This window comes from Lathyrus oleraceus, chromosome 1 (assembly GCF_024323335.1).
Source record: "Lathyrus oleraceus cultivar Zhongwan6 chromosome 1, CAAS_Psat_ZW6_1.0, whole genome shotgun sequence".
In the NCBI taxonomy this organism is placed as follows: domain Eukaryota; kingdom Viridiplantae; phylum Streptophyta; class Magnoliopsida; order Fabales; family Fabaceae; genus Lathyrus; species Lathyrus oleraceus.
This window is the reverse complement of record NC_066579.1, coordinates 251,993,216-252,137,394: the sequence shown is the minus strand read 5'-3', so window position 1 is coordinate 252,137,394 and position 144,179 is coordinate 251,993,216. Positions and strand designations below refer to the sequence as shown.

The window sequence follows — 144,179 nt, the reverse complement described above, 5'->3', positions numbered from 1 at the left end:
CACAAAAGGACCACTGTAGCTCACTTTTCTTCAAAACCAAGTGCTTTAGTTGCTTAAGTTCTTTGAACTTGCTTGCTTGCTTTGCTTTTTAGCATTTGCTTTGAGGTATAATTACTTCTTCTTCATGTAGTCTGGAGACCCGGTCTGTTATTTGACCGGGCAAACTGTCTGAAGTCCTCCTTAAGAGGCAATGCCTGTGTGTGTTTATAATTGTCCCAAGCAGGAAAAGTCCTTCAAGTAAGGCAATTGGTGGAAGGTAGGGATAAGAAATCTATCCCCCACTATTCAGTGTGTCCTCTCTTTGCTCCCAGTACCTGGTTGAAGCAATGAGATAAATACCCAAGATCTAATCGAGTCAATAATGTGGAGAGAGTTCCTACTTTCTGAACTCCCACACTTTCTTTGATGCTCTCTCTGATCTGAGATTGAAGCAATGAGGCACACCCCTCATCTCCTTTTCATCTGCTTCACCTGAGCCCCTCAATGGCCAGGTTAAGAGCGACACTTACCTATTACAGTGGGCTGTTAAAGTCAAACCCTCTTGTGTGAGCCCCCCATTGTTTGGCTATAGAGTGTGCTGTTTGTTATTCATTGATTGATTGATTGCTTCATATGTACTTGCTTGCCCATATGCTATGCATTTATCATCATCATCAATTGCCATTAATGCATGATCATCTCATTTGTTTTGTGATGCTATCATTGTTGTGTGCCCATTGAGGACAATTGTAAGTCCATTGCTTTGGCATTTGTTCCTGTGATATGGAAGGATAGAGTGTAAGACCTCATTGGTCACTCATATCTTCTGTTTATCTGTTTGTATGTGAGGATACAGTCATAAGTCCCTGTAAGTTGGCATCTGTTGTCCTGTGATCATAATTTGATCTGTTTGGTTGGTATGTGAGGTTGCAGTTATAAGTCCCTGTAAGTTGGCATCTGCTTTCCTGTGATCATAGTTTGTTCATCTGTTTGTGTGAGAGGTTGCAATTATAAGTCCCTGTAAGTTGGCATTTGCATTCCTGTGATCATGTGTTGCTTTTGTTCTTGTATGTGAGGGTCCATTGTAAGTCCCTGTGATGTGGCATTGGATTTCCTAGGACCATACTGTGGAGTTGACCTAAGTCCAGATAGATTGGCAGTTGACTTCCATATTTCATCTTTGTTTTCTTTTGAGGAGATTAGTGTAAGTCCATTGAGTGGCATATGATATCCTGTTTTGTTTTAGGAGACTGGTGTAAATCCATTTATTGGTATCCGGTATCCGCTTGTTATTTCTTTGCCTGTGGAGATTAGTGTAAGACCATTGAGTGGCTTCTGATATCCCATTTTGTTTTAGGAGATTGGTATAAGACCAGTGATTGGCATCCGATATCCGCTTTTGCTTGCTTTGTTTGTTTGTTATTATTAATTGCCATTCCAAAGGACACACTTGAATCATCTGCTATATGATTTCAAGAAGTGAACCTTCTAAGAAGTTTTACTATCCATCCTTCATCCATTCATCATTCATTACGTCTTAGAACCTTTTCACACTTTATCTTTCAAACTTGACATAAGTGTTGTGCAAACATCTTCATGTTTTCTAACTAAAAACTTGGACTCAAGTCCTTGACCTTTTTCCAAAATCCGTTTCATAATACTTATTTGAATTGATCTTAATCATACTTTGACTCCATTTTCATAATCATAATCAGTAACTCCACTCATTCACTTGTTTTGGCTTTGTCCATTAATCTTTTCATACATGAGCTATAGGTTTGATTTATCTTAGTGGTTGATGTTAATCTCACCTTCTGTCTTTAGTGATTGAATTGTAAGTCTTCCTCGCCTATTATAGGGTTAACCCCTCTCTGGCCAGTTGAAGCTGTTCTCACATGGTGGACGTTGTTGTCTGTATAAGGTTGAGTTTTCTCCCGTGGATAACGTAAGACCTGGGGTTTGTGTTTAAAATTGAACCTAACCCACTTTTGGAAATCTTTTAGCCGAACTACGGCGTTCTGATCCTTACCTTTGATGGAAGGTACGTAGGCAACGGGTTCATCCGTTCGAACCCAATAATAATAAAAATGTATATTCTTTTCTCATCATCCCAATCATGTTTGCACAATACTTATGTCATAACAAATAACAATTTATTACAACAAGTGTGAAAAGGGCTCCCTAGGAGTACCTAGGACGTAATGGGTGCCTAACACCTTCCCATTGCGTAATTTACCCCTTACCCAGAATCTCTGATCTTTTTATTAGTTTTCTACGTGTAAAACTTCTTAGGCTTTTGTTCGCTTTTTAGCCAATCCTTTGGATAAATAAAAGTGCGGTGGCGACTCGAAATTTTCAATGTATCTCTTAGCTTATGATTTAATCGATAGATCATATAGCAACGAATACACCGCTACAGAAAAGTGGCGACTCTGCTGGGGAAAAACGAATCTCTGGTTGTAGTGCCTACTTTTCACCCTTGTTGTGATATATGTTATTATTCTTTATCTGACATATTTTTGTACAATTTGGGATGACTGTATTGATTGTAATGTGTGAATTGCTTGATATACATTTGCTGTGTGCTTTGGTGATCTGTGAGATGAGTTCTGTACCCGAACTCGAGTGCACTCTAGGATAGGAGAATGGCATAGTCTTGTCGACTGGTGTGGAGTAGTCCTTAGCCAGTTGACTTGCGAGTCCATTCACTTGGTGGAGGTCATGTTGAACTAATAATGTCACACAAGTTATTTGTGGTTAGGCATTATTCTTTCAATCATGTTCCGCAGAAGCCAAGGACCTTAGTTTACCAAACCCATCTTGGCCTATTTTTAGGACCGTAGTGCGGAGGTCGTTCAGATGTCAGTTCTGATACGATTGTCACGCGATACTACACTCATAAGAGTTTCTCTTGAGAATATTCTTGGAATACGAGTATTCGTTCCTCCGATAATATTCGAGAGATGGAACGATGATTATGGGAACCTCTGATAGAACATGTCTGGCAGGTTTAAACCCTAGTACACTCCCTTTGGGTGGTTCTTAACCGAGACTCCATGCTCGTGACTCTCAACAAACCCGTGATTCGTGGTTGAGTCGTTCAAGCATTGTTAATATCAATGGATCCCGGATCAGGTGTAAAACCTAAGATCCACCAAAGCGGCTGGTTGATATTAAGAATGTTTGAACCGGTTCATGTACCGTTAATATCAATGGAACTTGGGTGTCGATAAGGTGAAAACCTAAATCCACCAAAATGGATGATTGATATTAGGGATACATTGAGCTTTCCCACGACCTTTGTTTGGTGTGCTTTGCTTGATCCTTGAGTGTGTTTGTTGCATTCATGCATTCACGCATTCATCCGCATTCATGTCATCAAGAGAAAAATTTTCAAGGAACTTAAAGGGTTATTTGCAAAATTTTCAGACATGGAAAGACCGAAAAGGCATACAAAGAAGTACAGCTTCAAGCAGCCAGATGTAAAAGAGTTAAGGAATCTGACATCGTATGTATTAGATCCCTTGGGTTTCAAAGCTCGATATGGGAAGCTTCTGCCGTTGCTGACTACTCAAGTGGATGAGGGATTGATGAGCACTCTTGCTCAATTCTATGATCCGCTCTATCATTGCTTCTTATTCCCGGACTTCCAGTTATTGCCGACTTTGGAAGAATACTCTCACCTTATTGGGATTCCGATTCCGGATCAAGTGCCGTTCAGTGGCCTAGAGAGTATTCCATCTGCTCGAGAGATTTCCAGCTTGTTGCATATAGATGAAGATCTGATTAGAGCTAATCTGACTACCAAAGGCGGAATTCAGGGTTTTCCTTCCGAGTTCCTCATTGCCCAAGCTACCTTTTATGGGAAGGCCATGAGTGAGGATGCCTTTGAGGCTCTATTTGTATTACTCATCTATGGATTGGTGCTGTTTCCCAACTTCGACAAGTTCGTCGACATGAACGCCATTAGGATCTTTTCAGTCCTTAATCCAGTTCCGACCTTGTTGGGTGATGCATATGTCTCCATGCATCTGAGGAATATGAAGAATGGAGGAGTTATTGTCTGCTGTTTACCCCTGCTGTACAAGTGGTTTATTTCGCACTTGCCGCAGACAGTTGCTTTCAAGGAGAACAAGGGATGTCTACGGTGGTCTCAGAGACTCATGTCTCTCACCAATGATGATATCACCTGGTATGATCGCGTGTATGATACCGTTCAGATCATTAATTCTTGTGGTGAATTCCCCAATGTGCCTCTTCTTGGTACATGTGGTGGGATTACCTACAACCCTACGCTTGCACGTCGTCAGCTTGGGTTCCCCCTAAAGGATAAACCCCATAACATTCTGTTAGAAGGTGTGTTCTTTCAGGAGGGTAAAGATCCCCAAGGCCTGAAAGCCAGATTTGTCCGCGCTTGGCGCAATATTCGCATGAAGAGTAGGAATGAATTGGGTCCAAAGAACTGCATTGCTTTGGAGCCATACACCTCTTGGGTCAGACAGAGGGCTGCTACCTACCTGATGCCATATGATCATCCAAGACCTACACTGTTGGATGTGGCTGGGCCTTCAACCCTCCCTACCCACCGTGTAGAGGAGTTGAGAGAAGAAGACCTTTCGCGTGCCTGGATCCGCGAGAGAGAGGAATTGCTGCAGCAGCTCAAGGAGAAGGATGCTATGATTGAATTTCTCGAGCACCGAGTGATCGACGATCCGAACGACACTTGGACTTCTCTGCTTCCTCAGTCCTCCAAATTCTGGAAAAGGAAGTATGATCAACTTGCTAAGGAGAAAGCTGATATGGAGGCTGCCTATGAGAGAGAGATCAAGAAGTTGTACACTTCTCGTCTTCCAGCATCCCGAGCTAATAGGGATCCATAGGATGTTATTTACCTTTTCTCTTTGTAATATTTAAAAGAATGCTGTACTTCTTTGTCTTAGTATTTTGAATGAAATATTTTCCATGAAAATTAAAATGTTTAAATATTCAAAAATATTGCAAAAATACCCTGAGGGTTCCTTGAAAATCAAAGCATTTGCACAAAGCATTTCATGCATCATTCTTGCATAAACAGGTACCCATTTTTCTGGTCTTCCGGTTCTAACATCTGCTCTTCATTTATTTTGAAGACAAGCTGACTCACCGGTATTATACGAGAGTCAACTCTGCAAGGATTATGGAGCAGTTGGAACAAGAGAACCAGACTCTGAGGGATGAAGTCGCCAGACTTGGCGCTCTGATGGAGCAACTCCTTGCTGCCCAGAATCAGCCTGCTCCTCAGCAACCAGCAACTCCGGTTCAGCGGACAGTTATATCTGAAATAGCTACTTCATCGGTGCCTGTTAGTGCCCATCAGCCAAATGCCATGCCTCCCGGTTTTCCTTGGGGGATGCCTCCTGGCTTCATGCCCGATCTGCCAGCTCCCACCTTTGCACAAATGCCGGCATCTAGCCCGGTCCCTATACCTGTTCCTCCTGTCGTGCATACCATGCCGAGGGTAGACGACACCATTTATCACTCTGAAGCGTCTGAGGGTTCAGATGTACATGAGAAAATGGATGCGATGAACGATCAATTCCTTGAGCTGAGGAAGGAATTGAGAACTCTCAGAGGCAAAGATCTCTTCGGCAAGTCAGCAGCCGAACTTTGTCTAGTTCCCGGTGTTAAAATACCAGTCAAATTCAAAGTCCCAGACTTTGAGAAGTATAAGGGGAACACTTGTCCTTTGGCACACTTGGTCATGTATGCCAGAAAGATGTCCACGCAGACAGACAACGATCAACTCCTGATCCACTACTTCCAAGACAGTTTGTCTGGTGCTGCTCTCCGTTGGTACATGAGCCTGGACAGCGTCAACATCCGCTCTTTCAATGACCTTGGCGAAGCTTTCGTCAAGCAATATAAATACAATGTTGACATGGCGCCTGACAGAGATCAACTCAGGTCTATGTCACAAAAGGACAAAGAATCGTTCAAGGAGTACGCCCAGAGATGGCGTGAGCTGGCAGCTCAAATCACTCCACCATTAGAAGAGAAGGAGATGACCAAGATCTTTCTGAAGACTCTTGGGTCATTCTATTATGAGAGAATGGTGGCTAGCGCTCCCTCTGATTTCACCGAGATGGTGAACATGGGGATGCGACTTGAAGAAGGCGTCCGCGAAGGACGGTTGTCAAAAGATGATGGTTCTTCCTCTAAACGGTATGGAGCGTTTAAGAGGAAAGAAGGTGAAGCGCATGCTGTGCAGTCTCAGCCCAAGCATAGAAGACCCTCTGTTCAGAGGAAGCCTGCACATCATTCCAGACATCAGCATCAGGTGGCTAGTGTGGCACCTGTATTCAAGGATAATGCTCAGCAGTATCAGCATCAGCAGCAATATCCACAGCCGCAGTATCAACAGCAACAGCAACGTCCACAGCAACAGGCTTACCAGCCTCGTGGAAGTACAACCAATCAAGCAAATGTGAGCTATGATAGGAAGAAGGTCAGCTTCGACCCTATTCCGATGACATATACAGAGCTTTATCCCTCCTTATTGGAGAGAAAGTTGGTTTCACCCAGGGATCCTCCTGCAATTCCTGCCAACCCGCAATGGTGGTACAAACCAGACCAGCATTGTGTCTACCATTCCGGTGCTCCGGGCCACAACGTTGAGAATTGTTTCCCGCTGAAGAATAAGGTTCAAGACCTTATGAGAAGTGGAATCTTGAGTTTTGAAGACTCTAACCCGAATGTCACCAGGAACCCATTGCCTTCGCATGGGAAGTCTGTGAATATGATCCAGGAAGACCTTGGGAAGTACAAGGTGAAATATGTCAGTCATATCCGGCAGTCATTGGTTGGATTACATAAGATGCTGTGTCAGCACAGCTATTTGAAGCATAACCATGACCAGTGCCGTGTCTGTTCTGTTAACCGCTTGGGTTGTGATCAGGTTCGCCGGGAACTGCAGATGATGTTGAATGAAGGTACCATTGAGATTCTCCAGAATCGCAATGTGGATACAGTTGAGCCCGAAGTGAGTGTTATCTCCCCGGTGTTCAAATTGCCAGAGCCCGTTGTTATTCGTTATAATAGCAACAAGCCTAAAGCTTCCCCTGCTTTGATCATCAAACCAGCTGGCCCTGTGCCGTATTCATCTGATCAAGCCGTACCTTTCCGGTACAATCCTGTTGCTGTCCAGGATGGGGTTGAGGTACCTCTGCCGTCTACTTCCGTAACCACTATCGCTGATGTTAGTGGATTGACCCGTAGTGGCCGTGTCTTTTCTGCACCTGCCAAAGCTCCTGCTGTTTCTTCTGAATCTGTTGAGTGCCCTGTAGGGAATGCTGTGAATGTTCAGAATCCGGCACTTGATGTTGCCAAACCCTCCTCGTCTGTACAAAAGACTCCCATTTCTTCAGTTGTTGGCCCGAGTGGCATTGTTGATGAAGAATCTGATGAGATGCTGAGGCTTATCAGAAAGAGCGAGTACAATATTGTAGACCAGCTTCTACACACGCCCTCCAAGATCTCCATTCTTTCTCTATTGCTGAACTCAGAGCCTCATAGGGAGTCTCTGCAGAAAGTCTTGGACCTGGCGTACGTTGATCACGACGTCACCTTGGAACAATTTGATAGCATTGTTGCAAACATTACCGCTTGCAACACTCTGAGCTTTTGTGACGCTGATCTCCCCGAGGAGGGAAGAGACCACAACATGGCTTTACACATATCTATGAATTGCAAATCTGATGCAATGTCCAATGTGTTGGTGGACACTGGATCATCTCTGAATGTATTGCCAAAATCCACACTCTCACGATTGTCATATCAAGGTCCTCCTATGAGGCAGAGTGGGGTTGTTGTTAAAGCTTTTGATGGGTCGCGTAAGACCGTGATTGGGGAAGTTGATCTCCCGATCAAGATTGGACCAAGTGATTTCCAGATCACTTTTCAAGTAATGGATATTCACCCATCATACAGCTGTCTCTTGGGCAGACCATGGATTCACGAGGCTGGCGCCGTGACATCCACCCTACACCAAAAGTTGAAGTTTGTGAAAAACAAGAAATTGGTTGTAGTAGGGGGAGAAAAGGCTCTCCTGGTCAGTAATCTATCTTCTTTCTCGTACATTGATGCTGAGGATGAAGTTGGAACTCAGTTCCAAGCTTTATCTATTGATAAACCAATCGAGAAGAAGTCTCCTTCATTCACTTCCTACCGAGATGCTAAACTGGCCATTGAATGTGGTGCAGTAGCTGGATTAGGTAAAGTGCTTGAACTTGAAGATAATCGATCCCGGGCTGGCATTGGCTATGGTTCTGGGGCATTCAACGAGCAAGGTCTGTTCACGAGTGGAGGATTCATCCATGCTGATCAACCTGCAGAAGAGGAAGCTGCTGCTATCATCGAAGAAGAAGATGCAGAAGATCTGAACAATTTTGTTATACCTGGTGGTGTCTGCCACAATTGGGTCGCTGTGGATGTTCCTACAGTTATCCATAGATCAGAGTAATTGTTCATTTTGTTTAAAACCCTTCTCCCATGCCAAAAGGAGAAGTGATGACATTGTTGGCAAAACATATATACAATGATATTTTCATTCAATTTTTGCATTGTCAAAACATTTGTTTTTCCTTTGTTTTCACTTTTTGCTTTTCTTTATGAAATCAGTGATCACAAAAAACCATAAAAACAAAAATAAAAGCTATAAAAGCAACATTCTTTCATCTGCATAATGATTTGCTTGTTTAAATGCTGAATTTTTCTTAACCAAAATCATTATGCAGGTTGATTCTAAAACCCATTGAACATAATGATCCAACGCCATCTCCCAACTTTGAATTCCCTGTATTTGAGGCAGAAGAAGATGACGTTGAAGAGATCCCTGATGAGATCACCCGTCTCCTTGAGCACGAAGAGAAGATCATTCAGCCGCATCTCGAAGACTTGGAAACAGTCAACTTGGGATCTGAAGATTGTGAGCGCCTGGTGAAGATTGGGGCACTTCTTGAAGGGTCTGTTAAGGAAGATTTGATCAGCTTGCTACGAGAATATTCAGATATCTTTGCTTGGTCCTATGAAGACATGCCGGGTTTAGATACAGATATTGTGCAACATTTCCTGCCTTTGAAGCCTGAGTGCGTGCCTGTGAAGCAGAAGCTCAGAAGAACTCATCCAGATATGGCAGTGAAGATCAAAGAGGAAGTTCAGAAGCAAATTGATGCGGGGTTTCTGGTGACTTCGACATATCCTCTATGGGTGGCCAATATTGTGCCTGTTCCTAAAAAGGACGGAAAAGTCCGTATGTGCGTTGATTACAGAGATTTGAATAAAGCTAGCCCAAAAGATGATTTTCCTCTACCACACATTGACATGTTGGTAGACAATACAGCTAAATTCAAAGTCTTTTCCTTTATGGACGGATTTTCCGGATATAATCAAATCAAGATGGCACCAGAGGATATGGAGAAGACAACATTCATCACACCTTGGGGAACATTCTGTTATCGAGTGATGCCCTTCGGTTTGAAGAACGCCGGAGCCACGTATCAACGAGCTATGACTACCTTGTTTCATGACATGATGCACAAGGAGATAGAAGTCTATGTTGATGATATGATTGCTAAGTCCCGAACGGAAGTTGAGCATATTGAGCATTTGTTGAAGCTTTTCCAGCGTTTGAGGAAATTCCAGCTTCGTCTGAATCCGAACAAATGTACTTTTGGAGTCCGTTCCGGCAAGTTGTTGGGTTTTGTGGTAAGTGAAAGAGGTATTGAGGTTGATCCTGCAAAGGTCAAAGCAATACAAGAGATGCCCGCACCCAAAACTGAGAAGCAAGTCCGAGGTTTTCTTGGCCGCTTGAACTACATTTCCAGATTTATATCCCACATGACTGCCACATGTGCGCCGATATTCAAGCTCCTCCGGAAAGATCAGTCTCATGATTGGACCGAGGATTGCCAGAAAGCTTTCGACAGTATCAAGGATTATCTGTCCGAACCTCCGATTTTGTCTCCGCCAGTGGAAGGAAGACCTCTGATTATGTACTTAACAGTTCTTGAAGACTCGATGGGTTGTGTACTCGGTCAACAAGATGAATCAGGGAAGAAGGAGTTTGCTATATACTACCTCAGTAAGAAATTTACTGATTGTGAGTCTCGGTACTCTATGCTTGAGAAGACGTGCTGTGCTTTAGCTTGGGCAGCTAAGCGTTTGCGCCAGTACATGATTAATCATACAACTTGGTTGATATCCAGAATGGATCCAATTAAGTATATCTTCGAGAAGCCTGCTTTAACTGGGAGGATTGCCCGTTGGCAGATGCTGTTGTCTGAGTATGATATTGAGTATCGAGCTCAGAAAGCTATCAAAGGTAGTATCTTGGCTGACCATCTAGCGCACCAGCCGATTGAAGATCATCAGTCTGTTCAGTATGACTTCCCTGACGAGGAAATTCTGTATTTGAAGATGAAAGATTGTGATGAGCCTACACTTGATGAAGGTCCAGAACCTGGTTCCAGATGGACGATGGTGTTTGATGGCGCTGTTAATCAGTATGGAAATGGAATTGGGGCAGTAATTGTTAATCCCCAGGGATCGCACATTCCCTTTACAGCAAGGCTAACTTTCAAATGCACGAATAATATGGCGGAGTATGAAGCCTGTATTATGGGACTTGAAGAATGCATTGACTTAAGAATCAAGTATCTTGATGTCTATGGTGATTCAGCTTTGGTTGTCAATCAGATCAAAGGTGAATGGGAGACAAATCAACCAAGTCTCATCCCGTACAGAGATTACGCAAGGAGAATTTCAACGTTCTTTACAGAAGTTGAATTTTATCATATTCCTCGAGAGGATAATCGGATGGCAGATGCCCTTGCTACACTTGCTTCCATGATAGTTGTCAGATGGTGGAATGATGTCCCCAACATTACTGTGATGCGCTTGGACAGACCCGCTCACATATTTGCAATTGAAGAAGTGAAAGATGACAAGCCTTGGTATTTTGATATCAAGAATTTCCTCCAGAACCAGGTCTACCCGCCTGGGGCATCTGTGAAAGATAGGAAAACTTTGAGAAGGTTGTCAGGCAGTTTCTACCTCAGTGGTGAAGTGCTGTACAAGAGAAATTTTGATATGGTTTTGCTCAGATGCGTGGATAGACACGAAGCAAACCTGTTGATGACTGAGGTCCATGAGGGTTCATTTGGTACTCATTCCAATGGACATGCCATGGCTAAGAAGATGTTGAGAGCAGGCTACTATTGGCTGACAATGGAGTCTGACTGTTGCAAGTATGTGAAGAAATGTCACAAGTGTCAAATTTATGCGGATAAGATTCATATTCCTCCGACACTCCTGAATGTGATTTCATCACCATGGCCTTTCTCTATGTGGGGAATTGACATGATCGGTATGATTGAGCCGAAAGCGTCCAATGGACATCGGTTTATTCTCGTAGCAATTGATTACTTCACCAAATGGGTTGAAGCCGCGTCGTACGCGAATGTAACCAGACAGGTGGTTGTGAAGTTTATCAAGAACCAGTTGATTTGCCGTTATGGTGTGCCAGAGAGGATCATTACTGATAATGGATCCAATCTGAATAACAAGATGATGGATGAGTTGTGCGCTGAATTTAAGATTGCACACCATAATTCCTCTCCTTACAGACCCAAGATGAATGGGGCTGTTGAAGCTGCTAACAAGAATATCAAGAGAATTATCCAGAAGATGACTGTCACCTACAAAGATTGGCATGAGATGCTGCCATTTGCTTTGCATGGATATCGTACGTCTGTACGCACTTCAACAGGGGCAACCCCTTTCTCTCTTGTTTATGGCATGGAAGCCGTTCTCCCAGTAGAGGTGGAGATCCCATCAATGCGAGTCTTGATGGAAGCCAAGTTGACTGATGCCGAATGGATTCAAAGTCGTTATGACCAGTTGAATCTGATCGAAGAGAAGCGTTTAACTGCCATGTGTCATGGTCAGTTATATCAGCAGAGAATGAAGAAAGCATTCGACAAGAAGGTCAAGCCTCGTGTGTTCCGAGAAGGTGATCTTGTGCTCAAGAAAGTTTTGTCTTTCGCGCCCGATTCCAGGGGCAAGTGGACTCCAAACTACGAGGGTCCATATGTTGTTAAGAGAGCCTTTTCAGGCGGTGCTTTGATGCTTACAACAATGGATGGGGAGGATTTCACTCGTCCTGTGAACTCAGATGCAGTTAAGAGATACTTTGCCTAAAAAAAAAAAGAGTATATGCAAATGAAAAAACAAATGAAAAAACAGAATAGCTCGCTAAGTTGAAAACCCGAAAGGGCGGCTTAGGCAAAAATGAGCGTCTCGGTGGAGAACCCGCAAGGGTGATCCAGGCAAAAATTAGAGACTTGAAAAAAAAGAAAATTTGCATCCCGCTAGATTGAGTACCTCACCCTGGGGCAATCTAGGCAAAAATTAGGGATTTGGCAAGTAACTGCATCCTGACAAGACTTTCTGGTTCATCAGTCGTCATTTCGTCAGAAGATTCTCGATTCGTTGTCAACCGAAGCTTCGGATACATCGAGATTCAAATTGGTAGAGAAAGGATCATTATGTTCAATGTAGCCCTCTTCCAATATATATCACTGATTTCAAATTTGTACAGATCTATGGAGTCTTGCCATTTGCAGACTACCATTCTATCAAATCAATTTGAGCTTTTTATCCAATTTATTTGCACTCTTGTTTGTTTCAATTCAACAAATGTTTTGCATGTTTTAAATTGATAAAATGTCATTGTTTTAAACAAACCAATTTTTCAAAATTTTTGTTTTAAACAAAGTGAACATTCACAAGATTGAAAGGATACTCAAGAATATCTCAGTGCTCTCCCGAGGGTGGCATGATTCCCAACAGGTAAGACATTCGTTCATATTCCTGGTTTGGTGGTATCTTCTTTCTTCAGATCTTTGTTGAGGCTGTTCCTCAAACAAAGTTATTGTTGGGGCTGTTCCCCAATACAGTCGCGAGCAGAGTGTTGTTGAAGACTTCGTTTTCTCCAGCAGCAGTTTTCCCCTAGCATAGGTGTTTTCTTGAGAAGTTTCGGCGATTGATGGTTGGTCATCTTGGTGCCCCGTCACTTTCTCCAGTGGGTCGTATCCCCAGACTTTATTTGTCTCCTCAGCGCAGTCATGAGTATAGCCATTGATTGATACTCCCCTCGGAGTCGCGAGTAAAGCTGTTATTAACACCCCCACCAGGGTTGCAAGTGGAATTGTTACCTCTTTTCCCTATGCAGTGTGCCAGCGGAATTGTCTGTTTCCTCAGCACGTTTGTTTTCTTTTGAAGACTCGGTAAGTCAGTGGTTTGATACCCGGTACTTTACCTTCTCCCCGGCGAAGTCGTCTGCGGAATTTCTGCTATCTCTCCATCAGAGTTATTCTCTCCGGCAGAGCAGGATTTATTTTCCTACTCAGTGGTTGTTTGGGTTGACATCCCAGTATTGCAATCATCTTTTCCTCAGCTTAGTCTGCAGAATGTTTGTTGTGGCAGTCTCGCCCGTTGATTACTCCCTTCAATCCCCGTATAGTCGGATGATTGCTTTTGCCTCCAGTGAACGGATTTGATTTCCTGACTGTTTGTGATCCCCAGTAGAGTGGCTTGTATTGCAGAATCTACTTGTTGTGATCAGTTGGCTGTATATTCTCCCCAAGTGGAGTGGTTCGTTGCAGAATATATCTGTTTGGTTTGTCCTCCCTCAGTGGTTTGTTCCCCAAGAGTGTAGCCGACAGTTTTCCCCAGTAGAGTCGCTTATGCAGTCAGATTCTATTTGGATGATATCATTCTCCCTCAGTGGGTTGTTCCCTAGTGGAGTTGTGTGAATTTGCTTCTACAGCAGTTTGTGCTTATGCATTTGTTGTTCCTCAGTTAACACTGGGATCCCCTGCATATGCTTTGGGACTTCTCTTGTTCCCATACAGATTCGTCTTGGTGGCTGCTTCGCCCGTTGTGACTTTCTGTACCCTGATCGGGTTGTTTCCTAATATCTCTGATTCTCTGCTTTTTCAGCAGTACTCGCAGATCTGTGCTTTACAGCATGTGGATCTCCGCAGATTGGCTTTCCAGCTGGTTTTTCCCCTGGAAGTATAATACCAGACGTTTGTTACTGAACCTGTTTGTGTTAGAATTGTCTGTTTTGTCAGCATTCACCAAACATAAATCACGCATATTCATGCATATTCATAAACATTCAAGATATTCATGTTGCATTTCTTGCCATGTATCCTTTGTTTGTCGTGTCTCCTGCAACGGGCGATATGGATCTCTTTACAGATCTCCCCAAGCAGATGTCGGGTGTTATAAAATCTCTCCATATAGAGTCAACCCCATAAGCAGAAAATATTGTATTTCTTTCTGCAGTTCCCCACTGAGATATATCCTCGTGGATGACGGTTTCTTCCGTTTCCTCCCAACACATATATTGGGATGGATGTTCCTATTTGAGTTATATCCTCATTAGGACGTGTCTTGATTCAGTCTGTCTTTTCAGATCGTTCCCGAATTGGCTATTTGTCAGATATCTTGTGCTTCCCAGTGGGTTATTCCCCAGCGAAATATTTTTGGGCCTCTACCCAGTAACCGGTAGTTATAAGTCCTATCTTTCCTGGCTTTCTTAACAGAATTTGTGGTTATACACCTTTTATTCTCCAGCCAGAGTTTTTGGTTTTCTACCCTACCCGGTAGTTGTAAAATCCTATTTTCCTGCTCTTCAGCAGTTTGTGGTTTGTTATAACCCTATTTTGGTTTCCCGTGCGGATTTGTGATTTGTTCTATCCCCACGCGGAGTTGTTGGTCTTCTACCCCGTATTCGGTAGATGTAAACCCTAATTTTGTGGTTATCTTCATTCAGTATTTGATGATGATTTTCCTTTGCTCGTATAAGTTGCTTAGATCAGCACTTATGTACCTAGCAAGTCTTTTGTGGATAATTGCCGTATGCTAGCAATTTTATCCCCAGTGGGTCTTTTCACCGTATGCTAGTGACTTGTTCCCCGGATCATTGTTTGTTTATCAATGTATCCCCATCTAGTCTTCTGTCGATAATTGCCGGATGCTTGCAAATTATCCTCAGCAGATCGCCTTTCATTTACCCTTTTGTCGGTAATGTCTGTTGCTCCTTTTGATTGGTCATCATTATATACCTAATTTGGTATACCGATGCCTTTCTGTTCGGTTGATTTATCCTTTTTTTAACCCAGTAACCGGTTTTGGATAGTCTTCCATGCGAGTATATTATTCACGGTCTGCCGGTAATGAATAGTATATCTCATGCACTCTTCAGTCGAAGCCTTTTGTGTTTCCCCGGTCGAGTAAGATTCGTTTTTCCCTTTGCGGAGTCGAATATTTCTTTGTTGTCGGATAATTGCCGGATGCTTGCAATTTATCCTTTGAGTTGTCTTTCGTTTACCCGTATGCTTGGTATCGATTGTCTCTCTTTTTGGTTAGTCACCTATTATATACCCAGTAACCGGTATCCCTGGTGTCTTTTCCTTTCGAGTATATTATTCACGGTCTGCCGGTAATGAATAATATATCTCATGCGCTCCTTAGTTGGAATCCTCTGTTGATTTTCCCCAACTGAGCAAGATTCGTATTCTTTGTAGAATCGAATATCCATCCTTTAACCAGTGTGTGTTTTGGATGATGAGTGTTTTGGAAGTGAAATCCAATTCACGTTTTCGGTAGATCACCTATTATATACCCAGTAACCGGTATCTCTGGTGTTTCTTACCATGCGAGTTTATTATCTACGTTCTGACGGTAATAGATAATATATCTCATGCGAGTATCTTATCCACGGTCTGCCGGTAATGGATATTATATCTCATGCACTCTTTGGGTTTGTGTCCCCAGTTGAGTAAGATTCGTTTTCCCGTTGTGGATTCGAATGTCCATCCTGTAAGTCGATTTGCTTTTTCAAGCCCTCCTTTCGGATGATGAGTGTTTTGGAAGTGAAAACCAATTCACGTCTTCGGATCTTATCCTATAAACAACCCAGTAACCGGTTCAGGATAATTTTCCTTTCGAGTGTATTATTCACGGTCTGCCGGTAATGAATAATATGTCTTATCTGAGTATTCTATCCACGTTCTGACGGTAATGGATATTATATCTCGTTCGCTCTTGAGTCAATCTTTTGATTGTTTTCCCCTCAGAGTAAGATTCATTTTCCTTGTGGAATTGAATGTCCATCCTATAAACAAGTTTACTTTTCTAGTTTTCTTTAGGATGATGAGTGTTTTGGAAGTGAAATCCAACTCACGCTTTGGTCGGTCACCTATTATATACCCAGTAACCGGTATCCTTGGTGTTCCCTCCTTTCTGCTCCCTATTTTGACTTCGGTCCCCCTGTGGAGTCAGATTTTCCTGAGTCTGTTACCCGTATGCCTGGTAACATCTCGTTTCTTTGTTACTTCCCCAGTGGAGTTTTCTTTTGCTTCTCCTCAGGAGTCAGCTTGTGTCTCTCCAATGGATTTATTTTCCTTTGGAATTCCTTCCCAGTGTGAGTCCTTCACTCCCCAGTGAGTTCTCCAATCTGTTTTCTGTTTTTTCTAATCAGAGTCGTGTCTTGTTCGCTGTGTCAGTCTTATCTTCCCCAGTTTGGAGTCGTGTATTGTTCACGCATTTCTTTTTCTTTTATTATCCCCATAGAGTCTCATTAGAGTCTCTGTTCCTGGTGAGTGTATTACTCCGATGGATCGTCTTTTCTTCTGTGTGAATCATATTCCCCACAGAATTTGTGTCTTTGCACGCATACATTTGCATCATGAGGTCTCTTAGGGACCAAAATTTGTCTCATTACTGTTATTTAAGCCCATTCTACCGCGTCGAGTTGAAGATTTCTAAACTTCACTTCTCCGGCTAGAATGACCTTAAATAGGGGCATCTGTAAGACCCCAATTTTGGGCCCTAAGATCCCTCATGGCCCATATCATTCATTTCATAACCTCAAGGATCATTGCATACCTTTGCTCCCCTCCTAGTGGATAGATTGCTTTGTGGTTTGTTTCTTGATCACCAAGCATACTGTGCATTTGTATATCTTTGCTTTCATATGTTTATCATTCAAAAAGTACAAAAATATTGTCAGTCTAACCTTGTTGCTTGCAGTTGAAGCAATCATCAGCAATTAGGTCAAAGTCAGTCATTGATCAGTCAAAGCAATGGATGGTGGCCATTCTTGCAGAATTTGGGCACCATGATCATTAATCAAAAGTTCATACATCTTGGGACATCATTTGAAGTCAAGTTCTCAAGGAATTAGGGTTTGGAATTCATCAGAAGTGGTCCAGTCACTCAAAACCCTAGAAAAGTCAACAGACAGTCAAACTTGGTCAACTGTTGATTTAATCAAGAATTTGATGGATAGAATTGATTTGAAGGAGTTCATTCATGCTTGTATAAGCCTCATCTATCATGTTCAACCTCATCATGGAAGAAAATCAAGTCAAACAGAAAATTTTCCAGAAATAGCAAGTGGACCTGTAATTTCAACTGCCAAAAATGGAAACTTCTTGATCTTAAACTTACATCATGATACAAGCTCCAAATGAATTTTTGCCCAACATGAAAGTTGAAGATCTTGTCTTCCCATTTTCAAAAAGTCCAAGAACATCAAAATCCCATGTGTGGTTGTCAAGATATGATCAAATCATTTTCACCAATTTTTGAACTTCAACAAGCCATATCTCCCAAACCATAAGGCCAAATTTGGTGGGGTTTTTTTCCTACAAACCACATTTTTCATCCTCTTTCCAAAAATATAAATTTCATGACCTAAAACCTTACCATTCAAAATGGCATTTTTGGACCTTTTGCATTTAAATTCAAAGTTTGACCAAACTTTGACTTTTTGAGTTTTTGACTTTTTCTTGATTTGGTCAATTGGGAAATGTTCCATATCACATTTTTGACTTGTTCCAATTCCAAAACCATCATCATACCATCATTCCATCATCATTTTGGATCAAAATTCAAAATTGGCAAAAGGTGCAAATAGAAGTACATAAGGCAAAATCAGTACAGCTTTTTCTTGTACAACCAAAACAGCAAATATGTTGTCCTTTTTGCAGCCTGTAGCAGCCCAATTCGCAGCAGCACACACCCTCCATTTCACTTGTTCCTCAATTAGCAAAAATGCAAATCACCCATTTTGAACAAAACAAGCTTACCATTTAATTAAGTGATGATTAACAGATGAATATAAGGACATTTTCTGACATTGCAAAACCCTAGACACTGCAGCCACAGACCAAGAACCTTGATACTCTCTCATTCTCCATTTTTCGTTTTTGGCATTTTCTGCTTAAAACACAAAAAACCCTTGAACAACTGGGATTGATTCTTCATCTGGACATTCTTTGGAACTCCTTTCGAGTATAAAACATCCTCTGCACAGTTTTTATCCGGTTCTGTTTTCAAAGGAGTCCTTCAATGGCAGCTGGGGTTTAGAGTGAAACCAAGCAAGTTTAAACTGATCTTCTTCAAGCCTTCATCATTAGCAACCATTGTGCTCACCTGTTTTTGCTCACAACCACAAAAGGACCACTGTAGCTCACTTTTCTTCAAAACCAAGTGCTTTAGTTGCTTAAGTTCTTTGAACTTGCTTGCTTGCTTTGCTTTTTAGCATTTGCTTTGAGGTATAATTACTTCTTCTTCATGTAGTCTGGAGACCCGGTCTGTTATTTGACCGGGCAAACTGTCTGAAGTCCTCCTTAAGAGGCAATGCCTGTGTGTGTTTATAATTGTCCCAAGCAGGAAAAGTCCTTCAAGTAAGGCAATTGGTGGAAGGTAGGGATAAGAAATCTATCCCCCACTATTCAGTGTGTCCTCTCTTTGCTCCCAGTACCTGGTTGAAGCAATGAGATAAATACCCAAGATCTAATCGAGTCAATAATGTGGAGAGAGTTCCTACTTTCTGAACTCCCACACTTTCTTTGATGCTCTCTCTGATCTGAGATTGAAGCAATGAGGCACACCCCTCATCTCCTTTTCATCTGCTTCACCTGAGCCCCTCAATGGCCAGGTTAAGAGCGACACTTACCTATTACAGTGGGCTGTTAAAGTCAAACCCTCTTGTGTGAGCCCCCCATTGTTTGGCTATAGAGTGTGCTGTTTGTTATTCATTGATTGATTGATTGCTTCATATGTACTTGCTTGCCCATATGCTATGCATTTATCATCATCATCAATTGCCATTAATGCATGATCATCTCATTTGTTTTGTGATGCTATCATTGTTGTGTGCCCATTGAGGACAATTGTAAGTCCATTGCTTTGGCATTTGTTCCTGTGATATGGAAGGATAGAGTGTAAGACCTCATTGGTCACTCATATCTTCTGTTTATCTGTTTGTATGTGAGGATACAGTCATAAGTCCCTGTAAGTTGGCATCTGTTGTCCTGTGATCATAATTTGATCTGTTTGGTTGGTATGTGAGGTTGCAGTTATAAGTCCCTGTAAGTTGGCATCTGCTTTCCTGTGATCATAGTTTGTTCATCTGTTTGTGTGAGAGGTTGCAATTATAAGTCCCTGTAAGTTGGCATTTGCATTCCTGTGATCATGTGTTGCTTTTGTTCTTGTATGTGAGGGTCCATTGTAAGTCCCTGTGATGTGGCATTGGATTTCCTAGGACCATACTGTGGAGTTGACCTAAGTCCAGATAGATTGGCAGTTGACTTCCATATTTCATCTTTGTTTTCTTTTGAGGAGATTAGTGTAAGTCCATTGAGTGGCATATGATATCCTGTTTTGTTTTAGGAGACTGGTGTAAATCCATTTATTGGTATCCGGTATCCGCTTGTTATTTCTTTGCCTGTGGAGATTAGTGTAAGACCATTGAGTGGCTTCTGATATCCCATTTTGTTTTAGGAGATTGGTATAAGACCAGTGATTGGCATCCGATATCCGCTTTTGCTTGCTTTGTTTGTTTGTTATTATTAATTGCCATTCCAAAGGACACACTTGAATCATCTGCTATATGATTTCAAGAAGTGAACCTTCTAAGAAGTTTTACTATCCATCCTTCATCCATTCATCATTCATTACGTCTTAGAACCTTTTCACACTTTATCTTTCAAACTTGACATAAGTGTTGTGCAAACATCTTCATGTTTTCTAACTAAAAACTTGGACTCAAGTCCTTGACCTTTTTCCAAAATCCGTTTCATAATACTTATTTGAATTGATCTTAATCATACTTTGACTCCATTTTCATAATCATAATCAGTAACTCCACTCATTCACTTGTTTTGGCTTTGTCCATTAATCTTTTCATACATGAGCTATAGGTTTGATTTATCTTAGTGGTTGATGTTAATCTCACCTTCTGTCTTTAGTGATTGAATTGTAAGTCTTCCTCGCCTATTATAGGGTTAACCCCTCTCTGGCCAGTTGAAGCTGTTCTCACATGGTGGACGTTGTTGTCTGTATAAGGTTGAGTTTTCTCCCGTGGATAACGTAAGACCTGGGGTTTGTGTTTAAAATTGAACCTAACCCACTTTTGGAAATCTTTTAGCCGAACTACGGCGTTCTGATCCTTACCTTTGATGGAAGGTACGTAGGCAACGGGTTCATCCGTTCGAACCCAATAATAATAAAAATGTATATTCTTTTCTCATCATCCCAATCATGTTTGCACAATACTTATGTCATAACAAATAACAATTTATTACAACAAGTGTGAAAAGGGCTCCCTAGGAGTACCTAGGACGTAATGGGTGCCTAACACCTTCCCATTGCGTAATTTACCCCTTACCCAGAATCTCTGATCTTTTTATTAGTTTTCTACGTGTAAAACTTCTTAGGCTTTTGTTCGCTTTTTAGCCAATCCTTTGGATAAATAAAAGTGCGGTGGCGACTCGAAATTTTCAATGTATCTCTTAGCTTATGATTTAATCGATAGATCATATAGCAACGAATACACCGCTACAAGGTGCACAAAATGGACATCCAAGTCAGAAAATCCAAATCAAAACAGAAATGCATCAAACGGCCATGAAATGTTTTATGTAAGCTACTCATGTTATGAACATACATCATGCAAAAAATTAGATCCAGAAGAGCTCAAATGATAGGTAAACAAAAATGCACAAATTGAATGCACAAAATGTGACACAAATTGTCACATTGCATCTACATGTGTCAAAAACAGTGATAGCATATGATAAAAATTCCAAACCAATTCCAAAAAATCAAATCACATGTGAAGATCAAGCACACAAAAATTCAGATCAATTGGATTAAAGATGAGCATTTCACAAAGCAATGAATGTAGCATATCAATTTTGCATAAGGTTCAATCAAAAATTCCAAAACAAAAATCCAGAACCAAACAATTCATGAAATAAAAGCTATAAAAATATAGAGATTAAAACAAGAATGTGAAAAAAAAATTGACTCAATTTGGATCATTCTACTATTTTTTATGATTTTTTCAAATGATCAAAATAATATGAAATAATATGGAAAAATGGAGGGAAAATGAAACAATTCAAATTAATTCAGCAAATGCACAACCAAGGAATCGAACACACGCCTGGAAGGATCAAAAGCGCTCATGAAACACTGTGTTTCATTAATACACATCACACATCAGCATGGTCAAAGAACACATGGAAAGTCAAGGCAAGCATGACCAATGGAAATGACATGCAAGCGTACACTCAGCGTCCACATCACACGAACCCTAGCGCACAGTCAGACGCCAGAGTTGTAGCTCCGGTCGTCTTCTCCGGTGGAAATCCGGCAGAGATGCGACAATTTTTTCCAGTTTTCATCGAGCCATATACCATTGGAACCGCCAAGTCACGTAGATCACAAATATCACATCAAATCAACCTAAATCAACCTAGAATTCACGGATCGAAGCAAAACATTTTGGATATCCAAACTTTAAATCAACATATCATGCACAATACTTGATCATTTTTAATTCTGAACATATCTACATGATCCAGGCAAGGAGATCTACATTTCTATGGTCTTAAAATGGCAAAAGGAGAGGACAAAAATTTCACTTACTTAAAATGGCAGTGGTTGAAATCGTGTCTTCAAGCTTCCAAACTCTCCAGATCTACTCCTCTATGATTAACTAGAAGCTTTATGCAAGAAACAACACTTGAAACAACCTGAATCAAGCTCAATTTCATAAATCCATTGACATGTTGAAGCTTTGGATCTGCACGATTCTGGACAGAATTTTTCAAACCAGTGGTTGAATCTTGCTCAGTGATACTCCATGATCATGATTATGCAAAGAAATTTGAGGTTTATGTGAAGAAAATTGAAAATCAAAGTGAGAGAATTTTTGGAGGGAATGGAAATTTTGATCTGAATTCTGTTATCTCCTTTGCAAATGGTTATGGTTTTGCTTTTATATGACCTCTTAATCATGCTGAAATCTCAATTAAGCTTTGGCTAATCATGATTAGAGAGATATGAGGTGAATTGCAAAATTTCCAAATGCACCTAGCATGGCCATGTAGCACGTGAAAAGTACCATGCTGAGCTTCAATTTCACTTAAAATTATCCCATAAACATGATGGAATTGGTATTTGGCTTGCATGATCAACTAAATTTGAATTATCAAAATCCCTCCAAAATGAACATGTATGAACAAGTGGTCATATGAGCTTCTTCCATGCAAGGCAATGATTCATTTGGAAAGTATTGGTCACAAGGAGCATTTTTCAAAAAGAGTGGACCAATTTGGAGTTTTGAATAAAAAGTTATGCCATGTTGAACTTCCATGCACACCTTGTTTTTGGCCATAACATCTCAACCAATTATTAGATGGACATGATATAAGACTTTTTGGAAATGGGAGAGAAAGATCTACAACTTTCATGTTGACAAAAATTCCATTTGAAGCTTCTTTGATGTTGAAAAGTCAAGCTGAATGTGGACCAAAAACTTGCCATTTTTGGAAACTTGAAATTACAGGTCACTTTCCATTTTTGGAAACTTTTGCAATGACTTCAAAATCTTCAAGATTGATGTTTGACATGATGAATAGGCCTTGTTTGAACATGATTAGGATGTTTCAAATCATTTCCCCCACCTCAAAGCCCTCTCAGTTGACTGCACAGTTGGTCATTTGGTCTTCAGATGCCTTGGAATGCCTTGATGAACTTGAGCCTTTACCACTTGGGGAAATTTCTTCAAAATGTAACCTTAGCTCATGTAAGCTTAATATGATGATCATTTGGTCCTTATACCAAGGAAAATATCTCAGCTCTTGCACTAAGGATGCTCTTGAAGTGCTTGACCTGTGCTTGCTTGATGCTACAAAACAAAAAGGTTAATGACATATTTTTGTGCTTTTGGTTAGTGATAAAACAAGAAAAACAATGATATACAATGCAAGCATGCCTGGTGATCTCAAACCACTCACAAGAGATCCCAACCCAAAGGGAAAGGAAGCCAAGATGCTCAGAGATTATCCTTGATATGTTCGTCCTAATCGATGATAGATATTCTCCTTTTGGTATTCTATCTAGTAACTGATAGATGAAATTCCTATTTCCCTTTCTGAGTCTATCATTGATATGTTCATCCTAATCGATGACGGATATTCTCTTTTCGATATTCTATCCAACATTCGATAGATGTAATTCTTACTTTTTCAGGCAGTTTATCCTTGATATGTTTATCCTAACTGGTGACTGATATCCTCCCTAGAGTCCCCAGGAAAGTCTATCCTTGATATGTTCATCTTAACCGGTGATGGAATTTCTTTCCTTTGAGTCTATCCTTGATATGTTCACTTTAACCGGTGACAAATATTCTCTCTCTGTGGTCTTCTGTCCAGTAACTGGTAGTTGTAAATCCTATTTTGGCTTTTCCCATCAGTTTATTCTTACCCAGTAACCGATAATGAATACACCTCCTGTTTGCCTTCGGCGAGTCATCCTTGATATGTTTATCCTAACCGGTACTAGATGTCTTCCCCGTCATATTATTGTTATCTCTTTGCCCTGTAACCGGTAATGGATAATAGATTTCTGTTCTTCCTTTGTTGAAGATCTTTTCTTCTCCATTCGAGTTTGAGTGCGCCTTTCCTTAGTGAGATGGATGTTGCCTGCCTGGTTCGAGTATTTCGGATCTGTTATGATCTACCCGTTTCCCCTGCAGATGTTTATCGTGTTCACCGACTTAGTTTTTCCATTGATTTATTTTTCATGAAAATCCCTCGAGTCCCCAAGTTGTTTTTAAGTCGTAACCTGGCTTAGACACGACCCTTTTCCCTAGAGTCTCTGTCTCCCCAGTGAGTTTTACTTACGGAATGCATTTTGCTCCAACGAACTTGCAGTCTCTCTGAATTCTTTTCCATTGTGGCAACATCTTCCCCACAAAGATTATTTTAACATAATTCGTTTCTGTATGTTGTTATTTAAGCCCATTATACTTAGTCGATGCGAAGATTTTAACCTTCACCTCCTCTGTTAGAACATCCTTAAATAGGGGCAGTTGTAAGACCCCAATTTTGACCCTAAGATCCCTCATGTTATCTCATCATATGCATTAGCATTCAGATCACACCTTGGCATTCTCCTTACCCCTCATTCAATGGGTTTGCATTGGGAGAGACCACCAAGCACATTTGGTTGTATCATACTTTGTATTTTATCATCTTTACTAACAAAAATACCAAAATATGTCTTTGTATAAACTAACTCTTTTGTAGGTAGGACATGTGCTCACCTTTGATCTATCAAGCTCACATCTAAGGTTTAAGACCCTAAAGGCAAAAAGCTCAATCAAAAATTTGTTTAATATGGCTCTAAGCATCATATATGAATCCCCATTATCTTTACATGTCATTTTGATCAAAAAATCATCAAGAGTTTGGAGTTGGTTTGCCTTGGAAACCCTAATGCATCTGGGAATCTTGTGTAACTTCTTCACCAATTGATAAAATATTTCAATGGATACTTCAAATTCCATTATCTTATTCATATATGATCCTCCATGAGTCTCAAAAGTCAAGAGAATTTGAAGTTATCAAGTTGGTTGATGGTGGTTGACCAGAGGAATTCATCTGATCAAAACTGGAGTTCCCTAGACCCTATCTCCTACAACTTTTGTCATATGAAAATGATTACAAGATCAAATTTACTCTAAATGACATTCCAAACAACTTTCATGTTGAGGTCTAGAGTTAGTTTTGCTTGGAAAGTCATTTTTTATGGTGAAAGATTATAGGTCATTTTGTCTAAACCCTAATTTGGAGGTAAACTTCCCAAGGCCATAACTTGCTCAATTTTTATGATATGAAAAATTTCCAAGTTTCACAATCAAATTCAAGATGTCTAATTCAACATTGATGTTTGGAGTAAGAGAAAATTCAACTTTTATGTGCATGTGATATGAGGTTACATTATAGGTCATTTTGGACCAATGCCATTGAACAAGTGATTTTTCTCAACTTCAAAAATGCATACCTCCTCCATATTAAATCCAAATGAGGTCAAAATTGTGACCATTTTGAAGGAATTTGAGAGAGCTATAACTTTTATGAAGGAATGTTTCACATTTGAAGCTCACATAAAAAGTTAGCCAAAGTGGAATAAGTGAACATATGGGTTGACACTTAGAAACTCTTTTGACATGTTTGATTTTCCCAACTTCCACCTCAAAATTCATCATGATCCAATCTTCAAATTAAAAAGTGTTCAACATAAAAATTGTTCCTCTTGATCAAACCTTTCCAAAAACTCCAATTTCATCCCATTTTAATAAAGCATGAGTGACTTGCATATGGCTTGAACATTGATGACCATTTGGCATGATTCAACTTGCAACTTCCATACACCATTGCATAACTTTCCAACATGACTTCAGCAATGTTTGTACTCAATTATGGATCAGAAGAAGTGATTACATGGGCCAGTTACACGCCCATGCACCGATACAATGTACCGTTGATTACCAACCTTCAAACCTTCAAACCCTCTCATTTCAAAGGATAACCTTGATAATTTCCATTGGAAATTGAGTTTGAATCTCACTGTTTTGAGATCCAATTTCAAGCAAGATTAATTTCAATTCCATGACTTCTAATCATTCAATTCCACTCCATTAAGTGTCCTGAGCAAGATCAATTCCAAGCAAGAGCAAGATTGATTGAATACAAACCTGCATTGGAGGTATTTTCCAGAAATTTTCATCTCTTCGATTCTCACTTAATTCTCTATAATTCTTCTTGATCTTTGGTTCTATGAAGTCCTACTAATGTAGGCAACAAGATTGAGTTGCTTTGAGGTTAAATCGAAGCAACTCAGATCACACACCTCAAAATTCAACTCCCTGTATCTTTCATTATACTTGGAGTTAGGAGACATTAAGCCAGATTTGAGCTCCTGAGCATTTTTACTTTAAATGCATGTCCTTTTTAATTTTGGTGATAGTTGTGAGTGAACCAGTTCGGTGAAGCTCACCGAAGAAGGAGAACGGAGCTTTAGCTCCGGCGGTGTGCTGACACTCATCTGAACCACATGATCCATTTGAAATGATTAAATCTCGTGCCTTGGTTTTGTATACCATCCATACAGCGCTTTGACTTGACTCCACCATAGAACGCGCGCTAACAGCCACTTGATTTGTCACCTCAATTAATGAGAGAGATCAAGTGGTCCACGTTTTTTCCTATTTTCTGTTTTTCATTTTATTTGGTTTATTTTCATTAAATCATATTAATTTTAATATTGATCCAAAAAATATGACAGTTCCCCAAAAAATTTTAAATAAATTCCTCTTTCATTTTCTGAATTAAAATTATTTTTTGGATCATTATTAATATTTTTCATGATTTAATTGTTTTTGTGATTATTTTTAATTGTTTAAAAATATTTTTAAGTTTCCAAAATTAATGTATTTTTTTCTCGAAGGACCTTTGACCTTGTTTGACCTATGATAAATCTTATGGCCGTTTATTTGGTGTTTTGATGAGGTTTTAGGATTTTAACCAACCATAATTTAATTTAATGTATTATTTAATTGATTTTAATTGTTTAAATGCAAAATAAATTGTGTAGAGCTTTTGAAATTGACTTGTTGAGTTTGACTTGTGTTGTTGGGTTTTGGTTAAGGTTTATTTGACTTTGTTGAGTTAAATTCATTGGATTTAAGGGATCGATGAAATGTACATTTCATCTCCCAAAATGAATGAATGATTTTAATTTGGTAAAAGTCCTCCTTTGACCAATTTGTGTTGATTCCATTTCCCCTCCCTCTTCATCTAAATCCTATTCTCTTCCCATTCATTTTATGGACCTATGATATCTCTATATCCTAAGGCTAGATGATTGCAAAATAAACATAAGTGTGGATGAGATTAGGTCCATCTCTTTTGCATATTCTTTTAAGTGTGGTATGTTTTAGGAGTATGGTTCATAATACCATATGTCTAACGTGCATTAACACTAAAACTTATATTGCCCAACCTCAAATAGTTATGACTTTTACATAAGTCCAATTACGATTGCTTAACATAGCGCTAAATTGTTTACACAAAAGACATAACATTCTAGTAATTGAGATTGTAAGTCTCCCCTCTTTCCTAGTATTGTGTGGAAACTTGACCTTTTTTCCTTCCTTTGGAAGATGTCTTGGTTCAAGGATCCATGCTTGTGAATAGTGGGTTGAATGTTCTCCAAAGAATGACTTAAACAAAACAAAAGCAAAAGCAATACTAACTTCTAATCAATTAACAACTAACATTTAATTTCAAGTCATTTACTTTTATGCACTTTAGTTTCAAGTCTTTATTCATTTGCCATTATTCATACCATTCAACTTGTTTACTTTAATGCCATTTTCACTTTGCTCAATTGAGCTTCATTTTGTGATTATATTGTACTTGTATGTACTTGTTTGTTTTTGTGGTCTTTTGACCTTAATGTACATAATAATAACAAAAACCCTAAAAGACATCTGTGTGGACTGTTGGATTTGATTTGTGACATTGGACTTAGAATTAGGTAACACTCCCTATGCAAAAGGACTTGGCCAATGCCAACTTTCATGAAAGCAAGTGCTTGTGATCTGAGACTTCATCTGAAGCAAGTATTGTGATTCCATTTAAGTTCATCTGCTACATGGTCTTATTGAAGTTGTTACTTTGAACCTATGCCTAGTGCCTCCCCTTTGAGTTCATCTTATCCATGGGAGATTCGGAAAAAGATCATGAATTTGCTAAGCTTTGATGTGCATATCTTTATTTGATGCCTTGCTCTTCATCTTGATATTTGTGTATTGATATTGCTTGACTCTAAAGTCTAAGGGAAATTTGGGTTTCTATATGACATTCTTGTCTATTGGATTGCATCCCATTGGTCAGATCTTTTCAACTCTTAACTTTTAAATTTTTTCTTAGGATTAGTCTCTTCATCTCCTACCCACTACTTTAATTTCAAATCTCTCCCCTTATTCAAAATCTTCTTTGTTTTTTATTTTTAAGCTTAGACCATATTGCAAATTAGAAACTTTGGCCTTATGCCATTGAAATGTCAAACTATTTTTTCTTAATCAACTTTGTAAATAAACTTAACTTTACTTGACTAAAAATTTCAAAAAAAGATAAGAAGAACTAACACTCATTCAAACCTTTTTAGACCTTTTGTGCCTTTGTTAAACTCTAATTTTTGTTAAAATCAATGCATCCACTTTGAAATTGGAACCACGAACTACGAGGTTTTGATCCCTCATTTTATGTTGGTACGTAGGCACAAGTACGAAGGTCTTGTCAAACACAAAAATATAATTAACGAATTCTCTTCTCATCCCGTCACTTCATTTGTTGCAAACATCACTTTGTACAAAAATACATATGCACACAAGAAAGGGCTCCCTAGGAGTACCTAGGACACTTGGGATGTTAACACCTTTCCTCTGTGTAACCAACCCCCTTACCTGTAATCTATGGCATTTTATTAGTTTTGATTTGAAAACTTCTTACTTTTGGGTTTTGTTCGTACTTTTCCCTTTTCCCTTGGAAACAATAAAAGCGTGGTGGTTACTCTGGTTTAATTGACATCTAGCTTATCCATAGCTTGATGGTCATGAATTTACCGCTGCACCCCCTTCAAAGCCTTTGTCATCATCAGGGACTGGGATTGGGTTGCCTTCGTTCTCCTCCTCCATAACCATATCCTCGACATCTCCATATTCTCCCTGAGGATTATTTGTTCCTTCTGTGTTATGTAAATCATCCTCAAGAGCATCTTCGTCTTCAACTAATTCATCCATTACCATGGGTTCTGGATTGCCTCCAGCGTCACCTTCTTCGATTGAAGTAGTTTCGTGACCGGAGTCACTGGTGTGAGAATGTTGAGTAGTAGTTTTCGATGGTGAAGAATCAAGGTCACCAGAGGGAGGTTGATTAACATCACTTATAGACCCCTTTTAATTTGATGGTCGATAAGTGGGTTCACCAACACTATTTAAAACATCTGGTACAGAGATAGGCGCGAAGGAGGTTGTAGTCTTGTTTCGAACGACAGTGCTTACGCCACCCTGAAATCAATACAATCAAAACTATAAATGGAGAAAGACGTTAAATAAATTTTGTAATGTAGAGAGAATTTTTTTATACCTTGTCACCTTCGACCCTAGGGCTAGAGTTGTCGCTCTCACTTTGGGCCGCTGCTATCTTCACCATTTCTTCATGAGTAGGCTCTTGGATAACAAGTGCAACAGGCCTTTTCCTTGGAAGTTTTGCTGGAGGCTAGTTCGAAGCATCAGTGGCCTTTGGATGTTGCTTTCTCTTCCTAGAAGTTAGGTCGAGAACCGGCGATAAATCCTCTTCATCAGATTCTATTATGACGGGGATGTCAGTAGGTTTTTGGATTTTTAGGGGGCTTACTGGAGGTTTTCGAGCAGCCCGAGTTAAGAATGGGAATATTATCATGATTAAAACACAACAACAGCAAAAGTGATGACAAAGAAAAAGTATACCTTTATAGGCTGGTTGCCTTCTTCAGTCCTCGATTCGACTGGTCTCTTGGTGGTTGGTTTTTTAGGTGGAACCATGATAGCTATATAAAAACAACATGAAACAGTTAGTGTTAGCTAAGAGTAAATGGCTTGAAAAGGGAATGTACTTCGAGGAAAACCTCTTGTGTCACACCATCATGTATGTCCGATTCGATTCGGACATCCTCAATCCCTATATGAAGATGCCCTTTGAAGCTGTCTAGAGTATGGTTAGTCGTAACCACCCGCTGAGCTTTTTTCTGAGATTGATGTCAAAGTATTTTAATGGAATCTCCACAAATAAGCCAATATGGAAATGGAGGGGCAATGGCCACTCTGAACTCAACATTAGGAAGTGGAGGAAACTTTGGGGGAAACAATTAAAGAGCCATTTCATAGAGTTTCTCATGAGGAACATATCAAGGAATTTTTAGGGTTTCCATTTTCTTTGAAATTTTTTCTTTAAGCGTGACAGCTACTTCGCAGATGGTTCGACTAAGATCATCAGACCTATAGGCAGTTTTAGAGTAGTTTTGAAAAGCTTGAATTTCTTTTATAAGCGTGTAAGTACCTCTTCTGGTCTTTTCCTGCACAAGAAGAAAAAATTTGTCAAATAGTTGAGTGAAAGAGGTGACATCATAGAATTCTTCGACGTAATATTTAGTCCACAATTTCGCAAACTCTGGACTGCAGAGGAAGTTGGGCTCGAAGTTGAACGGAGTAAGCTGGGTTCTTCCAGTATACCTGGCTATTTGTTTGAGGGTAGTAGCTTTGTTATGGACTACATTATGGAGAAGGAGACTGTCATTTTTATCATACAAGCACTTTGGAAGAGCCTGAACTAACCCAAATTATCGAGCGACAAGGTTAGGTTTATAGGTTATCAAAGTAACCTGAACCTTCGAAGGGTTGAGTCAAAGGTTTTGAATCTTGGGAGTCAAAAAGGCTTCCCAAATCAGCAAGATTTTGTCTCCTGTTTCTTGGATGGAGACGGGAAGGTCCTAGTAAACCATTTTGGACCGTGCTTTCTGAAGGCAAATGGGGCCATGCTCAAAGTGAAAACATGGCGCTTGACAAACATCATTACGTAGCCCATGAAAGTCAGTTGAAGGGATTGTGCTTCATCATATAGAGTTAGCTGAGCTAGCCTCGTGCATTCGACCCTTCTGTTCTTGATCTCCTCAGCATCTTCGTCGACAAGGCCTTTGTTCGGCAGACTGGCCTCAAAAGTGGCATTGAGCCACTTCATAGCTCAAGGATTCATAACGACTTGCCAAGATCATCTCACTTAGACAGATATCATGCCTAGCGTGTAGTTGGTTCGCTAAAGTGAGATATTTCTTGGCAACTTGCAGGGATTTCAAACAAAAAATAGAGTGGGACAACCACAAGGCCAAAAAGGATATATGCTCCACTTAAGAGACGGCGTCAGTGTCTTTATCATGATAATGAGCAATGTGTGTCGAATATGCTGCTCTGGTGGTCGAAAAGGCGATGGTGTCCATATCGTCAATTTCGGGATCATAAGTGTGTCCAGTAGGCTTTAGCCTTGTGATAGCGGCCAGGTCGAAAAGGGTTGGCGTGGCCATACCACAAGGAAGGTTGAAAGTGTAGTGTGTATTGTCCCATAAGTACAAGGAAGAAATCAACATAGAAGTGATGTACTCTAAATTCAGCTTCGACAGCATAATCAGGTCATAAATTCCTATGTCTTTCCAAGCCTGAGCCTTAGCTTTCTCTACTATATTTAACCAGTCTAGATAAAAAGTAGGATCTTTAAAGGTGGGAGTAACACAGAAATCTCTGAAACCATTATTCACATATCTTAGATCTATAATATCACCAGCCTTAGGGTTTTCAGTGGAGGTGATTTTAATTCTAGGGTCTCTTGCTTTCCCTATGGGTTTACATTTGTGAAAAGAAGGAAAAAATTCTCCAAGCATACTAGGATCAGCATCTAAATCAGCTAAGGGTCCAGGTAATGCATAGTTCTTTCCAAAAACAGAGACAAGAATGAGTACCTAAGAAGCGTAAATACTGCGTTGTTCTTCTGTTTGGGGCTCTGGTAAGCAAAGGGTAATAAGGATCACCATGCAGTTGAGACTTCAGAAAGATCTCTTAAAACGGTTGAAAACGTTTTTCGACCAAAGATTCAAAATTAAAATAAGGGAGGGAACTTCGCCCTTTTCGGAAACCGTTGAGAGTACACGTGGACCATAATGGATAGTTGCATACATGAAAGGTGCCATGTGTCTTGACGTGATTAAAGAACCATTAAAAGAGGTTATCTCGATGCACTATAAATATAGGATCTTAGTGTTAGAAAAGATGTGTCAAAGTATGTACAAAAAACTGTAAATTTATGAAGTACTTGTGTGAAGAAGAATCGTGAATCACAGAATGCACGTTTGTTTACACCATTATTAGTTACTTCAAAGCAATACAAATTTATCTTTAAGTTTTTCTTCTAGAAATACACCTCTGAAATTCTGGTATCAAATATGAGATATCGAAGATAATGTCACGACACTAATATCTGAGTTACACTAATAGAAGAAAGATATAGAATGGTAATGCAAATGACACAAGCAATTGTTAACCCAGTTCGGTGCAACTCACCTACGTCTGGGGGCTCCCAAGCCAGGAAGGAAATTCACTAAAATAGAATTAGTTCAAAGACTCTCCGTACACTTCAACAAGTTACAGTGTTTCTCACCTAATCTCTACCCGTGTAATTTCTACCTAAGAACTCTTAGATATGAGAACCCACTCACTTCCCTACAATCACACCTGTGATCTTAAACAACAATCCCTTGAGAAAAGAAAACACTTTTCAATAACACACTCTTGATTTTACTTCACAATTTCAGTGAAGAAGACACACACTTAATCTTGCTTCACAGCTTTGATCACGTAGACACACACTTGATCTTGCTTCACAACTTTGATCAAGTAGACACACACTCTTGCTTAACAGCTTTAGAGTGACAAATTACAACCACAAATCAGTCCAATTCAATCATCAAAAGATGACTTGAATGGCTTACAAGTCTCACGACTAAACAGACACAAACCCTAGCTCTCTCTCTATATTTCGCTCAGTATTGGTTGTGTTGTAAAAGAGGTTTTCTAAGTCCCTTTTTATAGAAGCTTTCATTTGGGCTTGGACATCTTGAAAGCCCTAAATCTATTTTCCATTTAAATCTTTTCATAACAGCTGGGTAGATTTCCTTAGAAAATAAGTAAATCAGGTTGTAATCCATGATTGAATGCGCCTGCAAATCAGATCTTCAATCATACATAGATTGCCATTAATTGTGCAATCACAAAACACCAGACATTCAAACTGAATGTTCTGTGTACAGGATGTCATGACATCGGGTCTGACATCCTGGAACAATCCTGCATAATTCCATAATTCCTTTTATAATTTCTATGAGGTACAAAAACATCAGAGTCATGACATCGTGTATGACATCCTAAAACAATCCTGCATAATTATGTTTTTCCATTTCAACTCCAGCAGGAACACATTATCAGAAGCCATGGCATTGTATATGACATTTTGAAACAACCCTGCATGATTATGTTCTTGAACTCCAGCAGGTACATAGGATATCTTATGTTAAGACATCACACATAACATCTTGTGAACTCTCTTTGTTTTACCAAAATTGCTGCCAACACTTAGAACCAACAAACTCCCCCTTTGGCAAATTTTGGCTAAAACCTATATCTGTCCTTTTTGTTCACAAGAAAACTATCAGCAGTTAAACAATAGTTTAAACAGCAGCGGAAGCAAACACAATGACTAGATATAGCTACTAGTAATACACACATGCATAAGGGTACTTCTCCTCCCCTTAAATTTGTGCAACAGAAACAGAATTACTAGTTATGTATGCAGCTAGTAAGACACACAAATGCACAAGGATACTCCTTCTCCCCCTAAATTCGTGCACACATTAAACAACTCCCATGAAAATAACAGCTATTGTAACCACAACACCTGTAACATCCAGAATGTCATTCTGACATCTGCTTCAACAGCAACCCTTGTGCACCACATCAGACATCCCCTTTGACATCTGTAAACAGAACAACATTCTGTTTTAACACCTGTGCACTTCCTTCCATAATAGCTGTCCTTCAGCTACATACATCTCACAACTCCACAACTGCTTCAACATCAACACTTCTCCCCCTTTTTAGTCAAAATTGACCAAAGGTGGCCAATTAGAGAAAATAAATGTCAATTAGCCTAGCAGAGAATGTCAGATCAGATGTTATAACATTAAACATGTTAAAACATAATAGTTAGGCAGTACAAACCATCATCATGCACAGTTGTGATAGCTGAGATAATGAACAAATCCAAGGAACTCATCAAGAGCTCAAAATATTACAAAACAGACATCAATGAGGACTGCCACAAATTACACATTTTCCAAAAAACAAAAAAACTTCAGCATCCAAACAACAACACCAAAACAACTTCCAAAATATCAGTCACAACAGCCACACCAAGAACACAGCACACCTCACACAATCTTCAACTTCAGTTTTCCACACCAAGAGGGAACCATCAATCAGAGGAAGAAGTATCACCTTCACCTTCAGAGCTTTCAGAGTTGCCACTGGATTGAGCTTTTGACCTCTCTCTTGAGGTATTGGCATCTGAATCTTCACCAGCCTTCTCCATTTCTTCCTGTTCTAGGCTCCTAATAAGAACTTCCAAAGCTTCTTTTCTTTCCTTGGCTACCCTTATACCATTATCCAATTCCTTGCAGGTATCTTTTAGTTGATCAATTAAGCTCCCTTGAGATGCAGGCTCCCTTCTGGCAGATGTCATGACAACATCATTTACATGACTTCCCTCAAATAGCTTATAATGAATGGATAGTGTGGGCTTTCTTCTGCTTGGAATGTCATTTGTATTGAGTATGCCTGGTTGTTGACTAAAGATAATACCACAAATAATGGATGGGAAGGCAATGGGCAACTTCACAGCATTTGTAGAGGCATGTCTGATAATTTGGTCAAAGATAAACTTTCCAAAATCATAGTTAATCTTGGTTCCAATTGCATGAATGATTCTTCCAAGACCAATGGAGATGGTAGAGATATGATTAGTAGGCACCCAATTGGCTGAACCAATCTTGTGTAAGATGGCATATTTGACAGTGAGCTTGTCAGTTGATAGGTGATTCCTACTAGGCCATTCCTTAACTTGGCCAGCTGTAATAATCCTACAGACCTCATTGTCTGTAGTATCTAGATCCACTCCTCCATCAGTTCCTCTTCCTAGGAACTTGTTGATAATGCTTGGTGAGAATTTCACACATTTTCCCCTTACAAACACCTTGCAGAACTCCCTGCTGCTATTTTCATAAATATCCTCAGGGATATTACCAATGAACTCTCTTACTAACCCCTCATAACATTGGGGTAGAGCAACCACAGTCTTCATTAGTCCAGCATTTTTTATCAAATCAATTACTTCCTTTACCTCTACAGCCTCTTTTCCAAGCTCTCTTTCAACAGCTACCCTCCTCTGAATGACAAATTTCCATTTTGCAGCACCATCTTCTAAATGAAAGGAGATATTGTCTAGGTGCACAACAACAGCTTTGCCAGGAGACTTCTTAACAGCCTGCCTTTTTGTAGGGGAGATGTCTGGGACATTGTCTTTGACATCCTCATCAGAGTCAGAACTGTCTCTTTCTTTCCTTTTCCTAACCTCAACTTTATTCCAATATTTTGAGGGTCCTACACCAGCAGGCTTTTTCACTCTTCTTGCTGTTCTCATTTTAGCCACACTTTTCCCTTTTCTAGTCCTTAGTTTCTCAGCTACACTAGGTTTTACAAGATGGACCAAAGAATCATCCTCTTCTTTAGAGCTTTCTTCCTCTAGGTCAATAATATTCTCCTGAGACATATTTGCTGGTTTCTTGCTAGGTAGGGTTTTACCTAGAGAACATATCCCCTCAGCAGCCACTTCCTTTTCTGATCTAGATGAGTCATCATCTTTCTCAGCTTGGGGTTCCTCCTCAGATGAGGGGTCCCTTCTGGACAGAGCGGTAGAAACTCCCTTGACTTCATGCCCTTCACTTAGAATCCTAGTAACTAGGTTCCTAATGGCACGATCAGCATAATGCATGTCATTTGGAAGAGGAGATTTATCAGGGATATTACCTTGCTTATTTCCAACCATGGAAGAGGGACCTGGGGTGTCACCTGGTATCACACAAAGAGGAGTAACGTCCAACACTTCTTCATCTAGAAACTCCATGGAGGGAGTCTTTGCATGGTGAGAGGGTTTTGAACCAGATGATGATGGATGTTGAGACATGTTGTAGAACTTTTGAGAGAAATTTCTTTGACCTAGCTGAGTTTCTCTGAGAAGTTAAATGGAGATGGAAATTGTTGTGTTTAGGTAGCGTGTGCTAATGGCATAGATACTATTTTCAATGCTAGGGAATGATTTATCATTAATGTGGCTCTTTCTTTTAAGAGGGTAGACACTATTTTTATTTCCTTTACTTTTCCACTTTAATTGCCATAATTTCACAAGAGTCCAAATCCCTAATTTCCCTCTTTCATATTCAAATTGAATATCACCCAAATTCCTTGCAACCTTGTCAGCTAGTTCCATTTCATGCTTTAGACCTATGAATTTGTCTTCCACGAATTTTCTAATGGAGTGATGATAGCAAAAACTGTACGTGGTCCACATGTGCTGAATAAGATTTTTGGACCTAGTTGCAGCATTCAAGTTGTCATAATACAATGTCATGATATCGTGTGTGACATTGTATGCAATCATCAGTAGTTTCATCCAACCCAGTTAAGACCAACTGCTTCCATATTCTATATATTCATTATGAACACCATTTTCACCTTTCACATGTGTAGGAGCAGGTGTCATCCCAATCTTCTCCACATTGTTCTTGGAATTTTTGCTTTGAGATAAACACATAGTCCCTTGTGGCCTAGTTCCAACAATGCTCTCTCCAGTTCCATACTGCCTATGACTGGTCACATGTCCACCTATTTGATCTAACCTCTCAGTTGTTTGAGCCATCATAACCTTTTCTCCTATATGAGTGAGGTTAAGTCTGAGCTTCTGGTGTGACATCCTTGTTTGACATTTCCCACAGCCTTGTCATTCATCACTCTTGAGGGTTCTTCTAGCATTTATACTCATCTTCATCCCTTCCTCTTTGACATAGGAACACTTTAAGGAATAATCCATTTGAGAGGTCCACATGTAGCAGTTGTATTTGGTCCTGATTCCTTCCATAATCACTTCACTATCTTTGTTAAAAATTAGACATTCAGTTTTGGTGATGTTAACATTCAGACCTTGATCACATAGTTGACTGATGCTTATTAGATTTGCAGTCAAGCCCTTAACAAGTAGAACCTTGTCAATTTTAGGAACTCCAAGACAATCAAGCTTACCTGTTCCCTTGATTTCACCTTTTACTCCATCTCCAAAGGTTACATGGCTTATGGTATGATGATGCAGGTCAGTTAGCAGGTCTTGGTTTCCAGTCATGTGTCTGGAACATCCACTATCAAAATACAACTCTTCTTTGGCTGAGACTCTGAGGGGAATGTGAGCTATTAGACTTGTAACATTAGTCTTAGGAACCCATTGCTTCTTGATGATAGGCTTGTGCTGTTTGGGTATGGGTTGATAGTGATTCTGATGATGAACAGGCCTAGGATAACCATACAGTTTATAGAAGAAAGGCTTCAGATGACCAAATTTCCCACAGTAATGGCATGTCCATCTTTGGCGTTTCCCCTTCTGCTGTTTTCTCCTCTGGTGTTGTGACATATGATGTGACATCATAGGTTTACTTTTATTATGGATGCACTTAGGTTTGGCTTGAGGTTTGGCACCAGTGTAACTGCTCTCAGGCTTTGATTCATTATACCCAATGCCAATTTGTATCCTATTATTTGTCCAGTTTGGAGAATCTTGTCTAAGGAGTCAGATCCATTGCTTAACATCCTTACATACTTGGTCATCTCTTCTAGTTTAGAATTTAGGAACATGGCTTCAGTTTTCAACTTAGAGATGGTTTTCACATGGTCTGCCTTGTCACTTTCCAGCTGTGCTATCTTCTGACTTTCAGCTTGTGGATTTTCAACTAGCTTGGCATTCAGAACCACTGCTTCTGTTTGTAATTTGGAGATGGTTTCCAAGTATTCTACCTTCTCGTTCTCAAGTTGAGTTATTTCCTTCTTCTGGTTTTCAACCTGTTTGCACAGCTCTACACTTTTATGACACAACTTTCTGTAGGTAGAGGCCAATTCTTCAAAGGTTACTTCATCATCACTTGAGTCTTCATCAGATCCCCATCTTCCTGTCAAAGCAGTCACAAGATTTGCAGCCTCCTCTATTTCACTCTCATCAGACCAAGTGGCAGCAAGACTCATCTTCTGCTTCTTGAGGTTGGTTCCACATTCAGTCCTGATGTGTCCATACCCATCACATTCATAGCACTGTACCTCTTTTCCTTCTTTGAGCTTCTCATCTGATCTTGCTCTTCTTCCAACAGTGTTGGATTTACTGATGTCAGATGAGATGTTCTTGACATTTGCCTTAGATCTTACATCCATCTTTTTTAACAGTTTATTGAACTGTCTTCCCAGCATTGCTACTTCATTGACCAAATCTTCATCAACCTCCTGACTCTTTTCCTCTTCCGTGTTTGACATAAAGGCCATGCTCTTGGTTTTCTTTTCAAAACCATCATTTAATCCCATCTCAAAGGTTTGGAGGGAACCAATTAGCTCATCAACCCTCATGTTGGAAATGTCTTGAGACTCTTCTATGGCAGTCACCTTCATTACAAATCTCTTAGGGAGTGACCTGAGTATTTTTCTTACCAGTTTTTCATCTGTCATCTTCTCTCCCAGAGCTCTTGAGGCATTAAAAATTTCAAGGATACTCATGTGAAATTCATGAATGTTTTCATCTTCTTTCATCCTTAAGTTTTCAAACTTGGAGATGAGCAGCTGAAGTCTATACATCTTTACCCTAGAGGTGCCTTCATGAGTGGTCTTAAGAATGTCCCAAGCATCTTTGGCCACTTCACAGTTATTTACCAAACTGAAGGTATTCTTGTCTACCACATTAAATATTGCATTCAATGCTTTGAAATTTACAAGGGCTAGATCATCCTCCTCCTGGACCATTATTCTTCAGGCTTCTTCTCAGTAGTGGCTTCTCCTTCTTTAAGAATTACAGGATGCACCCAGCCTGTTAACACAGCTTTCCAAGCCTTGTTAGAAAGGCTACCATTCGAGGTTTCCAATAGTCATAGTTAGAACCATCCAAAATTGGTGGCCTGTGAACAAATCCTCCATCTCTCTCCTCTGTACTAGAAAGTATTGTCCCTAGATCTCACCCAGAACCAGAGCAGGATGCCTGCTCTGATACCAATTGAAATTCTGGTATCAGATATGAGATGTCGAAGATAATGTCACGACACTAATATCTGAGTTACACTAACAGAAGAAAGATATAGAATGGTAATGCAAATGACACAAGCAATTGTTAACCCAGTTCGGTGCAACTCAACTACGTCTGGGGGATACCAAGCCAAGAAGGAAATTAACTAAAATAGAATTAGTTCAAAGACTCTCCGTACACTTCAACAAGTTATAGTCTTTCTCACCTAATCTCTACATGTGCAATTTCTACCTAAGCACTCTTAGATATGAGAACCCACTCACTCCCCTACAATCGCACCTGTGATCTTAGGAAAATATTCTCCAAGCTTACTAGGATCAGCATCTAAATCAGCTAAGGGTCCAGGTAATGCATAATTCTTTCCAAAAACAGAGACAAGAATGAGTACCTAAGAAGCGTAAATCATGCGTTGTTCTTCTGTTTGGGGCTCTGGTATATATTGTCGGTTGCCAACCGCGAGTGGAGCAGCCAACATGGAGAACAAAGGAAGCTTTGAGATTTTCTTCAGAGCTTTTGTCTTGGTGGAGGTGGCTTTGATGGATACATATGTTCTCTTAAGAGCTTTGCTTGAGGTTTCCATTGTTAGAGATTGAAAGAAATCTGAGTTTAGTTAAAGAATGTTTGAAGAAAGAAAAGCTAGAGTATTTGGAAATTCAGAAGGTGTAAAAATGTGAAATGGGTAAGTTTATGGGTTTTATAGGCGTGCTTAGAAGAGAGAGCATTTCAAATCAATATTAATGGTTGACAAGTTAGTGGGACACGTGTCTTCCTTGGGCAGTGTGATGGAGATGTCAATTAATGCTTCAGCCCATGATTTCCTAAAGTTTAGGAAACGTGATGAGTGAAAAGATTCGGTTGTGGGCTGAAAGGACATGGTTAGGAAAAAGATAATGATGACTCTGACGTCACCAGACAAATTGGAGAAACTAAAAACTTTTGCTAACATTGGGACACTTGGCACAATGTCAGAGTTATTAAGGCGTCGTAACAAGGTCTCAAAATATGTATTTTTCTCACAAGTGTCGAAAATAACATTTTTGGGGGCAATTTGTTAGCTCATATTTTCGACGCCCATTAAGAATTACCAAAAAAGGAAATCATATGTATAGCCATTTTTCGACCAGGAGGTGATATTCGACCAGCTAGGGGTGATTCGATTGGACAAGGGTAATAAGGATCACCATGCAGTTGAGACTTCAGAAAGATCTCTTAAAACGGTTGAAAACGGTTTTCGATCAAAGATTCAAAGTTAAAATAAGGGAGGGAACTTCGCCCTTATCGGAAACCGTTGAGAGTACACGTGGACCATAATGGATAGTTGCATACATGAAAGGTGCCATGTGTCTTGACGTGATTGAAGAACCATTAAAAGAGGTTATCTCGATGCACTATAAATATAGGGACTTAGTGTTAGAAAAGGTGTGTCAAAGTATGTACACAATACTGTAAATTTATGAAGTACTTGTGTGAAGAAGAATCGTGAATCACAGAATGCACGTTTGTTTACACCATTTTTAGTTAGTTCAAAGCAATACAAATTTATCTTTAATTTTTTCTTCCAGATATACACCTCTGAAATTCTGGTATCAAATATGAGATATCGAAGATAATGTCACGACACTAATATCTGAGTTACACTAACAGAAGAAAGATATAGAATGGTAATGCAAATGACACAAGCAATTGTTAACCCAGTTCGGTGCAACTCACCTACGTCTGGGGTCTGACATCCTGGAACAATCCTGCATAATTCCATAATTCCTTTTATAATTTCCAGCAGGTACAAAAACATCAGATGTCATGACATCGTGTATGACATCCTGATACAATCCTGCATAATTATGTTTTTCCATTTCAACTCCAGCAGGAACACATTATCAGAAGCCATGGCATTGTATATGACATTCTGAGACAATCCCGCATGATTATGTTCTTGAACTCCAGTAGGTACATAGGATATCTTATGGTAAGACATCACACATAACATCTTGTGAACTTTCTTTGTTTAACCAAAATTGCTGCCAACACTTAGAACCAACAACCTCTTTACTTCTTCATTCCAAACGCTCTTCTTTTACTTCTTCATTTACAGTCTTAAGATTTCCTTGTTTTCAACATTTACTTTTGCCAATTGTTTATTTCTAGAAGTCATTTACAATTTCTCTCATTCATATCAGCCTTTTTATTAGTTTTCAAACTCTAATTTTAATCTTACTATTGGAGTGTTCGTTATTACCAAAACTCATTTTCAAAACAATTAGCACATGTCCTAGGATCAATCTGATCGATCCTGCAAGTAACCAAATTTAGAAATTTGGAAGATCAATAGTTATTTACCAATTTTCAAGGTAATCACTTGTACTTTCTAGAACAACCATCTACCATATTCACTGAAGAGTTACCAAGAGCAGGTAACAAATTAGCCTTGACGTTTGGTGCGCGGTCCTCAAAGGACACCATCCCACTTTTCACCAACTTCTGGACTTCAACTTAAATGGATAACAATTGTCGATATCATGGTAAGGTGCCTCTTGGTGATAAGGACAATGTTGGAGGATTCTTCGGCTGGATCAAATTCTTGACGACAAGAGAACGATACAGTTTGGCATAAGTCATAAGAAGAGGATCAAATGTTACCTTCTTCCTTTCAAAATTGTAATGCTTATTGCTGTTGTAATTATGATTGTTGCGAGTATGTTGCAGTTGCTATTGCTGTTGAACTGGTGTTGATTGAAATTGTTGGTGAATACTAGAATGATAGAGGTTACTTGATGTTGCTGCTGAAATCTAGAATTATCTGAGCGGCAGGCTCTCTCCACCTCTGCGCATACTCTTTAAACGTCTCCTTAAACTTCAGAGACATGAACCGTAACTGATCACGATCGAAAGCCATATCTATGTTGTACTTGTTAGAACAAAATTTGATGATAACAAACAATGAAACAAATTGCTACCCTAATAATTTTTTCTAAGTGTGTAGGCTTCTAAGGTAATATTAATATGAGGAAACTAATATATGGCATCAGACGCAGTGCAGAAAAGCTAATCGAGAACGAAGAAATAAGATCTGAATCTGAACAAGAACACTTCTAAGAAGCAATCACATACAAAATTTGACGTTGTAGTTCAACTCTGATATTTGAAAAACTATTCAAGAGAATCTATTTCAAGACAATTCAAGATAACTTCTGAAGACTATTCAAGAGAATCTATCTGAAGACTATTTAAGATAGCATCCAAAGACTATTCAATAGAATCTATCTGAAGACTATTTAAAACAATCTATCTGAAGACTATTCAAGATAACATCTGAAGACTATTCAAAAGAATCTATCTAAAGACTATCCAAGAGAACCACTGAAGGCTGAAAGTTTCTTCTCAAAGACTCTGACTCCCCTCACTCTGATTCACGCTCAACACTTTATCTGATATCACCTGATCAGAAGACTTAATCAAGAAGCATTCTAAGTTTGGGACAATTATCTTTAAGGAAACCATGGATTATGTTCTAAGACTTCTATGGAAAGGACAAGAAAATTAATAACATTAATTCCCATAGTTGGCAAGAAATCTTCCTTGATTTCCCTCCAACGGTATCATCTCAAAGCAATATATAAAGGCCTCATTGCATCATACTGAAGACACTATTGAACAATATCTTTGATCTACAATACTCAACATATTTTCATTGTAATGTTCAGTAATCACACAAGAGTTGTTGCTCATATGGTGTGGTCATTGTTTTATTGTTCTTAATTTTGTTTACATTGCTTATCTAGAATTACTAAAACAAACACCTGTATTTCTCTAAAATTATTGATCTTCCTCAAGTGACTTGTTTAAGTCTGTAGGCTTGAGAGGGATAAGAGATTGTTAAACTCTTATACGTTTTTGTAATCTATTGAGATTAGTGGATTAAGTCCTTATTGAAGGCAAAATCACCTTGGCCGGGTGGACTGGAGTAGCTTTGATTTTCAAGCGAACCAGGATAAACTTCTTGTGTTGTTAGCATTTAATTTCATGTGTGTAGTGTTGCTAAAGTTTTGTGATTCTGGGAAAACAATTCAAACCCCCCTTTCTTGTTTTTCTCTACCTTCAATTGGTATTAGAGCTTAGGATCTGTTATTGGTTTTTTAATCAAACACTTAACAGTGTAGGGAGATCCAATGTGAGAAAAACATCATGGCTAACACAAATGAAAGAGATAGCTACAACTCTAAACCTCCTGTTTTTGATGGAGAAAAATTTGACTACTGGAAAGATAGAATTGAAAGCTTCTTCCTAGGCTATAACGTTAATATATGGGTTACTGTCACAAATGGTTACGAACCACCCATTTCTGCTACTGGTATATGTATTCCAAGAAGCAGAATGAGTGATTATCAGAAGCGGGATTTCAAGAATCACCATAAAGCAAGAACCATTCTGTTGAACGCGATTTCCTACAATGTGTACGAGATAATCACCAACAAGGGAACAACCAAAGAAACCTTTGATTCTTTGAAGATGGCTCACAAAGGAAATAATCAAGTTAAAAAGACTAAGGCTCTAGCCTCTATCTAGAAGTATGAAGCCTTCAGAATGTAAGATGATGAAGTTATTGAAGTGATGTTCTCAAGGTTCCAAACCTTAGTTGCAAGACTCAAGGTTCTGGATAAAGGATACACTACAACAGATCATGTCAAGAAGATAATCAAAAGTCTTCCCAAGAAATGGAGACCTATGGTCACTGCCTTGAAGTTATCCAAGGATCTAAGCAACATAAAATTTGAAGAACTTATCAGCTCCCTCAGAAGTCATGAAATAGAGCTAGAGGAAGATGAACCTCATAAGAAAAGAAAATATGTTGCTCTAAAGTCTAGATCAGAAAGAAGAAAGCCAGAAAGGAACAAAGCCTTTCAAGCTGAAGAAGATCAAGACGATGACTCTGAGAATGAAGATTTTGATGATGAAGAGGAATTATTTCTTCTTTATAGAAGAATCAAATAGCTATAGAGAAAAAGAAATAACAACTTCATAAGGCCCAAACAGAAGGGAGATAGTCGAAATTCAACCTCTAGAGGCAGACCCAACAAGGAAGTGACCTGTTACGAATGCAAAGAACCTGGACACTACAGAAATGAATGTCCAAAGCTAAAGAGGGACAACTCCAGAAAGGAATGTTTCAAGAAGAACCCTTTCAAAGAAAAGAAGAAGGGACTTATGGTAACATGGGGCGACTCTGAATCTGAAGCTTTAGAATATGATTTTGAAGAGGAGAAGCGAATGTTGCATTCATGGCCACCACCTCTAAAAGTTCATATGAAAGAGAGTCTGACTATGAAGAGGTATTCTATCACTTTTCTTGTTCTGATCGGGGAGCCTGTTTGTCATAATCTCTCAGCCTGTATCAAAAGCTTCGAAAAAAATAGATAACATACCTCTGGTACTCCTGTGTTGAAGTTCATTCTTCCCCAGTTGAGTTAGGGTGCTTATTTGCTTAATGAAATCGCCAACTCTCGGTTTGGTTCGAGTATTTCAGCTTTGTTCTGATCTACCCGTTTCCCCTGCAGACTTTCCTGGTTCCCCAACCGAGTCCTTCCATTGATTTATTTTCATGGAAGTTCCTCTCGTATCTCCAATAGTTTTTAAGTCGTAGTCTGGCCTACACATAGCCTTCTATCCCCTAGAGTCTTTGTCTCCCTAGTGGGCTTTCCATATGGAACACATTATGCTCCTGTGGACTTTCAGCCTCTTCCGGATTCTTTTCCCTTTGTGGAAATATATTCCCCATAAACATTATTTTAACATTCATATCATATGCATCATGAGGTCTATTAGGGACCAAAATTTGTTTTTATATGTTGTTATTTAAGTCCATTCTACTGAGTTGATACGAAGATTTTAACCTTCACCAGAAGAATGTCCTTAAATAGGGACACCTGTAAGACCCTAACTTTGACCCTAAGATCCCTCATGCTATTTCATCATTTGCATTGGCTTTGGGATAACACCTTGGCATCCTCCTTACCCCTCATTCATTGGGTTTTCCTTAGGAGAGATCACCAATCATATTTGATTGTATCATACTTTATTTTTCATTATTTACTAACCAAAATGCCAAAAATATGTCTATCTATAACTTTGTTTCTTTTGTAGGTAGTGTCTGCATCCACCAATGCCTCATCAAGCTCATATATAGGGTTTGAGAGCCTTAATGCAAGGATATCAATCAAGAGATGGTTCACAATGGTTCTAGACATCATATATGGATCCCCATGTACTTCATTTATCATTTTGATCAAGAAAGCATCAAGAGTTTGAAGCTTGTTTGCCTTGGAAGCCCTAATTCATCTAGGTATCTTATGTTACTTCCTCAGCAAGTTTCTTCATCAATTGATCAAATATTTCAAGGTATACTTCATATTACATCATCTTATGCATATATGATCCTCCATGAGTCCAAAATATTAAGAGAACTTCAAGGTTGCAAGTTGGTTCATGGTGGTTGACTAGAGAAAGTCAACTGGTCAAAATTGGGGTTCCCTAGACCCTATCTCTTACACTTTTTGTCATATGAAAAATATTCTAGATAAACGTTACTCCTAATGACATTCCAAACAACTTTCATGTTGATGTCAAGAGCTAGTTTTTCTTGGAAAGTTAATTTTTATGGTGAAAGATTATAGGTCATTTTTTTCTATGCCCAAGTTAGGAGGTCAATTTCCAAGGACCTTAACTTGCTCAAGTTTTATAAAATTAAGGCCATCCAAGTTTCATGATCAATTTCAAGATTTAATCTCCAAATTTTATTGTTATAGAAACTTTAAATTCAACTTGCAAGGGCATGTGCCAAGAGGAAACATTATAGGTCATTTTGGGCCATTACCATTGAACAAGCAATTTTTCTCAACTTCTAAAATGCATAACTCCTTCATGCGAAATCCAAATGAGGTCAAGTGTGTGACAAAATTTAAGAGGTTTGAAAGAGATACAACTTTGATGAAGGAACTATTTCCGTTTGAAGCCCATAGCAAAAGTTATTCAAGGTGGAAGAAGTGAACATTTGAATTGGTAATTAGAAAATTTTCAATTATGTTTGATTTTCCAAACTTCCACCTCAAAATTCATCATGATCCAAGCTTCAAATGGAAAAGAGTTCAACATGAAAGTTGTTCCCCTTGATCTAGCCTTTCCAGAAAGTCCAGAAAAACTTCATTTAGCCAAGGTTTGAATGAGTTGAGCATGGTTTTTCTTCAAGGTTCCATTTGGATGAATCTCATAACCACTTCTCAATTCCAAATGCATGGCTTCATGTCACACTTTCAGCATCACTCATGATCATCTTTGTACCTTTTGACATCACTTCATGGGCCTATCATATGCCCATGCTAGCATGCACATGGGAATTGCTATTTTTGGAATTTGAATGGAAGTGTGAGGAAATCAATTGCCAAGCTTATAAATACATTGTCTTATGCTTAGAATTATAGAGACCTTGCCCAAGCTTTGCTCTTGCAACCTTCCCTTCACCATTAGAGGATAAACTTGAAGGTTTTCAATTGAAAATTTTGTTTCAATTTCACTTCATTTTTGAAGTTGAAACTCCAAGGATCCAAGCCCTTCTTTGATCTAATTCACTTCCTGCAAGCTTCTGAATTCAAGCCAAGGCCAATTGGAAGCAAGATCAAGCAAGATTCAAGCTACTCGAAGGTGATTTTTCATAAACTTTCTCTCTTTGATTCTCTCTCAATTCTTCAGCATTCTCTTTGAGTTTTGGTTGGATGCAGTCCTACCAATATAGGCAACAAGATTGAGTTGCTTTGAGGTCAAATCGAAGCAGCTCAGATCATGAACCTCAAATTTTAAATCCATGTATCTTCCAATATACTTGGAATTGGAAGAAATGGAGGTCAGATTCGTGCTCCTGAACATTTTTCCTTCAAAAACATGTACTCACTTTTCATTTCCATTTGATTCATGGCGAAATAGTTTGGTGAGGTCCACCAGAGAAGAAAACCAACGATAGGTCTCCGACGGTGTGGTGGCCTCGCCCATACCATATGATCATAGTTCCACGTTTTAATCAGGACCCTTGCTTTTGTATACCATGCATGTACACGCGTTGACTGAAGTGTTGGATGGAAGTGCGCGCTTGGCCATCCGATTTGCCATCTCAATAATGAGGGAGATCTGATGGCCCTTGTTTTTTTTTATTTTCTAATTTTTCATTTAATCCTTTTATTTTGTTTAATTCATATTAATTTCATTTTTTATGGTCTTGTGATGTTTGACATTCTGTTTGGGCCTTGGATTTAGGGGATTGATTAAATGTACATTTCATCTCCCAAAATAAATTAATGGTTTTGATTTGATGAAACTCCTCCCATGATCAATTTGTGTTTCTATATTTTCCTCCCTCTTCATCTTCATCCCTATTCTTTCCCATTGCCTCATTTGGCTAATGAAATCTCTAATGTCTAAAGGCTAATTGATTCATCAATGACCTCGTGTCAGATGAGTCAATACAAGTGTGACTGAGATAGGTCCCTCCCTTTTGATATTTTCTTGTAGTGTGTGGTATGTTTTAGGAGTTTGGTTCTTCATTCCAAATCTCTAACATGCATTAACACCTAAACTTTTATTGTCTGACATCAGATAGTTGTGACTTCTACATAAGTCTAATTACAATTGCTTAACATAAAGCTAAAGTTGACCCTCAAGGCATAGCATTCTAGTAAGTGAGATTGTAAGTCTCCCATTCTTCATGGCATTGTAGGGATACTTGACCTTTTGTCCTTTCATGGGAGCTAGTGGCATACTTATTGAATTATCCAAGTTGGAGCCCTTGTCATTGAAGATGTCTTGGTTTAAGGATTCATACTTGTGAATGAATGGTTGAGTGTTCTCCGAAGAATGACTTAATCAATTAAAATCACCATTAACACTTGACTAACTTTCTAGTAAGATTTGACTAACTCTTGTTAATATTTCTTTACTTTCAAGTAATTTACTGTTATGCAATTTAAATTTCAGTCATTTATCATACATTTCCATTTACATTTCAAATAACTTCTTTATGATTATGTCATTTTCACATTTATCATTTGAGCCATATCTTGTGATTGTATATATATTGTTTGTGTATTTTGGTTTTGTTTGTGGCCTTAGGACCTTAAAATACCTAATAATAATAAAAACCCTAAAAAAATTCTGGTGGACTGTTCAACTTGATAGAAACTTTTGGACTTAGGATTAGGCAACATTCCCTTTGCTAAAAGGACCTGGACAATGCCAACATCTTGAGACTGAGCTATTTTTAACTGTTCCTTAATCTGATACAAGCCTTGAGAATTTTTTGGGTTCATCTGCTACTCTGTCTTTGTGCTTAATTGTTATTTTGATCTTGTGTCTGATGCTTTGTTCATAGTTGATCAAGGAATATTTCATCTGATACATTGAAAGACAATGAAGATTGCTAGCTATTGGAGTTGCTTGCTTGGATATGGCTATCTTTTTTTGATGCCTTGATCTTCACGATGACTGGATATTACTCATTTCTTATTGATCATTGCTTGATTAAAGTCCATAGGAAAATGGGTTTCTATATGACATTCTTGTATGTTGGATTGCATCCCACTGGTCAGATCTTTTTAACTCTTAACTTTTAGTTTTGTGCTTAGGATAGCCTTTTCATCTCCTCCCACTTCTTAAATTTTAAAATATCTCCCCCCTTTCAAAAACTTTCTTTACTTGTGATTTCAAACTTAGACTTTGTTTTAATAATTAGAAACTTTGGCCTTATGGCATTGAATTTCCAAACTCTTTCTTAAATCAAATTTGTAAATAAACTTAATCATATTGACTTGAGATTTCAAAAGACAAAAAGAACTAACAACTTCATTCAAACGTTTAGCCCCTTTGTGCCTTCTCTTATTAACTTTTGTTAAAACCAATTCACCAACTAATTTGAAATTTTTAGCATGAACTACGAGGTTTTGATCCCTCATTTTTATGTTGGTACGTAGGCACAAGATCGAAGGTATTGTCAAACACAAAAATATAATCAATGAATTCTTTTCTAACCCCCAAACTCTATTTTTCTCAAACATCTTTTATACCAAAAGCATATGCGCACATAAAAAAAGGCTCCCTAGGAGTACCTAATACACTTTGGGTGCTAACACCATCCCTCTGTGTAACCAACCCCCTTACCTATAATCTCTGGCATTTTATTAGTTTTGATTCAAAAACTTCTTATCTTTGGGTTTTGTTCGTACTTTTCCCTTTTCGTTTGGAAACAATAAAAGCGCGGTGGCGACTCTAGTTTTATTGACGTCATGTTTATCCATAGCTTGATGGTCATGAATTTATCGCTACAGAAATTAAGTGGCCACTCTGCTGGGGAGTAATCCTCAGTGGGTTTAGCCTACCTTTTTATGTATATGTATATATATATATATATATATATATATATATATATATATATATATATATATATATATATATATATATATATATATATATATATATATATATATGTGTGTGTGTGTGTGTGTGTGTGTGTATTTTATGTTTGTATATTGTTTGTATGATATAATTTGTCTGTTGTGCTTTGTGATCTCTGAGAAGTGAGATAATTTCAAACCCGAACTTAAGTGCAATTAAGATAGGAGGATGGTATAGTCATGTTCAACTTTTGTGGAGTAGTCCTTAACAAGTTGACTTGAGACCCATCTACTCAGTGGAGACCCTTTTGGAGTTATTGATGTCACACAAGTTATTTGTGGATAGACATTACTTTCTCTAATTTGGGGTCCGAGATGCTGAGGACTGTAGAACATTTAACCCAAATTGGCCTATTTAGGACATAGTGCAGAGACTATTCAGGTGTAGACCAAATAACAGTTTTTACGCGATACTACACTCAGACAAGTTTCTCTTGAGAATGTTATGGGTTAATGAGTCAGTCATCCTAACCTATAATATCCGATAGATGGGATCAAGACTCTTGGAACTTTTTAGAACATGTTCTACAGTATTTTTATCCTTAGCACACTCCTTTGGGATGGTTCTTAACCTGACTCCATGCTCGTAACTCCCAGTAAACCCTTTGATTCTCGGTTGATTCGATCAAGTCTCATCAATATCAATTGAACTTGGGTGTTGATAAGGTGAAAACCATAATCCACCAAAATTGATGATTGATCCAGATGATGACTTGATCCATCCCTTGACCTTTGTTTGTGTTTGCCTCGTGTGTGATCCTTTGTTTGTGATTGTTGCATTCATGCATACATGCACATCATGACATGCATCACAAAAAAATATATTTCAAGGAAACTGAGGTCTTGTTTGCAAATATTTTCATACCATGGATTGTGGACAAAGGAACACTAAGAAGTACAATTTCAGATGTCATGATTTGAAAGAGCTAAGGAAGTTGTCGTCCTTTGGTTCCGTTTTATGACCCTCTCTACCAACTTCACTTTTCCAGACTATCGGCTTGTGCCTACATTGGAGGAGTATGCCCATATCTTGGGAATACCTATATCTGACAAAGTACCTTTTAGTAGATTGGAGGAGATTCCCATATCTCATGTTATAGTTGAAGCTCTTCATCTGAAGAAATCTAAAATTGATGCTCATTTGGTGAAGAAAGGAGGTATTCTTAGGTTGACTTCCGAGTTCCTCATTGGTAAAGCTATTGTCTTTGCTAAAGCCGGTAGCATGGATGCTTTTGAAGCCATATTTGTATTTCTCATATATGGTCTAGCTTTTTCCCTAACATTGACGGTTTTGTTGATGTTAACTCCATCAGAATCTTCTTGATTGGGAATCATGTTCCAACTAAGTTGGGTGACATGTATTTCTCTTTGAATTTGAGGAATTCTAAATGTGGTGGGACTATTGTGTGATGTTTTCCTCTTATGTACAAGTGGTTTATTTCGCACTTGCCTTAGACACCTGCTTTCTTGGAGAACAAGCAATGTCTACAGTGGTCTTAGAGACTTATGTCTATCACTAATGATGATATTGTTTGGTACGATTCTGCATTGAGTAGTGTGGACATTATTGACAGTTGTGGTGAATTCTATAATCTTCCTCTCATTGGTACCCAAGGAGGAATCAACTATAACTCTGCTTTGGCTCGTCGTCAACTTGGGTTCCCCTTGAGAGATAAACCTAATAACACTCAGTTGTAAGGTCTACTCTATTAAGAGGGTAAAGATCTCCAACATTTGAAGTAGAGGAGGATACATGTTTGGCATAATATACATAAGAAAGGAAGACCCAAGCTTGGTCCACGCAACTGTGTAGCTTTGGAAGCTTACACTATTTGGGTGAAGAAGAGGGCTCTGGAGCTGAAGATGTCGTACGCCTGTGAAAGACCTATATCTTTGGTTATGGTTGAGCCATCAACTCTCCCTAACCAAGATGTAGAGGAATTGGAAGACACACTCACCAAGATGAAGCAAGAGAAAGATATGTGGGAAGAGCGGTTCCATGCTTTGATCCGAAAGCATGAAGAGTTGCAACTTGAGTAGAAAGACAAAGATTCCCTTATTGAGATTCTTGAAGACCGTGCAATGAAGAGACAGAGAGAGCCAGCCGGTCTATCTTCCTCTACTATGCCTTAGCCTTCCGGTGCTTGGAAGAAGATTGTTGATGAGCTAGTTCTTTAGAAGGCTCATATGAAGACGTCCTTTGAGTCTGAGATTCGAAGCATCCGAAGGAAGTCTGCACCCCTAGCTAGATCATTTGATGCAGTTTCTAGGGATCCTTAGGATGATAGATTCCTTTTTTCTTGTATTTATATTTTGGTTTCTGAAATTGTACTCAGTGTAATCCTTCCAAAATTTTATGAATAAAAATAGATTTTATGGTCAATCAAGTTATTATTATTGTTATTATTTGAATATATATATATATATATATATATATATATATATATATTTTTTTTTTCAAATAGGACTTCATATGCTCCTTGAAATTAAAAATAATAAAAAACATTGCATCTCATGCATCATTTGCATAACAGGTTTCTTTCGCCAGATGTCTTATCAGTTCTTCTTCTGTGCATCAGCCAAGCTAACTCACCAGTATAATACTCGCGCTAATCAACCGAAGAGAATGGAGCATGTAGAGCAAGAAAACTGAGAGCTGAAGGATAAGATCGCCAGGCTTACGGCGCTGATGGAATTTGTGATTGCTGCCCAGAATCAGTCATCACCAACTCCCACAACTCCTCCACGTTAGAGGACTGGCTTTTTTGAGGTTGCTACCTCAACCGCTCCTGTTACTGCTGCCAGTCAATCCATTCCTTCTATGCATGTTGGATTCCCTTGGGGAATGCCGTCAAATTTTATGCCAGAAGGTTATGCGCCCATATTTGTTTCTCTACCGGCATCTATCCCAGTCATGTCAGTGTCATCTTCGGTTGTTCACACTCTTCCTCGTGTTGAGGACACTATATACCACTCTGAGCCATCTGAAGGTTCAGATGTATATGAGAATATGGATGAAACGAAAGATTAATTCCTTGAGCCGCGCAAAAAATTGAAGACTGTGAGAGGGAAAGAATTGTTTGGGAAGAGTGTTGTTGAACTCTGCTTGGTCCCCAATGTTAAGATCCCGGTGAAACTCATGGTCCTAAAATTTGAAAAGTACAAAGGGAATACTTGCCCGCTGAGCTATCTTGTTATGTATGCCAGAAAAATGTCTTCTTAAACTGATAATGATCAGTTGTTTATTCATTATTTCCAAGACAGTTTAACTAGAGTTGCCTTGAGGTGGTACATGGGTCTAGACAGTGCAAGCATCCGTACTTTCAATGATTTAGGCGAGGTGTTTGTCAAGTAGTATAAGTACAATGTGGATATAGCGCCTGATAGAGACCAATTGAGGTCTATGTCTCGGAAGTATAAAGAGACATTCAAAGAATATGCCCAGAGATGGAGAGAACTCGGTGCCCAGATAAGTCTACCTCTAGAAGAGAAGGAAATGACCAAGATCTTCTTGAAGACATTGAGTTCGTTTTACTACGAACATATGATTGCGAGTGCCCCTAATGAAATTTACAGAAATGGTAAACATGGGGATAGGGTTAGAACAAGGAGTCTGTGAAGGACGTTTGTCTAAAGAAGAAGCATCAGCCAACAAGAAATATTGTGGGAGTTTCTCCAAGAGGAAGGAATGAGAAACTAATTTAGTATCATGTTAGAAACATTTCTCAACCCCGTCAACATCAGCACCAAGTTTCTTTAGTAATTCCAGTTTTTTCCAACAATTCCAACAATCAATCACTTCCAGTTCAGCAAAAACAACATCATCAACCGCAACAAAGAACCAACAACAACAACAACAATAATCGCCAACAAAATTTTGAGAGGAAGAAAGTCTCCTTTGACCCTATTCATATGACTTATGCAGAATTATACCCATTGTTGGTTCTCAAGAATCTCCTCCAGCCAAGAAATCCTCCGTAAATTCCTAAGCCACTACCATGATGGTTCATGTAACACCCTTCTAAAATACCCCAAAAATTAATTAAAATAATAAACATATAATCAGAGTAATAGTGCACCAAGGGTGTCACACAAACATTCCACACCATTTAAACAATATAACAATCATGCTCTTTTATTTAATTTAAATATAAAGTATTTGCACAATTACGCAGCGGATAGAGATCAACTCAATCATGCAAAACATGTAACATCACATGTAATTTAGTTCAACCACAACAACAATAATAATCAAAGTGTTCCCGCCCGATGTTACATCTATCAGAGCATGACCCACTAGGGAGACTACACTAGACTCCAAGCATTTGCTTCTACTCAACTCATTTCTCGTTACCTGAAAAATAGTTGTAAGGGTGAGTTCCTCAATCAATATAATAAGCATTATAAAACAACATGTAATGCCAAGTAATTAACACATCAATCACCCTAATTGCAATACACATTCAGTAATAGCTCATTGGCTTAAACATCATACTCAACATCAATATACAATACCAGTATAATCTCAAATCATACTTAACAACAACACAACACACGTATAATATTGGAACACATCCATTCATATCATACGCCATACATATTTTTATGCAATGAGACTCTACACATGCGGTACCGACTATTCTCGAACATATAGTTCAAGCTCACCGATCAAATCCAGATACGGCTACTAAGCTCACTAGTCCCACTCATTTGAGATCTAATGACTCACTCACTAATTCCTCACCATGGGAATTAGCTACAGCCCCGAAGGCTATGCTATGCACACTAATCATCTAGCATGCAAACATCAACAACAAATCCACAATGATTCACTCACTAATTCCTCACCATGGGAATTAGCTACAGCCCCAGAGGCTATGCCATGCACGCTAATCATCTAGCAATGCAACATCAACAACAATTCAAGAATAGACATATGCTCACACTCTAAGCCATACAACAGTCCATTCACACATACATGCATAATATATACATTCACGTCAGTATGCATATCATCATACATCATCAACACATGTATCAACACATCATTATCATGTAAATCAATTAAACACAGTATTAGCACACTCTACTAATACCGATACTGCTCAAAACAGCGGGATATAATCCCTATTACATCATACGCCAACATAGGCCAACTCTCAATTATGTACACAACATTAAAAAGCCAATTTTCCACTCTGCAACAGTGTTAACCGGTTAACGCCCTGGGTTAACCGGTTAACGCAGGCAAAAACACATTTTCTGGCAAAACGTAACAGTGTTAACCGGTTAACGCCCTGGGTTAACCGGTTAACGCAGGCAAAACAGCACATTTTCACAAATTATAACAGTGTTAACCGGTTAACGCCCTGGGTTAACCGGTTAACGCAGACAAAACAGCAGTTCCTGCGCTAACACAAGGCAGAATGCAGAATTCTCCGCATTTTCCGCCGTTGGAGGACTTCCGGACCTCCGATTCCGATTCCGTAAAAAGCTATACGTCCGGAATTTCACAACTAACCCAAACACAGATTCAATTACAGTCTAAATACAACTTGTCCAACATAATTCTTCAGCATCAATAATCCCAATTAGGGTCAAATCAACGGCTTATCACTACCCATTACATATTATTCCATAATACCCATTAATCGACGATAAACCCCCCTTACCTGAGTTAATCCGGCGAATCTCAAGCTCCAAGCTCTTCTCCAACCTTCTTCCTCTTGCTCTGCCTTTTGCCCTTTTTCCTCTTTCACGATCGCTTCTCTGTTTTTCACGAAAAACCTTTTTACTCAAAATGGGCTATTTTCTTTATTTCCAACTTATATATATTTTCCAATAATAATAATAATCCAATAATAATAATAAATTTTCCAATTATTTAATTAAATTAATAAATATATTATTAACTCAATTTAAATAATTATTTTATTATTATCGGGGTGTTACAACTCTCCCCCACTAAAAGAGTTTTCGTCCTCGAAAACATACCTCAAGCGAACAACTCTGGGTAAGACTCCTTCATCTTACTCTCCAGTTCCCAAGTCACATTGCCACCTGCTGGTCCTCTCCAAGCTACCTTCACCAAGGCAATCTCTTTACCCCGCAACTGCTTCAACTCTCGATCCTCGATCCTCATAGGTGATGTTTCAACAGTCAGGTTATCTCTCACCTGTACATCATCTACTTGGACTACATGCGACGGATCATGAATGTACCTCCTCAACTGAGACACATGAAAAACTTCATGCAAATTCGCAAGCGACGGCGGTAAAGCGACACGATAGGCTACCTCCCCTATCCTCTCTAAAATCTGATAAGGACCAATAAATCGAGGTGTCAACTTCTTCGACTTCAAAGCTCGACCAACACCAGTTATCGGAGTAACACGAAGAAACACATGATCTCCCTCTTGGAACTCGAGTGACTTCCTCCTCTTATCATGATAACTCTTCTGACGACTCTGAGCAATTCTCATCTTCTCCTGAATCATCTTAATCTTTTCCGTGGTTTGTTGAACAATCTCTGGTCCAACCACAGCACTCTCACCGGACTCATACCAACATAACGGTGTCCGACATCTCCTACCATACAAAGCTTCAAACGGTGCCATACCAATGCTCGAATGAAAACTATTGTTGTAGGTAAACTCAATCAAAGGCAAATAACAATCCCAAGCACCTCCTTTTTCCAAAACACAAGCCCTCAAAAGATCCTCTAGTGACTGAATCGTCCTCTCAGTCTGACCATCAGTCTGCGGATGATATGCAGAACTCAATCTCAGCTTAGTTCCCAAAGCCCTCTGCAAACCTTCCCAGAACTTCGATGTAAATCTAGGATCTCTGTCCGAAACAATACTAGACGGAATACCATGCAAACTTACAATCTTCTCAATATACAACTCGGCTAATCTCTCTAACGGATAATCCATTCTGATCGGAATGAAATGAGCCGATTTTGTCAACCTGTCAACAATCACCCAAATAGCTTCAAAATTCCTACTTGTCCTCGGTAAACCCGAAACAAAATCCATACTGATACTATCCCACTTCCACTCTGGAATAGCCAACGGTTGCATTAGTCCAGACGGCTTCTGATGCTCAATCTTTGACTTCTGACAAGTCAAACAAGAATAAACAAAACTCGCAATTTCTCTTTTCATTCCCGGCCACCAAAATAACTTCTTCAAATCATGATACATCTTCGTAGCTCCAGGATGAATACTCAAGCCACTACGATGTCCTTCCTCCAGAATACTCTTCTTAAGTTCGGTAACATCCGGAATACACACCCGATTACCAAATTTCAAAACACCATTCTCATCAACTCTGAATTCACCACCTTGGCCTTGATTCACTAAAGTCAACTTATCAACCAAAAACACATCGGATTTCTGACCCTCTCTGATCTCATCCAAAATACCACTTGTTAACTTCAACATTCCCAATTTAACACTGTTGTGAGTACTCTCACACACCAAACTCAAATCTCTAAACTGCTCAATTAAATTCAATTCCCTAACCATTAACATAGACATATGTAATGATTTCCGACTCAATGCATCAGCCACTACGTTTGCTTTACCCGGATGGTAATTCAAACCAAAGTCATAATCCTTCAGAAATTCTAACCATCTCCTCTGTCTCATATTCAGCTCTTTCTGATCAAACAAATACTTTAAACTTTTATGGTCACTGAAAACCTCAAATCTTGATCCATACAAGTAATGCCTCCATAACTTCAGAACAAATACCACAGCTGCCAACTCTAAATCATGTGTCGGATAGTTCCTCTCATGAACCCTCAGTTGTCTCGAAGCATAAGCTATAACCTGCTTATTCTGGATCAACACACCACCCAAACCCAACAATGAAGCATCACAGTAAACCTCAAATGGTTCCGACGGACTCGGTAATATCAGAATAGGAGCAGTAGTCAACCTTCTCTTTAACTCTTGGAAACCTCCTTCACATTTTGAGTCCCAAACAAATGCTTGCCCTTTTCTAGTCAACATCGTCAACGGTAACGCCAACTTAGAAAATCCCTCAATAAACTTCCTATAATAACCAGCCAAACCAAGGAAACTTCGAATCTCAGCAACAGACTTCGGAGCTTCCCACTTAGATACTGCTTCTATCTTAGAAGGATCAACAGCAACACCACCTCTTGAAATCACATGACCAAGAAAACTAACTTCTTCTAACCAAAATTCACACTTAGACAGTTTAGCAAATAACTGCTTTTCTCGCAGCACTCCTAAAACCACTCTCAAATGCTCAGCATGCTCTTCTTCAGATTTCGAATACACCAAAATGTCATCGATAAACACCACAACAAACTGATCCAAGTACGGATGGAAAATCCTATTCATGTACTCCATAAATACTCCAGGCGCATTAGTCACACCAAAAGGCATTACAGAATACTCATAATGTCCATACCTCGTTCTGAAAGCAGTCTTCTGAATATCCTCAGTTTTCACACGTATCCGATGATACCCAGATCTCAAATCTATCTTGCTGAACACACTCGCACCAACCAACTGATCCATCAAATCATCAATCCTCGGCAAAGGATACCGATTCTTGATCGTCACTTTATTCAGTTGCCTGTAGTCCACACACAACCTCATAGTACCTTCCTTCTTCTTAACCAACAACACTGGTGCACCCCACGGTGACACACTTGGACGAATAAACTTCTTATCCAACAAATCTTCCAACTGACTTTTCAATTCAGCTAACTCAACAGCAGACATACGGTACGGAACCATCGATATCGGCCTAGTACCAGGTACCAAATCAATCGAGAACTCAACTTCACGCTCTGGCGGCAATTCATTCACTTCTCCTGGAAACACATCAGGAAAATCACACACCACGGCTAGATCGCCAATCACCAGTTCATCTTTAGCCTCCAGAGTCGCTAACAGCATAAACAACTCCGCCCCATCTGCTACTTCCTCATTCACCTGCCTGGCTGATAGAAACAAACTCTTTCCTTCCTCAACCTCAGGAAATATCACAGTCTTATCAAAACAATTGATAGAAACTCGGTTAAACACCAACCAGTTCATTCCCAAGATAACATCAATCTGCACTAGTGGAAGACACACAAGGTCTATCCCAAAGTCTCTACCAAAAATACTCAAAGGACAATTCAAACAAACTGAAGTAGTAGTCACTGAACCCTTCGCAGGAGTATCAATCACCATACTACCATGCATCTCAGATATCTCTAACTTAAGTTTCACGGCACAATCCAAAGATATAAAGGAATGAGTAGCACCGGTGTCAATAATAGCTACAAGAGGAAAACCATTTATATAACACGTACCTCTGATCAAACGATCATCTGCAGAAGTCTCAGAACCCGATAAAGCAAAGACCTTGCCTCCCGACTGATTCTCTTTCTTCGGCTTAGGACACTGTGGACTGATATGACCCAACTCTCCACAGTTGAAACAAGTTACAGTCTTCAACCGACACTCTGCAGCCAAATGACCACCTTTTCCACACTTGAAACACTTCATCTCAGCACTGGTACACTCATGGACACGATGTCCGGCCCGACCACATCTATAACACTTAACAGGAGCACTAGAGTCTTCCCCACTAGGCCTCTTCATCCCACTCTGCTTCTGAAAACCTTTGCCAGCTGCATACGGTTTTCCACGATCATTCTGATTCTTGCCTCTTCTATCAACCCTTTGCTGATAGTTCTCTGCTCTGGCTTTGGAATCCTGTTCAAAAATCCTGCAACAGTCAACCAAGTCAGAAAACACTCTGATCCGCTGATATCCAATAGCCTGTTTGATCTCGGGACGCAACCCGTTCTCAAACTTCACACATTTCGAAAATTCTCCAGCAGCCTCACTATAGGGAGTATAATACTTTGACAGCTCTGTGAACTTAGTAGCATACTCCGTAACCGACCGATTGCCCTGCTTCAATTCCAAGAACTCTATCTCTTTCTTTCCTCTAACATCCTCTGGAAAATACTTCCTCAGGAATCTCTCTCTGAACACAGCCCAAGTGATCTCAGCATTCCTAGCAGATTCCAACTCAGTGCGGGTAGCAACCCACCAATCATCAGCTTCCTCTGACAGCATATGCGTACCGAATCCGACCTTCTGGTTATCGGCACATTCCGTCACTCGGAAGATCCTCTCTATCTCCTTCAACCACTTCTGAGCACCATCTGGGTCGTATGCTCCCTTGAACATTGGAGGATTGTTCTTCTGGAACTCACTCAGTTGACGAGCAGCTCCCATTCCCACAACATTCGGATTTCCTCCAAGTACTCCAGCCAGCATACCCAGAGCCTCAGCAATCGCAGCATCATCTCTGCCTCTTCCAGCCATCTCTATTCTGAAAACCCAACAAACTAAAACAATAAGTACTGATAGGGTTACACAACTCCTATCCCGTACAGGGAAAACAGAATAATTACGACTCGACACGACCGACTATGCTCTGATACCACTAATGTAACACCCTTCTAAAATACCCCAAAAATTAATTAAAATAATAAACATATAATCAGAGTAATAGTGCACCAAGGGTGTCACACAAACATTCCACACCATTTAAACAATATAACAATCATGCTCTTTTATTTAATTTAAATATAAAGTATTTGCACAATTACGCAGCGGATAGAGATCAACTCAATCATGCAAAACATGTAACATCACATGTAATTTAGTTCAACCACAACAACAATAATAATCAAAGTGTTCCCGCCCGATGTTACATCTATCAGAGCATGACCCACTAGGGAGACTACACTAGACTCCAAGCATTTGCTTCTACTCAACTCATTTCTCGTTACCTGAAAAATAGTTGTAAGGGTGAGTTCCTCAATCAATATAATAAGCATTATAAAACAACATGTAATGCCAAGTAATTAACACATCAATCACCCTAATTGCAATACACATTCAGTAATAGCTCATTGGCTTAAACATCATACTCAACATCAATATACAATACCAGTATAATCTCAAATCATACTTAACAACAACACAACACACGTATAATATTGGAACACATCCATTCATATCATACGCCATACATATTTTTATGCAATGAGACTCTACACATGCGGTACCGACTATTCTCGAACATATAGTTCAAGCTCACCGATCAAATCCAGATACGGCTACTAAGCTCACTAGTCCCACTCATTTGAGATCTAATGACTCACTCACTAATTCCTCACCATGGGAATTAGCTACAGCCCCGAAGGCTATGCTATGCACACTAATCATCTAGCATGCAAACATCAACAACAAATCCACAATGATTCACTCACTAATTCCTCACCATGGGAATTAGCTACAGCCCCAGAGGCTATGCCATGCACGCTAATCATCTAGCAATGCAACATCAACAACAATTCAAGAATAGACATATGCTCACACTCTAAGCCATACAACAGTCCATTCACACATACATGCATAATATATACATTCACGTCAGTATGCATATCATCATACATCATCAACACATGTATCAACACATCATTATCATGTAAATCAATTAAACACAGTATTAGCACACTCTACTAATACCGATACTGCTCAAAACAGCGGGATATAATCCCTATTACATCATACGCCAACATAGGCCAACTCTCAATTATGTACACAACATTAAAAAGCCAATTTTCCACTCTGCAACAGTGTTAACCGGTTAACGCCCTGGGTTAACCGGTTAACGCAGGCAAAAACACATTTTCTGGCAAAACGTAACAGTGTTAACCGGTTAACGCCCTGGGTTAACCGGTTAACGCAGGCAAAACAGCACATTTTCACAAATTATAACAGTGTTAACCGGTTAACGCCCTGGGTTAACCGGTTAACGCAGACAAAACAGCAGTTCCTGCGCTAACACAAGGCAGAATGCAGAATTCTCCGCATTTTCCGCCGTTGGAGGACTTCCGGACCTCCGATTCCGATTCCGTAAAAAGCTATACGTCCGGAATTTCACAACTAACCCAAACACAGATTCAATTACAGTCTAAATACAACTTGTCCAACATAATTCTTCAGCATCAATAATCCCAATTAGGGTCAAATCAACGGCTTATCACTACCCATTACATATTATTCCATAATACCCATTAATCGACGATAAACCCCCCTTACCTGAGTTAATCCGGCGAATCTCAAGCTCCAAGCTCTTCTCCAACCTTCTTCCTCTTGCTCTGCCTTTTGCCCTTTTTCCTCTTTCACGATCGCTTCTCTGTTTTTCACGAAAAACCTTTTTACTCAAAATGGGCTATTTTCTTTATTTCCAACTTATATATATTTTCCAATAATAATAATAATCCAATAATAATAATAAATTTTCCAATTATTTAATTAAATTAATAAATATATTATTAACTCAATTTAAATAATTATTTTATTATTATCGGGGTGTTACAGTTCAAGCCCGATCTTCATTGTGCTTTTCACCAAGGAGCCCCTGGCCATGGTATAGAGAATTGCTATCCTCTAAAATATGAAGTTCAGAAGCTGGTAAAGAGTAGTATGGTGTCCTTTGAGGATAGAGCACCAAATGTGAAAGCCAATCTGTTGCCTCCTCATGGTAACGCATTTGTGAACATGGTGGACGACTGTCCATGGAATTTCTGAGTTTTTGATGTAATACGTATCCGAAGATCTTTGATGGAGACGCATAAGACTTTGTGTTTAATCAATGACTCTGAACATGACCATGATGGTTGTTTCATTTGCAATGTGAACCCCCGTGTGTGTATGATTGTCAAGAGAGATATCCAGAAGTTGATGGATGAGAATGTAATCCAGATTCAATAGTCGAGGAATATGGAGATGATGTGAACGTCATTGTACCGATGTTTAAGACCCCTAAGCGGGTGGTCATTCATTTTGATAGTATCAACAATAATATTGTCAATAGATCGGTATCACTGTTGGTTATACGGTTGGCGGGCCCTATCCCCTACTCATCCGATAAAGTTGTGCCATATCAATATAATGCCACTATGGTTGAAAATGGTGTAGAGGTTCCTCTACCAGTTGCAGACTCAGTGGTAAACATTGCAGATATTGTGAAGGTTACCCGTAGCAGTCGTGTGTTCAGTCCAATATTTCTGAAGATGGTAGAAGATGTTTCAGTAAGTAAGAAAGTAGAGATTCCAGTTGTGAATCTGGTTAGTTCTCCAACGAGTCAGTCTGGCGAGTCCATCAAATTGAAGATTAGCGATGATGATTAGGTGTTAAGACTAATCAAGAGAAGTGAATTCAATGTTGTAGAGCAGCTTCTCTGTTCTAGACTCCGTCAAAGATCATCATGATGTCACTGCTTATGAATTTCGAAGCGTATAAAGGAGCATTGCAGAAAGTGTTTGAACATGCTTATGTTAAGCATGATGTTACCGTGGAACAGTTTGATCACATAGTTGCCAACATTACTTCTTGTAACAATTTGAGTTTTTTTGATGAAGAGCTTCTCGAGGAAGGCAAGAATCACAATTTGGCGCTGCACATTTCTATGAATTGCAAGGAGGACGTTTTGTCCAATGTGTTGGCTGATATAGGGTCATCATTGAATGTGTTGCCAAAATTAACTTTGTCAAGACTATCTTATCAAGGCGCCCTAATGAGGTATAGCGGCTTAATTGTCAAAGCGTTCGATGGTTCTCGTAAAACTGTCATTGGTGAAGTGGACCTTCTAGTGAAGATAGGTCTGAGTGGTTTCTAAATTACTTTCCATGTAATCAATATCCACCCGGCCTATAGTTGCTTGTTAGGAATGCCATGGATTCATGAAGCTGGAGCAGTGACGCCTACTTTTCACCAAAAGCTGAAATTTGTGAAGAACGAGAAGTTTGTCGTTATTGGTGGAGAAAAGGCATTGCTAGTGAGGCATTTGTCATCTTTCGCATATGTTGATGCTGAGGAGGAGGTTGGAACACCGTTCCAAGCCTTATCTATTGTTGGTGAGTTAAAGAAAACTGGGGCACCCACGTCTTCTTTAAAAGATGCGCAAGAGGCTATTCAAGCTGGCAGCATTGACAAATGGGGTCGTGTTGTGGAGGTCACCGAGAACAAGAACAAAGCTGAACTAGGATTCCAACTAGGGTCGTTCAACACCAAAGTCAAAGTTATGAAACCAGTATTCCACAGTGGAGGGTTCATTCATGAGAATGATCAACACTCAACTGCCATTGTTAAAAACAGTGGTGATAAAGACGAAGCTTGTGCCAACTTTGTGACGCATGGCCAAACTTGCAACAATTGGGTTGTTGTTGATGTTCCCGTTGTCATTCATCGCTCTAAGTAATTTGTTTTTATCTTTAAGAAAAATACTTCTCCTATGCCTAAGGGAGAAGTGAACATTGTTAGGCATTTTTATTATTATCATCAATAAAATACAATTTTATTCATCCACATCTATGATGTTTTATTTTACTTTTTGCTTTTTCTGAAAATGGTAATCACAAAAAAAATACATAAATAAATAATAATCTTTCCATCTGCATAATATTTGTATGCACTCCACTTCTCTAAAATCAAAATATAAAATCATTATGCAGGTTGAATCTCAAACCCATTGAATACAATTATCCTACTCCTTCTTCAAACTTTGATTTCCCTATGTTTGAAGCTAAGGAAGAGATTGATGATGAAGAAGTATCTGATGAATTATCCACTTTACTTGAGCATGAAGAAAAATTCATTCAGTCGTTTGAAGAGCAAATTGAACTAGTCAACTTGGGTTCCGAAGATGATGTGAAGGAAGTCAAGATTGGGTCTCAACTGTGTCCTGAAGCTAAGAAGGGGTTGATTGATCTTCTTCGAGATTATTCTGATGTGTTTGCTTGGTCCTATCAAGACATGCCTGGTATGGATTATGAGATTGTAGAGCATAGATTATCGTTGAAGCCAGAGTGCCCGTCGGTCAAGCAGAAGTTGAGAAAAACTCATCCTGATATGGTAGTAAAGATCAAAGAGGAAGTACAGAAGCATGTTGATGCTGATTTTCTTGTAACCTCTGAGTATTCGCAGTGGGTGGCCAATATTGTGCTTTCCCCTAAGATGGATGGAAAAGTCCGCATGTGTGTTTATTATAGAGATTTAAACCAAGCTAGTATGAAAGATGATTTTCCCCTGCCACACATTGATATGTTGATAGACAATACGGCTAAATTCAAAGTCTTTTCATTTATGGACGGATTTTCTGGTTACAATCAAATCAAAATGGCACTTGAAGATATGGAGAAGACCACATTCATTACACCATGGGGAACATTCTGTTATAGAATGATGCCTTTCAGTTTAGCGAATGTTGGTGCAACATACCAGAGAGTTATGACCACTCTTTTTCATGATATGATGCATAAATAGATTGAAGTTTATGTTGATGATATGATTTCTAAATCAAGTGATGAAGAAGAACATGTTGAGCATTTATTGGAAGCCCTAATTCATCTGGGTATCTTGTGTGACTTCCTTAACAAGTTTCTTCAGTAATTGATCCAACATTTCAAGTGATACTTCATTATGCATCATCATTTACATATATGATCCTCCATGAGTCTAAGAGATTAATATAACTTCAAGTTTGCAAGTTGGTTCATGGTGGTTGACCATAGAAAGTCAACTGGTCAAAACTGGGGTTCCCTAGACCCTATCTCCTACAATTTTTGTCATATGAAAATGATTCCAGAGAATATTTACTCCTTATTACATTTAAAACAACTTTAATGTTGATATCAAGATCTATTTTTTCTTGGAAAGTCATTGTTTATGGTGAACGATTATAGGTCATTTTGTGTGAACCCTAGTTAGGAGGTCAACTTCTAAAGACCATAACTTGCTCAATTTTTATGAGATGAAGGCTATCCAAGTTTCATGATAACTTTCAAGATGTCCTCTCCAACTTTTATTCTTTCAGAAACTTCAAATTCAACTTTAAAGGGCATGTGCCAAGAGGAAACATTATAGGTCATTTTGGGCCATTACCATTGAACAAGGGATTTTCCTCAACTTCTAAAATGCATAAGTCCTTCATGCCAAATCCAAATAAGGTCAATTTTGTGACCAAATAGAAGAGGATTTAAATAGATACAACATTGATGCAGGAAAGTTTTCCATTTGAAGCCCATAGCAAAAGTTATTCAAGATGGAAGAAGTGAACATTTGACTTAGTACTTAGGATTTTTTTAATTATGTTTAATTTCCCAAACTTCCACCTTAAAATTCATCATGATCCGACTTCAAATGGAAAAGTGTTCAACATGAAAGTTGTTCCCCTTTATCTCACCTTTCCAAAAAGTCCAAGATCACCTCATTGGACCAAGATTGAGGGAGTTGCGCACGAGTTCTTCACAAGGTTCCATTTGGTAATATTTATGGTCGAAATTAATTTCCTTTATGCATGGCTATGTGACACCATTTCAGGTTTGATAGCAAAAAATATTGGATCATTTGGCATCATTTGATGGCCCTATCACACCCCCATGCATCCATGCAAGTAAGAATTGCTACTTTTCGAATTTTGATGGAAGTGTGTATAAAGCAAGTCAATAGCCTATAAATACAACCCCTTCTGCTCAGAATTGAGGATACCTTACCCAAGCTTTGATCCTGCACCCATAACCAACACCATTAGAGGATAAACTTGAAGGTTTTTAATTGAAAATCGAGTTTCAATTTCACTTCAGTTTTGAAGTTGAAACTCCAAGAATCCAAGCCCTTCCTTGATTCAATTCACCTCCTACAAGCATCTGAAGTCAAGCCAAGGCCAAGTGGAAGCAAGATCAAGCAAGTTTCAAGCTCCCTCGAAGGTAATTTTTCAGAAACTCCATCTCTTCGATTCTCTCTCAATTCTTCACCTTTCTCTTTGAGTTTTGGTTGGCTGAAGTCCTACCAATGTAGGCAACAAGATTGAGTTGCTTTGAGGTCAAATCGAAGCAACTCAGTTCATGATCCTCAAAATTCAAATCCTTGTGTCTTTTGACAGACTTGGAATTGGAGAAACTTGAGGTCAGATTCGAACTCTTGAGCATTTTTTCTTTAAATCCATGTCCTTGTTTTTCATTTTGATGGTGGTTGGTGGTGGACCAGTCCGGTGAGGTCCATCGGAGAAGAAGTCCAGAGCCCTAGCTTTGGTGGTGTGTTGGCACACCTCCTGACCATCAGATCATGTTCAAACGTTTTAATCTGAGCCATTCTTTTTTTGCCATGCATGTGATGCTTTGACTGAGGTGCATCATGGATAGCATGCGCGTGGCCATCAGATTTGCCACCTCAATTAATGAGGGATATTTGATGGCCCTTGTTTTTTCTAATTTCTTTTTATTTTCTTATTTTTTATTTAATCCCTTTATTTTGTTTAATTCATATTAATTTAATCCAAAAAATATGGGACTTTCACCAAAAATCTTAAAATATTTTTCTCTTCCATATTATGAATTAAAATTATTTTTGGATTAATTTTTATATTTTTCATGAATTAAATGTTTATATGCATATTTTTAATTGTTTAAAAATAATTCTAACTTTTCAAAAATAGTGAAATTTTTTGTCTAAGGTCCTTTGACCTTGTTTGACCTAGGATAAATCCCTTGGCCATTTATTTGGTGTTTTGAAGGGATTTTAGGTTTTGACCAAATGAAAATGTATTTTAATTCATTTTTAATTAGATTTTTAATTGATTAAATGTTTTTAAATGTTGTTGAGCCATTTTTGTGGTCTTGTGAGGTTTGACATTCTGTTTGGGCCTTGGTCAAGGTTGATTTAACTTTTGTTGGATCAAAACCATTGGATTTAGGGGATTGATGAAATCTACATTTCATCTCCCAAAATGAATGAATGGTTTTGATTTGATGAAATTCCTCCCATGACCAATTTGAGTTTCTATCTTCCCCTCCCTCTTCATCTTCATCCCTATTCTTTAACATTCCCTCATTTAACTAATGAAATCTCTAATGTCGAAACGCTAATTGTTTCATCAATGACCTTGTGTTAGATGAACCAATATAAGTATGACTGAGATAGTTCCCTCCCTCTTGATCTTTTCTTTTAGTGTGTGGTAGGTTTTAGGAGTTTGGTTCTTCATACCAAATCTCTAACATGCATTAACACCTAAATGTTTTTGCCCGGGCTCAAATAGTTATGACTTCTACATAAGGCCAATTACAATTGCTTACCATAGAGCTAAATTTGACCCTCAATGCATAACATTCTAGTAAGTGAGATTGTAAGTCTCCCATTCTTCATGGCATTGTATGGAGATTTGACCTTTTTTCCTTTCATGAGAGATAATGGCATACTTGTTGAACTATCCAAGTTGGAGACCTTCTCATGGAAGTTGTCTTGGTTTAAGGATCCATACTTGTGAATGAATGGTTGAGTGTTTTCCAAAGAATGACTTAATCAATTAAAAAACACCACTAACACTTGCTAACTTTTAACTAACATTTGGATAACTCTTGTTAATATTGCTTTACTTTCAAGTCATTTACTTTATACAATTTAAATTTTAGACATTTATCATTCATTTCCATTTAGATTTCAGATAACTTGTTTATGTTTATGTTATTTCCACTTTGCTCATTTGAGCTATACTTTATGATTGTATATATGTTTGTTTGTGTGTTTTTATTTTGTTTATGGTCTTAGGTCCTTAAAATACTTACTAACAACAAAAAGCCTAAAAATAGTTGGTGGACTGTTGATCTTGATCTGAACTTTTGGACATAGAATTAGGCAATATTCCATGTGCAAAAAGGACTTGGCTAATGCTAGCTTTTTGAGACTGAGTTATCTTCAACTGAGTCTTCATCTGATACATGCCTTGGGAATTGTTTGAATTCATCTGCTACTCTGTCTGTGTACTTCATTGTTGTTTTGATCTTGTATCTGATGCTTTGCTCTGAGTTGATCAAGGAATATTTCATTTGATACATGGGAAGATAAAGAAGACTGGTAGATTTTGGATTGCTTGCTTGGATGTGGCTATCTTTATTTGATGCCTTGATCTTCATGATGGCTGGATATTATTTATTTCCTGTTGCTTATTGTTTGGTCAAAGTCCAAAGGAAAATGGGTTTCTATATGACATTCTTATCTGTTGGATTGCATCCCATAAGTCAGATCTTTTCAACTCTTAACTTTTAATTTGTGCTTAGGATATCCTCTTCATCTCCTCCCACTTCTTAAATTTCAAAATCTCTCCCCCTTTTTCAAAAACATCTTTGCTTATGATTTCAAACTTAGACTTTGTTTCAATACTTAGAAACTTTGGCCTTATGCCATTGAATTTTTAAACTATTTCTTAAATCAAATTTGTAAATAAACTTAATCATATTTACTTAAAATTTTAAAAGACAAAAAGAACTAACAACTCCATTCAAACTTTTGGCCTTGGTGCCTTTTCTTATTAAAATTTTGGTAAAAGCAATTCACAAACTTCTTTGAAATTTTTACCACAAACTACGAGGTTTTGATCCCTCGTTTTTATGTTGGTACGTAGGCACAAGTGCGAAGGTCTTGTCAAACACAAAAATATAATCAATGAATTCTTTTCTCACCCCCACACTCTATTTTTCTCAAACATCTTTTATACCAAAAACACATACACATATAAAGAAGGGCTCCCTAGGAGTACCTAAGATAATTTGGGTGTTAACACCTTCCCTCTATGTTACCAACCCCCTTACCTGTAATCTTTGTCATTTTATTAGTTTTGATTTAAAAACTTCTTATCTTTAGGTTTTGGTTTGTACTTTTCCCTTTTCCTTTGAAAACAATAAAAGCGCGGGGCAGACTCTGGTTTTATTGACGTTAAGCTTATCCATAGCTTGATGGTCATGAATTTACCGCTATAAAAATTAAGTGGCGACTCTGCTGGGGAGTAGTCCTAAGTGGGTTTAGCCTACTTTTTTATGTGTATATATTTGTATATTTGTTTGTGTGATATAATTTGTCTATTGTGCTTGGTGATCTCTAAGTGGTGAGATAAGTTCTAACCCGACCTTGAGTGCAATTAAGATAGGAGGATGGTATGGTCATGTTCAACTTGTGTGGAGTAGTCCTTAACAAGTTGTCTTGAGACCCATCACTCACTGGATACCGTTTTGGATTTATTGATGCCACGCAAGTTATATGTGGATAAGTATTACTTTTTCTGATTTGAGGTCCAATAAGCTGAGGATCGTAGAACATTTAACCCAACTTTGCCTATTTTGGACGTAGTGCGGAGACTGTTAAAGTGTAGACTTGATAACAGTTATTACGCGATACTACACTCAAACGACTTTCTCTTGAGAATATTATGGGTTGATGAGTCAGTCATCCTAACTTATAGTATCCAATATATGGGATTAAGACTCTAGGAACTTTTTAGAACCTGATATACAAGTTTTTATCCTTAGTACACTCATTTGGGATGGTTCTTAACCCGAATCGATGCTCGTGACTCACAACAAACCCTTTGATTCTTGATTGATCCGATCAAGTCTTTTCAATATTAATGGAACTTGGGTGTTGATAAGGAGAAAACCATAATCCACCAAAATGGATGATTGATCTTGGTGATGACTTGATCCATCCCTTGACCTTTGTTTGTAGTTGCATTGTGTGTGATCGCTTGGGTGTGATTATTGCATTCATGCATACATGCACATCATAACATTCATCACAGAAAAATAAATTTCAAGGAATTGAGGTCTTATTTGAAAATATTTTCAGACCATGGATTATGGACGAAGGAACATTAAGAAGTATGGTTTCAGATGTCCTGATTTGAAAGAGCTAAGGAGATTGTCATCCTTTGTATTAAATCCCTTGGACTTCAAGCAACATCATGGGAAACTTTTGTCTATATTATTTGCTGATGTGGTTGAAGGACTTCTGAGTGTTTTGGGTCATTTCTACGATCCTCTTTACCGATGTTTCACTTTTCCTGATTATCATCTTGTGCCTACATTAGAGGAGTATGCCCATCTCTTGGGAATACCCGTATCTGACAAGGTACCTTTTAGTGGATTGGAGGAGATTCACAAATCTCATGTTATAGCTGAAGCTCTTCATCTGAAGAAATCTGAGATTGATGCTCATTTGGTGAAGAAATGAGGTATTCTTGGGTTGACTTATGAGTTCCTCATTGGAAAAGTTATTGTCTTTGCTCAAGTCGGTAGTATGGATGCTTTTGAAGCCGTCTTTGTTTTGCTCATTTATGGTTTAGCCTTGTTCCCTAACATTGACGGTTTTGTTGATGTTAACGCCATTAGAATCTTCTTGATTTGGAATACTGTTCCGACTCTATTGGGCGACATGTATTTCTCTTTGCATTTAAGGAATTCTAAAGGTGGTGGGACTATTGTGTGTTGCGTTCCTCTTTTGTACAAGTGGAAACTTACACTATTTGGATGAAGAAGAGAGCTTTGGAGCTGACGATGTCGTACGCCTGTGACAGACCTATGTCTTTGGTTATGGATGAGCCATCAACTCTCCCTAACCAAGATATAGAGGAGTTGGAAGACACTCTCACCAAGATGAAGCAAGAGAGAGATATGTGGGAAGAGTTGTTCCATGCTTTGAGCCGAAAGCATTAAGAGTTGCAGCTTGAGTCGAAAGACAAAGACGCACTTATTGAGATTCTTGAAGACTGAGCAGTGAAGAGACAGAGAGAGCCAAAGGGTGTACATTCCTCTAGTGCCTCTGCCTTCCGGTGCTTGGAAGACGATTGTTAATCAGTTAGTTCTTGAGAAGGCTCAGATGAAGACCTCCTTTGAGTCCGAAATTCGACGCATCCAAAGGAAGTATGCACTAGTAGCCAGATCATCTGATGTAGTTGCCAAAGGATCCTTACGATGACAGTTTCCTTTTCTCTTGTATTTATATTTTGGTTTTTGGACTTGTACTCAGTGTAATCCTTCCAAAATTTTATGAATAAAAAAGAGATTTTATCATATTGTTATTATTTGAATATATATTTGAAAATAGGACTTCATATGTTCCTTGAAATTAAAAAAAAATCAAAAACATCTCATTTCATGCATTATTTGCACAATAGGTTTTCTTCCGCCATATGTCTTATCAGTTCTTCTTCTGTGCATCAGCCAAGCTGACTCACCGTTACAATACTCGCACTAATCAACCAAGGATCATGGAGCATCTATAACAAGAGAACCAAGAGCTAAAGGACGAGATCACCAGATTAACAACTTTGATGGAATCTGTCATTGCTGCACAGAATCAGTCTTTGCCAACTCCTTCAACTCCTCCCTCAGAGGACTGTTATTTCTGAGGGTGCTACCTCAACTGTTCCTGTTGCTGCTGCCATTCAGTCCATGCCTGCTGGATTCCCTTTGGGAATGGCACCCCACTTTATGCCAGAAGGGTATGCGCCCACATTTCAACCACATTAGCAGACAAGATATATAGAAGCTTCCCATGACATTGTTTGAAGTCCAAGGGATCTACTACAAAAGATGCCAGCTTCCTTAACTCTTTCAAGTCGGGACATCTCAAACTGTACTTCTCAGTGTTCCTTCGTCCACAATCCATGGTCTGAAAATATTTGCAACTAATACCTTAGTTCCTTGAAATTTTCGTGTGATGAATGTTATGATGCGCATAAATGCATGAATGCAACAATCACAAATAAGGGATCACACACAAGGCAAACAAATAAAGGTCAAGGGATTAATCAAGTCATTGTCAAGATCAATCATCCAAGTGGACAAAGTAAAAATGACATTAACATAAACATTTAGAATGGTATGAATAATGGCAAATGAATAGAGCTTAAAAATAAAGTGCACTAAAGTAAATAACTTGAAAGTAAATGTTAGTTGTTAATGATTTAGAAGTTAGTATTGCTTTTGCTTTTTGTTTTAAGTCATTCTTTGGAGAAAACTCAACTCACTTATCACAAGCATGGATCCTTGAACCAAGACATCTTCCAAAGGAAGGAAAAGAGGTCACGTTTCCACACAATACCCTGAAAGAGGGGAGACTTATAATCTCACTAACTAGAATGTTATGCCTTTTGTGTCAAAAATTTAGCGCTATGTTAAGCAATCGTAATTGGACTTATGTAGAAGTCACAACTATTTGAGGTCGGGCAATAGAATTTTGGTGTTAATGCATGTTAGAGACATAATATAACGGACTATGCTCAACAAACATACCACTCACAAAAAGAATATGCAAAAGAGGTGGCCGAATCCTATCCATACTTATGCTGATTTTCAATTAACTAGCCTTAGGACATTGAGGTATCATAGGAACATGACATGAATGCATAAAGAAGGGGAGTAAGATGAAGATGGAGGGGAAATGGATAAAACTCAAATTGGACAAAGGAGGAATTTTACCAAATTAAGATCATTCATTCATTTTGGGAGATGGAATTTACATTCCATCAATCCCCTAAATCCAATGATCTTAACCTAGAAAAGTCAAATCAACCTTGACCAAGGCACAACAACACAAGTCAAACTCATACAAACAATCAAAATGGCTCAACACAACTATTTGGCATTTATTCAATTTAAAAATACTAAATATAATGCATTAAATTAAATATGGTTTGTCAAATTCCTAAAACCTCATAAAAACACCAAACAAATGGCCATGAGATATATCATAGGTCAAACAAGGTCAAAGGACCTTGGAGAAAAAATTTCATAATTTTTAGAGACTTTAAAGTATTTTTAAACAATTAAAAATAATCATAAAATTAATTAAATCATGAAAAATAATAATAATGATCCAAAAAATGATTTTAATTCAGAATATGAAACAGAATTTTATTTTAAATTTTTTGGTGAAACTCTCATATTTTTTGGATCAATATTAAAATTAATATGAATTAATGAAAATGAAACAAATAAAATGAAATTCAAATATTCTGAAAAAAGTAGACCACTTGATCTCCCTAATTAATTGAGGTGGCAGATCAAGTGGCCATCATCACGCTTTCCACCATAGTCACTAGTCAACGCGTAACACAAGTGGTAATTACAAGCAACGCATGAGATTAAAATATTTTGAACAAGATCAAAGGCTCTGAACCTATCTAGCACATCACCGGCGCTAAACCTCTGGTCACCTTCTCAGGCGAGCCTCATTGGACCTCAATTTTAACGAATTCCACATATATAGAAAGATATGAGGAGTTAAATTTTGAGATATGTCAACTGAGTTGCTTCGATTTGACCTCAAAGCAACTCAATCTTCTTGCATACATTCGTAGGACTTCAGACAACCAAAGATCCAAGAGAATTGATGAGAATTGAGTGAGAATCGAAGAGAAGAAAAATTCTGAAAAATACCTTCAATGTTGTGCAGAACTTGATCTTGCTTGCTTTAATCCTTGCTTGATCACACCCAGGAAGCTTGCAGATGTGGTTTGGAAATGGAACAAAGCTTTGGATCCTGGAGTTTTTGAATCTCCAAACAGTGAGATTATAACTCAATTTTCAAAATTAAAACTCTCAGGTTTTCGTTTGAATTGTGTGGTTTTGAAGAGAGGGGGCAAAGCTGGCGGCCAGGATCCTCTCAAATGAGCTCAGAGGGCTTGTAATTATAGCAATTGGGAATTTTATTTGCACACTTCAAGTTTCTTCCAAATTTGGCAATGTCATGCACATGCTTGCATGGGCGTGTACAAGCCCATGAAGCAATCCAATTAGGTCCAAATGCATCTGAAATGAGATTGAAATGAAGCTTCAATGGCAAGGCAATGTGAAATGGTCATTTGCACTTTTAATTTTTCCACTTGATGCAGGCCTGTTAAAACCATACGCAGCCCTAGTAAACCTTGTCCAAAACGAAAGAAATAAGACTATTCGGAAATCTTAAATTACGTGGAACAACTCTTATGTTGAATAGTTTTCCATTTGGAACTTGTATCAAGGTGAATTTTGAGGTGGAAGTTTAGAAATTTCAACATGTTGAAAAATTTTCTAAGTGTCAAACCATATACCTCAATGTTCCACCTTACTAAACTTTTTATGTGAGATCCAAATGAGAAAGGTGTATTCATCAAAGTTGTAGCTCTTTTAAATACCTTAAAAATGGTCACCAATTTGACATCATTTAGATTTATAATGATAGGGTTATGTATTTTTGAAGTTGAGGAAAATCACTTGTTCAATGGTATTGGTCCAAAATGACCTATAATGTATCCTCATATCAAATGCTCATAAAAGTTGATTTAGCTCTCACTCTAAACATAAAAGTTGAAGTAAACATACTGAATTTGATTGTGCAACATGGAAATATTTTATATCATTAAAATTGAGCAAGTTATGGCCTTGGGAAGTTGACTTTCAAGTTAAGGTTTAGACAAAATGACCTATAATGTTTCAACATGGAAAATGACTTTCCAAGAAACATTAGCTCTAAACTTCAACATGAAAGTTGTTTGTAATGTCATTTAGAGTAACTTTTATCTTGGAATAATTTTCATATGGTCAAAATTGTACGAGATAGGGTCTAGGGGAACCCAGTTTTGATCAGATGAATTCATCTGGCCAACCACCATCAACCAACTTGCTAACTTGCAATTCTATTGACTTTTTAGGATCATGGTAGATCATATATGCATAAGATGATGAATTTTTAAGTGCCCCTTTAGAAATTTGATCAATTGATTACGAAGCTTGTTGAAGAAGTTACTTAAGATACCCAGACAAACTAGGGTTTCCGAGGAAAACTAACTCCAAACTCTTGAAGAAATCTTAATCAAAATAACATTTAGAGATCATTGGGACTCATATATGATGCTTAGAGACATTGTGGATCATTCCTTGGTTGTGATCTTAGCTATGAGGGTCTCAAACCCTAGATGTGAACTTGATAGATCAATGGTGATCATGCCCTTCCTACAAAAGAGTTAGGCAAATACAACGAAATATTTTTGGTATTTTGGTTAGTAAAATAATAAATATACAAGTATGATACAATCACATAGTGCTTGGTGATCTCTTCCAAAATAAACCCAATGAAATAGGGGTAAGGAGGATGCCAAGGTATGATCCCAATGCTAATGCATATGATGAGATTGCATGACGGATCTTAGGGTCAAAATTGGGGTCTTACAGTTTGCAAAAGGGACTGATCTCCAGCTCAACTCTGATGGGGATAAATGGCGAACTGTTTGGGAAAAATCGCCAAACCAACTGCTTGGGAAAGACCTAACAAGGCTTCGCATTTCAAGACTTACCTGTTCTCAGACCGATGTTGATATTCCTTGCTGAAATCGATTATTCTTAAAGTAATTGCTTTTATATTCTTAAGAAAAATGATATTTATTTATTAATTTATTTCAAAATTATCATCATAAAAATTCAATTTTATTTAACTGAAAATAAATAAGAGCAGAAACAATTGGATAAAAAGCTCAACTATATTTAATAGGATGGTAGTCTATAAATGACAAGACTCATTAGATCTTTACAAAAGTTGAAAATGGTAATTTACATGGAAAAGGGCTACATTGAATACAATGATCACTACATTCCCTACCAACTTTAATATCCCTTGTGCGCTTGGTTTTGATTGAGAATGACGAATCAGAACCAAATGATTTGCTCAAAATTGCTTCCAAGGATCAGGACCAACCGAATGCAGTTACTTGCCATAATCCCTAATTTTTGCCTAGATTGCCCCAAGGTGGGGCACTCAATCTATCGGTATATATTTTTTGTTTTATGTCTCTAACTTTTTCCTGGATCGCCCTTTCGGGTTTTCAATCCACCGAGACGCTCATTTTTGCCTAAGCCGCCCTTTCGGGTTTTCAACTTAGCGAGTTGTTCTTTTTCTTTTTAGGCGAAGTATTTCTTGACTGCATCGGCATTCATAGGACAAGTCAACTCTTCACCATCCATAGTTGTAAGAATCAAAGCACCGCCTGAAAAGGCTCTCTTCACAACATATGGGCTTTCATAATTAGGAGTCCATTTTCCCCTAGCGTCAGGTTTAAAAGATAGAATCTTCTTGAGCACAAGGTCACCTTCTCTGAACACACCAGGCCTGACCTTCTTATCAAAAGCTTTCTTCATTTTTTGTTGATATAACTAACCAAGACACACGACAGTCAATATTTTCTCTTCAATCAAATTCAACAGATCATATCTGGTTTGGCACCATTCAGCTTCTGTCAACTTGGCTTCCATCAAGACACGCAATGATGGGATCTCAACCTTTACTGGGAGCACAACTTTCATACCATAAACAATAGAGAAAGGGGTTGCCCCTGTTGAAGTGCAGATGCATGCACGGAATCGATGCAAAGCAAATGGCAGCATCTCATGCCTATATTTATATGTCACAACCATCTTCTAAATGATCTTCTTGATGTTCTTATTCGCAACTTCAACAACCCTATTCATCTTGGGTCTGTAGGGAGAAGAATTATGATGTCCAATCTTGAAGTCTTCACAAAGAGCTTCCACCATATTATTGTTCAAGTTAGATCCATTATCAGTAATGATCTTACTTCACACACCATAACGACATATAATCTAATTCTTGATAAACCTCACAACAACTTGCTTGGTTACATTCACATATGATGCCGCTTCAACCCACTTTGTGAAGTAATCGATAGCCACTTAAATGAAACGATGTCCGTTCGAAGCTTTGGGCTCAATCATGCCAATCATATCAATTCCCCACATGGAGAAGGGCCATGGAAAGGAAATGACATTGAATAGTGTCGGAGGAACATGAATCTTATCTGCATAAATTTGAAACTTATGGCATTTCTTCACAAACTTGCAAAAGTCAGATTCCATTGTCAACCAATAGTAACCTGCTCTCAACATCTTCTTTGCCATAGCATGCCCATTGGAATGAGTACCAAAGTAACCTTCATGTACTTTAGTCATCAATAAGTCTGCCTCGTGTCTATCTACGCAATTGAGCAGAACCACATCAAAATTTATCTTGTAAAGCACATCACCATTTAGGTAGAAGTTGCCAGCTAATCTTCTCAAAGTCTTTTTATCTTTCAAAGATGCCCCAGACGGGTAAATCTGACTTTGGAGGAAACATTTGATATCAAAATACCATGGCTTTTCATCTTTAACTTCTTCAACAGCAAACACATGAGCTGGCCTATCAAGACGCATTACAGTCAAATTGGGAGAGCATCTGCCATCCGATTTTCATCTCGAGGGATATGATGAAACTCAACCTTTATAAATAAAGTTGAAATCCTCCTCGCATAATCTCTACATGGTATCAAACCGGGATGATTCGTCTCCCATTCACGTTTGATCTGATTCACAACCAAGGCTGAATCTCCATAGACGTCCAAATACTTGATTCTGAGACCGATGGCCTCTTCAATCCCCATAATGCAAGCTTCATACTCAGCCATTTTATTCGTACACTTGAAAGTCAATCTAGAAATAAGCGGAAAATGCTTGCCTTGAGGAGTAATAATCACTGCCCCAATGCCATTACCATACTGATTCACAACTCCATCAAATACCATGCCCCAACAGGAACCATATTCTAGCCCTTCTTCAAGCAATGGTTCATCACAATCTTTCATCTTTAAGTACAAAATCTCTTCGTCAGGAAAATCATACTGCACCGACTGATAGTCTTCAATAGGTTGGTGAGCTAAATGGTCAGCCAAGACACTACCTTTAATTGCTTTCTGAGATCGGTATTCAATATCATACTCGGATAACAACATCTGCCAACGGGTAATCCTCCTAGTTAAAGCAGGCTTCTTAAAAATGTACTTGATTGGATCCATTTTGGATATCAACCAAGTAATATGATTGAACATATACTGGCGTAGACGCTTAGCAACCCAAGCTAATGCACAACAAGTCTTTTCAAGCATAGTTCCGAGTGTCACAGTCGGTGAACTTCTTACTGAGGTAGTAAATTACGTATTCTTTTTTTCCAGATTTATCTTGCCGGCCAAGAACACAACCCATACTCTTATCAAGTACAGTCAAATACATGATCAAGGATCTTTCTTCAATAGGCGGAGATAAAATCGGAGGCTCAAGCAGATACTCTTTGATACTGTCAAACGCTTTTTAGAAATCTTCAGTCTAATCACAAAACTGATCATTCTGAAGAAGCTTGAATATAGGTGCACATGTGACAGTCATATGCAATATAAATCTTGATATATAGTTCAAGCGACCGAGACAACCTCTGTCTTGCTTATCTATTTTGGGTGCAGGCATTTCTTGAATTGCTTTGACCTTAGAAGGATCGACTTCAATACCCTTCTCACTGACAATAAAGCCTAACAACTTACCAGAATGAACACCAAATGTACACTTATTGGGATTCAAGCAGAGTTTGTACTTCCTCAAACGCTAGAATAACTTCAACAAATGCTCAACATGTTCTTCTTCATCACTTGATTTAGCAAACATGTCATCAACATACACTTCAATTTCTTTGTGCATCATATCATGAAAAAGAGTGGTCATAGCTCTCTGGTACGTTGCACCAGTATTCTTTAAACCGAAAGGCATCACTCTATAACATAATGTTCCCTAGGGTGTAATGAATATGGTCTTCTCCATATCTTCAAGTGCCATCTTGATTTGATTATAACCGGAAAATTCGTCCATAAATGAAAAGACTTTGAATTTAGTCGTATTGTCTACCAACATATCTATTTGTGGTAGAGGAAAATCATCTTCTGGACTAGCTTCGTGAAAATCTCTATAATCAACACACATCCGGACCTTTCCATCCTTCTTACAAACAAGCACAATATTGGCCACCCACTACAGATACTCGGTGTGGTACCCCAAAATTTTCCCTCCCCTTTTCATCTTTTCATTCAATCTTTGATTCAGGAATCATATGCATACATTTATACCTCATTCATAGGCATCATTCATCCAGTAGTTGATTACTATAAATTCAAATCTCTTGGTTAGGGTTTGTACTAGGATTGGACCTTCAAAGTATGGCTTGACTATTCATCAAGGCATAGGTGAGGTTAAACCCTAAATTGCCTTATTTTGGAGATATGGATTTAACAAGGTCTCATCAAAGCACTCCTCAAGGGTTCTAAACCCTAATTCTTGATGATATGTGTAGCGGGGTTTCGTTACTTTTAGGTTTATTGACTAAACCAAAAGTCAACATACAATTCGAGTCGCCACTGCACTTTTATTAGTCCAAAGGAGAGGCTAAAAAGCGAACAAAAGCCAAGTAAGAAGTTTTTCAAATAAAAAAACTAATAAAAATGTCAGAGATCTAGGTAAGGGGGTTGGTTATGAAATGGGAAGGTTTTACGCACCCAAAATATCCTTTGTACTCTAAGGGAACCCTTTTTGCAAATATGTGTTGTAGGTTGGTATTTGTGAAAAGATTTGTACAAAAGATTGGAGGGATGAGAAGAGAATAGATTATATTTACAAATTTTGTTGTTTGAATGGATGAACCTATTGCCTATGTACCATCACAAAGGAGGATCAAAACCTCGTAGTTCGGGGTAAAAATCTCAAAGATTGGTGAATTGATTTCATCAAAAGCCTTAAGGTCCTTTGTTATCAAAGGTAGAAAGCTCAGCCTAAACCAATAATCCATCATGTGAGGAAGGCTTTAACATGATAGTGAGGGTTAACCCTATAATAAGCATGGAAGGCTTATAATCCAATCACTAAGAATGAGGTGAGATTTACATCAACCACTATGATAACTCAAACCTATGACTAATGTTTTTAAAAAGGTTTTAACAAGGTGGCCATTGGAACCACAAAACAACTTGAAATGGGTTATATTTACAAGTTAGATATATTTACAAAATGAAGTCAAAGTTGGATTAAGATTTATTTACAATGAGTATTTATAAAAATGAATTTTGAAAAGTCAAAGGCTTAAGGCCTATGTTTCTAATTTGAAACTAAGTCAAAGTTTTGAAAATGATTTTTGGCTTGGTTAGAGTGGGGAGAAGAGAAGAAGGGTTATTCCTAAAGCATACAAAGATTATAGGGGAAAGAAAGACCCTTGGAGTTCCTTTTCTTGAAGTCATATAGATGACTCAAGATGCTCCTTCCCTTTGGACTTAGCACACAAACAAGCAATCAATAATTTGAATTCAAGCTCCTAGGATCTCCATTTGGCTTGGCTCTTAACTTGGCTATTCATGACAATGGTCCTCTTTTCACAATCTCAAGATGGGATCCCTATCGCACAAAAGCAAACATCAAAAAGTTCACAACACAATAAAGGGAATGGATAAAGAAGAAGTTTGGAGGAGAAGTCCTTTTGAAGTCAACTTTGAGTTTTAGCATTCTAAAGGCATGAGGCCTAGTTGCTCTTCAACAAATTTTGCATTCTAAAGGCATGAGGCCTAGTTGCTGTTGAACTCCTTTAAGCATGGGTAAGTCCTAATTCTAAGTCATTTCTCCTTTTGCATTTGGTTCATACAAAACAAACACAAAGCAACACAAAATAGCAATATATTTATATACAATAATGGGCTCAAATGAGCAAAAGAAAAATGACATAAACATAAAATATGTGCTCAAGTGAGCAAAGATGAAAATCAATATGAATAATGAGTAAGAAATAAATGACATTCAAAGTAAATGGCAAAAAATTAAAAGCTCAAATTAAAGTTAGTAGTTAGTAAGGTTATGTTAGCTTGTCATAAGACAATGTAGCGCTATGTTAAGCAATTGTAAGTGGACTAATGTAGTAGTCACACCTATCTGAGGTCGATCAATAAGAATATAGGAAAAGAACGCAAGTTAGAGATCATGACTAGTAAGCCAAACTCCATAAACTTGCCATGCCAAACAGAAGGGGAAGGGCCTTGTATTGACTTTTGGTTATTTCCTTGACCCAAAAGCAACCTATCTTGGACACAAAACAACTCACTTGATCATGGATCAAGTTGAGTTTGGTTTGATTCAAAGAAGGTTAAACTTATCATTTGTCAAGACCAACCTCAAGACTTTAACTCATTGGCCATTGATGGAAAGAAAATGGATGAAGATGAAAGGGAGGGGAATAAGAAGACAACAACCAATCACAATTGATCAAACTCGATTCAAATTAACTTCAATCAACACCAAACAAAAGAGAAATGAAGATAACAAGTCAAAGAGTCAATGATATTTTTTTGGCATTTTTTCAATTAAAATAAAATACAAATAAAAAGTAAACAAATAAGGTTGAACCTCAAATTCAATTCAAAGCAACTTCAAAAAGTCCAAATAAATTCTCATAGGTTCAACATAGTCAAACAAGCTTTGACTAATTTTCTCACAAATTTTTGAAATCAGAAAGTAATTAAAAACAATTAAAAACAATTAAAAATAACATAATATGAATTAAAATCTCAAATAATCACAAAACAATCAAGAAATTGTTGAGAATATTTTTCATTGACTTATCATGATCCCTAGATGCTATGAAAATATTTTTGGATTTTTTAAAAGTCCGAAAGTATTTTAAAATGAATTAAAAGCATTAAAAACTAAGTAATTCATAAAAAATATCAAGTGAAGTCACAAAAATAATTAAAAATCATAATATGAAACTAGATTTTTCAAGAAATTTTTTGGAATTGGTCTCATATTTTTCTTGCTTCAAATGAATTTTTAATGAATTTTCAAAAATAAAAGGAATTAATAGAAAATAGAAAGAAAATGGAATAAACGGAAAATGCACAACTATCAGATACGTTTCATTAAGTGACGTGGCACAAGGCAATGGCTGAGATCTGAGGAAACACGGGGCACACAAGGCAAACGCGCTACATCATGAATTAAATGAAGTAATCAGAACGGATGCACACGATTAGATCCTGAAATGGAGATCCAATGGCTAACAAGGACATGGAAATGAAGCTCGTGTGATGGAGATCATCACTGTACCAATGGATCTCCCTCACTCTTCCTATATTGAGAGAAATGAGAAGGACAAAATCATGGTGTTCATACTGATCACCCATGAAATGAAGAATTGAAAGCACCAATGGCTTGCCTCAAGTATGAGAACTTCAGAAAACCACAGAAACACAAGCAAACTACATTGAATTAAGAGATTTAGATCCAAAAGGTTTGAGAATAAACCTTTGAATTGATGAACTTCTGGCCACGAATCCTCCAAGATCCTTGCTCCTCTTTGATCTATGAATGTAATGGAAGTGTTAGGCTAAGGAATTTGGCTTTAAAACTCAGCTAATGATGCTAAATTTCAAGCTCGAAAAATTGAAGAAAAGTGATTAATTCCTTTAGTGATGGCTATGGTTTCACTTCTTTAGCACTCGGGATCTCCAAAAGGTTAGCAAATGAATGAGAGGAAGGCTCTATTTATAACTGAATGTATCAGCTGATCATGCTTTGTTCATGTGCATGGCAAATGGAATTTGAATTGCATGGGCCTGTGTAAGCGTGTGGAAAGCCCAATGATGAATGCGGAAGCTTGCTGAGATCAAGTGAAGGGAAATTGGTCGTGTGCATTGGACTGAAACATGCTTGCAATTCAAGTTTCACCATAAAATACCAAAATTCACATAAATGAAAAGAATTTTGAATCTCCCAAATGGTGAATCCAAAAACTAATGTGAGTAATGGTTGGGAAGCCCTTGGAATAAGGAACAAAAGTCATGTTGGGCAAAAAATGATTTGGCATTTGAAAATTGATCAAAACTGGCTGTGAAAACCCAAGTACAAAACATATTCAAATCACTTTGAAAAATTTCACCAAAAGCAAGCTTAATCAAACCCCTCTATTTTCAAGATGCAAGCTTCAAATGAAACAATCTCCAACATAAAAGGTGTATATCTTTCAAGATGATCAATCTAGACTCAAAGTTTGCATCATTTTGATTTTCTATGACAAAGTTATGGGCATTTGAAGTTGGGTACTTTTTCAAATTCAATGAATTAGGTCCTAGATGACCTATAATGTTTTGCATTATCACATGTATTTATTTTAAGGTTATGAAATTTTGTCCAACATAAACTTTGAAGTAGACATCTCAAGGTTTCCAATGCATTTGGTCTCACCTCAAAATCATAAAAATTAGGGAAGTTATGCCCTTGGTAAGTTGACCCAAAATTAGGGTTTCAGTCAAAATGACCTATAATATTTTGAAATGAATGATGACCTTCCAAGTTTCAAATGGATTTTTTATGAAAAATAAAGTTGTTCATATAGTTCGTAGGATCATTTTTTCTCTTGGGGTCATCTTCATTTGACAAACACATCAAACATTATATTTCATGGATTCTTAGCTTAGTCAGATAACTTGACTGGTCAACTTTTCAAGGCCAAACTTCCAATATTGATGAATAAATGATTGAGGGTCCTCAAATAGGCTTACATATGCATAAATGATGAACGAAATAACTTTCCTTGGTTAAATTTGATCAGAGGTTGAGATTGCTTCATGGTCAAGGCACAGTCAAAGCACAATGGAATTAGGGTTTCTTTGGGAAAAAATCTTCAAGCCCTTTGGGTTATCTTGATCAAATTGGCAAATTGAGATACTTGGGAGACATATATGATGATTAGGAACTTTGTGGACCATTGTCATGCTTTTCTCATCTTCATCTAGCCATTTCGTTGGGCTTAGGAGCCTCCTAGGAGCATTGTGGAGCACATGATCACTTGAGCTTTAAAACAAAAAGAGTTAGTGACATAGTTTTGTGATTTTGGTTAATAATCAAATAAGAAAAGCAATAATATACAATACAAGCATGCTTGGTGGTCTCAAAACACTCAAACAAGTCCCACCCATAGGGTTAAGTAGCCAAACATGCTATGATCCTTGAGGCAATGCACTTGTGCAATAACATGATGCTATGAGGGATCTTAGGGTCAAAATTAGGGTCTTACAGATGCCCCTATTTAAGGTCATTTTAGCTAGAGATATGAAGTTTAAAATCTCCGTCTCAACGAGATAGAATGGGCTTAAATAATAACAAAGATACGAATTTTGGTCCCTAAGAGACCTCATGATGCAAATGTATGCATGCAAAATAAAATCTTCATGGTGAATAAATGACACAAAGGAAAAGAAATTGGGAGGCACTGAAGATCCATAGGAGTAACACACTCACTAGGGAGACAGAGACTCTAGGGGAAAAATAAGGTAAAAATGCGTGAGCAAGTCACGGCTTGAAAACTTGCTGGGAGACACGAAGGGATTCCTCGAAAATAAATCGATGGAAAGACTCGAGCTGATGCAAAGATGCATGTATTGGGGAATATGCCAATACATTAAAACTATCAACAAAGGATACGTCGGATAAGAATCCGGACTCAGACGGGGATGTCCACAAAGGACTCAGTTAAGAAAGAAACAACGAGATATTACCGGTTACTGGGTAATAAACTCAAAGAGAGACATGTTATCGAAACACCAGTTACCTGGTGAGAGAACAACACACTCAGGGAGAAAGAATATCTAAGACCGGTATAAGGGTGAAAGATATCAATCATCCGAAACATCTGAGGAAGACCCAAAAGGCACATCCCAACTCAGGAAAATCTGACTCCACAGGGGACAAAAAGTCATAATAGGGAGCAGAAGGAAGGAACACCAGTCATACCGGTTACTGGGTATATGATAGGTGACCAACCAAGCGTGAATTGGGAACATATCCAAGACACTCATCATCCAAAAGGAGGACTGAAAAAGCAAGCTCGACCTACAGGATGGGCATTCAATTCTGCAAGGAGATACGAATCTTACTCGACTAGGGAAGAAAAAGACTTCGACTGAAGAACGCATGAGATATATTATCTACTACCGTTATATGAGTAAAAATGTAGATAACATACTCGCATGGAAGATTATCTGCAACCGATTACTGGGTTAATAAAGGATAAATCAACCGAAAAGAAAGGACATCGGGATACCGGTTACTGGGTATAAAATGATGACCAATCAGAATGAGAATCAATCATCACCAGACAAGGGTAAATGAAAGATGACTCGCTAGGGATAAATTGCATGACAAAAGCAATTATCCAAGAGATATATCACCAGTTACTGGGTGGTATACTAAAAAATGACAGAATATCAATACCGGTTACTAGGTAAAGACAACCAACTAAGAGGGGATTACATCTACCGGTTATTGAGTAGAAAACCACAAAAATAGGACTTACAATTACAGTTACTGGGTAGAAGGCCACAAAATCCGCTGGGGAAAGGATGAACAATTACTGGTTACTAAGCAATTGAACAACTGAACCACAGGGACCTGCAAGGGATAACAAGAAAGGAATCAATCTAGGAACAAACTAGAAAGACACAATCAAACAAGGCTCAAACCGATGAGGATATAACTCAGGGGAGTAATTCCATCCTGATACACAACTGGGGAGGAAACCGAAACAATAATCACCCATGAGGACATAACTCAGTGGGGAAGAAAGAAGGAAAGATAAACACTTTCTGCTTATGGGGCTGACTTTATATGGAGAGGTCAGACACAAACATCTGCTTGGGGAAGAACATTTCACCAATAGCAGGAGATAACAAACAAAGATATATGGCAAAGAATGCAATCATGAATATCTGAATGCTATGATTATGCATGTATATGCATGATTTTGTGTATGATTAATGCTGACAACCAAACGTATCTAACACAAACAAGTCCAAGAATCACGAACAGACACTTGGCAAACGTCTCGACAAGAAGGGTGAAGCCTATTGGAGAACTCAGCTTAGGAACAACCCAAGAAAGATGAAATAAATCATCGGGGATATCAAACCCTATCCCAAAGCTACACTCGCTGAGGATACAAAGAAGATGTATTCAGGAGCAGCGAAAGAAGATGATCAAATAGAGAACTCGACTCCGATGGGGATCATCTCTGGAAAAAGAGTAAACAAGAGAAGACTTTAACCGTAGCTGGGAATAGGCAAAGTTAAAGCTTTCAACTGCAGGAAATAACACTCTGCACAAGAGAAGATCTTAATGGAGCAAACAATCCTGACAAAAGGAAGATGCAAAAGAATCTGTCGGGGAGTTTCCATCAACTCTCTCAGGGACAGGTGGTTTAAAAATAATAAGATCCGCCGGAGAAGAAACTCTACTGGGGAAACTAATTAAGGAATGATGTGGAACTCTGTGGGGAACAACCACCAATCAGACATACATCAATCAAAACACTCCCTTCATCTACCGGAGAGGAAACTCTGCAAAAGGGAAAAATAGCTTTTGCTCCACTAGGGAAGGAAATAAGCATCTTCACCACCAGCTCTTAATGCTATAAGAAATCTTCAGACTTGGAGGAGATATCAACATCAAACTCTTATCTGGCAACCCCGCTGGGGACAAGCTGCAAATGCTCGTGGGGAAACTACCCTGGCTCAGGAAACTGGAACTGAATCCTTCATCCACAAGTGACATACCAGGGATACCTCTCTTCCAAATACATGAAAAGGGAAATAAACCCTTCATCAATTGCACTAGGCAACCTCCTGCTGAGGAGACAACTATCTGGAAAGGCAGCTCTGCAGGGAACACATGCATACTCCGCTGGAGATTCTTACTCATGCTGGGAAGGACAACATTTCTCGTGAGTAGACAGTCGGGACAATGAGACAGGGAATATTCTACCAACTCAAAGAATATCAACCTTTATTAATCTATAAGGGATTTTAGGTCAGTCCACACAAGGGATGACAACCATATAATTGATAAAACACAAATGCTAACGCCAGATTCTATGGGAAGTTGATGATGTATCATTCTTTCTGTGCACGCTGGGGAAATAACTTGAAAGCTGATGAAGTGGATATAAGAATGCCAGAATATGAATAAATGTCTTACCTTTTGGTAATCATGCTATCCTTGGGAAAGCACTGAGGACATCCCACTTATCCTTTCAGTCATTGTGAATGTTCATTTTGTTTAAAAATAGTTTATTTATGAAAACTTTATTTGTTTAAAACAATGATATTCATCAATTAAAGCATGCAAACATTTCTTAAACAAAAACAAATAAGAATGCAAAGATTGGATAAAGGCTCAAATTTATTTAAGAGAATGGTAATCCGCAAATGGCGAGACTCCATGGATGTTTACAAATTTGAAATTGGTGATATACATGGGAAAAAGCTACATTGAACATAATGACCGTTTCTCCACCAACTCTGAATCCAATATATTCGAAACTTTAGTTGATGATGACTGAGCGAGAATCTTTGACAGATGACAAATGTAGAACAAAGTCTTGTCAGGATGCAGTTACTTGCCAAATCCCTAATTTTTGCCTAGATTGCCCCAGGGTGAGGTACTCAATCTAGCAAGATATATATATATATATATATATATATATATATATATATATATATATATATATATATATATATATATATATATATATATATCTATATATATATTATGTCTCTAACTTTTGCCTGGATCGCCCTTTTGGGGTTTCAATCCACCGAGATGCTCATTTTTGCCTAAGCCGCCCTTTCGGGTTTTCAACTTAGCGAGCTATTCTGTTTTTATTGTTAGGAGAAGTATTTCTTGACTTTATCTGAATTCACAGGACGAGTGAAATCCTCCCCATCCATAGTTGTGAGTAACAAACCACCGCCTGAAAAGGCTCTCCTAACAACGTATGGACCTTCATAGTTTGGCGTCCACTTGCCCGTGGAATCGGGCGCGAAAGACAAGACTTTCTTAAGTACGAAGTCACCTTCTCGGAACACATGAGGCTTGACCTTCTTAGCAAAATCTTTCTTCATCCTTTGTTGATATAACTGACCATGGCACATGGCAGTTAATCTCTTCTCTTCAATCAAATTCAGTTGGTCATAACGACTCTGAACCCATTCAGCCTCAATCAACTTAGCTTCCATCAAGACTCTCATTGATGGGATCTCGACCTCTACGGGGAGCAGAACCTCCATGCCATATACAAGGGTGAAAGGGGTTGCCCCTGTTGAAGTGCGGACGAATGTACGATAGCCATGCAAAGCAAATGGCAGCATCTTATGCCAATCTTTGTACGTAACAACCATCTTCTGGATAATCTTCTTAATGTTCTTGTTAACAGCTTCAACAACCCCATTCATCTTGGATCTATAGGGAGGCGAATTATGATGTGCAATCTTGAACTCACTACACAACTCTCTCATCATCTTATTGTTCAAGTTAGATCCATTATCAGTAATGATCTTGTCTGGCACACCATAAAGGCATATGAGTTGGTTCCTGATAAACCTCACAACCACCTGCCTGGTCACGTTTGCATACGATGCCGCTTCAACCCATTTGGTGAAGTAATCAATGGCTACGAGAATAAAATGGTGGCCATTCGACACCTTAGGTTCAATCATGCCAATCATGTCAATTCCCCACATGGAGAAAGGCCATGGAGAGGAAATAACATTCAGAAGTGTCGGGGGAATATGAATCTTATCCGCATAAATCTGACACTTGTGGCATTTCTTCACAAACTTGCAGCGGTCAGACTCCATTGTCAGCCAATAGTAGCATGCTCTCAACATCTTCTTTGCCATGGCATGTCCATTGGAATGCGTACCAAATATACCCTCATAGACTTCAGTCATCAACAGGTTTGCTTCGCATCTATCCACACATATGAGCAGAACCATGTCAAAATTCCTCTTATAAAGCACATCACCATTAAGGTAGAAATTTCCAGATAATCTCCTCAAAGTCTTCTTATCTTTAATAGATGCCCCAGGCGGGTAAGTCTGACTTTTGGAGAAAACACTTGATATTAAAATACCACGGCTTATCATCTTTCACCTCCTCAACTACAAACACATGAGTTGGTCCAAGCGCATCACAGTAATATTTGGGACTTCGTTCCAGTAATTGATAGAAATCATTGAAGCAAGCGTAGTGAGAGCATCCGCCATCCAATTCTCATCTCGAGGGATATGATGGATGTCAACCTTAGTAAAGAAAGTTGAAATCCTCCTCGCATAATCTCTATATGGGATGAGGCCAGGCTGATTCGTCTCCCATTCACTCTTAATCTGATTACAACAAGAGCCGAATCGCCATAAACATCAAGATGTTTGATCCTAAGATCAATACATTCTTTCAAACCCATAATACAGGCCTCATACTCCGCCATATTATTCGTGGATTTGAAAGTTAGCCTTGCTATAAAAGGAAAATGTGTGCCTTGAGGAGTAATAATCATTGCCCCAATACCATTTCCATACTGATTGACAGCACCATCGAACACCATGCCCTATCGGGAACCAGGTTCTGGCCCTTCATCGAGCGTAGGCTCATCACAATCTTTCATCTTCAAATACATAATCTCCTCATCTGGGAAGTCATATGGCACGGACTGATAATCTTCAATTGGTTGATGCGCCAAATGGTCAGCCAAGATACTACCTTTAATATCTTTTTGAGCTCGATACTCAATATCATACTCAGACAACAGCATCTGCCAACAGGCAATTCTCCCAGTTAAAGTAGGCTTCTCAAAGATATACTTGATCGGATCCATTTTGGATATCAACCAAGTTGTATGATTTAACATATACTGGCGTAAACGCTTAGCAGCCTAAGCCAAAGCATAACATGTCTTCTCAAGCATTGAGTACCAAGACTCACAATCGGTGAACTTCTTACTCAGGTAGTATATTGCACATTCTTTATTTCCTGATTCATCTTGCTGACTAAGGACACAACCCATCGAATCATCAAGCATAATCAAGTACATAATCAATGGTCTCCCTTCAACAGGCGGAGACAGAATCAGAGGCTCGGACAGATACTCTTTGATACTGTCAAAGGCCTTTTGGAAATCCTCGGTCCAATCATGACGCTGATCTTTCTGGAGGAGCTTGAATATAGGCGCACATGTGGCAGTCATGTGGGATATAAATCTCGAAATGTAATTCAAGCGGCCAAGAAAACCTTGGACTTGCTTCTCAGTTTTGGGCGTAGGCATCTCTTGTATTGCTTTGATCTTGGCAGGATCAACCTCAATACCTCTCTCGCTGACAATAAAGCCCAATAACTTTCCGGAACGGACTCCAAATGTACACTTGTTCGGATTCAAGCGGAGTTTGTACTTCCTCAAACGCTGGAAAAGCTTCAACAAGTGTTCTACATGTTCAACTTTCGTTTTCGACTTTGCAATCATATCATCGACATACACCTCGATCTCCTTGTGCATCATTTCATGAAACAAGGTTGTCATAGGACGTTGATACGTGGCTCCGGCGTTCTTCAAATCGAAGGGCATCACTCGATAACAGAATGTTCCCTAACGTGTGATGAATGTTGTCTTCTCCATATCCTCGGGTGCCATTTTAATCTGATTATAACCGGAAAATCCGTCCATAAATGAAAAGACATTGAATTTAGCCGTATTGTCTACCAACATATCAATGTGTGGTAGAGGAGAATCATCTTTTGGGCTAGCTTTATTCAAGTCACGGTAATCCACACACATTCGGACTTTCCATCTTTCTTAGGTACATGCACAATATTGGCCACCTATTGAGGATATATAGAAGTCACCAGAAACCCCATATCAATTTGCTTATGAACTTCTTCTTTAATCTTTACTGCCATATCAGGATGAGTTCTTTTGAGCTTTTGCTTCACAGGCACACACTCAGGCTTCAACGGAAAGAAATGTTGCACGATATCAGTATCTAGACCAGGCATGTCTTCATACGACCAAGCAAAGACGTCGGTATATTCTCGTAGAAACTCAATCAACCCCTTCTTAACAGACTCTTCAAGGAGTGCCCCAATCTTCACTTCACGAATGCAGTCTTCAGACCCCAAGTTGACTATTTCTAGATTCTCAAGATGCGGCTAAATGATCTTCTCCTCGTGCTCAAGCAGACGGGTAATCTCATCAGGAATCTCTTCAACATCATCTTCTTCTGCCTCAAATACAGGGAACTCAAAGTTGGGAGATAATGTTGGATCATTATGTTCAATGGGTTTGATTAACCTGCATAATGATTTTGAGTATAAAAGAGATTTCAGAATTCAAACAAGGAAAATCATTATGCAGATGAAAAGATTGATTTTATTCTCTTTTTTAGGGTTTTATGGTGATCACTAATTTCATGCGAAAAGCAAAAACTGAAAAATAATTTGAAAAACAAACATTTAACATGCGATTATTGAATGAATATCATTGTATTAATCAATTATGACAACAATGTCTTCACTTCACCTTTTGGCATGGGAGAAGGTTTTTTTAACAAAATGAACACATTACGTTGACTTATGGATAACTGTTGGAACATCAAAAGCGACCCAATTATTGCAGATTCCTCCAGGTATGACAAAGTTGCCAAGGTCTTCCTCTTCATCTTCTTCAATGATGGGAGCAACTTCTTGATCTTCAACGGTGTGGATGAAACCTCCATTCTGAAACAACCTAAGATCATTAGAAACGCCGGAAGAATACCCTATACCAGCCCAGGATTTATTATCTTCCAACTTTATCATTTTCCCCAAACCATTAGTTGCACCATGCTCGATGGCCAACTTTGCGTCATTGTAGGAGACAAATGAAAAAAGTCCTTTCCTTGAAGGCTCAGCAATAGATAAGGCTTGGAACAGAGTTCCAACCTCATCATCAACATCAATGTAGGAAAAGGAAGACAAATGGCTGACCAAGAGACTCTTCTCTCCCCCTATCACCACCAACTTTTTGTTCTTAACAAACTTCAACTTTTTGTGTAGGGTGGATGTCACGACACCTGCCTCGTGAATCCAAGGTCTACCAAGGAAACAACTATATGACAAATGTATGTCCATAACTTGGAAAGTGATATGGAAATCACTAGGTCCAATCTTGATCGGGAGGTCTAATTCACCAATCACAATTTTACGTGATCCATCAAAAGCTTTTCCTACCACTCCACTTTGCCTCATGGGAGGCCCCTAATATGAAAGTTTGGCAAGAGTGGATTTTGGTAATACATTGAGTGATGACCCTGTGTCCACCAACACATTGGACATGGCATCGTCTTTACAATTCATAGATATATGTAAGGCCAAATTGTGGTCTTTTCCCTCCTCGGTAAGATCATCATCACATAAGCTCAAATTGTTGGAGGCAGTTATATTTGCAACAATGCTATCAAACTGTTCAATTGCGACATCGTGATTCACGTATGCCACATCCAACACCCTTTGCAATGCTTCACGGTGTGGCTCTGAATTCATCAACAAAGATAGGAAATATATCTTTGATGGAGTTTGAAGCAACTGCTCTACAACATTGTACTCACTCCTCTTGATGACCCTTAGCATATCATCACCATCCTCTTTCAACATTCCAGACTGGCCAACCAGGATAGGAGCTTTATCCGCTTTGACAACAACAAGGTCAACACCCTTCACAGCAGGAACAAACTGATTTGAAGAAGAAGTCCCCACAGGACCGGCATGATTGACAACATCTCTCTTCACGACGTCTTCATGGGATTTCGGTTGAGCCGAGAAAACACGACCACTACGGGTCACTCCACTAACATCAGAAATACTTACCACAGAGGTTGAGGGCAACGACACCTCCTTCCCATCCTCCAGCATAACAGCATTATAACGGTAAAGGACCGCTCTATCTGACACACACGTGACAAGACCCGCTGGCTTAATCACAAGAGTTGGCACCACCTTCTTCTTGCTGCCATCATACTTAATAACAAGAGGGTCAGGAATCTTGAATACTGGAGTGATAAAATCAACTTCGTCCTCATTACGATTTTGAAGTATCTCGATCATCCCTTGGTCTAGCATCTCTTAAATGTCCTTCCTTACTTTGCGACATCCTTTTTCAATGACAGTACACACATGTTATCTATCATGATCATGCTCATAATGATTGTGCTCATACAACAGCTTATGCATCTCTACCAAGGATTGCCTTATGTCTTTCACATAAAGGACTTTGTATTTTCTAGGGCACCCCTGAACCATATTGGAAACTGCCTTCCCATGCTCGGGCAATGGGTTCTTCTTGACATTTGGGCCTACATCCTCAAAGAATAGTATCCCACTCCTCACAAGGTCTTGCACCTTGGTCTTCAACGGAAAACAATTCTCCACGTGATGTCCGGGAGCACCGGAATGATACACACAGTGAAGTTCGGGCACAGCAGGAGGATCACGTGGAGTTATCAACTTCCTATCAATCAAGGAAGGATACAGTTCAGCGTAGGTCCTAGGAATCGGGTCAAAAGTCACCCTCTTCCTCTCATAATTGCTGGTGCTGTTGTTATTATTGTTGCGAGGTTGGTAAGCCTGTTGTTGTTGACGAGATTGTTGTTGTGGTTGTTGAGCTTCTCTGAAAACAGGTGTTATATGAGCCACCTGGTGTTGGTTGACGGCTAGTCGAACTTCTTTCCTCCTCACAGTGGGCCTTCTCTTGATATGGGAAGAAACATCATGAGTCTCCCCTTCTTTCTTCCTGGCAAATCCGTCATATTTCTTTGCCGAATTGTCCTCACGGGACATACTTCCTTCTCAGACTCCCTCTTCTAGCCACATACCCATATTTACCATTTCGGTAAAGTCCGAGGGAGCACTAGCAATCATGCGCTCATAGTAGAAAGAGCTCAAAGTCTTCAGAAAGATATTTGTCATCTCCTTCTCCTCCAAGGGTGGCACTATCTGAGCTGCCAACTCCCTCCACCTCTGGGTATATTCCTTGAAGGTTTCTTTATCCTTCTGGGACATTGCCCTCAGTTGATCTCTGTCTGGAGCCATATCCAAGTTGTATTTATACTGTTTCGCAAAGGCCTCTCCTAGATCATTGAAAGTGCGGATGCTTGCACTCTCTAGCCCCATATACCAACGAAGCGCAGCACCTATCAGGTTATCCTGAAAGTAGTGAATCAGCAGTTGATCATTATCTGTCTGGGTCGACATCTTGCGATCATACATAATAAGATGACTGAGTGGACACGTGTTTCCCTTGTACTTCTCATAGTTCAGCATCACTCTTGCCAAATAGATCTTTGCCTCTCAATGTTTTTAGTTCCTTGCGCAGCTAAAGGAATTGATCCTTCATCTAATCCATCTTTTCATACACGTCCGGGCCCTCAGATGGCTCGAAATGATAGATTGTATCTTCAACTCGCAGCAAAGTGTGCACAACGGGAGGTGGCACAGGCATGACTGGGCTAGATGTCGGGATAGAAGCAAAAGTGGGAGCAAAACCCTCTGGTACAAAATTAGATGACATTCCCCATCGGAATCCAGCAGGCATACTAGGAGCGAAGTGGGCGGTGGCAGCAGGCACTATTGGGGTAACCACTTCAGAGATGACTGTCCTCGCGGGAGGAGTTGCAAGAGTTGGAGAAGCTTGACTTTGAGCGGCAAGAACTGACTCCATCATGGCAGTCATCTTGGCAATCTCCTCTTTCAGATCTCTGTTCTCTTGCTCAAGGTGTTCCATGATCTTCTGATGATTTGCTAGGGTGTTGTACCGGTGCGTCAGTTTGTCTTCAAAATAAATGAAGAGCAAAGAGTTAGACCACTGTATCGAGAGCTCGGAACCAAAACCTGCATATGCATATGATGCCTGCAATGCTTGTGCATATGATTTTTTTTATCATAGGAACTTTATAAGGATCTACTTGCAAATGTTTTGAAATTATTGAACTTTTTAAGACATATGTGGAATACTCATAGTAATATAATATTTGGAATCTTTTTACACCAAAGAAGTAGTACAGTCTCGGTAACCAAATACAATACAAGAGGAAAGGAGAATAAACATCCTATGGAGCCCTAGAAACAGTCGTCTAAAGCCTTCGAGATCAGAAGATACGTCGCACGAAGCCTCTTAACCTCTCTCTCATAAGCTGCTTCCATGTCGGCCTTCTCCTTGGAGAGATAATCATATCTCTTCTTCCAAAACCTAGATGAGTGAGGCAGGAGAGAAGTAACCACATCATCGGGTTCATCAATAACCTGATGCTATAGAAACTCTATCATTGCATCCTTATCCTTGAGTTGCTAAAGATGCTCCTCACGCTCACGAACCCAAGCACGCAAACGGTCTTCGTCTCTCAACTCCTCTACTCCTTGATTAGGGAGGGTTGAAGACCCAACCATAATCATAGGGGTAGGTCTTGAATACTCGTACGGCATGCGGTACTCGAGGGCTCTCTTCCTTACCCAAGAGGTGTAAGGCTCCAAAGCAACACAATTCTTCGGACCAAGCTCATTCCTCCCTTTCCTATGAACCTTGCGCCAGGCGCGGACCATCCTATCCTTCAGGTTTTGGGGATCTTTACCCTCTTGAAAGAATGAGCCTTCCGACGAAATGTTGTTAGGTTTCTCCTTTAAGGGGAACCCAAGCTGATGGCGAGCCAAAGCAGGGTTGTAGTTAATTCCACCATATGTACCAAGAAGAGGTACATTGGAGAACTCACCACAAGAATCAATAATTTGAACGCCATCATAAACACGATTATACCAAGAAATATCATCATTAGTGAGAGACATAAGTCTCGTGGACCACCGTAGACATCCCTTGTTCTCCTTGAAGGCAAGCGTCTGAGGCAAGTGCGAAATAAACCACTTGTGCAACAGAGGCAAACAACATACAATGGAACCACCACCCTTCGCATTCCTCATATGCAAAGAGAAATATGTGTCACCCAACAGAGTCGGAACGGGATTAAGAGAAAAGAAAATCCTAATAGCGTTCACATCCACGAAGTTGTCGATGTTGATAAATAACACTAGCCCATAGATGAGGAGTACACATATGGCTTCAAAGGCTTCCTTACTCATGGCCTTCCCAAACAAAGTAGCTTTGGCAATCAAAAAATCTGACGAGAGACCTTGAATTCCACCTTTCATAGTCATATTGGCAACAATGTCAGATACCTCCAAGTGAAGCATGTCAGCAATCTCTTGAGAGGACGGAATCTTCTCTAAACCATTGAACAACATCTAGTCAAGAATAGGTATACCCACATGATAAGCATACTCTTCTAGCGTAGGAAAAAGCTGGAAATCCGGAAAAGTGAAGTACCGATACAAAGGATCGTAGAACTGCACCAACACACTCATCAAACCCTCATCCACCTTAGTAGAGAGAATAGCTAGCAGTTTCCCATGGCGAGCTTTGAACTCCAAGGGCTCTAATACATAAGATGTCAGACGCCTTAACTCTTTCAAGTCGGGTTGCCTGAAACTGTACTTCTTCATATTCCTTCTTTGCTTATCCATGTCTGAAAAATTGCAAATAGACCTCTTAAGTTCCTTGTAAAATCTTTATTATCGATGACATGAATGCGAATGGATGCATGAATGCATGGATGCAACAAACACACTCAAGGATCAAGCAAGTCACACCACACAAAGGTCACGGGATGGCTCAAGTCATCGTCAATATCAATCATCCATTTTGGTGGATTATGGTTTACACCTTATCAACACCCAAGTTCTATTGATATTGAGGATATACGAGAACGGATCGACCGCGAATCACGGGTTTGTTCTAAGTCACGAGCATGGAGTCTTGGTTAAGAACCACCCAACAGGAGTGTACTATGGTTAAACCTGACAATCATGTTCTAAAAGGTTCCCATAGTCATCATCTCATCTTTCGGATATTATCGGATAAAACGACTACTCGTCCTCCAAAAATATTCTCAAGAGAGACTCTTATGAGTGTAGTATCATGTAACAATCACCTCAAGTCTTACACTTGAACGACCTTCGCACTACATCCTAAAATAGGCCAAGATGGGCTAGGTATCTAAGGTCCTTGGTTTCTAAGGTTCATATTGGAAAGAGTAATGCCTAACCATGACTACTCATGTGACATTAGTGATCCCAATAAAAACCTCCACGAAGTGAATGGACTTGCAAGATAACTTGTTAAGGAATAACTCCACACAAGTCAACCAAACTATGCCATTCTCCTATCATAAGTGCACTCGAGTTCGGGTATAGAACTCATCTCACAAGAAACCCCCAAGCATACAAGTAATTAATATATCAAGTAACTCAAACATTACAAACAATACATTCATCCCAAATTTGCACAAAAATATGTGACAAATAAACATACAACACATACAAGCAAAAAGTAGGCTAAACCCACGGGGCTAGTGATAGTCCCCAGTAGAGTCGCCACTTTTTTGTAGCGGGGTTTTTGAAACTTTTAGGTTTATTGACTAAACCAAAAGTCAACATATAATTTAAGTCGCCACCGCACTTTTATTTGTCCAAAGGAGAGGCTAAAAAGCGAACAAAAGCCAAGTAAGAAGTTTTTCAAATAAAAAAAACTAATAAAAATGTCAGAGATCTAGGTAAGGGGGTTGGTTATGAAATGGGAAGGTCTTACGCACCCAAAACATCCTTAGTACTCTAAGGGAACCCTTTTTAGAAATATGTGTTCTAGGTTGGTATTTGTTGAAAGATTTGTACAAAAGATTGGAGGGATGAGAAGAGAATAGATTATATTTACAAATTTTGTTGTTTGAATGGATGAACCCATTGCCTACGTACCATCACAAAGGAAACCTCGTAGTTCGGGGTAAAAATCTCAAAGATTGGTGAATTGATTTGATCAAAAGCCTTAAGGTCCTTTGTTATCAAAAGGAGAAAACTCAACCTAAACCAATAATCCACCATGTGAGGAAGACTTCAACATGTGAGTGAGGGGTTAACCCTATAATAAGCATGGAAGGATTATAATCCAATCACTAAGGGTGAGGTGTTATTTACATCAACCACTATGATAACTCAAACCTATGACTAATGTTTTTGAAAAGGTTTTAACAAGGTGGCCATTGGAACCATAAAACAACTTGAAATTGGTTATATTTACAAGTTAGATATATTTATAAAATGAAGTCAGAGTTGGATTAAGATTTATTTACAATGAGTATTTATAAAAATGAGTTTTGAAAAGTCAAATGCTTAAGGCCTAGGTTTCTAATATGAAACAAAGTCAAAGTTTTGAAAATTATTTTAGGCTTAGTTAGAGTGGGGAGAAGAGAAGAAGGGTTATTCCTAAAGCATACAAAGATAAGAGGGGAAAGAAAGACCCTTGGAGTTCCTTTTCTTGAAGTCATATAGATGACTCAAGATTCTCCTTTCCTTTGAACTTAGCACACAAACAAGCAATCAATAATTTGAATTCAAGCTCCTAGGATCTCCATTTGGCTTGGCTCTTAACTTGGCTATTCATGATAATGGTCCTCTTTTCACAATCTCAAGATGGGATCCCTATCACACAAAAGCAAACATCAAAAAGTTCACAACACAATAAAGGGAATGGGCAAAGAAGAAGTTTGGAGGAGAAGTCCTTTTGAAGTCAACTTTGAGTTTTAGCATTCTAAAGGCATGAGGCCTAGTTGCTCTTCAACAAATTTTGCATTCTAAAGGCATGAGGCCTAGTTGCTGTTGAACTCCTTTAAGCATGGGTAAGTCCTAATTCTAAGTCCTTTCTCCATTTGCATTTGGTTCACACAAAACAAACACAAAGCAACACAAAATAGAAATATATTTATATACAAGAATAGGCTCAAATGAGCAAAAGAAAAATGACATAAACATAAAATATGTGCTCAAGTGAGCAAAGATGAAAATCAATATGAATAATGAGCAAGAAATAAATGACATTAAAAGTAAATGGCAAGAAATTAAAAGCTCAAATTAAAGTTAGTAGTTAGTAAGGTTATGTTAGCTTGTCATAAGACAATGTAGCGCTATGTTAAGCAATCGTAAGTGGACTAATGTAGTAGTCACACCTATCTGAGGTTGGTCAATAAGAATATAGGCAAAGAACACAAGTTAGAGATCATGACTAGTAAGCCAAGCTCCATAAACCTGCCATGCCAAACAAAAGGGAAGGGCCTTGTATTGACTTTTGGTTATTTGCTTGACCAAGAAGCAACCTATCTTGGACACAAAACAACTCACTTGATCATGGATCAAGTTGAGTTTGGTTTGGATCAAAGAAGGTTAAACTTCTCATTTGTCACACTACAACAAACAAGACCTTAGACAGCGCTTTTTTTAGCCTTAGACAGCGCTTTAAAGCGCTGTCTAAACCTCCGCTGCTAAAGGTTTAGACAGCGCTTTTTTAAATCTTAAAAGCGCTGTCTAAGCCCCCCCCCCCCCTTAGACAGCGCTTTGGCCAAAAGCGCTTTATAAGACCCTCTTATTTTAAATTTTTTAGGTATACCTTAGACAGCGCTTTTGAAAAGCGCTGTCTAAGCCCCACCTCCTTAGACAGCGCTTTGGCCAAAAGCGCTTTCTAAGACCCTCCTATTTTAATTTTTTTAGGTATACCTTAGACAGCGCTTTTCAAAAAGCGCTGTCTAAGCCCCCCCCTTAGACAGCGCTTTTGCCTAAAGCGCTTTCTAATCCCCCCCTTAGACAACGCTTTTTACAAAAGCGCTGTCTAAGGTATACGAAAATTTTTGAAGCTTTTGTTTTAAACCACATTTTTTCCAGGTTTATAAACCAGAATTTCTACCTGTTTTCAACCAGATTTTGACAGACAATTATCACATTTTATATATGCCATTTTGGCCTTTTTTCTACCAATTTTTGGCTAACAAATATATATATATACCAATTCAAACCAATTTTGCCTTAAATGTATCAAAATATATACAAATTTATGTACACATTTACAAGTCATAACATATACTACAAATGTACACATTAATTACACAAATTTATGAACAAACATTGAGCTTTATCATGAATTGACACCACTCCTCTTTGATTTCGTCCACTTGATCCTTTGTATAAAATGCACACTTGAATTCATCAAAGTACTACATAATAATATAACATATTTTGAATTAATTCCAACTATTTAATTATATGAGATATGTGTAAATATAAAAATAACTCATAAGTTAGAAATACATACATCGGTGCGAATCTTTAATCGGCCCAAAGCAAGAGTATCTCGCATAAACCTCAACATGAAATACCCGCAATCTATTTGATTACGTTGTTGAGGACACTACATATGAAAAAAAAATATGGATTATAAATCCTAAGTTTTATCAAGTGTCATCACTAATATAATAAAAAATGTGGTAATTAAAAATATACCGCCACTTTAATCCATGTAATGGAGTTGGCGCCCCTCCTTGAGGTTTGGATATCTCGTTGGGCCCGAAAAGCTTGTAGGACGCTAATAAAATAAAAATGAAGCAATTAGAACAATTCACATAAACTAAGAAAAATTTTGAACATTCTCACTTACGTGTCAATTAGGACCTTCATATCCGGGTATGTTGTCCAATCATTTCCTAACGAGTCAAGATAATACACAATTTCTCGGATAGGATTGATTGCGAGCAACAACCAATGTCCACTGTAATGATTAGGCAAATGTTAGATGGTAACTTGGAAAATAATTATAATAGATGAATTTAGAATGAAATGCTAACCCGGTATTAAACGGTATAAAAAACAACTTCTCCGCATCTTTATTGTCCATGAGGATCCGTATATAAAACCAATAATAACAAGAAATCCTTAATGTGTATATATGTCAAATACATAATTTAAGCAAATAGTTCAATTTAAGACAATTATATGTAATTACCTCTGGAATGTTCGGCTGAAAGGTACAGTTGATACTGTCTTTGTCCGAAGCATCTTTGTATACTGTTGAGGCGCTAGCCTCTCTTTCTCTCCTCAATGCATCAAGCTCAGCTTGCATGGCTTCCAATCTTGCATGAAGCTCCCGATTACTAGGAGCCCATTAGGTTCTATAAGCTGTCCCTGGTTGCTCCAATAGACATCTAGTATGATGCCTCGAGATCTTCCTTGGACCACCCTTCTCATTACTGTGATGCCTCTTCGAATTTCTTCTTCCGCGGATACTTTTTTACTAACTTCCTCATGTTGGTCATCAGCCATGTCTAACCTGTAATAAACCAAGGAAACCATCAAATATCAAATATAACTTATAATCAAAGCAATTGAAAACAAAAAAATAAAGAAATCATGCATTATCAGATATAACTTATAATCAAAGCAATTGAAAACAAAAATATAACGAAATCATGCATTATCAGATATAACTTATAATCAAAGCAATTGAAAACAAAAAAATAAAGAAATCATGCATTATCAGATATAACTTATAATCAAAGAAACCATGTGCGTCTACAATCTCTTCAACTCGATCACAATCATATGTTTCCGTGTACTTCTTACTGAGTAACATCCTCCATTGTAGACACTTGATTCTCTGTAAGATTCTCAACATACACACCTGATTTGACACCTAATATTATTTTAACACATTTCTTTTCTAATTTTTAATTTTTAAAATTCAATTTAAGTCAAACCTAAAAATATTCCTAGTAACTTTATTCATTAGTCAAACACATTGAGAGGAATAAAGTTCCTGGCAATAACATTCCTAGAAATCATATTCCCAGGATTATAATTTTATTCCATTAAACAAACACACCCTTAATCACAGCGACCAAGTTCTCATTATTTTCATTTTGCTTCATCTGCATCTCTCTCTAAGCTATTCTGATGCCAATCATTTGCTTTTCTAGAGCATCTAATACTGCTTCCACTTTGGTGTTAGTATTTGATCCTGTAAAGTGATGATCCCCTCAAGAATCCGGCAGGTCATACCAGTTTGATGTGAACCCGGATTACAGAAACAGTAAATGGAAGAAAATATAGTAGTAATGGAAAACAAGTGTGTATCATTTCTATAAATCAGAGGAAAATCAATAGAATGATCCTATTGTCCACAGAGCTATGCTCCTTCAGAAAACCAATGCTCTCTTGCCTTAACAGCTGAGTAATTTTCTTCATGCCAATCTCTCTCTACTCAGCACACCTATAACAGAATTCCACTACATCATTAGCCTCTCTCTTTCTCTCTCTGCCACCAGTGTTATCAAATTTCCCCACCATGGCCGCTATGGCGGATTTACGTGGCGGTTTTTGGGCTCGCCAAAATGGTAAATATCGGCTGCTATTGCAGGTTTTTCCGCAATAAAGGCACCGCAAAGTGACCGGTATGGCAGGATTTTGCCTCTCCGTCATGGACCGCCATCAACAACACTGTCTGCCACACGGACAATCCCACTCTCCCCTTTCCTTTTCTTCAAGCTTCAACCCACTGCATATTAGCTTTAGGGTTGTTGTGTAACGGTCCATTTGGCCCAGAATTCTCATTTGGGGTTCTAACATATGCACCTTACAAAATTTAGTTACTATTTACACGTGCAAAAATAGATAATAAACTAGACATCACATAATCTAGCTCAAAAGGATGAAAAAGAAGCTGGTCAAATACTACTAAACATTTTGAACTTTTGTATTTACTTTAAAAAGGCAATTCTGAAATGCCTCTTTACAGTAGGTAAACTGTTATAGCTAGCCAGATAAATCTTTGCAAGTAAACAAACCTTTAAAGTATAGTACAGGAGGTCAGACATCCTAAATCCCTCATAAGCCATAAAATCGTCAGAATTCAGGCCATGGAAAAACTTTAGACTGGTATAACATTGGCGATTCATATGCATATATTCCTCAAACAAACAAGAGTATTCCGTAATTCAACACAAATAAAAAGTTGAGGTACCTTCTCAGCTTGAACCACAACCATGAGACGACCAAGTATCTCTTGATCAGATAGTCGCGAAAATCTCACAATTGCACACCTACTCTGAATCGGCTCAATAATCTTAGACGATGTATTGCAAGCAAGCGTGAAACGAGTAGAATTAGAATATATCTCCATCGTCCTTCTTAAAGCTTGATGTGCTCCAGATGTCATACTGATTCGAGTCCAAAAAAAAATGTTACAACAAAACTAAAATCCAATGAAAACAATAATGAATAAAGTAAGAACATTAATTGAATTAAATCACCGCCAAAATATAAAATAGACCTGTCAGCTTCATCGAGTATAACAACTTTGTGTCGGCCTGGAGGAAGTGTTACTTTCTTTTGAGCAAACATCTTGATCTTGTTCCTCACAACATCTATTCCTCTACAGCAGCAAAAAAAATGTGAATAGCTTGGTTAAACACTGTAACATCATTATTTCATGTGCAATAAGGGGAAAATTCGATACCTATCATCTGAAGCATTTAGTTCAAGAACAGCTTCTCTGTAATTGGGACCGAGAAGCTCGTGCGCAAGTGCGAGGATGCTAGTGGTTTTTCCAGTTCCAGGAGGACCCTAAAAAATGACAATAACAAAATTGGGAATTAGGGCACAGTGAAAAACTAAAGAGTGAGAGAAAACGAATGAGTGAGTGTGATGAATTGAAGAGTGGGGATGAGTGGTTTACTGATAAAATGAGGTTGGGCATGTTGCCGTCACGAGCGATGACTTGGAGCCGGGAGACGGCGTCTTCATTGCCGACGATGTCGACGACCTTGCTGGGTCGGTAATTCTCAACCCATGGTACGTCGTAGTTTGCGCTGTTGCTTGAGGATGACGATGCCATGCTGTGATGCTGAATGCGAATAGCAAAACCCCGGACAAACCCTATATGACAAACTTGGAGGGAATTTCTAATTTCTAAGGTGGGAAAGTTTTTAGGGATACTCTTCCTAATTTATTTTATTTTTTAATTGAAAGACTTTAAACAGCGCTTTCTCAAAAGCGCTGACTAAGGTCTATATTTAAAAGCGCTTTCTAAAAGCGCTGTCTAAGGGGGGGTCTTACACAGCGCTTTCTAAAAGCGCTGTCTAAGACCCCCCCTTAGACAGCGCTTTCATATTTTTTTTAGAACATTTTCAGTGTTTTATTTTTATTTTAACCTTAGACAGCGCTTTCTTTTAAAAGCGCTGTCTAAGATGCGCTGTTAAAAAACCTTTTTGGCGTAGTGTCAAGACCAACCTCAAGACTTTAACTCATCGGCAATTGATGGAAAGAAAAGGGATGAAGATGAAAGGGAGGGGAATAAGAAGACAACAACCAATCCCAATTGATCAAAGTTGATTCAAATCAACTTCAATCAACACCAAGCAAAAGAGAAATGAAGATAACAAGTCAAAGAGTCAATGATATTTTTTTTGGCATTTTTTGAATTAAAATAAAATACAAATAAAAAGTAAACAAATAAGGTTGAACCTCAAATTCAATTCAAAGAAACTTCAAAATGTCCAATTAAATTCTCATAGGTTCAACATAGTCAAACAAGCTTTGACTAATTTTCTCACAAATTTTTGAAATCAGAAAGTAATTAAAAAAAATAAAAACAATTAAAAATAACATAATATGAATTAAAATCTCAAATAATCTCAAAACAATCAAGAAATTGTTGAGACTATTTTTCATTGACTTATCATGATCCATAGATGCTATGAAAATATTTTTGGATTTTTTAAAAGTCAGAAAGTATTTTAAAATGAATTAAAAGTATTAAAAATCAAGTAATTCATAATAAATATCAAATGAAGTCACAAAAATAATTAAAAATCATAATATGAAACTAGGTTTTTCAAGATTTTTTTTGGAATTGGTCTCATATTTTTCTGACTTCAAATGAACTTGTAATGAATTTTTGAAAATAAAAGGAATTAACAGAAAATAAAAAGAAAATTGAATAAATGGAAAATGCACAGCCATCAGATACGTTTCATTAATTGACGTGGCACAAGGCAATGACTGAGATCTGAGGAAACACGGGGCACACAAGTCAAACGCGCTCCATCATGAATTAAATGAAGTAATCAAAACGGATGCGCACGATTAGATCCTGAAATGGAGATCCAATGGCCAAGGAGAAAGACACGTGGTAATGGTGGTGGAAATCACCGTCTTCTCCGGCGAAGCAACAGAATCCATCCACATTTGCAGAAAAATAAACTTCAATGAAAATGGAAAATAAGGACATGGAAATGAAGCTCGTGTGATGGAGATCATCACTGTACCAATGGATCTCCCTCACTCTTCCTATATTGAGAGAAATGTGAAGGAGAAAATCATGGTGTTCATATGGATTGCTCATGAAATGAAGAATTGAAAGCACCAATGGCTTGCCTCAAGTATGAGGACTTTAGAAAACCACATAAACACAAGCAAACTACATTGAATTAAGAGATTTAGATCCAAAAAGTTTGAGAATAAACCTTTGAATTGATGAACTTCTGGCCACAAATCCTCCAAGATCCTTGCTCCTCTTTGATCTATGAATGTAATGGAAGTGATAGGCTAAAGAATTTTGCTTTAAAACTCAACTAATGATGCTGAATTTCAAGCTCGAAAAATTGAAGAAAAGTGATTAATTCCTTTAGTGATGGCTATGGTTTCACTTCTACAGCACTTGGTATCTCCAAAAGGTTAGAAAATGAATGAGAGGAAGCCTCTATTTATAATTGAATGTATCAGCTGATCATGCTTTGTTCATGTGCATGGCAAATGGATTTTGAATTGCATGGGCCTATGTAAGCGTGTGGAAAGCCCAATGATGAATGCAGAAGCTTGTTGAGATCAAGTGAATGGCAATTGGTCGTGTGCATTGGACTGAAACACGCTTCCAATTCAAGTTTCACCATAAAATACCAAAATGCACATAAATGAAAAGAATTTCGAATCTCCCAAATGGTGAATCCAAAAGACTAATGTTAGTAATGGATGGAAAGCCCTTGAAATAAGGAACAAAAGTAATGTTGGGAAAAAAATCATTTGGCATTCGAAAATTGATCAAAACTGGCTGTGAAAACCCAAGTACAAAACATATTCAAATCACTTTGAAAAATTTCACCAAAAGCAAGCTTAATCAAACCCATTTGTTTTCATGATGCAAGCTACAAATGAAACAATCTCCAACATAAAAGGTGTATATCTTTCAAGATGATCAATTTAGGCTCAAAGTTTGCATCATTTTAATTTTCTATGACAAAGTTATGGGCATTTGAAGTTGGGTACTTTTTCAAATTCAATGAAATAGGGCCAAGATGACCTATAATGTTTTGCATTATCACATGTATTTATTTTATGATTATGAAATTTTGTCCAACATAACATTTGAAGTAGACATCTAAGGCTTTCCAATGCATTTGGTCTCACCTCAAAATCGTAAACATTAGGGAAGTTATGCCCTTGGTAAATTGACGTAAAATTAGGGTTTCAGTCAAAATGACATATAATGTTTTAAAATGAATGATGACGTTCCAAGTTTCAAATGGATTTTTGATGAAAATTAAAGTTGTTTATATAGTTCTTAGGAACATTTTATCTCTTGGGGTCATCTTCATTTGACAAAAACATCAAAAGTTATATTTCATGGATTCTCAGCTTAGTCAGATGACTTGACTGGTCAACTTTTCAAGGCCAAACTTCCAATCTTGATGAATAAATGATTGAGGGCCCTAAAATAGGCTCACATATGCATAAAATGATGAATGAAAGAACTTCCCTTGATTAAATTTGATCAGAGGTTGAGATTGCTTCATGGTCAAGGCACAGTCAAAACACAGTGGAATTAAGGTTTCCTTGGGAAACAATCTTCAAGCCCTTTGGGTTATCTTGATCAAATTGGCAAATTGAGATACTTGGGAGACATATATGATGATTAGGAACTTTTTGGACCATTTTCATGATTTTTCACATCTTCATCTAGCCATTTCATTGGGCTTAGGAGCCTCCTAGGAGCATTGTGGAGCACATGATCACTTGAGCTTCAAAACAAAAAGAGTTAGTGACATATTTTCGTTCTTTTGGTTAATAATCAAATAAGAAAAGCAATAATATACAATACAAGCATGCTTGGTGGTCTCAAAACACTCAAACAAGTCCCACCCCTAGGGTTAAGGAGCCAAACATGTTATGATCCTTGAGGCAATGCACTTGTGCAATAACATGATGCTATGAGGGATCTTAGGGTCAAAATTAGGGTCTTACAATATGATGATGGGATCCTATGGAGCTTATCTAGGCCTTGTATTGGATATCAAAACCCTAATTGGATAGGTTCATTCATTGAAGACTTGTATGTGAAGCATCATGTTTGATTTAAGGACCTTGGTTGAAGGATGTACCCCATGGTAACCCTAATCAAAGAGGATATGGTCCTAAGATAGCTTATGGCTTTACTTTTCATCTAGATGGCCTCTAAACCCTTGTTTCATCCAATTCTTCACCCATTGTGTGTTTGATACCCTTGCTTACTCAAGGCCCCCCAATAACCTCTTGTTCTTGGTTCATTCATGTTGATTACTTGGTTTTGTTTCCATTCATTTGTGCTTGAGTCCATTGGTCCTAGCTCAAGTCTTTGATCCTATAACTTCTATTTTTTTCTTCCATCCCATGGCATTTCATTTGGACATTTCAAGTGCCTAGTCCAGTAGTCGCTTGGTTTCACCTGGTCAATGTTGCTCAAGACCATGTGATACCATTGTCAGGCCACTAGTGCTTGGTCTATGAATCATTGGTTAGGTTAAATTACATCTTGGTCCTTGCTAATATATTGGGATCACGCTTATCATTGACCATTCAAGTTAATTTGATTCATGTTAATGGTTCATTCAAGTCATAGCCTTGTTCGTCTGTCATGTTCAATCCATTTTTAAGTCATTTACAGTTCATGTCCAAGTTATGGTCTTAAGCTTGTTCATATGACATTCATTCTAGTTCAACAGATCATCCACTTCAGTCCAATTCATGTTCATATAAAATGGCTTTTAATGTTCAAGTTCGATACAAGTTCCAAGTCAAGGTCAAATCCAAATTCCGTATAAGTTTCAAGTATCATGTTCATGTACAAAACAAATTCAAGATTCAAAACCCATCAAATTTCATTCAAATGCATCAATCTTATTCATTCCATCATCATAAATGTCTCTTTACATACACAAAACCCGAAAAAATTACATGTTGACTTTTTGGTCAACTTCAACCAAAGTCAAACCAAATTATTTTCCTATCCTAAAACAATAAGTGTTCAAATTGTAAGCTCTAATTTTACCCTCCATGTCCATTTTGATCTTGACTTAGCCATGTGGGTGTGATTTTCCACTTTTGTAATCAGCAATTCATGAACATGGTTGAACTTGGACTAGCCATAACTTGAACATCCTTGCAGCCCTGCATTACGAAACATGAAACTATGATCAAATATAGACCATGATACAAACCAACTCAGAATCCATGTCATGATGCAGGAATAAAATCAGCAAATATGCAATGTAGACCATGCTGCTTAAAGCAAACCAGAATCAGAAGATGCTACAGAACCATTGCAAACATGAACTGGACACTTGGTGTAGAACAGGGATCACCCTGTTGCGCAAGTTAGGAATGTGCCACTAAATACACATGCTATAAAGCCAACCTGCTACTTCATTTACCATGCCAATGTAAGCCACAAATCAGGAAAAAACCAAGTCAAGACATAAATCACATCAAAGATCTAAGACAATCACAACATAAATGCAATACACTAACCACAGACCATGGGATACATAAATTAGTGTGAATGGGCATGGAACTAGCTGGTAAAAAAATTGATCCTGCAAATGGGAATTGAAACCAAGTCATGCAACCAAAGTTCTTAGTGCAGGCTAGTCAAGGTGTTCAGTCAAAGATAACATGAAATAACTTGGCAGACTTTGCAATCCACCACCATCAGCTAGTTGTAGTAGGTTGTATCCCAAGATGCATAAGTCTTGTTATCATGAGCAAATCTAGCCATGAGCATAATGCAGAGCACCTGCTCAACCAGACCATACATCATGGTTCAAGTCCAATCCAATTTCAATCTAGCCCAATTCAAACCTGAAGCAAGCATCAACACAAACCATGTTGCAGAATCAAGGTGAAGCCATGATGCACAAGGCAAAACCTAATGAACAAAACATCAGCAGACTCACGACACCACTATCTTGCTGCAATGGCCTTGCATTCAACCCTTATTTCCCTGCATCATAAAACATACCATACATACTTGAAACCATTGGCTGCATGAAAAACCTAAATCATAAGCTAAATACCCCACTGTAGACCATCCACATGAGTGATAATACCCTGCATTCAAACACATCATACAAAATTATGCACTAAACATTCACATAAATAACAGTTCAGTAAGCATAATCTCATGGTAGGACATACCACTTCACAAAAATGGCAGGCATGACACACCTTACAATATTTTAATAGGGTAGAAGTGATATGGCTAGGTTACAAGAAATATAATATAGGAAACCTGTTCACCCTGCAATGACCAGTTTGATGGATTTATCTGCAACCTGCAGCAAACCAAAATAAAACGTACATCTTAAAAGTAACTAACCAAATGTGTAGTTAAACAGTTACCAGTTTAGCAGTTCATCTTTGATCCACAATAGCCACATGACCTAACTCTAACTCATTATATCACCTGCATTTACCAGTCATGAACTTGGGTTAACTAACTTATCCCACATTAGAATCCAAAAGAAAAAGGGGTAATTGTCAACTCAGTGAGTTAATAGATTGAACTAACTGAGTTCATCTTAACAAATTCCAAACCTAATCATAACTAATTCCGAACCATATCACCTCCAAACCTACCATCTATAAATTGAGACCTCCATCAACATTTCAGCACCCTTGGCTTCATCACACTCAACTCATTGCAAGCTCTCATATTCACTCTGCATAATCCCTCACTCAAAGCTCTTCTTCCATAAGCCATTGAAGCTTCATATTGAAGCTTCAATTTTCTTGAGCTAGACCCCACAGAAAATGCACCTCTCTCCAGTCGTTTACTCTTAATTTGAAGAAGAAGAAGAATGAGGAGAATTCGAAAGCCAAGGCAAAAGAGAAAGATTCAGAACCACTTACTTGGATGCTTGTTATCGATAAATCGTCTTCTCTGATAAGGTACGTATGAAATCCTCACGTTTTCCCATTTCTTCGTCACCAACATGTGAGACATGATGAGAGGGATAAAAGCCCTCAACCCTGAGGCTTTGAATTAGGGAGATTAGAGTTTAATTTGAGTTTTACATGTTAGGGTTCTTGGATAATTTGAGTTGGATTAGGGACTTCGAGGATAAATTACTCGAAACCGGATTTAGATTTGGTTAAGGTATGGACATATGAATATTTTGGTAGCTCCGCGTCGTTTATAGGTGGTCGCTGCCGCCCAGAGTGACGGTCGGCGCGGTGGCATACGGAGGAAGTCCGTTCCCGGTGAACCAGGCGAGACAAGGTAGCACATGCAAGTTTGGTTAATTCAAAAGGTTGGATTTGGGCTTATCCTGCTTGAGCCCAAGAAGAGTGTTAGAGACACCCCGAATTCGTTCATACACCCTCGCTACTAAGCCATGGAGAAATGGTCTTGGGCCTCTTCTTGGAGGCCCATTCGTGCTGCACTTAATATTGCTATTGTTATTCGTACCCCCCTAATCCAATCAATTTCCAGTGGGCTTGTAGAACCAGGCCCATACGCCTGCTCCTTTAGTACACCTCCTATTTAGGCTTAATACCCCCCTTTAGCCCAATTTGCAATTTTTCTCTTACATTCCTTTTAATATTCTTGTTTTGCCTTTTAATTGTTTTTAATTAGGTAATTAGATTAAAATAGTTTAGAGATTAATTGAATTTCGTATAATTTTAATTGAGTTTTTTAATATAGTTTAGCTTGATTTAGAAAATTAGAATTAATTATGAATAATTAGATTTTAGTTGGTTTTTAGAACTTAGTTAATTTCTACATAAGTAGGTTAAAATCAAGCTTTAATTTAATTGATTTTAGGCTATATTTAGATTTTAACTAGAATTTAATTGGTGTTAATATTTGGATATCTTTGCAAACCTGACCATTTTACCCTTTAGGGGTTATTTTTATGATTTAGCCATATAATCACATGTTCCTTTAGGAATTGTTACATGAAATTTTTAATCAAGATTTTCACTAAACATTAACATGCTCCCTTAGGATTTTTAACATAGAATTTATAATCAACTTGGATTAACCAATGCATGATCCCTTAGGATAGTTTCTAACAATTACCACCATTAGATTAGGTTCTAACCTAGTTATTCCAATCAAATCAAACCCATGATTTAGATTGATCAAAAGTAGTATTGATCAATTAAATCCTTTGAACTTGTATAATCCCATAGTCTAATTTGAGTGACCAAAAGACCCTTGGTCACTTAATAAGACTTTTCTTCTAACTATGTAGCTCGAAGCATCAAGTCAAGTTCTTCAATCAAGGTATCCTCAGTCATACCAAGCAGCAGATTATACAAGTGCTTCAAAGGTGGCATCTTCAAAAACTTTTCAAATAAAAGTTAGAAGTGTGTGGCATGAGCCATAAGCAATAGAGAAGGAGTGAGACTGGAGTATTCCTACCCCCATTCTGAGTATCTTTGAGTATGAGACGAATGACCCAGCGCTCATGGTATTCACCTCTATTCATAGACTTTAGCATAATTCTAATCATACGATTCACAAGTCTCTCTCTTCATAAAACAATGCAAAGCAAGGACCACATCAACAACTTATCAATTATAATTCAAGTCATACGACACGAGCCTTAGGCAATAGATAAGGAGTAGGACTGGAGAATTCCTACTCCCATTCTGGATATCTTTGGGTATGGGATGAATGACTAAGCGCTCATTGTATCCTCCTCTATTCATATACTTTAGTGCAATTCGAATCGAACGATTGTTAAGGTTTTCATCAATACAAGAAACAACAAAAAATACTCTCCTCTCTCACTTGAAAGTTAAGACGAGAGTTACATGCCACAAACCTTAAGTAGTAAAGAAGGAATGAGACTGAAGCTTTCCTACACTCATTCTGGATATCTTTGGGTGCGAGACATTTGGCTCGTTGCTTATCGTATCCACCGTTACTCATAAACTTTAGTGTGATTCTTATCCTACAACTATGAAGTCTACTCATTCTCCATTCTAATCATTTAAATTCAATCATTCTATCATCTCTTCTTGCCTCCTTAATAATCTTTCTTTCAACCCTAGTTGGTTGAGCTACGAAAGCTCTGATTTCCTTATTGCACCATAAGGATACGTAGGCAGGAGAATTCAGATTCTTCATGAGCTACCTTATCTATTACTACCCTATTTATCAAGCAATCTTTCTCCAGTCATTTAATCAATACCATCTTTTTGAGATCAATTATACTTCTCCTTGGACTCCTTGTCTATCCTTTTGGGACATCCTAACGACAGTCCACCTCATCAATCGAGAGTTGTTTGGCCCGTCACCCAAACATTTAATTCATTCTTTTTCGGCTAAGACGCCACTTTACTCTTCAATTCAGAGTCTACCCCTTTCTTTGATCCAAGATACTATCCTTATTTGATCTCGAATGGTTGATTCCCCATTCAGTGATATACTGTTCTTTATACACAAACGATACCTTCCCTTGGGCCCCATTTTTACCCCTTTTAGATCTAGTAACACCACTTCATCTTGTGAATCGAGAGTTGTTTGTCTTGTACCCAGACATTTAATTCATTCCTTTGGTTGAGAGGCTTGTTTACTCTTTGATTCCAAGTTCCATCCATTTGTGGGTTCCCTTGATACCATCCTGTATGTTCAAGTCATACTTTTCATTGCTGTATGTCCTTCTTTCAATTGTCGTAGTTCCGAGCTACGATTGCTCTGACTTTCTCAATGCACAATGAGAATACATAGGCACGAGGATATGAATCACTGGCGAGCATACCTCTAATTATTCCTCCTTCGCCTTAGGGCACCATTCATATCTTTCACTACTCATTACCTACCTTTGATCATAAATCATTCGCCTAGTGACACATTATTCCTTTGACATCGAAATACACCCTTTATTTGGGATTCCATATATACCATTTTAGGACGCCTAACGTAAAATCCTCATTTCTATCTAGAGTTGTATGGCCTGTCACTTAGACATCTCTATGGTACAAATCCCATTTCTCCTATGGATTCCAATACACTTCCACCTTTCGATTCCAAATCATACTTCTTCAGTCACTTGTCACCAGATATTCATTTTTGTGACTTCAGTCACTTCATTCCATTCATTTTCATGATGCTTCCATTATTCGACCTCCATTCACTCCACGTGATATACCTATCCTTTGAGCCAAATACACTTTACATTTGCGCTCCTTCTTGCGTTACCTTGTGAACCAAGAGCTATTTAGCCCGTAACCCGAACACCTAGTTCCTCTTTTTTGGTTATCCCAATATAGTGATATTGTCCTGTAGGCCCTCACTTGTTGGTTCATACCTGTTTACTCTTGGGTTCATCTTTTCACCCTTGTTTGAGCTCAAAACACTATCATTTGGTTCAGACCATACTATGATCACAATTCTTTTCACCTCCCACCACTAGTTCCTTGAACTACGAAGCTCTGAATTTCTCATTGCACTATGAGGATACATAGGCACGAGGGCCCCAATCCTCACCGAGCACTTGATCTATTTCTTTCCCTTTTCCCCCATTCTTTTGCGAGTAATCTTTAGATAACACCCATTCGAGCGAGAACAATCAAAACGGTTCCTATGAAGTACCGTGGATGTTCGGGGTGATAATACCTTCCCCTTGCATAACCGACTTTCGTATCCAGTATATCTCTTTTCCCCGAGTTTGATCGATGTTTTCCCTTCCCTTTGGGGATAAATAAAGTTCGATGGCAATTCTTTTGTATGTTCAAGCGTGCGATACGTTCAGGTATATTTTTGCTAGCTTCAGCTGGCGACTCTGCTGGGGATACTTCGCTACTTGGAGTACTTCCTAGTCGCCAAAAGGAGTCGAGCCTAGTTTTGATCGCTTCTCCGTTAGTTTAGGTGCTTACTTTTATAGGTTTACTAGCTTTATTTATCATATTTACTTTATTATTCTAGATATTGTTATGAGTATTATTTGTTATGTTGCCGTTGGGTTGGGATAGACTACATGAGAAGAAATATTTATAACCGAGCTTAGTATACACATAGGATAGACTTGTAGATAGTCGTGTATGCCTGCGTTTCGCGCGTTAAGTTGTCACGTGAACCACACCCAGACTAGATTCACTTGGAAGTACTTTTGTCCTATGAGTATTCACTACGACAGGGTATTTCCATTTCGAGTCGATGACTCTGAGAGGCATTCTAGGGACCACATTGTAGCATAGTCCACACCTGTGAGGGGGATAAGGGTTTTCATTGCAGGAAGCCATAAACTCTACCTACCTTGATACTCATGTTGCGTCGAACTTTTGAACCTACAATAATTGGCATATACAGATTATTCAGAATGGATCAGAGTTTCGTATCTGCGTGACTTACATCATTCCATCATTGCATTATCATTCATCATGACAAAAAAATTGCATATGCATTTCTTTTCCAGGAATCCAAGAGTTCAGTTCATTGACTAAGCATTCGAGACAAAGCATGAATTCCGAGAGGAGAAGCATTCACAGTTACAAGTTGGTGGAGCCTCAGCTTACTGTTTTGAGAGGATTGGGGGCACGTCTAGTTCTTGGAAACAGAGATGATTTCAAGACGTCTTATGGAAACCTTTTGGGAATCCTGAACACTGAAGTCAATACCACTGTTGTGCACACTCTGGTGCAATTCTATGACCCTCCACTGAGATGCTTTACATTCCAGGATTACCAGTTGCCACCCATTATGTAAGAGTATTCATGCATCCTAGGTATTAGGATCAAGAACCAAGTGCCTTATATTCGTACCAAGGAACTCCCCAAATACCATGTCCTTTCTGAAGCCCTCCACATTGGGAAGAAGGAAGTGGAGTTGAACTTGAAACTTAAAGGTGGAATTCATGGCTTCACCTTAAAGTTTCTAATGGATAAAGCCATTTCCTTTGTCGAAGCTGGGAGTTGGACGACCTTTAACACCGGTCTAGCTCTACTAATCTATGGGACCAAATTGTTTCCGAACATAGAAGAATTCGTGGATCTGGCTGCTATTCACATATTTCTAACTCAGAACCCTGTTCCTACTCTTCTTGTTGATACTTATTACTCCATCCACGTGAGGACCCATAACAAGAAAGGAACCACCGTCTGTTGTACTCTGTTGCTGTATAGATGGTTTATTTCGCATCTACCCAGCAAAGGCCCTTTCGTTGAAAACAAAGACAATTTGAAATGGTCTCAGCGGATCATGTCCTAGAATGCCGAAGACATCTCCTGGTATTCTCGAATCTACGACAACATCAAACTCATCCTCAACCATGGCAATTTTCCTAACGTACCTCTTCTTGGTAAGAAAGGGGGAATCAATTACAACCCGAGGTTGGCACTACGACAATTGGGAAACCCCATGGAAGATAAGCCTGATCTTAAAAGTGTATAAGGTTTCGTCTTATATGAAGGGGTCGAAGATCCAGAATTAGTCAAGAAGATCGTCAAGACTTGGGGAGTAATTTGTCCTTAAGGGAGAGCAGAAATGGGTAAGAAGAATTGCATTGCCAAGGAATATTACACCAAATGGGTAAAAGACAGGGTTAATGAGATTTTGCTGCCATGTCCATATGAACCGTCCATGAGCATCAAGCCTCCTGAACCAGTAATCCATCAAACTTCTGAAGTCGATGAGCTGAAAAGAGTTATCAAATCCCTAGAGAAAGAGAAATCCAATCTCAAGTCTAGACTTGGTAAGATCTCCTTGGAGAAAGAAACTTTGAAGTTCAACTTGAACCAGAAAAGAGACAGGGTACGTCAAGCAGATGGCAAAGTGCAAACTGAGGTATTCAAAAGAATAAAGGTGGGTGATACACTCAAGGGAACGTATGCCAGTTTGATAGCAAAGAAAAAATAATTAGCCAAGACTCAATACCAGGCTTGCAAAGCAAAGCTTAATTACAGAGAACGAACCAAGAAGCTCCAAGACCAGCTGGAAGCTTGCAAGAAAGGGCTGAAAGTTGACCAAAGTCGCACCAAGCAGTTAGAGGTCACTCTCCGCCAGAATCAGTATGAGCTAAACCAGAGACTTGAGAAGATCCACGAGCTAAAAGAGCAATCACGTAAGAACTTGGAAGGCACCAACCTACTCGAACAAGAGAACGATCGTCCGAAGAAACACAATGGACATCTTGAAGAACTCCTCAACTAGAAGGAAGCATTTATGAGAAGCATTTCAGGTGAGCCTGATCATGATCTACCGCTTGAAGGAAGCATGGTATTGGGAGAAAGGAGTGCACGCATGACCCCGTTCGCTGAACAACCCACCTAGACTTCTCAGATTTGTTATAAGGAGTTACTGTCGAGATGTTTCTGAATAATGCCTTTTAGGCTTGATTTGTATTTCACTCTTGTTTCTAAGTTGATATCTGATAGGGTTGACGTTGTGATTCTTGTAGCCAAGTGGGCAGCTTATTGATATGTACTTGTATTCCACCTTCTTGATATATGAATAAAAGAGTTTCTTGGCTATTGGCTTCACAAACTGTCTCTCTTTATGCTTTGTATTTGCTTATGTTGATAAAAAAACTCAAGGATTCCTTGGAAATGTCTTCCTTTACAAAAATGAATATAACATAAATAAATATACACATATCAATTTTTTTGCATACATGCATGAATTCACGCATTTATCTGTCATAGGCTTCCGAAAAACAAAATGCTTACCACCTCCATCTTTCCGCAGCAAAAACAAAGACTCGTCATCACTATTTCACCCGAGCAAACAAATCCAAGATCATGGTTGACTTTGAAGCTGACAACGCTGCTATCAGTGAATCTCTCACCCAAGTCCAGGGCAGAATGGACCTCTTCCAAGGGAACATGGAGGCCATATTGGAACTCCTCTAGACTCAAAGGGTTGCTACCTCTGCTAACCCTGTTGATGACAACGTCACCCGTGCTGTTGGGGGGACCAATCCTACTACTGTTGCTGGTGCTACCGTCGAAACTCCGGTGGAGACCGTAGTATCAACCACTGAAAACCGCCAACTGGTCCCTACTGACATGAATAGGCTTGTTGTTGCCTACCCTTGGGGAATGCCCCAAAATTTTGCTGCTCACTTTGCCAATGATGGGGCTTTCTTCCCTCATCTGACTCTCACTGCCCCTGCTGTTGCTAGAAACCCTGCTTTCCCATGGGATATACCTACTGTTCAGACCCCTCTAGTTGATGCTGCCAACCTCGAGGACCAATCAAGCTGCTCCATTCAGTTATCCTGGGGAAACCTCTATGCCCATGATGACTTATGCACACACCAATCCTGCACTCCAGTATGTGCAGACAGGGGCACCTCTGGCCCCCAATGCTCAGGCTGGAGGACAGTATCCTCACATGGTGCATGCTGCTCAGACATTGCCTCTTGGTTTCTCGTACCCACCATAGATGTTGTTCGCCCCGCAGAATGTGCATGCTCAGGCAATAGCTCCAGAAACTTCTCGACCAGCCCGTCAAGTCACTCTTCCCGCTGTTGATCTGGCCAGACCTACGGATTATTACCTGTTAGACGAAAAAATATGGGCTATTGAGGGTTTCTCAGCCTTTGGTATTGACGCTTGAGATCTGTGCTTAGTTCCGAATGTGATGCTCCCGCAAAAGTTCAAGGTGCCAGACCTCCTAAAATACAAAGGGTTAAGTTGTCCTTATAGTCATATCACCATGTACTGCAGGAAAATGGCGTCGTACATCGACAATGATGACCTGCTGATCCATTGCTTCTAGGACAATTTATCCGGAGCTTCCCGGGATTGGTACTTGCATTTGAAACGTACTAAGATCCAGTCATAGAGGGACCTATCTGAGGCGTTTTTGAAACAATATAAGTATAATCTCGACACTGCTCTGACGAGCCTTCAGTTACAAAATCAAGCGCATAGATCTAATGAAACCTTTAAAGAGTATGCTCAGCATTGGTCCGACCAACAATGTCTGATAATGAACTGGTAGATATCTTCATGGGTATGCTCCAAGGGCTGTATTATGAGAAGATGATTGGAAGTTCGTCTACAAACTTTGTTGATATGGTAACTATTGGTGAATGTGTAGAGAATGGGCTGAAATCAGGGAAGATCACAGATACGACCGCTCCGCAGACAACGAACAAGATGTCACATGGGGGTTTCGCAAAGAATAAAGAGGGGGAAGAAAATGTTGTGACGGCAGGTGCCCACCCCCAATATCAATTTTCGATGCCCCCTATGTCGTACTATCTGTATCTGTATGTCACCGCAACTTGATATCATCAACCACCATGTCAATATCAACCACAATAAAGTAATCAACAATCAGCACCTGCTCAGAGAAATCAGAACCAACAATACAATCGTGACAACAAAGGACAAGGTCGAAGCCAGAATAACAGAAATAGTTTTGGTAATCCTCCCCAAATTGACAAGATTTTGTTACCGTATGCAGATCTGGTGCCATATTTGACCCATGTAGGGGCTATTGTACCAAGGGAACTCCCATCAGCCTCTCCTCCGTTTCATCATAATCACAATCCTAATGCCTCATGCGCTTTCCACACATGGCATATAGGACACTCCACAGAGGACTGCTGGGCTCTCAAGAAGAGGATTCAAGAGTTAATTGATCAAGAAATACTATCCTTCTCCGAGGAAAAACCCAATGTGAAGACTAATCCCTTGCCAAATTACGGTGGTTCTGTAGTCAGCGATGTAGTCGAAGAGGAAACAACCGAATCCGTACTGAGAGCCAACGATGTAAAGGCTCCGATGTCAGTTGTATTGAAGAAACTTGAGCAGTTTAGGTTTCTGGCAGGTATACATGATAATTGCACAGTATGTGAGTATGATCCAGACAATTGCGACGAGTTAAGGGGTTGTGTACAAACACTGATGGATCAAGGTTTGATATAGTTCTCTAGGTCCAAGGCAGTAGAGGAAGTTGCAGTAATTGAACCAATAACTATCATATATAGGAAGAAGAAGGTCGAAGCTCCTCCCAAGAGGATTCAGCTAATTCATTTTCATGTTCCCATTCCATTTTCGTATCAGAACACCAAGGCAGTGCCTTGGAATTATGAGACAATAACGTATTTAGGAGGAAAAGAAATTCATATTCCTGACACTGAAATTGTCAACATTGCTGGAGCGGGAGACATGACTTGCAATGGCCATGTATTCGCTCCAAAGTACACTCCTAGGGTGTCTCCATCACCCATAGTTATCCTGCCTAAGGAGAAGGTCATTCCTACTCCAACTCCGCAGGCAGGGGCAACTGTACCTGCCACTCCTAACATGACAACTGTTCCAGTGCCGACGAATGTTATTGACAACAAATCTGCAGAATCAGAAGTGTCTAAAGGTAAAGGGCCGATGGTTGAGAATGAGCAAGTTGAATATCACAAGAAGAGCATCACTTTTGAGGAAAGCCAAGAATTCTTCAAATTGATCAAGAAGAGTGACTTCAAAATCGCCGACTAGTTGAACCAAACTCCCTCCAAGATATCCATTTTGTCTTTGTTGTTGAGTTCTGAGGCTCACCGCAAAGCATTGCTGAAAGTTCTGAATTCCGCTCATGTGATGCAAGATATCACAGTCGATCATTTTGACGACATGGTTGCTAATATCACTGCCAATAGGTATTTAGGGTTTAATGAAGAAGAACTTCCTCCTGAGGGAAATGCCCATATTAAAGCACTACACATTTCGGTCATGTGCACATGCTCTGTTCTGTCTCGAGTCCTCGTTGACACTGGTTCTTCGCTTAATGTATTGCCAAACTCCACATTAAGCCAATTACAGCTTAAGGGACCCGAGATGAGGACCAACACACTAATTATTCGAGCTTTTGATGGATCCCGAAGGCAGGTCACTGGGGAAGTCGATCTTCCCATCTGTGTTGGACCTCACCAGTTTAGCATTACCTTCCAAGTCATGGATATCAACCCAGCTTACAGTTGTTTGTTGGGAAGACCGTGGATTCATGTCGCTGGGACAGTCACCTCTATGTTGCACAAAAGGCTGAAGTTCTTGATTGATGATAAACTGGTAATTGTATATGGTGAAAAAGACCTGTTGGTTAGAGAACTCTCGTCATTAAGATATGTTGAGACAAGTGAAGGGATTGTTGAGATTCCGCTCCACTACTTAGAGTTTGAAGAAGTCATTTCCACTACCGCCAATCATGAACAATCATCCGCTACCGTCCTATCTTGATTCAGAAGTGCCAAGCAAACATTGGAGAAAGGCCCATTTCCCGGTTGGGGTAGAGTTGTTGACGTGGCAGAGAAGCACGAAAAATTTGGTATCGGTTATCACCCAGCAACACGCAAGGCAAGCCCAAAGAAGAAGCAGTTCAACCCGGTCAAATTCAGCAGCGCCGACTTTCGAAACGATCATACTATGGTAGTCGTTGAAGAATCTAGCGGCAGCAAACTAGAGACACCTAGACTCATACGCAGATGTCCTCCAGAGTTCAAGCTTCCCAACTGGACGGCTACCGCAATTCCCATTGTATACTCTGAAAAAACGTAATGCATTTTGTTTTCACAATCCCTCGTCCCCACCCGAGACGAGAGGATAGCTTGTAAGGGCCTCCATGTTTAAAAGTATCATGTGAATAAATAAAAAGTACTTGTTTGCATGCAAAATTGTGTTCCCTATTCTTTCAGTTATTTTTACTTTTCCACTAAAAAAAAATGAAATGACAAAAGATTTCTTTTCCTTTTTCCACTTTCTCAAAAAGCATACTAAAATAAGCTCATCATATGCAGAGAAAACAAAACTATTGATTGCAATGTGGCAAAAATCAATTGTAAATCTGGATTTCCAATCAACCAAGCTGGAGACGATAGTGAGGAAGATTGTGAATTACTAGTTGAACTAGCATGACTACTTGAGCACGAAGAAAAAGAGACTCATCCATACAAAGAACCAGTGAATGTCATTAATTTGGGTCCTGAAACTAATAAAAAAGAAGTAAGATTTGGGGCATCTCATTCCAAGCATGTACATTCCGAGTTGGTAGAGTTATTGCACGAGTATGTTGACGTCTTCGCTTGGTCATATCAAGATATTCCAGGGTTAGACACCAACATCGTTGAACATCACTTGCCACTCAAGCCTAAATTTCCTCCCGTCAAGCAAAAGCATAGAAGGACTAGACCCGACATGGCACTCAAGGTCAAGGAAGAGGTTAAGAAGTAGTTTGATGATGGTTTCTTGGCCACTTTTGAGTATCCGCAGTGGGTTGCCAACATCATCCCAATTCCGAAGAAAGATGGTAAAGTCAGAATGTCTGTAGATTACCGAGACCTCAATAGAGCAAGTCTGAAGGTAGACTTCCCTTTGCCTCACATTGACGTTTTGGTTGATAATACAACTCAGTTTTCCATCTTTTCTTTCATGGATGGGTTCTCCGGGTACAATCAGATAAAGATGTCGCCAGAAGATATGGAGAAGACAACTTTTATCACACCCTGCGGAACATACTGCTACAAAGTAATGCCATTCGGCTTGAAGAATGTAGGGGAAACATATCAGTGTGCCACGGTAACCCTCTTTCATGATATGATTCATGAAGAGATTGAGGTTTACGTGGACGACATGATTGCCAAATCCAGAACTAAAGAAGATCACTTGGTAAACCTGAAGAAATTGTTTGTCTAACTCCGAAAGTTTAAATTGCACCTGAATCCAGCTAAGTGTACTTTCAGGTCCAATCCGGTAAGCTCTTGGGTTTCATAGTCAGTCAGAAGAGCATTGAGGTTGATCCCGACAAGGTTCGAGCCATTCAAGAAATTCCGTATCCCCGAACATAAAAATAAGTTTTAGGTTTCCTTGGTCGACTCAACTACATCTCTAGATTCATATCACACTTAACGGCTACCTGCGAACCGATATTCAAACTGTTGAGAAAGAATCAATTGATTGTATGGAACGACGATTGCCAAACGACATTCGACAAAATAAAAAAGTACTTGCAAGAACCACCAATCCTGATACCACTGGTTCCTGGTAGGCCTCTCATTATGTACCTCATAATACTCGATGAATCTATGGGTTGTGTTTTAGGTCAACATGACGACACAGGCAAGAAGGGACATGCTATTTACTATCTTAGGAAGAAATTCACTGAATGTGAGACCATATACTCACTTCTAGAGAAGACTTGTTGTGCTTTGACTTGAGATGCTCGACGCCTGAGACAATATATGATTTGCCATACCACTTTATTGATATCCAAAATGGATCCGATAAAGTATATCTTTTAAAAGCCTGTTGTTAATGGTAGAATTTCCCGGTGGCAAATGTTATTGACCGAGTATGATATTCAATATGTGACCCAGAAAGCGTTAAAGGGGAGTGTTTTGTCTGGCTACCTTACTCACCTACCTGTCGAAGGTTATCAACCGTTGAGGTTTGACTTTCCATACAAAGACATTATGTTCATCAGAGACTTCACTATGCCAGGCTTTGAGGCAGACCCCGAACCAGGATCGTGATGGACGCTCGTGTTCGACGATGCTTCCAATGCTCAAAGCCATGGCATAGGTGTTGTTATCACTTCTCCAACCGGTTTCCACCTTCCATTTACAACTAGATTGTGTTTCGACTGCACCAATAATATGGCAGAATATCAAGCATGTATCTACGGTTTGGAGGCGGCCTTCGACTTAACGATCATGATTCTCGAAGTATACGGTGATTTAGCTTTGGTAATAAGTTAAGTTAAAGGTGATACCTTACAAGGAGCATATCAGAAAGCTGGTACCCTACTTTGATAAAATTCTTTTTTATCACATTCCTAGGGAGGAAAATCAGTTAGCAGATGCTCTATCTACGTTGGCATCTATGTTAAAAGTCAAATGAAAGAATGAAGCACCAGCCATCCATATAGTCCACTTAGATGAACCAACGCATTGTCTAGCAATCGAGGCCGATCCTGATGATAAGCCCTGGTTCTATGACACAAAGACATTTCTGGAGAAACGGAAATATCCTGAGGGTATATCCATTACCGATAAGAAGGCTCTGAGAAGACTCTCTTCCAAGTTCTTCCTAAATAGTGATGTCTTATACAAGCGAAATTATGATTCTGTACTGCTCACGAAGCTAGTACGATCATAAAATCCATACATGAAGGTTGCGAGGGTGTACATGCAAAAGGTCCTGCTATGGCCGAGAAGATCCTTTGGGCTGGGTATTATTGGACGACAATGGAGGTTGACTGTTACAACTTTGTTAGAAGATGTCACAAATATCAGATATATGGTGACAAGATCTTTGTACCACCGACTCCATTGAATGTTTTAACTTCTCCATGGCCCTTTTCTATGTCGGGTATTGATATGATTGGGATGATAGAGCCTAAAGCTTCAAACAGTCATCGATTCATCTTGGTCGCCATCGACTACTTCACGAAATGAGTAAAGTTGCTTCGTTTGTCAACGTCACTCGACAAGTGGTTACCCGGTTCATCAAGAAAGAGACAATCTGCCGCTACGGGATACCTAGCAAAATCATCACTGACAATGCTAGTAATCTCAAGAACAACATGATGAAGGAGTTATGTGAAGATTTTAAGATTGAGCACCACAACTCTTCACCATACCGGCCCAAGATGAACGGCGTCGTAGAAGCAGCTAACAAGAACATCAAAAGGATCGTCCAAAAAATGGTCAAGACATACACGGACTGGCACGAGATGTTACCCTTTGCTCTATATGGTTATAAAACATCAGTCCGCACATCCACTGGGGCAACTCCATACTCGTTGGTATATGGGACGGAGGTTGTCCCACCAATTGAAGTCGATATCCCTTTACTCAGAGTCATCAAGGAAGGCGACCTCGATGAAGTTAAATGGGTTCAATCAAGGTATGACCAGCTGAATCTAATAGAAGAAAAGCGTTTGACGGACGTTTGTCATGGTCAATTGTACCAAAGACGCCTCAAACGAGCTTTTGATAAGAAAGTTCTTCCTCGTGAGTACCGCGTAGGGGAAATCATGCTCAAAAGGTATTCTTCCATTTACTCAGACTCGCAAGGCAAATGGACTCCCAACTATGAGGGACCTTTAATCATCAAGAAGGCCTTATCAGGTGGGTCTCTAATCCTCACAACAATGGATGGGGAAGACTTGCCATCGCCAGTGAATGCAGACATAGTCAAAAAATATTATGCCTAAAAAGAAATGAAGAAAGCCTGCTAGATTAATCTTGTCAAGGTCGATCTAGGCAAAAATGACTATCCCGATGGACCCAAAATGAATTGTCCATGCAAAAGTTAGGGAACAAATGTAAAAGCTCGCTAAGTCGAAAACCTGAAAGGGCGACTTAGGCAAAAAGGAGCATCCCGGTGGACGAAAAGAATGAAAAATATCCAGGCAAAATTTAGGGATAAAGGCATTGACTATGATCTTCTAGCCCATTATGCTACAAGCTAGATATCAGATGGTCAAAGATCAATCTAATCATCGTCAATCAAAGCAACGTCTCGGGATTAAAATCTGCAGTAGACTGAGGCCAATATTGTAATCAATGAAAAAAATATACAATTTTTTTTACCATTGCCATTTCATTTATCTTTTTCAATTTTTGGCAACGCCCTCATCAAGGGTGTTCACATCTTTGTACACACCATATGTACAGTTCTATTCATAATCAATAAAATTCAGTTTCTTTTATCAAGTATTCTTCTCCTTCCATATTTTGTATGCAAAATAACTGATTTATCTTATTCACATAATGCCTTAAAATTTTCTAGAATAATAAAAGCTACACTAAAGGGAAACTTTATGCATTACTATGAAGTCCCAACAAACTTGAAAGATGTCTCGTAGCTCAAAAAATTGTTTTGCTTGAACACCTGTGACATCCAATTGACTGCCCTGTCGGCTTTTGTATCCCGGTATTTCTCAGCAGGGCTAGATGGATTTTTAACAGCACCGTCTACACCTTGACTTCACAATATCAGTCTCATTGGTATAATTGATGACGCGTCAGAGTTCCCTCCATACCAAAGAACCATACACCATGAATAACACCCGCCTAACCATATAAACACTCACGCATCATGAAAATAAAGTATACCTTATACAACATGCATGTCATGCTCTCCATCCTCAATTCCCCCACAGAATATCAAAAGACCTATATGTACCTCAGCAGTGTGACCGTCCGTTCAAGCAAATTTTAGATACTTCGGTATTTAATCCTCTCCCACCTCGAATACCTAAAAAGTTATCGCAATTCCTGTATTCAGGTTCAAGAAGATTAAATATGGGCAGCTGTTGTACCCCAAAATTTGCCCTCCCCTTTTCATCTTTTCATTCAATCTTTGATTCAGGAATCATATGCATACATTCATACCTCATTCATATGCATCATTCATCCAGTAGTTGATCACTATAGATTCAAATCTCTTGGTTAGGGTTTGTATTGGGATTGGACCTTCAAATTATGGCTTGACTATTCATCAAGGCATAGGGGAGGTGAAACCCTAAATTGCCTAATTTTGGAGATGCGGATTTCATAAGGTCTCATCAAAGCACTCCTCAAGGGTTCCAAACCCTAATTCTTGATATGATGATGGGATCCTATGGAGCTTCTCTAGGCCTTGTCTTGGATATCAAAACCCTAATTGGAGAGGTTCATTCATTGAAGACTTGTATGTGAAACATCATGTTTAATTTAAAGACCTTGGTTGAAGGATGTACCCCATGGTAACCCTAATCAAGGAGGATATGGTCCTAAGGTACCTTATGGCTTGACTTTTCATCTGAATGGCCTACAAACCCTTATTTCATCCAATTCTTCACCCATTGCGTGTTTGATACCCTTTTTTACTCAAGGCCCCCCAATAACCTTTTGATCTTAGTTCATTCATGTTGATTACTTGGTTTTGTTTCCTATCATTTTTGCTTGAGTCCATTGGTCCTAGCTCAAGTCTTTGATCATATAACTTCCATTTTTTGCTTCCATCCCATGGCATTTCATTTGGATATTTCAAGTGCTTAGTCCAGTAGGCACTTGGTTTCACCTGGTCAATGTTGTTCAAGACCATTTGATACCATTGTCATGCCATTAGTGGTTGGTCTATGAATCATTGGTTAGGTTAAATTACATCTTGGTCCTTGCTAATATATTGGGATCATGCTTATCATTGTCCATTCAAGTTAATTTGATTCATGTTAATGGTTCATTCAAGTCATAACCTTGTTCATCAGTCATTTTCAATACATTTTAAGTCATTTATAGTTAATGTCCAAGTCATGGTATTAAGCTTGTTCATATGACATTCATTCTAGTTCAACAAATCATACACTTCAGTCCAATTCATGTTCATATAAAATGGCTCATAATGTTCAAGTTCGATACAAGTTCCAAGTCAAGGTCAAATCCAATTTTTTTACAAGTTTCAAGTATCATGTTCATGTACAAAACAAATTCAAGATTCAAAACCCATCAAATTTCATTCAAATGCATCAATCCTATTCATTCCATCATCATAAATGTCTCTTTATATACACAAAAACCCAAAACATTACATGTTGACCTTGGTCAATAGTTGACTTTTTGGTCAACTTTGACCAAAGTCAAACCAAATTATTTTCCTATCCTAAACCAATAAGTGTCCAAATCATAAGCTATAATTTTACCCTCCATGTCCATTTTGATCTTGATTTAGCCATGAGGGTGTGATTTTCGATTTTTGTAATCAACATGTCATTAACATGGTTGAACTTGGACTAGCCATAACTTGAACATCCTTGCAGCCCCGCATTATGCAACACATAAACCTGCAATGCATACATGAAACCATGAGCAAATAGAGACCATGATATAAACCAAGTCATAATCCATGTCATGATGCAGGAATAAAATCAGGAAATATGCAATGCAGACCATGCTGCTTAAAGCAAACCAGAATCAGAAGATGCTGCAGAACCATTGCAAACATGAACTGGACACTTGGTGTAGAACATGGATCACCCTGTTACGCAAGTCAAGAATGTGCCACTAAATACACATGCTATAAAGCCAACCTGCTACTTCATTTACCATGCCAATGTAAGCCACAAATCAGGAAAAAACTAAGTCAGGACATAAATCACATCAAAGATCCAAGACAATCACAACAGAAATGCAATACACTAACCACAAACCATGAGATACATAAATCAGTGTGAATGGGCATGGAACTAGCTGGTAAAAAACTTGATCCTGAAGATGGGAATTGAAACCAAGTCATGCAACCAAAGTTCTTAGTGCAGGTTAGTCAAGGTGTTTAGTCCAAGATAACATGAAATAACTTGGCAGACTTTGCAATCCACCACCATCATCTAGTTGCAGCAGGTTGTATCCCAAGATGTATACGTCCTGGTATCATGAGCAAATCTAGCCATGAGCATAATGTAGAGCACCTGCTCAACCAGACCATACATCATGGTTCAAGTCCAATCCAATTTAAATCTAGCCCAATTCACACCTGGAGCAAGCATCAACACAAACCATGTTGCAGAATCAAGGTGAACCCATGATGCACAAGGCAAAACCTACTGAACAAAACATCATCAGACTCAAGATACCACCTTGTTGCAATGGCCTCGCATTCAACCCTTTTTGCCATGCATCATGAAACATACCATACATACTTGAAACCACTGGTTGCATGAAAAACCTAAATCCTGAGCTGAATACCCCACTGCAGACCATCCAAATGAGTGATAATATCCTGCATTCAAACACATCATACAAAATCATGCACTAAACATTCACATAAATAACAGTTCAGTAAGCATAATGTCATGGCAGAACAGACCACTTCACAATAATGGCAGACATGACAAACCTCACAACATTCCCACAGGGTAGCAATGATATGGCTAGGTTTCAATCAATATCATATGGGAAACCTGTTCAACCTGCAATGACCAGTTTGATGGATTTATCTACAACCTGCAGCAAACCAAAATAAAACCTACATCTTAAAAGCAACTAACTAAATGTGTAGTTAAACAGTTACCAGTTTAGCAGGTCATCTTTGATCCACAATAGCCACATCACCTAACTCTAACTCATTATATCACCTGCATTTACCAGTCATGAACTTGGGTTAAATAACTTATCCCATATTGGAATCCAAAAGAAAAAAAAGGTAACTGTTAACTCAGTGAGTTAACCGATTGAACTCACTGAGTTCATCATAACAAACTCCAAACCTAATCATAACTAATTCCGAACCATATCACCTCCAAACCTACCATCTATAAATTGAGACCTCCATCAACATTTCAGCACCCTTGGATTCATCACACTCAACTCATTGCAAGATCTCAACTTCCCTCTACATAATCCCTCACTCCCTCTCTCAGAGATCTTCTTCGATAAGCCATTGAAGCTTCAATTTCCTTGAGCTAGACCGCACAGAAAACACACCTCTCTCCACTCTTTTACTCTCAATTTCAAGAAGAAGAAGAGCGAGGAGAATTCGAAAGCCAAAGAAAAAGAGAAAGATTGGGAACCACTTACTTGGAAGTTCGTCGTCGATAAATCATCTTCTCCGATAAGGTACGTCTGAAATCCTCACATTTTCCCATTTCTTCGTCACCAACATGTGAGACATGATGAGAGGGTTCAAAGCCCCCATCCCTGAGGCTTAGAATTAGGGAGATTAGAGTTTAATTTGAGTTTTACATGTTAGGGTTCTTGGATCATTTGACTTGGATTAGGGACTTAGATGATAAATTACTCAAAACCACTTACTTGGAAGCTCTGTGTCGTTTATAGGTGGTCGCTGCCGCCCGGAGTGGCGGCAAGCGCGGTGGAATACGCAGAAAGTCCGTTCCCGGTGAACCAGAGGAGAATAGGTAGCACATGCAGGTTTGGTTAATTGAAAAGGTTGGACTTGGGTTTATCCTGCTTGAGAACAACAAGAGTGTTAGAGACACCCCTAATTCGTTCATACACCCTCGCTACTGAGCCAGGGAGAAATGGTCTTGGGCCTCTTCTTGGAGGCCCATTCGTGTTGCACTTAATATTTCTATTGCTATTCGCACCCCCCTAATCCAATTAATTTCCAGTGGGCTTATAGAACCAGGCCCATACGCATGCTCCTTTAGTACACCTCCTGTTTGGGCTTAATACCCCCCTTTAGTCCAATTTGCAATTTTTCTCATACATTCCGTTTAATATTCTTATTTTTCCTTTTAATTATTTTTTAATTAGGTAATTAGATTAAAATAGTTTAGGGATTAATTGAATTTCGTATAATTTTAATTGTGTTTTTAATATAGTTTAGCTTGATTTAGAAAATTAGAATTAATTAGAAATAATTAGATTTTAGTTGGTTTTTAGAACTTAGTTAATTTCTACACAAGTAGGTTAAAATCAAGCTTTAGGATTTAATTGATTTTAGGCTATAGTTAGACTTTAACTAGAATTCAATTGGTGTTAATATTTGGATATCTTTGCAAATTGACCATTTTACCCTTTAGGGGTTATTTTGATGATTTAGCCATATAATCATATGTTCCTTTAGGAATTGTTACATAGAATTTTTAATCAAGATTTTGACTAAACATTAACATGCTCCCTTAGGATTTTTAACATAGAATTTATAATCAACTTCGATTAACCAATGCATGATCCCTTAGGATAGTTTCTAACAATTACCACCATTAGATTAGGTTCTAACCTAGTTATTCCAATCAAATCAAACCCATGATTTAGATTGATCAAAAGTAGTTTTGATCAATTAAATCCTTTGAACTTGTATAATCCCTCAGTCTAATTTGAGTGACCAAAAGACCCTTGGTCACTTAATAAGAGTTTTCTTCTAACTATGGAGCTCGAAACCTCAAGTCAAGATCTTAAATCAAGGCATCCTCAGTCATACCAAGCAGTGAATTATACAAGTGCTTCAAAGGTGGCATCTTCAAAAACTTGTCAAATCAAAGTTAGAAGTGTGTGGCACGAGCCTTAAGCAACAGAGAAGGAGTGAGACTGGAGTATTCCTACCCCCATTCTGAGTATCTTTGGGTATGGGATGAATGACCCAATGCTTATCGTATTCACTTATATTCATAGACTTTAGCACAATTATAATCATACGATTGACAACTCTCTCTCTTCATAAAACAATGAAAAGCAAGGACCACATTAACAACTTATCAATCATAATTCAAGTCGTATGACACGAGCCTTAAGCAATAGAGAAGGATTGGGACTGGAGAATTCCTACCCCCATTATGGATATCTTTGGGTATGGGACGAATGACCCAACTCTCATTGTATCCACCTCTATTCATAGACTTTAGTGCAATTCGAATCGAACGATTGATAAGGTCTTCATCAATACAAGAAACAACAACAAATATTCTCCTCTCTCACTTGAAAGTTAAGACGACAGTTACATGCCACGAGCCTTAAGTATTAAAGAAGGAATGAGACTGGAGCTTTCGTACACTCATTCTGGATATCTTTGGGTGCGAGATGTTTGGCTTGTTGCTTATCGTATCCACATATACTCATAGACTTTAGTGTGATTCTTATCCTACAACTATGAAGTATACTCATTCTCCTTTCTAATCATTTCAATTAAATCATTCTATCATCTATTCTTGCCTTCTTAATCATCTTGCTTTCATCCCTGGTTGGTTGAACTACAAAAGCTATGATTTCCTTATTGCACCATAAGGATACGTAGGCAGGAGAACTCAGATTCTTCGTGACCTACCTTATCTATTGCTACCCTATTTATCAAGCAATCTTGCTCCATTAATTTAATCAATATAATCTTTTTGAGATAAACTATACTTCTCCTTGGCCTCTTTGTCTATCCTTTTGTGACGTCCTAACGACAGTCCACCTCATCAATCGGGAGTTGTTTGGCCCGTCACCCTATAGCGGTGTATTCGTCACTATATGATTTATTAATTAAACCATAAGCAAAGTATACAATGAATCGAGTCGCCACCGCACTTTTATTTATCCTAAGGACTGGTTAAAAAGCGAACAAAAATCTAAGAAGTTTTACACATAGAAAACCAATAAAAGATCAGAGAATCTGGGTAAGGGGTAAATTACGCAATGGGAAGGTGTTAGGCACCCATCACGTCCTAGGTACTCCTAGGGAGCCCTTTTCACACTTGTTGTATAAGAACAAGTTTATTTGTTTATGACATATTGTGCAAACATGAATGGGAAGATGAGAAAAGAATGTACAAGTTAGTTATTTTTGTGTTTGAACGGATGAACCCGTTGCCTACGTACCTTCCATCAAAGGTAAGGATCAAAACGCCGTAGTTCGGCTAAAAGATTTCCAAAAATTTGTGAGTTCATTTTAAAACACAAGCACTAAGGCTTTTCATTACCAATGGGAGAAAACTCAACCCGAATCAACAATCCACCATGCGAGGACGGCTTCAACATACTAGTGAGGGGTTAACCCAATAATAAGTATGGAAGACTTACAATCAACTCACTAAGGATAAGGTAAGATTTACATCAACCACTATGGTAATTGAAACCTACGGCTAATGTATGAAAACATATTAACAGTGGACAAAGCCAAAACAATTGAATGGGTGAAGTTAATTGATTATGATTATTCACAAAATATGGTCAAGGTATGATTAAGATTAATTCGAAGAAGTGTTATGAAAAGTGAAGTTTGAAAAGTCAAGGACTTATGGTCCAGGTTTCTAATTTGAAAAGACATGAAGATGTTTGCACAACAAGTCAAAGTTTTTGAAAGCAAAGTGTGAGAAGGTTTAGGACAAAGAGGGTATGGATGATGGAATGTAAAACTTCTTAGAAAGGTTCACCTCTTGAAATCATATAGAAGATGATTCAAATGTGTCCTTAGGAATAGGCAACAATGCAAGTAAAAAAATAAAAGCAAGGTGATACCGGATGCCATCAATGGACTTATACCAATCTCACAAACAAAAGCGGATATCGGATACCAATAAATGGGATTACACCAATCTCCTAAAACACAACAATGATACCGGAAGCCAATAAATGGTCTTACTCCAATCTCACAAAAGCAAAAACGAATATCGGATACCAATAAATGGATTTACACCAATCTCCTAAAGTAAAAAAAAACTTGGATGTCAGATGCCAACCTATCTGGACTTATACCAACCTCCAAAGGATGATCATAGGAATAACAAACGCCAACAACATGGTCTTACAATTGCATCCTCACATACAACAAACAAACAAAAGCACCAGGCTAAGAGGATATGAGTGACCAATGAAATGGTCTTACACTCTATCCCTTCCAAATCATAGGAACAATGGCCAAAGAACATGGTCTTACAATTGTCCTCAATGAGTAAACTCAAACAAACCACAAGATATGCAATGATGATCATGCAATAATGAACAATCAATGATGATAAGTGCACAAAGGCAAGCAAGCATGTACAAATGCAACAAGCAATCAATCAGACAAAGTCATTTAGCACCCACTATAACCAAACAATTAGGCTCAATCAAAGGGTTAGACTATGAAGTCAACTGGAATAGGGTAAATGGTGCTCTTAACCTTGACATTGAGAGCCAAGGTGAAGCAGATGGAAGGATATGAGGGGTGTGCCTCATCACTCTTATCCCTGGTCAGGGAGAGCATTGAATATCAGAAGGTGTGGGAGTTCAGAAAGATGGAACTCTCTCCACAAGTTAGACTCGACAGATCTTGGGTTTTTACTCACTATGCATCAACACATGTGGTGTGAGCAAGGTGAGAGACTCACAGAATAGTAGGAGATAGGCTACATATCTCTTTTGTCTACCAATCGCCTCATATGAGGTCTTTACCTGCTTGGGGACAAAGTTAAACAATCACAAACATCGCCTCTTAAGGAGGACTTCAGACAGTTGCCTGGCTAAATAACAAGCCAGGTCTTCCAGACTACATGGAGACAAGAGAGTCTACCTCAACGCTTAAGCAAAGCAAAGCAATATCAAGTTCTCAAAGAACTATTAGCAACTATGGTACCTGAAATCAATCAAATATAATCAGTATACCAATCATAAAGTCAAAACAAACAGCATAAGAACCAACAGACAAACACAATCAATCATATGTGCAAAGCACAAACTCAAGGCAAGTGAGCTAAGCATCCTACAAAATAAAACAAGTTAGTTCATGATAATCAAATAAACCAAAATCAATCAACTTGAATTAATCTCCTTAAAGCAATTGCTTCTTTAACCTGAAAACAACTCAAATGTGAGAAGTGAACCCTTAGGCCAAAGCCTAGGGTCAAAGGAGGAGAGAAAATTTAAAACAGCAAGTGAAAATTGATCAAAATCAAGATTTATCAAACAAGAATAGAATCCAATTGGTCTCACATCAAAACTATGCACCAAATCCATTTCATAAGCTAAACATGTCAAATTATGCATTTTGGAATCACATTGGAGCAAACAGAATGATCACAATCAAACCAATACCAAAATAGCTCAATAAATTCCCAGAAAATTCAAGCTTAAACAGAACACATTCAATGAGCAGCACACCAAATTTCATGTCATTTGGATAAAGGGAAGCCAATCAATTAAAATCAACAAATCATGGTATGCAAAAGCAAGCTCATACAAGACCACAAATCATGTATCAACTTTAGGCAAGTGTAAAACAGACATGGCATAAGATAAATGAACCACACCAAAGCCAAAATGAAGTTAAACATATTAAGAATCAATCCACAAAATTTCAGCTTCATATGATCAAGCATGAGAATTTCACAAGTCATGTAAGTTGAACACTCCACAAAAGTTCAAAAATGACTAAGCAGAAAAGAAAAATCCCAATCAAATAGGAAATGTATTTAAAAAGTCTACAAAAAATCATGCTCATACTAGACATACAGAAGAGTCATCATGCAAAAACCCAGAGCAATTGGCATAGCACAAGCATGGAAACAAAATTCAAGAAGATGGACAAAACCTAATGTGACATACATTGTCACACTCATGAAGATCACATCATATCTCTCAATCCATAAATACAATATTAGCAAACCATATACCAAAATCACCAGGAATGAGTCTAGATCATGCAATATAAAATTTCAAGCATTTTGGAGCAAGCATCAAGATTTCGTGAATGAAATGGCAAAACATATGCAAAAAACATACATGAAAAAAAATATTAGACCAAAATAAAAACCAGCCGTGCACAACTTGTGTTATCATACCTATAAAAAGCTAGATGAAAAATGGAGATGGATGCAAAAATCCCCACACAATTTGGATCATCCAAGAATTATTTATGATTTTTTGAAGTTGATGATGAAAATGAAATAAACATTTTGAAAATAATATGAAATAATTGGATGCAGTGGCATTGTGGTAATTATGTTGCTCACTTAATGAAACTCTGCGTTTCATTAAGTGATGTGTCACCACGTGACTGGCAGCATGGCGTGGGAAACATCATTTTAAACGCAAGGCAAGGCAACAAAGATCTGAACGCGAGCTGGAACGAAAATCAAACGCATTCGACATGTTCTTGATGTTCATCATCCATATGAACAAAATCTCACAGAAATTAGCAAGCGATATACCAATCGAATCATCACATCATGTAGATCACTAATCTAACAAGCAATTAACCTAATTCTAATCATGCTTCACGGATCGAGCAAAACTAATTTCACATTCAAATGTTCAGATCTACATAACTTCCTTAATATCCAATGAAAATGCATGATTCGAGTTGCAGTATATTCTATGTTGCAAGATCTACCTAAACCACATGCTGATATCAAGAATCGAAGGATTCGAAATCTTACCTTATGAATGTGCAGTTCTTGATTTCGTTGGATTTAAGGCTCGAATTGTAGAAACAGATGTTGATTGATGCTTTAGGAAATGAATGGAGTAGGTTCTTTAGCTCGATTATGCTCCAGCTCCAAGAATCTTCAAAATGCCAAGAACATGCTTCAAGTGCAACAGTCAAGAATCTTCTGGATTTTGCCACGATTTTCCTTCAACAGTTCTTCACTAGCATATGCAGATGAGGATTGATGCAAGCACAAGCCAAAAGAATGAAGAATTTGGATGAACAAAGTCAAAAAAGTTTGGAAGAAAATTGAGAGAATTGAGAGAATTTTTGGTTTTGATCTGAGATTGTGATTGTGGATCTCGATTTTCTGTTATGATTAGGACTATATAGTCCTTGTTAATCCACCTTCTTAATCATGATTAGCACAATTGGAATGGATTAGTGAGAATGCACATGTTATGTAATTTGGCAAAATTGCCCTTTCTCAATTTGAACCAATGAAACAGTGCACAACCAGTTTAAGCAAGTCACAAATCATGTTTAGAAGCAATTTGAATTGGCTTGGCATGAAAATTCCATGTACTTTTGAAAATCACTATTTTTCCCACCAAAATTTAATTGGTTCACTTGAAAAATGACCTTTTTATGTGATGCTTTTTGATGAAATGTAATGATGGATCATGATAGTACATGTCAAATGGGATTTGCTCAAAAAAGAATCACCCAAATTGGCCAAGTGGTTTGAAAGTTATGCCACTTTGAAATCCCAAAATTCTTGAAAATGATTTGATCATAACATTCCAACCATAAATGCGAAATGAGTGTTCTTGGACTTTTTGGAAAGGCAAGAGCAAGATCTTCAACTTTCATGTTGGACAAAATTTGATTTGAAGCTTTCTTGGACATGTAAATTTGAAGAGAAGAACTTTCCATTTTTGGCAGCTGAAAATTACAGGTCATTACTATTTTGGGAAACTTTTTGTCTGACCTCCAATTCTTCAATGATGATGTTTGACATGTTATATGAGGCTTATATGGACATGAATGAGACCTCTCAAACCATTTCCCACCCTCAAATCCCTGATTAAATGCACAGTTGACCACAGTTGACTTTGCTAGGGTTTTGGTTGACTGAGCCATGTTCTGATGAATTTCAAACCTCTTTCTCTTGAGATCTTGATACCAAATGATACCATGACTCATATGAACTCTTGATGAATGATCATGGTGCCCAAATTCTTCAAGAATGGCCACCATCCTTTGCTCAATGAATGATTTGACTGTTTGACCTAGTTTGCTTCATCTGCAAGAAACAAGGTTAGATGACAATATTTTTGTACTTTTGGGTTAGTAAACAAATGAAAAGCAATGACATACAAATGCTAAACATGCTTGGTGATCAAGAACCACACTAACAAGATAACCCACCCACTAGGAGGGAGGCAAAGGTGCACAATGATCCTTGAGGCAATGATATGATATGATATGATGCCATGAGGGATCTTAGGGCTAAAATTGGGGTCTTACAGATGCCCCTATTTAAGGTCATTCTAGCCGGAGAAGTGAAGCTTAGAAATCTTCATCTCGACGCGGTAGAATGGGCTTAAATAACAGTAATGAGACAAATTTTGGTCCCTAAGAGACCTCATGATGCAAATGTATGCATGTAAAAGACACAAACTCTGTGAGGATATAGTTCACACAGAAGAAAAGACGATCCATCGGAGTAATTCACTCACCAGGCACAGAGACTCTAACAGGACTCTTATTGGGGATAATAAAAGAAAAAGAATGCGTGAGCAGGACACGACTTTGATTTAGGGAACACAGAAAACAGACTGGAGACCTTACTAGGGGAAGTAAAGGACTCACTAGAGATAAGAATCGATTCCAAAGGAAACACATCCATTGGAATGACTCAAGCTGACTCACACAATGCACGTACTGGGGAGAACGCCAATACAGCAACACAAATAGCAATACAACTCCGCTGGGGAAATCTAGAAAAGACTCTCCAGGGGAAGACAAGGATGAGATGTCACCGGTATAAGGGCAACAAACTCAGGAAGAATGAATATCTAAGACCGGTATAAGGGTGAGAGATATTAATCCATCCAAACATCTGAGAAAGACCTGAAAAAGGTACATCAACTCAGGCAAATCTGACTCCACAGGGGACCAAGGTCATAATAGGGAGCAGAAAGGAAGGAACACCAGGGATACCGAGGTATATAATAGGCGACCGACCGAAACGTGAATTGGTATATATGCCAAAACACTCATCATCCTGAAGAAAGCTAGAAAAGCAGACTTGTTTATAGGATGGATACTTAATTCCACAAGGAATATGAATCTTACTCTGCGGAGAAAACAATCAAAAGATTGATCCAAGAGTGCATGAGACATATTATTCATTACCGTCAGACCGTGAATAATATACTCGAAAAGGAAAAGACACCATAGATACCGGAGTATATAATAGGTGACTTACCAAAGACGTGAATTGGTATATATACCAAAACATTCATCATCCGAAAGGAGGGCTTGAAAAAGCAAATCGACTTACAGGATGGACGTTCGAATCCACAACAGGAAAACGAATCTTACTCAACTGGGGACACAAACCCAAAGAGTGCATGAGATATAATATCCATTACCGGCAGACCGTGGATAGAATACTCGCATGAGATATATCATCTATTACCGGCGGACCGTAGATAATACACTCGCATGGTAAGAAACACCAGGGATACCGAAGTATATAATAGGTGATCTACCGACAACGTGGATTGGTATATATGCCAAAACACTCATCATCCAAAACACAAACTGGTTAAAGGATGGGTATTCGATTCTACAAAGAATACAAATCTTACTCAGCTGGGGAAGGTCAACAAAGGATTCCAACCAAAGAGCGAAAGAGATATATTATTCATTACCGGCAGTCCGTGAATAACATACTCGAAAAGGGAAAGACACCAGAGATACCGAAGTATATAATAGGTGACTAACCAAATAGAGAGACAATCGATACCAAGCATCCGGGTAAACGAAAGACGACTCAAAGGGATAAATTGCAAGCATCTGGCAATTATCCAACAACAAATATTCGATTTCGCAAAAGGGAAACAACGAATCTTACTCGACTATGGAAACACAAAAGGCTTCGACTGAAGAGTGCATGAGATATATTATCCATTACCGTCAGAACGTGGATAACACACTCGCATGGAAGATTATCCACAACCGGTTACTGGGTTAACAAAGGATAAATCGACCGAAAAGAAAGGCATCGGGATACCAATCAGGTATATAATGATGACCAATCAAAGAGAGCAACAATCATTACCGAGCAAACGGGTAAATGAAAGGCGATCCGCTGGGAATGAATTGCCAGCATCCGGCAATTATCCACAGGGACTGGCTGGGGATACATTGATAATCAATCAATGATCCGGGGAACAAATCACTAGCAAACGGTGAAAAGACCCACTGGCAACTTCAAAAGGGATAACATTGCGAGCATACGGCAATGATCCAGAAGACAACTTGCTGGGGATAGATTGCTAGCATCCGGCAATTATCCATCCGCACCATAAGGTACAAACTCCGCTGGGGAGAACAAAACAGCATGGGGTTTATAACTACCGAATACGGGGTAGAAGACCACAAACTCCACTGGGATAGGGTGAATGAAGGCCAAATACTGAGCACTTATTCAACTTATTCCACAGGGAAACGCAAACTCTGTTTGGGGATAAAAACCACAACAACAGAAAATCCACCATCAACCAGAACGAACCACAAAGGTTACCTCTGCTAGGGGAAAAAAAGATAGGACTTACAACTACCGAATACGGGGTAGTAGCCATACTCTGGTGGGAATAACCACAAATTAGGGTTTACATCTACCGAATACTGGATAGAAAACCAACAACTCCACGTGGGGATGGAACGAATCACAAATCCGCACGGGAAACAAGAATAGGGTTTATAACAAACCACAAACTGCTGGAGAGCAGGCAAACAGGATTTACGACTACCGACTACTAGGTAGAAAACCAACAACTCTTGCTGAGGAATAAAAGGTATATAACCACAAATTCCGCCAAGAAGCAAGAACATAGGACTTACAACTACCGGTTACTGGGTAGAGGCCCAACAAAACTCCGATGGGGATAAATGAATTGATGCCGGTTACTGGGCAAACCATTCATTTCTTCCACGGGGAAGCACAAGAAACAGCTGACACAACGCCGATTCGGGATTGATCCAAAAAGACAGACTGAATCAAAACACGTCCTATGAGGATATAACTCAATAGGAAAATCCATCCCAATATATGTGTTGGGAGGAAACGGAAGAAACCGTCATCCATGAGGATAATCTCAGTGGGGAACTGCAGAAGAAAAAAAAACAGACACTTTCTGCTTATGGGCTGACTCTATATGGAGAGATTTAAACACCCGACATCTGCTTGGGAAGATCTATAAAGAGATCTGTAAAACCCATAGCAGGAGACAACAAACAAGAGATATATGGCAAAAGAATGCAACCTGAATATCCGAATGTTTATGAATATGCATGAATATGCGTGATTTATGTTTGATGAATGCTCACGAAACAGACATATCTAACACAAACAGGCCCAGGAATCAAACGCCCGGTACTATACTTCCAAGGGAAAAACCAACTGGAAAGCCAATCTGCTAGTGATCCACGTGCTGTAAAGCAAAGATCTGCGGGTACTGTAGGGGAAACAAAGAGATCAGGATACACTAAATCTCTGAGCAATGGATCAATAGACAGCCCAAACAGGGTACAGAAAGTCACAACAGGCAAAACTGCCACCAAGACCAATCTGTAGGGGTTCAGGAGAATCCTGAGGCTATCCGCAGGGGATCCCAGCATCAACTGAGAAACAAAAGTTCATGGCACAACCAAGAACTGCTGCAAAGGCAACTCCAAACAACTCCGGGGAACAACCCACTGCAGGAGTATCATCCGAGTAGAATCTAACTGCACAAGCAACTCTACTGGGGAAAGTTGTTAACTATCCTTTCGGAGAACAAGCCAATGAAGGAGAAAGCACCACACAAGTAGATTCTGCAACAAGCCACTCTACTCGGGGAGAACATACATCCGACGGATCACACAAGTAGATTCTGCAATAAGCCACTCTACTGAGGATCAAAAGTAATCAGGAAATCACTCCAATCTTTGGGATGCTAGAACCACCAACCGACCCTTACTGGGGGATTGAGAGCTTTCAACAGGCAGAAACTGCCACAACAACCATTCTGCAGACTAAGCTGGGAAAAATGGAAAGCAACCATGCCGGGGAGAGACACAACAACTCCGCTGGCGACCGCACTGGGGAGAGACTACTGCTGGAGAGGAACGCGAAGTCTTCAGCAACATCTCTGCTTGCGACTATACTGGGGAACAACCCCATCAACAGCTCTGCTCGCGACAATGCTGGGGAAAGCGGTAAAGTACCGGGATATCAATCCACCAACCACTGAATCTACCACAAGGAGAACACCCATGCTGGGGAGATTACTGCTGGAAAAGAAACTGAGTCTTCAACAACATCTCTGCTTGGGGAACAACCCCAACAACAACACTGCTTATGGAACAACCCCAACAGCAAAGCGGGAGAAAGAGGATACAACCAAATTCCAGGAATATGAACCAATGTCTTACCCGTTGGGAATCATACCACCCTCGGGAGAGCACTAAGACATTCCCGAGTATCCTTTCACCATTATGAATATTCACTTTGTTTAAAACAATGATTTGAAAAATTCTTTGTTTAAAACAATGATATTTTATCAATTAAAACATGCAAAATATTTGTTGAATTGAAACAAATAGGAGTGCAAATAATTGGATAAAGCTCAAATTTATTTGATGGAATGGTAGCCTGCAAATGGCAAGACTCCATAGATCTGTACAAATTTGAAATCAGTGATATATATTGGAAGAGGGCTACATTGAACATAATGATCCTTTCTCTACCAATTTGAATCTCGATGTATTCGAAGCTTCAGTTGACGACGAATCGAGAATCTCTGACGAAAAGACGGCTGCGGAACAGAAAATCTTGTCAGGATGCAGGTACTTGCCAAATCCCTAATTTTTGCCTAGATTGCCCCAGGGTGAGGTACTCAATCTAGCGGGATGCAAATATACTCTTTTTTATATTCTCTAATTTTTGCCTGGATTACCCTTGCGGGTTCTCCACCGAGACGCTCATTTTTGCCTAAGCCGCCCTTTCGGGTTTTCAACTTAGCGATCTATTCTGTTTTTCATTTGCATATACTTTTTTTAGGCAAAGTATTTCTTGACTGCATCTGAATTCACAGGACGAGTGAAATCCTCCCCATCCATTGTTGTAAGCATCAAAGCACCGCCTGAAAAGGCTCTCTTAACAACATATGGACCCTCATAGTTTGGAGTCCACTTGCCCCTGGAATCGGGCACGAAAGACAAGACTTTCTTGAGCACGAGGTCACCTTCTCGGAACACACGAGGCTTGACCTTCTTATCGAATGCTTTCTTCATTCTCTGCTGATATAACTGACCATGGCACATGGCAGTTAATCGCTTCTCTTCAATCAAATTCAGTTGGTCATAACGACTCTGAATCCATTCAGCATCAGTCAACTTGGCTTCCATCAAGACTCTCATTGATGGGATCTCCACCTCTAATGGGAGAACAGCCTCCATGCCGTAAACAAGAGAAAAAGGGGTTGCCCCTGTTGAAGTGCGTACAGATGTACGATATCCATGCAAAGTAAATGGCAGCATCTCATGCCAATCTTTGTACGTAACTGTCATCTTCTGGATGATCTTCTTGATATTCTTATTAGCAGCTTCAACAACCCCATTCATCTTGGGTCTGTAGGGAGAGGAATTATGGTGTGCAATCTTGAATTCAGCGCACAACTCATCCATCATCTTATTATTCAGATTAGATCCATTATCAGTAATGATCTTATCTGGCACACCATAACGGCAAATCAGCTGGTTCCTAATAAACTTCACAACCACCTGTCTGGTCACATTCGCATACGAAGCGGCCTCAACCCATTTGGTGAAGTAGTCAATTGCTATGAGAATAAACCGGTGTCCGTTGGACGCTTTCGGTTCAATCATGCCAATCATGTCGATTCCCCACATAGAGAAAGGCCATGGTGATGAAATCACATTCAGAAGTGTCGGAGGAATATCAATCTTATCCGCATAAGTCTGACACTTGTGGCATTTCTTCACGTATTTGCAGCAGTCAGACTCTATTGTCAGCCAATAGTAGCCTGCTCTCAACATCTTTCTAGCCATGGCATGTCCATTGGAATGAGTACCAAATGAACCCTCATGGACCTCATTCATCAACAGGTTTGCTTCGTGTCTATCCACGCATCTGAGCAAAACCATGTCAAAATTCCTCTTGTACAGCACTTCACCACTGAGGTAGAAACTTCCTGACAACCTTCTCAAAGTTTTCCTATCTTTCACAGATGCCCCAGGCGGGTAGACCTGGTTCTGGAGGAAATTCTTGATATCAAAATACCAAGGCTTGTCATCATTCACTTCTTCGATTGCAAATACGTGAGCTGGTCTATCCAAGCGCATCACGGCAATGTTGGGGACTTCATTCCAATACTTGACAACAATCATGGAAGCAAGCGTAGCAAGAGCATCTGCCATCCGATTATCCTCTCGAGGAATATGATGAAAGTCAACTTCTGTACAGAAAGTGGAAATCCTTCTTGCATAATCTCTGTACAGGATGAGACCTGGCTGATTCGTCTCCCATTCACCCTTGATCTGATTGACAACTAGGGCCGAATCACCATATACATCAAGATGCTTGATTCTCAAATCAATACATTCTTCAAGTCCCATAATACAGGCCTCATACTCTGCCATATTATTCGTTCATTTGAAAGTTAGCCTTGCTGTAAGCGGAATATGTGTGCCATGAGGAGTAATGATTACTGCCCCAATACCATTTCCGTACTGATTCACAGCGCCATCAAACACCATCGTCCATCTGGAACCAGGTTCCGGACCTTCATCAAGTGTAGGCTCATCACAATCTTTCATTTTCAAATACAGAATCTCCTCGTCAGGGAAGTCATACTCAACTGACTGATGATCTTCAATCGGCTGATGCGCTAAATGGTCAGCCAAGATACTACCTTTGATAGCTTTCTGAGCTCGATACTCAATATCATACTCAGACAACAACATCTTCCAACGGGAAATTCTCCCAGTCAAAGCAGGCTTCTCGAAAATATACTTGATTGGGTCCATTCGGGATATCAACCAAGTTGTATGATTTATCATGTACTGGCGTAAACGCTTAGCAGCCCAAGCCAAAGCATAACACGTCTTCTCAAGCATAGAGTACCGAGACTCACAATCAGTAAACTTCTTACTGAGATAGTAGATAGCAGATTCCTTCTTCCCTGATTCATCTTGCTGACCGAGGACACAACCCATCGAGTCTTCAAGAACTGTCAGATACATGATCAGAGGTCTTCCTTCCACAGGCGGAGACAAAATCGGAGGTTCT

The 144,179-nt window shown here is 38.8% G+C and overlaps 1 protein-coding gene across 1 annotated transcript; it reads right to left on the bottom strand.

Annotated features, from left to right (window-relative positions):
* Nucleotides 1–31,398: 31,398 nt before the first annotated feature.
* Nucleotides 31,399–104,430, bottom strand: LOC127101982 (uncharacterized). The gene is made up of 5 exons (XM_051039407.1): nucleotides 104,238–104,430; nucleotides 104,019–104,125; nucleotides 103,833–103,934; nucleotides 103,524–103,719; nucleotides 31,399–31,974 (listed from the first exon to the last, which is right to left on the bottom strand). The coding sequence occupies exons 1-5, from the start codon at nucleotides 104,394–104,396 to the stop codon at nucleotides 31,399–31,401; spliced, it is 1,140 nt and encodes a 379-aa protein (XP_050895364.1). The 5' UTR covers nucleotides 104,397–104,430.
* Nucleotides 104,431–144,179: the final 39,749 nt, after the last annotated feature.

Excerpts from the sequence above, each read along its gene's own strand:
- LOC127101982 (XM_051039407.1), bottom strand. The coding sequence starts at position 104,396 with ATGGCATCGTCATCCTCAAGCAACAGCGCAAACTACGACGTACCATGG. Across the intron at positions 104,126-104,237 it reads TGCCCAACCTCATTTTATCA|GGTCCTCCTGGAACTGGAAA; the intron begins GTAAACCACTCA and ends GTCATTTTTTAG. Across the intron at positions 103,720-103,832 it reads ATACTCGATGAAGCTGACAG|TATGACATCTGGAGCACATC; the intron begins GTCTATTTTATA and ends GACTCGAATCAG.